This window comes from Artemia sp. Qi Xiang Cuo, chromosome 4 (assembly GCF_049724085.1).
Source record: "Artemia sp. Qi Xiang Cuo chromosome 4, ASM4972408v1, whole genome shotgun sequence".
Classification (NCBI taxonomy): domain Eukaryota; kingdom Metazoa; phylum Arthropoda; class Branchiopoda; order Anostraca; family Artemiidae; genus Artemia; species Artemia sp. Qi Xiang Cuo.
Window position 1 is genome coordinate 9,307,406 of NC_142797.1, and position 138,120 is coordinate 9,445,525.

The window sequence follows — 138,120 nt, forward strand, 5'->3', positions numbered from 1 at the left end:
TATTTTTAAACTTTGTATTTGCGTCTTAATATATTTTTACTAAATTCATAATTAACTAAATTAGAAAGCTTTACAACACATCTCAATGATATTTTGAAAGATGTTCTTGGCTTTAAATAGAATATGATCAGTGGTAAAAACGCTGTTACTGTTAGTAGGATGAATCATGTTATTTATGCAGATTATCCGCCTGGTTTCGCCTCGAACTTGTATATTTCTGTGTCGTTTGTGGAAAAATCGAGAGTTGGTAATTCAAATGTCCCTCTCCTACGTGTTCTTGAACGAAAAACAACCCCTGAATATGTTGATCACTATAATATAAAGCATCTTCAGTGTGTTCCTGTAAAACTTCATATTTGGAACTCTGTCAGTTAACACTAAGAAGTGAATTGAGTGTTCCTCTAGCAATAACACAAAATTTAGCTGTGATTACATGTTATTTTCGATCCATCGTTGCCCAAGATGAAAAATAGAAGAATTCCATTTGTCTGTCCTGATATTAACTGTTATGTTGGTGATAAATAAATATTTGATTTCTGAGTCCTTGTCAAATAGGTCATGGATCGGACTATTACAAGGGGCGTACTACAATGTATGGCTATGGTCTTGGTAGTAGGCTTGCTATGCTATTTTGTTCTGCGCAACCCCTTGCCAGAAAATATCTTATACATGCAGCATCAAATTTTACTGCCTCAACACTATAGGATTGGGGGTCGGGTAAAAATTTCAACGAGAGTGTTAAAGAAAATATTTGATTTTCAGCAATAGCCGTTGGCGAACAATTAAGATCTCAGCAAAATAGGAAGGGATTAAAAAGGGTGCCTGGTCATCATTCAGTCATCAGTGTCTACCCAGGTTGGACGCGAAAGACTTCAACGGCGATTTTTAGGAACAAAAAGGACAAGAGCGACAAGAAGAACAAGAAAAGGATTGTTAGATCAAATAAGGATTTCTTCTATTAGGATGACCTATCTCCCCCACAAATAATCGCATCCATCAATCAGCTCCTCATTGAATCTATTCAATGCTGAATATGTTGATGTCAGTGTCAAGTAAGGGTACTATGAACAGTTTCATCCTCAACAACCCCTGTCGGAAAATATACACTTTCAGATATTTTCCAATGAAGATTATTTCATTGATTTATCATCAACTTTTATTGATTTAAACGTTGTGGTGAAGAAAAAGTCAGACAATACAACTCCCACTGCTGGCGATGGCATATTCTATGAAAACTGTATCCTACTCAACTTATTCAAACAAATTAATGTATTCATTTACGGAACATTGGTGACTACTACCAATAATATATACAATTATAAGAGGAGCATGCAATTTATATTAACGTCACCAAAGGCGTATATCGAGTTGGGAGGAAAGACACTGGGCAATGAATGTATATCAAATATTAGTACTAACGGTGATTTAACTTCTGCACTGACCCCGGAATGTTACTTATTTGGGAAATTAAATCATGAGATATTTCGTATATCTCAATGGTTACCTCACAATGTTAAGGTTGACATTCAGTTACAATTACCTCCATTGAATTTCATTTTGAGAAAAACACTTGCTGCAGCATCTGTTGCAAGTGTCATTATCACTTCAGCAATTCTTCATGTTCGAAAACAACAGATTATGAGCTCTTTTGCATTGGTAGTAGAAAAATTGAGAGCCAATAGTGAAAATATCAAACTTCTTGTCCACCATACGGTCACCAACCAACGTCTCATTGCCACTGGCTTTCGCAGTTATACCGATTCATCATTTATCAATGGGTAAATACCACCGAAACTTGCCTTGCCCTTTATAAAGAATGTTAGTGCCGTTGGATCCTCGACTTCATCCCCTCACGATTTTAATTTTTGTGCCTTATCTAGCCTTGTTTGCAAGGTGGTTGGAGCTTCCCTGCATACTCAATTATTTGATAAAAAAAAATCCTACAGAACTCAAAAAAAATTTTTAACAAGAAAAACGGGTTTTAATTTTCTATAAAGCAGTGAAATACAAAACAATTAATTATGCACAAAAGCTCCGAATATTTCGGCCCCACATCTGGGAGCCTTTCTCAGCGGAAAAAAAAATATAAAATAAATAAATAAAATAAAAAAAAACTTAACTTACATCACAATAAAACATACTAAACACATAAAGAGAAAGAAAAAAAAACAAGAAAAAATATAAATAAATAAGAAACAAAACTCACATATTAAATATAATAATTTCTTAGACCACACTGCTTTTCCATTAAAAACAAAAAAAAATTTAAACAAGAAAAACGGGTTTTAATTTTCTATAAAGCAGTGAAATACAAAACAATTAATTATGCACAAAAGCTCCGAATATTTCGGCCCCACATCCGGGAGCCTTTCTCAACGGAAAAAAAAATTTACGCCTACAGAACTCTGTATGAATTGACTATACAATCTCTAGATCATGACTCACAACTATTTGAAAATGGAATAACCAATTCAATGTTATCAAAAAATCATGGTGTAACTGTTTTGGACTTGTCTGGCACTCAAGATTTGAGCTTAGTACGAACGGGGAACGTATGTTTAGAGTGCACATTTACCGATGCTTTTACAGAAAGTATCACATTAATATCACTGATTCAATTTGAAACCTATTGGGAAATCATACCCGACGGCAGTGTTCTACTAGACCTTGTACCATGAACACAAAACAAATAATCAGCGTATTTAGCATGGATTTATACATGTCCCAATATAAATCCTATTGTATACAATGGGACTTAATTGAAAACATTATAAGTGTTAACAATACCCTAATCATTGTTAATAGCAGTCCGTCGAGTTGGAAGACAGGTCATTGGCTATGCATCTTTCAAACAGCGAAAAAATTGAATTTTTTGATCCTCTTGGTCTATCCTATAAATTCTACACCCCACACATCAAAAACTTTATTGAAAGCAGTGGGAAAACTATTATTCAAAATCGGAACAGAGTGCAGGATTTAACGACTAAGACCTGTGGCTTTCATGCACTACTCTATTTCACGTTCAGATGTCTTGGCTATAGCTACAAGCAGTTTCTCAGCAGTTACGTTGACATTCCATGTCTCAACGACTTCCTAGTGGAAAATATACTTTCAAACGTGTTTAATATTGATTTTCGTATCCTACGAATAAAATGTTCTAAAAATGTACATAAAATTGTTTATTAATAAAAATAATTTATATACATAATAAAAATGACTTTTCTACTCTTTAGATTTCTTCTTCTACTACGTATAGGTATTTGTCGAGAACAACTATTGCGGGTAGATCATCTGAATTCACTGTATACTGATCCTGATGTGCTGCAATGTCAGGGTCACATTTCCTACAGTATAATATAACTTCACTCTTATCATATCTCTTTGTATAGCCAATGATACTAATTTCATTCATATTGTAAAATTCACGTGTTTCAATTTGCTTATTTGAAGCAATGTCACATACAGTGTTCTCAAATGGTCAATCACATTCTGTAACAGCCAAATAAAAATCAGTAGGCTTATAATCATAGTAGCCTTTGTCTTCACAACGATGACGTAGAAACTAAATTCTATTGTTACTCCAACAGTTGAATCGTAGACTTGGTTTCTCCCCCCCCCCCCTCAAAGCAATTTGAAGCCCGGAAGATACCAGTCTCTTAGTAATAAACTAAAATCACGTTTATGATTCTTTCCAATCATACCAGGATATGTATTCTCCCACGGATTACATTTATCAAAATGACAATTGGAGTATAGGGGACCTCAAGGGTGAGAGTCACACATCTCTTCAAGACAGGAATTAAAATCATTAATTTATACGGCATATCCTCTATGGATTTTACATGGGTTCTCTAGTCTGCACTTCTCGTCATACTCGTCAGTCATTGTACCATTCTCACATGATGACCAGCTGCCCAGTGTATACATGCGTGGTGGACATGTATAGAATATTTTTCATGTGTTCACACTCTCACCGCCAAAATGAAACTGAGCTACGATCAACAAATTGAGATGGAGAGAGACAGAGAGAGGAGTAAATCCCCTTTGAACAACATTTTTCTCGTGAAAAATCCTGGTCTCAAATTTTTAAGGTAATGTGTTCAAAAGCAAATCAACAATATCTTTCTGTCTTATCTCGATTAATATGTTAAAAAATTTTTCACATGCGTCTGGACCACGACGTAATGGTTTCATTAAATAGTCTAATGATGAAGAATCAGTTTTCATTATATCGACAAGTATTGCCTGAGAAAATATCTTCCTTTGAAGAGATGACTCCAGAAAATCATCATCTAGAATCAAACGTTTTTCCATAAACACAAGATTCCTTATAATTTTCTATTTCTCAAATCTATCCATTTTCACAGTCCTAACACTCTCACAACCAACTTTAGACTAACCAGGATTCTCTTTTTTCTATTGTAAGAATATACACTAACCTACTATGAAAAAATATGTTCGATCTAGAAACAATTTTATTAAATGTAATTACAATAACAATAATAATTACTTATAAAACTTATGTTCTTCGATAAATTTTACCGTTGTACCCTAAGAAGTTTCAAATTTATTTATATTTTCTATATTAAGTTTTGCGGAAAAGTATAGCTGCTCCTCCAATACAAGATTATTCAATGATATCCCACATTTTGCTTACATCTTATTATAATCAGCGCTTAGTTAGGATCCTCGTGAAACTTCCACTGCTACATTTGGTACTCTCGCTTTTGTATCGTTGCTGCTACCTGCTCCAGCATCAAGCTCCAATCGTGTAAACATAGCACTCATTTCTTATGCTAATACCTGGTCAAATAATAGAATATAAAAATCAACTTTTCTCTCTCTGAATTCAATTCTCTTACTAATATGAACTACAATGAAAATCACTCCTTATATTCGATTGGTTGCTTTGGTATCAAAGCTACGACATTCAAGTCACAATACGTGGAGTATCCCTCTGTATTCATTGGTCTCTGATTGGTCCAGAAATGGGTGTAGCTGCAGAAACCTGTCTGGTTGCTTTATAGGATCTCGTCCCTGAATATCTAGTTCCAAATATATTGTGTCTGGTCGCTTTATACGATTTAGTTCTGGACTGGTCTTGTATTCGTCGCGCTAATTAATACATTACTGCTGGCACCATTTGTCAACTACAGCTTATTGATAGTTTCATTATTGATCTCAACTTATTATTTAGTTCTTTTTTTATTATTATTAATTTCTTTGGTTCTTATGCATTATATATAACACAGTGCTATAGACTGTAGAAGGAAACCAGACATAGAAACCCGTCAAATGTATATTTGCTAGATAAATTGATTGCAAAGCGTGATTTTTCATTGCGTGCGCAATTTTTAAACTGTTGTTTTTTGGGTTTAGGGGGGAAGGTAATTAGGTTAGGTTACATATTTAATATATGCTATGCTTTACTCAACACCCCACACCCCCTAATGTGCTAATATATAGCCTATATTTGTTTTTAAACTATTAGATTTTCGTCCTGTTTTATTTTATTTCATTAGCAATAACCAAACTTGACTTCTTTCGTGTGTTATATGTAATGCATAAGTTACATTTATTTTATTACTAAAATTTATATTATTTTCAAATATTTATTTCATTAAAAAAATTAATTAAATTTTAAATTCTTTCAGTATTAATATTTAACTATTATTATTATTATTATTATTATTATTATTCAGATCTTTTGATTTTCATGCTGAAGAGAAGGAAACGATTGAGGATTACTTTTTGTATGATCATGACGAAACTTTGTGCTGTTTTTGTTAATCGGCACCAAAATCTTGACAATTTTTTAGCTCAAATCGGTACCGTTTTCTTTGCAAATAGATACCAATTTACCAAATTGGCGCTTAAAAATGTAACGTTTGTTCTAGCTTTTAGACTGGGTAACGTTGTTACAGACCCACAGGCAAAATAATATTACTTTCTGTAATTTTTTTTGGAAATATTACGTATACAGTTCATCAAAAGAGAGTAAACAAATATAAATAAGGTAATATACTAGTAGTATAGGCCTTTTGGATGCAAGCGTAGCCCTACCCCTACTCTTTTCTTCCTAATTGGCTTGAGATCAGGAAGAAGTTTTAACGGCGATTCCCCCAAAGCTGCCTTCTACATAACCAAAGTCGTAGATGGCGTTTCTGTGAACTGCAGTTATAGATGGTGACATGTTTTATTTCTAACGGCACATTTTTAGCTTTTAGGCAGTTTTCCATTGATCTTATGAAATTTATGTCTCATGTATGAATCGAACGTGAGACCCAATATTTCCTATGGTAAAAGAATTACACGTTACTCGACTGAGCTTACAAGTCAATGATGATATTATGTTCTTCGAAATACATTCTAGATAATCAATGCATTATTTCTAGGACGCTGGCCATACTGTTGTTAAGCGTCACAATATCTTAACAAGTTATTTGTACAATCGATTTCTCAATTGGATTTTCGGTAAGTGTTATCAGTGATCTGTTTTTGGGCACTTTTTTGGTATCATCTCGAGAATATGCATACCACGTTGATTTGAGATACTTTCTCTACAGAGATATTCTTTTGTTGGTCAATGAAAATTGTATCGATCTCCGAAAATTGTAATTACTACAACAGGGCAGGTATCATTTTTGTAATGTATTGGTCCTGAGCACAGTGGTTTTTCATTACCGTGCTTGCGCATAAGTATGGGTGACCTGATTCCCATCCAGGGCCCCATGTCCCCCTAAAGAGCCCCTATGCCCCCTTCCCACAAGTTGTTAACCCCCCTCCAATTTTTTAACTTAGATATTTTGCTCACTTTTTTCATGTCTTAAAATGACATGCAATCTTTGGTGAACATAGTTTTTGAATTTTTTCTTATACGACTGCCCCACTATTACTCTATGATTGCTCATTGACTAGGTCTATTGTATGTTTTTGATCAATATCAATTGTGCATTCAAAGGATAAACACATAAGTCTTATTTAAAAAAGTAAAGATGAAGTATTTCAAAAGTATATCTACATGATAGAGTTGTCGTAGCATTGAATGCTGACAAGGACAAATATTTGAATTGCGAAACAAGCACTAATGGTGACATCATTAGAAACGTATGTGAGCTTTGTTGTGGCAGTGAGAGATTGAATTTCTTTGAAGTGCTAAAAATTTTCAATAGTCATTGTGTTAGTTATACCAGAGTCAAATTTCCAGAGATGATAGTGCTTAAAGACAATGCAAGCCTAAAACTAATAGTTGATGACGAGAGCCAACTCTTTGCTTATGGCGTGGGTAACACGTTACCTGTAGATACATCATATCAACATCTTTTTGGTATTACCATTCAACGGAACGTAAAAGCAAGACGAGCGTACTCCAGCATCAATGTCATAAATCATATCTTGTCTGTGTGTCGGAACTATAAACTGTGTAAAAATAATGTGGTAATAGACAGTGAAATCGAGAGCAAAATTAAAAGGGCATGGGCAGATAACATCGCCAAGGAAATAAGACAATTTAATAAAAGCAAAGCATCGCTGAATGTGAATAGTATCATTGGTAGTTTACCATCAGATACTATCATTGAACATATTAATTGCAATGATGAAAAAGGGAAGATGAAATACTTCAAGACAGTATGTGCCTATAATAGAGTTATAGTAGCATTAGATGGTGACAAAGACAAATATTCGAACTATGAGACAAGCCCTAATGGTGACTCCATTGTAAACGCATGTGAGCATTGCCATGACAGTGAGTGATTAAATTTCTTTGGACTACCGAAAAAATTCATCATTTTTAAACATATTTTATACCTAAAAGTAATAGCTGACAACGAAGGTCAACTTCTTGCTCGTAGAGGGGGTAACACACTACCTCTTGATGAATCCTATTGTCATCTTTTGGGTATTAGCATTCAACGGAAGGTAAGAAAAAGACAGGTGTACTGCTGCACCAATGTCATAAAACATATCACAGGGTTCGGACTCGCCTATAAATTCCAATAAATTCCTATATTTTAATGCACTCCTATAAAATGCCTATATTTTGGCTAAAATCCTATTATTCCTATATTTTCGGCTGTAGAGCACCAAGAACGATGCTCATGATTTGCAAATTTCACTGCTCGTTAGGTAAGCCAAGATGTGCTTTTCTTTGCTTTTGACTCTGCTGGTAAACTGTGTTGTCTTTCGGTGTAGATCGATAATTAATTACTGTTGAGCTGTTTGAACTTAACTAATGCTTTGTTTTGGGATTAGTAAGCTGCTTCTGCCTGGGCTATGCTGTTGTGTTGACTTAGTAGTCTATGTTTTGTTTTTTGTCAACTCTTCAGACCATATTGTCGTAACCTTCCATGCGATTTTCCCCGGTAAGATATGTCCCTATGTGCGAAGAAACTCACGTATCTGATCACCGATGCGCTGCATCCTTACTGTAAGCAAATGCTTGTGAAGGACATTCAGTCATATTTTGTACTAGAATATGACGAGACAACCAACAACGCTGGTATACACATACATGTTTGATATTGGTCCTCATATGGAAACGAAATCCAGAGCAGATATGTATGCACAAGTTTTATGGGCCACGCGACAAGTGATGACATATATAGGAAGATTATGTCAGCCATTGAGCAGAATCAGCTGCCACTTGAAAAACTGATCACGCTTGGAAGTGACTGACCAAACGTCAGCAAAAGTGTTTGGAACAAGTTCAATGCCGAAAAAAAGAAAGTGACGGGAAAGGGAATGTTGAACATTGGTACTTGCAACATCCATGTAATTCATAACGCTTTCTTGAAAGGTCTTCAGGTGTTCGGAGAAGAAAGTTCCAACATCGTTATTCTTGTGCATTTATTTTTGGACGGCTGGCCTGCATGTTGCGAAGAATACTGAAAGTACCAAAAGAAAGTGGGAGTGCCAGAGGATGCTTTCTTGAAGCATGTCCCAAGCCGCTGGCTGACGATCGGACGTGCCCTCGCTAGAATCATGCAGCAGAGGCCGGCAATCTTAGAGTACTTCCTGAACTTTGTGCCGAGAGAGAAAAAACTGAAGAATTTTCTGTTCACTCCCAAATTTCTGAAGATTGTGGCTTATATCAAAAGTGCGACGATGAAGGCCCAACTCGAGTTTGTTCTAGCCTCAGCAGAACTGTTCATGAGTTTCACCCAACTGTTCCAGAAAGAAGAGCCTCTCAATCATGTTCTGCACTCAGAGATCAACAGACTACTTACGAAGCTTTGTAGACGGGTCTTTGCTTCAAATTTCGTGACCGAGACTGAAAATATCTCACCAGAAATGTTGGACTACGGTGAAAAATATGCAGAAAATCCCATAGTTTCACAAAATGTGGAACAAGCCTTTAATGAGAAAGCAACACTGAAAGACAAGTCCATTTTGTATGTCGATATGCGAAAACATTTTATTGCGGGTATTCGCCATATTTTGAACCAATGTACTCTGGAAAAGGATGGTTTTCTAGAGGCTTTACGCTGTTTGAGTCTGATCAACATGAAGGATTCAAGAAGCATTGCAGACATGGTGGTCGTGATACGCGAGATTACGATTGGAGTAAGCTCAGACGTCGCCCAGGCTGAGTGGCTGCTTTTGCGAACGGGAACTGGACCCCGTGAGGATATTACTCGGACTGATCATTTTTGGAGCCATTCTTTTTGACTGGTGAATGAGCGCGGAGACAGCAACAACCCGGAACTTACCAAGCCTATCAAAGCGGTACCGACGTTCTCGCAAGGCAGCGCAGATTTTGAGCGTGGGTTCTTGCCTTCTGGTAGGATTCTCGGTGAAGACCAGGCCTTGATGTCTGAACGCGTTCTGGATGGGAGATTCATGGTATATGCCACGTTGAGGCTTTATGGAGGAAAAACAGAACGGTTTGTTATTATAAAAGAGCGGTTGAATCTTGCACGTTCCGTACTATCTCGGTATCAACAATATCTGGATGAATAGAATAAAGAAAATCTATCCGAGAAGAAAAAATCAGCTTTCGAAGAGGACAGCAAGCGGAAGTTGCAGGAGGTCCACGAAAAAAAAGAAAGAAATAGAAGACCTGGAAAGCAAAAGGAAAATACTTAGAGCATCAGAGCAAGAAAAGAGGACAGTAGCACATACTTTACTTCAGGAAGCGACCAACAGAATGAAGAAGGCTGCTGAGTCCAAGAGTTCCATAGACTTTGCCCTAGCTGTTTCTTTGCTCGAATGAGCTGTGAAGTCCCGAACAAGGGAAAGAGAGCAGATGGTGGAATATGCGAGAATGGAGCAGTCTCTTGCAAAGAGAAAAACTGACTTCAAATCGAAATTGATGCCCAAGAAGCAGCAAGAGTGATTCCAAATATTTTACCTGTATCAGTCAATGGTAAACACAGCATGTGTATCTGATTTTTTACTGTTTTTTACTATTCGAACAGTTTTTATTTGAAATAAAAAACATAAAAAAAATAAATAAACGCAAAACTCGGGAAATGACGAATTTATGTGACCAGGCATCCTACGCCGTCTACCACAGATCTGATCCCGAAGACTTCTGAATCCTATATTTGGCCTATATTTGGGCCCGGGAAATCCTATAGAAATAGGACAGAGCCTATAATTTGAAACGAACCAACCTGTCCGAACCCTGATATCATTTATCAGTGTCAGAATTGTGACCTGTGTAAAAATAATGTGGTAATAGACAGTGAAATCACCGTCAAAATAAAAAGGGCATTGGCAGATAATATAACCAAGGAGATTAATGACAATTCAAAGAAAAGCAAAGCATCGTTGAATGTTGCTTGTACCTGAAACCTTGCTAAAACTTGTTTATGACCCCAAAATGGAATATTTGTCATGTCAAGAGAAAAACATAATGAAGTATTTTATGAAATACATTGAAAGCATTCATTTTTCTTATGATGATATTCGACATGCCAATTATCTCAATAGAAATATTTATAAATTACTTGGTTATGTTTCCATTATGTTTATGCATAGGTAATTGAAGTGATTTATGAACAAATAGATTTCTAAGTCGTATATCATTTGAAGGGGGTCAATCATTTTCGACTACAACAAACTCAACTAGTTGGTAAATTCAGAATGTTTTAGTTGGCGACTAAGTATCAATAATTTAGAATAATTCCAGGAAGCGCTTGCCAGCTATTATTTCTCGGTGAAAAGGGCCTTTGGATACAAGTGAATAGGCGCACGGTACCTATCTGGCAGGCATCACGTAAAAATGATGCATTATCTGGTATTATGTATTCTCTCGGTGAAAAAATACAACGAATACAAGCTGGCCCATATCCCGATTTCTGAGAATTTCGTGGTACTTTTCCGAGAATTTCAAGAATGATGTGTTATCTGGTATTGTGTAATCATTCGTGTTGTCGATGAAATAATACAATACATCCTGTGATCTGAATTTTCTCAAAGAAGAGAAAAAAGTTCAAGTTCTAATCTGAATTTTTTTGTAGAAGAGAAAAAAGTTACACTTCTATTTTTAATTTTTTCCAAAGAAGAAAAAGAAATTTACACATCATTTCTGAGTTTCCCCAAAGACGTGAAAAATTTCCACTTGAGTTCTGAATTATCTCAAAGAAGAGAAATAAAAAGTTACCTTTCGATTCTGACTTTTCAAAGAAGAAAAAAGTTCTACTTTTGTTCTGAATTTTTCCATAGAAGAGAAAACATAGGTTGGCGGGTCACCTTGAATGAACCTAAATTGAATGCAGCTATTCTTTGAGAAAATTCAGAACTGAAGTGGACCTTTTTCTCTTCTTTGGAAAAATTCAGAATTTAAGTGTAATTTTTTTTCCTCTTCTTTGAGAAAATTCAGAACTGAAGTGGAACTTTTTGTTTTCTGTGGAGAAACTCAGAACTGAAGTATAACTTTTTTCTCTTCGATGGAAAATTCAGAACGGATAACTTTTTTCTCTTCTATTCTCTTCTATTTTTTCTCTAAAAAATTCAGAATTGAAGTGTAACTGTTTTTCTTCTTTCGTAAAATTCAGAACTGAACTTGAACTTTTTTTTCTTCTTTGAGAAAATTCAGAACTTAAGTGGAAATTTTTCCTTTTTTGGAAAAATTCAGAATCGAAGAGTAACTTTTTTCTCTTCTTTGAAAAAATTTTAGAATCGATGTATAATTTTTTTCTCTTCTATTTAAAAATTCAAAACAGAATTTAAACTTTTTTCTCTTCTTTGAGAAAATTCAAAATTAAAGAGGAACTTTTTCTCTTATTTGGAAAAATTCAGATTCAAGGTAACTTTATTTTCTTCTTTCTGAAAACTCAGAACTAAACTTGAACTTTTTTCTCTCTTCTTTGTGAAAATTCAAAACTAAAGTAGAACCTTCATTCTCTTCTTCAGAAAAAATTAAGAATCGAAGTGTAGCGTTTTTCTTTTCTTTGGAAAAATTCAGAACAGAACTTGATTTTTTTTTTCTTTTCTTTAAAAACATTCGGATCTGAAGTAAAACTTTTTCTTTTCTTTTTGAAAATTCAGAATCAAAGTGCAATTTTTTTTGCACTCAGTAAATCTCAGCTGAGGGAGGGGAAGAACAGGAGGTTGCTTCCCTCGTATCTTATGGAAAATTACGGCTCTCTTTCTCTGTCTCAATAACTTTTATGTTTGGTGTTTTTTTTGTTCTGTAGAAAAAAGAAATGTTATTATTTTAGGTTTCTGTCTTTGTTTGGCAATTGTATAGGATATGATATTTAGTACCGAAAAAATTTGAAATACAACCTACGTGGTTGGACTGAACTTAGATTGAAAGCGACAGAGATTATAAATTTATGAGGTAAATAAAGCGTAGACTTACATGAGATCAACCCATATTCAGACGCCAGGCTAGATCTTTAAGGAACTTAATAATTTCTCAAGGGAATGAGGAAAAACAGCCTAGGTTATGAACAGAAAATAGCCTAGGGTAAGACCCCTAGTACTCAGCCAGTGAATAATTTTTGTCAAATATTTGGATTAAAAAGTATCTTTCCTATACATAGACAGCAGGCTCTGAGGTAAATTTTTGGCAGTTCATATTATTGACTTATAAATAAATTAAACATACTACTCAATGCCTTTTTTATGCTTTTCCCAATATAACAATCATTTTTGTCGGAAATGAATTTTATCCCCACCAATTCAGGTTATATATTTGCACATTAGGGGGGGGGGGGTAAAGTTTTTTTCTGATGCAAATGAATGATAAGTTTAAACTTTACCCCCCCCCCCCCCCCAATGTACAAATGTATACCCTGAATTGTTATATATAGGAATCGGGTTAAAATTTATTTCCAACAAAAATGATTATTATATTTGTAAAGAGCATAAAAAAGGCATTGAGTAGTATATTCACTTTATTTGTAAGTCAATAATATGAACTGCCAAAAATTTACCGGCTCCTAATCTTGGACATCATGTGTAAAGGGTTAGATAGTTGTGATTGACAGATCATTAGGACTAGAACCCAGCGTCGCACCGATGAGGGAAGACCGGCGGCGGCGGGGCCAAAAACAGCACGCCGTGCCACCGGTGAGATGTCGGAGGCGTGCCGCCGGCGCGATCAATGTTGACCGCAAAAATTTGTGTTTTCATCAGTCTTTCTCAAATCACAGCTCAAATTTACAACAGATTCGAGCCTATTGATGAGTTCAAAAATTCACAAGTCGCTGGCTGGAAGCTGGTCTTCTTCGTTATTCATCAAGAGAAGTAGAAATGTGGTAGAAACGAAATGGCTGTGGCGTTTCAGAACCCTTGCATAATAGTTGAAATATCTATTAGCTATGTATTCTTAACATAAATAATTATTAAAATTAGAAGGTTTTTTCATCGAGCATTACTGCATACAAAACTTCAAATACCGTATCACAAAATTCGTCAGTTATCTGGGTAAAAACTTTGAATATAAGTCGGAACTTAGAAGCTTAATTTTTCCATAATGCCCTTTGCCTATATCTGTTTTGTCACCTTTAAAATAGTTGAAATGGGCGACTTTGATATTGATTGTTTGTTTTGCTCTTTTGGATTCCTAAAAAACCTTCTTGTATTAAAAACTGGTTTTTAATAACAATTAAAAAATAAAATACATTTTAAAGTTTTTTTGCTTCTTTATAGAATATATGTCATACAGGCTAGGGTTGAACTGCTGCTTTTTTTTATTACTTTTGGCTGCTCTTTTGAATATTATTCATTTTTCTTTTGGGGATTCATTCCAAATTATAAACTCGTAAATACCTAATATCAGCCAAATTATAAACTGCATCTGAAAGGAGTAAATTTATCAAATTGAAAAATACATGATGAACACTTCACTGAGAACACTTAAATTACAATGAAACAATAAACACTTAATGGTCTATTCGCTTTGAAGAAAAATGAAGTGCCAGCTATTTTCTTTGGTAAAAAATGAAAAGCTCATCCGATTTAAACGTAATTAAATAAAACAATATACAGACTGAAGTAGCTCCAGGAATATGTTGAAATTTTATTCATAGTTTATCACTTTTAATCCAAGCAAAATTTTAGCAGACCTAGAATTAGTTAATGAGTTTAAGCTTTGATTTCCAAATGCTCACAAAAATTACCAAATTTAAGAAAGTTGCAACAATAAGTCACCTGTGGTCAAAATACTCAAAGACTCCTCTTTGATCCCCACCCAGGTTCAAAGCTTCTGCTATGGTCATATCCATGGAAATCTCCAAAGAGTTTCTTTTTAAATAGCTTCCAAGCGTAGTTAGGGGTATTTAGCCTTTTTTGCTGTTCTTCAAAGCTTTAAGAAAAAATGTTATAATATTCCAAATGTTACATTTGTTATATTTGTGCATACTTTTGGTCATCATTTGTGGGGTGATCAAATTTTTTAAACCACTCTAGATGCGTAAGAACGTTACAACATCTAGTACCCTGAGGTCATAAGACTGTCAAAGACTCCTCCTTGAACCTCCCAAATTCAAAGCTTTTATTATGACCTGGCATTTAAATGTAACTCGGGCACTGGATTAAGGGCGTCATTGTCACTCGAGTGCAATGTTAGGTGTGATATCGATATCGCTCTCGTCCCACCAATTCGTTTTAGTATGGATCTACCTGGTACTTGTGAATGAATGTTTTCAGAGCAAACTCGTTTCATCAATAAGAAAATAAACGGGTTGGACGCATGTGTCCCTTTCCCTTTGGACGATAAAACTATACAAGTGCTGTATCAAATATAACTCACGAAAATCTGGCTAATTTTTGTCAACTTTTTGGCATCCCTGCTTTAAATAAAAAAATAAATCAAGGTACTATCACTTAAATATAATAGCTCCCTATGACCCCCCCCCCTGGATACCACCTTGATAGGATACCGTCTCAGCTTTACATTAAAAAAATAATTTATTTAATAACAAACACGCAAAATAACGTTAAACAGCTTAGTGTTCTTTGAAAAAAAAAATTTAGGGTACGAGTAAAGTGGTACAAAGACAACAACAAAAATGTCGAAATTATTCAGATATACCTCAAATTATTGGAAAACTGAGTCATAGATTCGCCGTGGCATTCAATAAGATCCAAAGAATCTAATTAAAAGGGAGCACACACAAAAGCCAAATTATGCCAGTAGCCTATGAGAAATCGCAAAATACCCAAGACAATGAACAAACCCCAATGGGGGCCCTGGGTCTATCAAAATATTTCAATGGTTTCCCAGGGAATTTGACATCATTTTCTTCTGTGTCCACTTTAAATGCAAAAAATAAATATCTTTTTGGCATCCCTGCTTTCAATAAAAAAATGAGGCATTATCATTTGAAAATGATAGCCCCCTATCCCCCCCCTATAGGCAATAATTTACAATTTCTTTATGAATCATATTTTTGGGATAACTTCCGTTTCAATCTTTATTTCCCTAACCTTGTTTATAGCTTAGTCTATAGCTAAATTTTGTCTCAAAAGAATGTTGTTGTTTTTTGGGGGGGGGGTGTAAATTTTTTCAGAAAGAAGATTGTATTTTCTTTTATCTATCAGGCGTCCAACAATTGAGTATTAAACATTAAGAAAATCTTATCTAAAAAAAGCAAAAGAAAAAAAAATCAGCAAACTGACAATTCATCTGTAGAAACAATCTGTCGGCTGTCAATCTCAAAAATCAAAATCCAACTGAATGCTGAATCTATATAACAATGAATACATTCTAGAGTTCTATTCAACTTCAAAACAAAATTATTGATTATAAATGAAGTAGGAATTAGTAATTGGGAAACTGTATTTAAAATGACTTAAATTCATTTCATAAAGAGGATATTTTTTTTGTCAACATATGAAGAACTGTGTATATTGCAGTATTTGCAATTGTATATTGCATCTGTCATGGTCTAGACAAAAATTAACAAACAAGAGAGTAGTGAAGAATTATGGTATGCCAAGTAATATTTAGCAGGGAAAGTCACTGGTGATAAATCGCTAGGGATGGCACCGTGATTGCGTGATTTTCGGGGATTCGGGGAACCAAATTTTTTTCGGGTTGACGCGTAGATTTTGGGGAAATTCGGGGATAGTGCAAGCCCTACTTGACTCCTAATCAGGAAAATCGAACTACTTAACCACACGAAAAAAAAACTCAGATTTTGCGATTGACGCAATAAAGAATTGCCGCAAAATTAATTTAAAGTCAGCTAAACGCCGCCGCCTCTGTCGCCTGTGGTGTTGCGACACTTCGGCGGCGGTCAACCGGGCCTCCCGTCGACGGCGTTCGGTCGATCTGCCGGCGCGGTGCCGGGGTCTAATATTTGCTTCTGTTAAAGTGTGAGGATTCATCAATATTTAATTGTTTAGCTGTTTCAAGAATTAAAAAGGTTTTTTCCCTGGCCTTAACACGGTTAAGCAGAGGAAGCTACCAAGAAAATTGACTCAAGGCTCGTCTACAAAATAACGAACGATATTGTGGGGTGTGCAAAAACTGCCGAAGATCTTGTGAAAGACAGTGAAGGAAACCTCCTAACTTCTGAAGAGCATATTAAGGAACGTTGGGCAGAACATTTCGAGAACGTTCTTAATCAACCTAGACCTCCTCAGACACCCCATATCCCAGAAGTACCTTTATTCGATTTAGGCATTAACCTAGACCAGTCTCTACCACTGAGATCTTAAGTGCCACAAAGAGGTTAAAAAATGGCAAGTCACCTAGTGCTGATGGCATCGGTGCTGAAATGATAAAGTTTCATTGGGCATATGTACGACAGTTTGACTCACCCTTTTTAGAACCGTCTGGGAAACGGAAAGAATTCCCAAAGAATGGAGGAAAGGCATTATAGTAAAACTATTTAAGAAAAGAGATGCCAAGTCCTGTGGAAACTGGAGAGGGATCGCCCTTTCATCTGTAGCTGCGAAGCTGTTCAGTCTGATACTACTAAATAGAATCATCAATCAGATCGACCAAAACCTCCGCGAGGAACAAAATGGCTTTAGACCTAGGAGAAAGTGCGCTGACTTTATCTTCATTATGCGAATGCTGATTGAAGAGAGCAATGAACGGAGGAGGAAATTGCTAATCTTATTCTTAGACTTCGAAAAAGCATTCGATTCAATTAATTGAGAAATCCCGTGAAGATTTTATCCCACTAAGGATTGCCAGAGAAAATAGTTAATCTGATCGTGTCAGTACTGGTGATACAAAAGGGTTCAAAATCGCTTCAGGGGTTAAGCAGGGATGCATGTTGTCTCCCCTCCTGTTCATCACTGTCATGGACTTCATCCTCCGAAATGCTAACGGTAAAAGAGTAAGATTTAGCTACTCAAAACAACTATCAGATCTAGAATTTGCTGACAACCTAACCCTCCTAGATGAAGACAAGAATAACCTGCAAAAAATTCTTTAACCGTGTAAAAGACCAAACCGAAAGGGTGGGACTACACATTAACGTAAAGAAGACAAAATGTATGGCTGTATGCAGCGATCAACCTTTCGAGATCTTCCATGAGGGAGAAAGAGTCAAGCAAGCAACAACAGATTTAACAGATCCAGGATGGACCTTATTTTGCTCCGAAGTGTGAATTAAGGTAATTAAATTAATTAAGGTAAGTATCATGCTTTCAATACCTTGGCAGTATAGTTAAAGAGAGAGGCAACTACAGAGGTCCTGACCAGATTTGGAATGGCATTTATTCAATTTGAATAAATATCAGAAAACTCTAAGGACTATGTCTATGCACTGGGACAGGGGACACTGTTATTCAACTGTAATAGTAGCAATCACTATACTTGGGAAGAGGGTTGAATGGCATATTTTGCTATAAAGATATTTACATCTCAAATAGTTTACCCATTAGAGACTATAAGCTTAGTACTAAAGCATCAACTAAAGAGGTCCTGACCAGATTTGGAATGGCACAGACTGTCTTGAATTGGCTCTCATCAATATGTAAATCTCCAAAATTCTCATTAAGGCTCAAAATGAGACTCTTCAACAGCAACGTGATGAGCATACTGCTTTACTCATGTGAAACCTGGAAACTCGACCAAACTCTCAAGAAATGTCTGCTAGCCTTTGAGAATTACTGTCTCCGAAATTGTTGCAGGTCCGCTGGTACCACCGAGTTACCAACGAAAAAATACGAACCCGCACCATGATACCACCTGTCACAAAAGTAATCAAATATAGACGCTGGCACTTTCTTGGTCACGTATTACGCATACCGGACAGTAGACTGCCGAAGAAGACGTTCCAATGAAATCCAGGGGGATCAAGACGCAGAGGCAGGCCGTTGAAATAGAAACACAGGAGATATTTCCTTAAGCCCAATTTATAACAACTTAATATTAAAAGACTCAATCAATATTTTCCCCCAGTCTAATTTAAGACATAAAAAAGAGTATCTTTTCTCTTTTTGTCAAGTTCACTTCATTGGTGATTTTAATTTTAATCTTCTAAACTTAAGTAGTTCTAACCTTGATTTTTTTAATCTTGTGTTGTCCCACAAATTTTTCCCGGTAGCAAAAATACTGACACGGATTCCTAGTTAGTCGACTACCCTTATTGATAATATTTATTTATCGGCAAATCTTATACTGAAAAGTTATTGCGACGTGATCAAATGTCCAGGTTCTGACCATCTTCCTTTGGCGTGCATAATTCAGGACACTGGAAAAAAGGTTTTTAAAATGGAGAAAACGACAGTTACGGATCTTAAGCTGGAAAATCTTAAACAGTTTCAAGAAGAGATAAGTATAGTTTCTTGGGAGGAAGATATGAATGAAAAAGAAAACGCATCGGTGGCGTTTGACACTTTTTTAGAAATATTGTCACCTATTTATGATAAGTGTTGCCTTGGAAGAAAAATGTCCCAAGGAAACCGTGGGTGACGAATAAAATTTTGGAAAAAATTAATGAACGAAACAGACTTTATCGGTTGTACCTTGATTCTCCAACGTAACAAAACCTTGAAGAATTCAGGAACCTTCAGAACAATGTGACCTCCCTCAGAAAGCCATCTATGAAACATTATTACTCAAAGAAGTTTCGTGATAAAAACGGTTATGTTAAAGGAACTTGGCAAGTGATAAATGAGGCATTACGTGGTAATAACATTATAGACCCAGTGGATGAACTTGTAGTCGGTGAAAAACAAGTTAAAGGCAAAAAAGGTGTTAGTGATGAGTTTTGTAAATATTTTTCTAATGTGGGAATTGATGTTAAAATGATGTTGCTGACCATAGGTATAAAATTGAGCTGTTTATTGATGACCGTGGGGGAGGTCGTTCCATGAAATTCGTAAAGTGCACTCAGTCTTATCCCGAGGACGCACTGAAAACAATAAAGTCGAATTCAGCAGGAATTGACGGTCTTAGCCTTAAGGCATGTAAGGCTGTCGCCGCTTACCTTTTGCCTTCTCTTCTATACTTGGTGAACCTATCTAGGGAAAAGGTCAGTTCCCAGATGCTTTAAAACAAGCAAAAATTATACCTGTACATAAAGGTGGTGACAAAACAGAAATGTCAAACTGGAGACCTATATCGATTCTGCCACTGTTCTCAGAAATATTTGAAAAGGTTGTTCATAAGAAACTGTATTCCTACTTTAATTCTCTTGGGTGTTTATGTGACACGCAATTTGGATTCCGAAAATCTCATTCTGCTAGTCATGCAATGCACCATCTTCTTGATGTTTTAAACAAAGTATTCGAGAGCGGCTCTACTCCTTTAACTATTTTTATTGATTTTAAGAAAGCTTTTAATACTGTTGATTTTGAGCTGTTATTAGATAGGATGTCACATTTAGGGATAAAAAGAAATTGGATTGATTGGTTTCGCTCGTATTTGTATGGTAGATCAATGCGTGTAGTAGTGGGGGATATTGTCAGTTCACCTCGTCCTATGCTATGTGAATTACCGCAAGGTTCTGTGTTAAGCAAGGTTCAAGGTTCCGCTTTTATATTTAATCTACGTTGACACATTACGGTTCTACATTCCTGATGCCGCCATAACATCCTTTGCGGATGGCACAGCTATAATGATTGCTGGAAAGGCTTTGAGTGAGCTTGTTTCAAAAGCAAATGAAGTTCTTCTAGACCTGCATGTTTTTACTAGTCTTAGTTGCTTTGCAATAAATGTGAGAAAAACTAATTACATGATCTGTAGTCGTACTGGAGTTATTGATAATGTTTTCGGTTTGGTTAATTTTAATGGTACGGAGATTAAGCAGATATGGACTTGATGGAATATAATGGATTATAATTTTTCAGATTGATTGTAATTTAAATTGGAAAAAACATAGTGAAATTGTATCGGTGAAAGTTGCGCGGGGCTTAGGGCTTATTTTATATGATTGCATTTTTTTTAATATATATGTAGTAAGTGAGTAAAATATTGAGTCCTGCCACAAACAAATCTGTATAGATTTTCACGCAGTAGGTCTGTTCGATATGATTTTTTTGTGAATATTGGTCTTCAATTAAAATGAATTTCTCTCTCTAAAAAAGGTTAGAATTTGTTGGGGTTTTTTTGTTTTTTTTAGCACTGAAGATGACTTGGCGGAGGTCCTTGTCGAAATATTTGCTTGTTCTTCGTCTTCAGATTTTGCCACTGCCTGATAAATCCTCTTTTCATTACTTATTTGATTTATTTTTGTCATTTATTATATCCTTTCCTCTCTTGGTTTCATACGTCATCTATAGCCAGTGTGGTCTTAGAATATATTTATACATAATTGTAACATCAATCACATGATTTTTTTCTGGCAATTCCTATTTCCTGTTTATACTTCACAGACGCCAAAATAACTTCGTTCCATTTCAGGGTGGTTTAGAAATTCCGGGGCGAATTTATCTTCTCTTTCCTTCGCATCTTTGCAGACGCTAAAATAGCACTTCTGCACTCTAGGGTAAAAAATCAGCAATTTCAATTGAATTAAATAGTTCTGGTTTGAATTCAGTCCCTCCTTTTTGTTTATTCTTCGAAGACTCACGCACACTAAACTACTACGTTCTTTCATTCTATTGTAGTTTTTTTTTGTCTTCTGACCACAGGTTTTGTTATGCAACATTTTCCTTCGCAATTCAATGCTATTTTCGCTGTTTCTTGTTCCATGCATTTTTCTTTAGATGTTCAAAGTAATTTCTCATCTTGTGCAATTTTGCATGCGTCATAGATACTGAAAACGATACTACACGGGGGGGGGGGGGGGAATGATGTAATTTTGCTCTTGAAATAAATATGAATGTGACATATTTTTTTCCAAAACTAAAGCTCTAAACGAATTTTCTAATACTTGTGACCTATCTAGATCGTTTTTTCAGGCCAGAAGATCTTACGGTACTAATTTTCCACAAAAAAAAATATGGAGCTGTTTTTAAGAAAAAATACTTATAATTTTGCTCATTTAGAGAGTTGCTCACTACTTGATAAGGAAATTCATGTAAAGGAACTTACAGCGATTCTACATTGGAAACATATGCTGGCCAATGTGAAACTTGGGACCTAGTTTCACAGCTGAAACTAGCCTCTTGCCATTCCTTGGAGGGCTTAATCCTTATGCAAAAAAAAGGAAAGGGCTCTATACAACCCGTAAGTCTTTTTTTAAATTGAACATGATTTAGCGTCATCTACAAAAAAAGACCATGCCCATTTGCCCGTTCTTGGGACTATCCAGCAATTTACCAACACGTCTGCCATGATATAAACCATTTAGGCGAAAGATACCCTCGGTTAGTCGAGTAATTATATAATTATTAAAAATTTTGCATTGACATTAAAACCTTAATCGAACTGTGGTTGATTTTCTGGGATAAAAAAAATCGTAATTGTAAGTTTCTTGCAATTAGTTTGCCAAGTCTGCCAGACGAAAACAATTACCCCAAATGAATTGTTCATAAGTTAGGTCATGTGGATCAACAAAATGAGGCCAGGGTCACACAAAAATTAGTCATTCATTAGCAGGGTTGCCAACTGGACACATTTTATGTCAAAAGGGTCCATTTCCATGTGCTGGGATACAATGACATAAAAGGACAAAAAAGTGACACATTTTAGAAATTTGGGACATACAAGGACAAAAAGGGACATGTAAATTTATGACACAAAACGAAACATTTCCTTAAAATATATGTCCAGTTGGATGTCCCTTTTCACCTAATTAGTGCTCTTTCTCGGTATTTTTTTTTTTTTTTTTTTTTTTTTTTTTTTTTTTTTTTTTTTTAGCATCCAGGTTTTGCCAGAGAAGTAAAGGATTTATTCCAAAGTAAGTAAGAAATTTACATGTTTATATGATTTTCGTGGTTTCACACTAAATCATTTTGTATGATCGTTTTATATGGATTTTTTTTGTTTTCATTATTTTTGATTTTAACTGGCTGCTTTGAAAGAGGCTTACAAAGCGTATTTTGTCAATAGTACAAATAGTAACGAAAATTACCTCTAGTTTTTGAGGTTTCAAGATGGACACATTTTAGGTAAAAATGACACATTTTTGGACGCTTAGGGGACACATCCACGGAGCAAAAGTTGGCAACCCTGTTTAATGACCGTTGCCCGTTATACAGCAAAGGACAAAATGAGGCCTCAAACGTTTGCTCTTCCTGTCAATATTAACTAACCTATAAAATTGACGTAACATTTGTTTACATTCATTGCCTGTAGAGCGTGCGGGATGTACGGCGAACTTGCTACAGTATTTTCAAAGGTAAGTTAAAATTCAACTTTTATGGTATTAGAAAACCAAATGTTTTCAAAACAAAGCAGACAGCGACGTTAAAACTTGAGCGGATTTTTAACCTTAATAGGAGGAGCTGTAAAACACTGCAAAAGTTATATGTCCCATACTGAATTTGCTCTTAAATATCTTAAATAATCTGGGCTTGTTAAATTTGGAGTGAATATTCTCGAGAATAAACTAAGTAATACAGCATTTTTCTCGTCTTACCACTTTTGATTGCAGATTCGTTAATTCAATTGAAAATTGCTGCAATCAAATTGTAAATACTTGAGATAATTACGATAGTCAATAATTGAATTGTATTTGTAAGAAAACAAAATTTTAATCGTTAAATCGACCAATTTAAGTATCCACTCAATAACACGTCCTGGCTGGCTGAGACACTACTCGTTAAGTCCATATTGCCTTATTAGCCTTATAATGGTGATATCTTCAAATACAATTGGTTCAAGAAAATGTTAATGCTGATTTACTATCCTCTTACCAAAGTATTATATAAATACATATTATATGTGTTTGCGTAATTACTCATTACTAGTTCATTTTTGCATAAAAAATTCTTATTGATCTTTCTGTTATTTTTGATGCTTCATGCTTTGACGCCAATTTGACGTCCCAAAAACGACATGCTTTGATGTCCCAAAAACACCAATTGGACTTAATCCATCTGTAAATTGTCTATTACAGATTCCATTTTGCTTAAAATATGAGAGGCAACTAAACAATATTCATATTCAATTCCAGGAGCAGAGCTAAGGGGAGGACACACGCCCCCCCCCAAAAAAAATAATTCCAAGGTGTCGGCGCACACACTTCGGAATTTAGCTTATGTTTTTTGTTGAATTTAGCTTATGTGTCCGAATTTTTCGGCACACTGGACAATTTTGTCAGCAAATTCTGAATATCCCCTCCAAACTCAAAACCCAAGCTGCACCCCTTTTTCATTTCTAACGATATCCAAAAAATGCTTCAAAATCTATTCCATGAATTTTTCTGTTAATACAGCTTTTATATTGTTCTAAATATTCATTGTCGTCTTTTTAAGACACCTTTTAAAAATTCATGAGTGGAAATGTCAATATTTTTATTAAAATAATGAACATAAAAAATATACACTTTCGTAGCTTCATACTTAATTGACCAAAGTAATTTGTAAAGTCAATTGAAAAAAAACGAAAAAAAGAGGTCCTTATCCATTAATATTTATTCCTGATGAAAAACAATGCCCTTAAATGTTACAAATTTGTAATATTTTTACCTGTATATTTATCAAAATAATTTATACATTATTATAATGATATTATTATTATAATGGGGATATTATTATAATGGTTAACATCAACATATTGCAACTTCGTTTGCAAAAATAGAGCAATAGCAGACTGAGGAACAAAAAGTGATGCTAATATACATGAATACATTTCCGTGGGGCCACCTATGTGCAAATGGAATCGTATCCCATTGAAGCCCGGGCTCATGCGAGGGAGGTCAAATAAAGAAAAAAACATTAAATACGGATAAAATATTCTGACGAATCAAATTATGGGAAAAATTCTTAAAATTTTGAGGGAAATATTTTAATGGCAGACATTGATTTTTCTTGTTAATGTTGGTCAATTTATATTACGGCAGCAAAACGCGTTTGAGCCTCATCCATCATTTACTTTATTTAATTACACTTTATTTAATTAATTTAGTTTACTAATGCTGAGATTTAGCTATATGCAATAAAATTAAGGGAAACATTCTTAAATTCTGAGATCTTTTGGGTGAAGAGGGAGGAAGGAGCTAGGCCTAGATATAAACACCGTAGCAGAAGAATTTTTATTTTATATTTTGAAACATAAGATGTAAGTAAAATTTGAAGACTTGCCGCTTAAGGCCGACAAGCAAATACCAACCATAAAGAAATAATAGAAAATTATATGAAAGCGCTAATTCGGATTTTATTATGGCTACATAACAAATTTTCCAGTGAACCCCCCCTCCCCTCCCCTAGTAAAAAAGGTAAGTTGCTACACTAATGCTATTTGTTTATCGATTTTTCTTAATCTTTCATTCCTGGCAATTGGGAAAAATAAATAAAACAAAACATACTATATCAATTCGGGTAAGAGACCTTATTTGGGGTTGGGGTGGGGGAGGAGTACCACACGGCTATGCCACTGTCCTGTATTCAATGGATTAATTTTAACTTCTTTCCAAATAGGAAAGAGTGATAAAACTGGAAAAATATGTAATTATTTTGACTAAAACCTTAAAATATTTGGGCTTCCTACCAGGGCCGTATCCATAATTTTTTTTTTTGGGGGGGGGGAAGGGGATTACAAAAGATTTTTTTCGGTGGAGGTTAAATTAAAAAAAAACGCATCAAAAATATGTTTATATTCACTTTTGCTACGTTTTTTTGCGAGTTCGACAAACACTTCGGATGGGGGGGGGGTTTCAAAGCCCATACCCCCCCCCTGGATACGGCCGTGCTTCCTACATATAGCTTAACTGGCACTGAGACACAATTAAATTTAATACTGTTCGTCATTTTAAAAAAGAAACAAACTTAGAAAAGACTAATCTATTCTTGTGGCAATATTGGCATCGATTCGAACTTTCATCTTCGGTTTTTGAACATTTTCTTGACTCATTTCGTCTAAGTCGATTTGAAGTCGATCCTCTTCGGAGTCCGTTTCTTGACTTAAAGCTCGATTTTTGGTATTTAACATGTGCTGGTGTACCTAAAATAATAATTTATTAGCAGGTTTGTACACAGTAGAGAGATAAGTCCTCTCTATATAGAGAATAATTATATATAACAATAATATAACAAAAGATAACATTATATAACAATAGACAATTAGATGTTAAAAAAATCTAAAAATATATAAGAATTGGAATTAAATATATCATCTATTTCTTTTAGAGCTTGAATCCCTCCATCCCTGGAGAAAAACTGTACCTAAAATAATAATTTATTAGCAGGCTTGTACACAGTAGAGAGATAAGTCCTCTCTATATAGAGAATAATTATATATTATATAACAATAATATAACAGTAATATAACAATAAATAACATTATATAACAATAGACAATTAGATGTTAAAAAAATCTAAAAATATATAAGAATTGGAATTAAATATATTATCTATTTCTTTTAGAGCTTGAATCCCTCCATCCCTGGAGAAAAAATGTACCTAAAATAATAATTTATTAGCAGGCTTATACACAGTAGAGAGATAAGTCCTCTCTATATAGAGAATAATTATATATTATATAACAATAATATAACAATAGATAACATTATATAACAATAGACAATTAGATGTTAAAAAAATCTAAAAATATATAAGAATTGGAATTAAATATATTATCTATTTCTTTTAGAGCTTGAATCCCTCCATCCCTGGGGAAAAAATGTACCTAAAATAATAATTTATTACCAGGCTTGTACACAGTAGAGAGATAAGTCCTCTCTATATAGAGAATAATTATATATTATATAACAATAATATAACAATAATATAACAATATATAACATTATATAACAATAGACAATTAGATCTTTAAAAAACCTAAAAATATATAAAAATTGGAATTAAATATATTATCTATTTCTTTTAGAGCTTGAATCCCTCCATCCCTGGAGAAAAAATGTACCTAAAATAATAATTTATTAGCAGGCTTGTACACAGTAGAGAGATAAGTCCTCTCTATATAGAGAATAATTATATATTATATAAAAATAATATAACAATAGATAACATTATATAACAATAGACAACTAGATCTTAAAAAAATCTAAAAATATATAAGAATTGGAATTAAATATATTATCTATTTCTTTTAGAGCTTGAATCCCTCATCCCTGGAGAAAAATTGACGCAAGGCTTTTACATCTTTCCATAGATTTGTTTAACACAATAATTTTCACCGACTCAGAATTACAATTCAGCATTTCAGCAATTCAGTATTCAGCAATTCAGTATTAGAATAAGAGCAGATCCAAATAATCACTTTAATAAACATTCACACAAAGATACACATTAACACCTTGGTTTTAATTAAGAACAACAGCAAATAGGATTTATAAACAAATGAAGTGACAAAACCAGCTATGTCACTGGAATCCTTGCAAGCACGGTTAGTTTCTAGGGGGAAGGACAGCAAACGAGACAATTCAAGTTGCCAAACAAATGATTGACTGACAGGGTTTAGATGAGACCCATTTTCTATTTAGATAATGGATAATGACAAAGACAACACTGCGTTTCCATCATACAAAACAAGAAAAGATAACGGTGAAGTTTGTGAAGACTATGAATAACACGGTAGCACAATCTATGCGAATATTTCGGCTATATATTCAAAATTCAACAATCTATCTAACGTTAGGAAGCCAAGACTCTTTAAAAAAAAAAGAAAAAATATTCTGTGATTTTAGCTAAAAAATGTGTTTTACCAATATAATTTTTGATTAAGTTTGTTTTCTTTTTATTTGTTTTATATTGTATTTCACTGATGACGGCTGTTGGATATATAGCCGAAACATTAGCATATATTGTACTACCATGTTATTTAACGTCTTCACAGATTGTTTCATTATCTTCTCTTGTTTTGTACAATTTTCTATTTTGGTCGTTCGTTTGATGTTATCCCTACCATAGATCAACTAGAAACCGAGAAGATGTTTATTGAAGATTAAGAAAATGCTATTGCTAATTGGTTGCCCTCATATTGCGACCACCTCTAGATTTTTATGCTTAGAGACTTTGTTTGGAAAAAACCTTCTAATTAGAAATAATAATAAGCTAAAAATAAGCAGTTTACCGAACAGCGGGTATAACAGACTTACAGACTTAATTTGGAGGTTACAGATTTATGCTTATGTTTTTTTATAGGCTCATATTAAAGCTTAGTACTTTATACTGACGGTTACAGATTTGCGCTTAGAAAGCCTTTAATGGCCAATATTGGTATTTAAAGGCTTATATTGGCGTTTAAAGGCTTATACTGGTGGTTATAGAAGGTCCGAATCCAAACTCGTACATATTTTAACTTCAACGACAACATTTAGCTGAGAAAAAAAAACAATCTGTTTGTATATCAATTTTTAGCTTTTCTACTATAGCCAATGTACCACGAAAAGAAAATTATCACGATAGTACAAAAATATATAAATATACAAGGCTACAAATATATAAAATAGATAAAAAAAATACACAGAGAAGCTTCAATAGTCAAAATGTCAATAATCATCTCATGCTAAAAGAGAAGTTTTATATTGACATTGAAATATTTGCGTTTATCATCGTATATAAGAGGCCCACGTTAGAAGTATTGCATATGTTTCAATCCCAAGGACCACAACAGGTTATAACCGGTGATGTTGATCTCCACATGAACCTTTACTAAGCATTTCCTCAATGTAGTGACTGGGGTCCAATGGATCATGGGTCCAATATTTTTACAATGGATTGGCGTTTCATGGATTTGCCAAAATAATCAATAATGAAAATATTGGCTGGCTAACTGGCTAAATAACCACTATCAGATAATAGAATCTATTGCTACCACTTATACCATCGGGCATGACTAAAGTTTTGAAGGCCAGCCATCACGTACAAGGGATGCGAGTGTCGCTAGTTGGGCATCTTGGCGTGTCTCATGCCGGATTTCCTCAAGTTTAGAGTCGCTCACTGGTAAGGATTTCATCACTGCATGAACATAAACTTCAATGTCGTTCTGTAATTGAGTGTCCGTGTCAGGTATGTGAAGACGTGATAGTGCATCTGGTATTGATATTTCTGCTCCAGGGCTGTATCGTACTTCTAAGTCGTTTTAGTTTTAAGAATCAAGGATACATAAGGTCAACTTGGACCCGTTATCCTTAGCAATGTTAGAAGATTTTCAGGTAGGCCTACTTAGCTGGCCTCCCCCAGGCCACTTAGCGTGTCCCCAGGTGGCGATAGGGGAACACCCTACAAATATGTAGGGTACCTCCACAGGAGAACTGACCAAGGGGGGACCTTGTCCCTGGGGGTCCGCAATAGAAATTGGGGCACCCACACCTGGGGTCATAAGTGCAGGTGGAGGAGGAAGAAGGTCCCTCGAATGTACACTCAATAGGGCCCACTGGTGTGTCCACAAGTCCCATGAGTCACAAACTTCTCCTAGTTATGGGTTAAATTGCATGGTGATGCAGAACACCATCGCGGGAGGATCCTCTATAGGAGGAGAACTGCGGCAGGGTGTAAGATCCAGATATTTGGACAACAGCCTCTGTGAAGGGCTGCCTCGACCCTTTCGGCCTATCTGCAAGACTGGGGACCTTGCGGTCAATTCTAATCCCACTTGAGGAGTGGCGCCCCTTGAGGAAATTATAGCCTAGTAAACGACACAGCATTCGCACGGGATTCTGATTAATAGATAAATCTTCTGGGCTTCATCTGTTTTGAAGGGCGTCTTCAGGCTGAAAAACCTCTTCCTAGCAAATTTATCTACTATGGGCTGCCTCCCCGTAGTAGCATAATATTTGAAGGGACGAATCGGTAATAGGCTTGAGATTGTTTGTGCAGGATTTCAACTCTTGTTGATAGAAGAGCATCGCCAAGTGTTGAAAACCATGTTGTGACCAAGATGGGGCCAGGATTGCAAAAAGCATCCATTCAACTTGGAGGTGCCAGGAACTTATTGCTGTCCGGTTCTACACTTCGGTGTAGACTTGAGAGGATATGTGATCCCCGTCCTGCACCGGTATCCAGGATCATTGCTTTTCCTGAGGGTAAAATAATTTCAATGATTTAAAGAACATGAAAATTGGAACTTGGAATGTTGCGACGTTAAAAAATGACCATTGTATCAACATTTTGACTGAGGAATTCAGACGATTCGAACTGGACTTATTAGGAGTTTCAGAAACTCATATTCTAGGCGTAGGGAGCCTGAAATTAGGTGATATAGAATTTGTTTACTCAGGCAGGAAGGATGGGGTACATGGACAGGGAGTAGGGTTCATGACGAATAAGGAAGCTGCTAAGTCTTGTTTCGGATAGGAAGTTATTCCTAACAAAATACTCATAGCTGATTTTGTGACAAAAAAGTTCAGGAGATTAGTCATAGTAGCATACACCCCTGTTGTGCGGATTGATAGAGATACTAGTGACTCAGATGAATTTTACTTACAGTTACATAAGCAAATAAACAGGGTCGCAGGCAGAAATATGATATTTTTACTAGGAGATTTTAACGCCCAGGTCGGTAGAAATAGGAATAGATATTATCATAGCCTAGGTAAATTTGATGTAGGAAAAGAAAACAGAAATGGATATAGACTTTTGCAATTTTGTAGGTATAACAAACTAGTTATAACCAACACGGTGTTTGGTCATAAAATGGCTCATAAGTTAACATGGTATTCGCGTGATGGTAAGACAGCAAACCTTATTGAGTATGTTATAGTAAACCGAAGACTAGTAGGATCAATACAGGATACTAGGGTATACAGAAGTGCTTTTATTGATGTTAAAAGTAAAGATCACCATCTAGTAGTGTCAAGGGTTAATTTAAAGCTCAAATTTCAGAAGGGTAACTACCTCGCGGGAAGTTATGATGTTGGTTGACTCCAGGATGAGAATTTGAGAGAAAATTTCCAGGAACAATTGAATACTAAACTTGAGGGTTTAAAATTTGATAATTTGGAAGATGGTTGGAATAATTTTAGAAAAATAATTTGCGAAGTTGCTGAAGGTGTCGTAGGGAAGAAAGCTAGGACTGCAGCTAAGAATAGAAGTGAAAAAGCTTTATTTTTAATAGAAAGGAGAAAGGACTTGTACAAGAATTGAACAAGAGTGATGAGATCATATGATAACAAAAGGAATGTAAAGAAAGTGGAGAAAGCATTAAAATATGAACTAAGGAGGTGTGAAGTGGAGGCCAGGGATAAAATTACCGAGGATCTGGAAGATGCAGCTCGACAACATATTAGTAAAATATTGTACTAGTAAGTAAAAAAATTGACATGGAGTAGTCTCTTTGAACTTGGTTGGGCTAAAGATAGGAATTGAGCCACAGTTAGCGATGAGGAAAGATTTAAAGAGGATTGGGCAGAACGCTTTTATAATCTGTTAAACCGATATAGAGCTGTGGGTAAATATATGTAGTAAAATTAAAAACTTCGTGGTTCCATGGTTGCGTGGGAAGATTTGTTTTGCGAGTAAGAATTACCGACAGGAATATAAGTATTAAAAAATGTTAAGGCTCCGTGTGCTAATAGGGTAGAAAATCAGTTTCTTAAATACGATGGCTCTGAGGTTAGAAACAAGTTACTGAAGATTATGAATATGATTTTTGAAAAAGGGAAAGTACCAAATAATTTTACGAAAACCTTAATTAAGCCACTTTAAAAGAAAGGTGATAAAAGTGAGTGTGGTAATTATCGAGGCATTAGTCTGGTCTCTGTAGGTAGCAAATTACTTAGTAATGTGATACTTATTAGACTGAGAGATGTCACAGACAAAGTTTTAAGAGAAGAAAAGTGTGGTTTTAGAAAAGGTAGAGGATGCGTCGACCAAATTTTCACTTTTAGGTTAATAATTGAGAAGTGCCTTAGTTGTCAAACACCTTTGGTCCTTTGTTTTATAGATTATTAGCAAGCGTTCGAATATGATGATAGAAGAGCTATAGCAAAGGTTTTATCCTTGTATGGTATACCAGACAAATACATTAAAGTGATTAGTGCTATGTACGAGAATAACACGGCTGCAGTTAAGGTAGGAAATAAGGTTAGCAGCTTGTTTTGTATTAAATCAGGAGTTAAGCAGGGCTGTGTTCTATCTCCCTTTATGTGGATTATTTTGATGAAGGATGACAGATTGCCGAAGATTGTTCTTTTCGACCAACCGTCTAGGGGCTAAACGGAAAGCAGGTCGTCCTCGTCTGGGGTCGGAGGACGTCATAAAGAAAGATTTAAAGGAAATGGGAACTTCGTTGGAGGGTGTAAAAAGTGAGGCTTTGAATAGATTGGGATGGAGGAGAAGCGTGCGTAGCTGTGTTGGCCTCAGGCGGATTGGTGCTGCGGTGAGTTGTTAGCAGTAGTAGTAGTATACCGATTGGGTCCAATGGATCTTGGGTCCTATATTTTTACATGGATCTGGGTTTCTTGGATTTGCCAAAATAATCAATAATGAAAATATTGGCTGGCCAAATAGCTAAATAAACTCTATTGGATAATAGAATCTATTGTTACCACTTATAACGATTTGTCGGTAGAAATACCGAATTCCTAATTCATCTCGGGAAAAAATGATACGAAAACTACAAAAAATCTCCAAAAAACTCAGAATTCTAAGAAAAATTACTAGTTATCGTGTATAAAGCGTGTGCCTTAAAAAAATATTCTTCCTATATTTTATAGAATTCCTTCCTTTATTTTCCTATAGTTTCCTTCCTATATTTTATAGAATTCATTCCTATATTTTCCTATATTTTATAGAATTTGTTCCTATATTTTCCTTCTATATCTTTCTATATTTTATAGAATTCCTTCCTGTATTTTCTATATTTTCTTTCCTATATCTTCCTATATTTTATAGACTTCCTTCCTAGATTTTCCTTCCTATATTCTTTAGACTTAGACAAGATAGAACACTCCTGCGGTAAGAAAATTTGGTTTAAGGAAGAACAATGGTCCGAATAGTCTGGAGTCCGGACAACACACCTATAAGCCTATTACAATAACTAACCTGAGAAAATATGGCGTTCTCAGATGTGCCTAGCATGGCAGCCGCTTGACTAATTGTTAAATCATTTCTCAGAAGTGCACCCAGCACACGTTTGTCCAAATAATCTTGTCTTGACGATATCCTAAAGAAGAAAAGACATAGCTACAGAACAAACAGGATTAAAAGGACGCCTAGGGGCACATAGGTTCGACACCGAAGAGACCGAATCAAAATTGGAAAGACGCCAATTCTTTGGCTTCGTTTTTTCAGGTGGGGTGGGGGATTTTCGGACTGATTTTGGGGAAATAATGCCCCCATCCATGTATACAGGCATAGTTACGCATAATTTTTGTCCTGTGGCCAGTTTTACACGTGTAATTTTTACAGAATTCTGAACCTAGTCTAAATCTAGAAAAGTATCCAGTGCCGGATCCAGGGGAGGGGCGAAGGGGGCGTGCATCCCCCTTACATAGTCTAAAGTAGTGTAATTTACTTAATTAACGCAAGTTTGCGTTAATTAAACTTGCTCCTAACGCAAGTTTATCGGGTCAACCTATTTTGCACCTCCCCCCCCCCCCCTAAAAAATCCTGGATCCGCCACTGAAGGTATCAGGTAATTTTTTTTGACAAATCATAATTTAGTGAATAAAAAGGGATCAACGAATAAGACGGTAACACGTGGCCAAGTTCAGGCAATGTAATCTTCTTAACTATTTGCAAAAGCGAAAATATGGGTTTTTAACTATATTCAAGTAAGCCATAATAAAGCATTCCCTGAGTGGTATCTTATCCTTCTGAATTATTTTTTTTCTTAGATCTTGACGAGAGGTCAAAAATATAAAGGCTACAATTGAATATCCCCCAAGATTCCAGTGGTTCACCTCCAAGTCTCCAGAAGTGAAGAATCAGGATTTAAGGTCCTAGAAGTTAACCCCTAGAGTACCAAAGTACAAAACTGAAATCGTGAAGCCGCTAAACCCTCAATCAAAACTAAAAAATTCAGATTTCTAAATTCAGGGAATACAGTATCACAATAAAGGGGATACAATTCAGGGGATACCAGCACTATTTGATATCGATCATCAGGTAAGAAAATCCTCTTTTTTCGAAAAGTTTTTCCTTTTGAACATTCGGAGTTCTACAGCACATAGACGTGGGCACATATTTTCAAAAAGGTATGATCTTATTTCGAAAGTAAACTTAATTGAATGTATAAGGAGGAGCAGGTAATCTTGACCCTTTCCAAAGATAGAGCAAATTTAATATTTGTATCTGCCTCACTGTGAGAAAAATAGAGTCCTTGAAACCAGATTTGATAGCCTATGTCTTCGTCCCAGATTTGTCTTTAGGCCAAACAAAAAAACTTCAGTTGCCCACTTTTCAATGAGTTCTTACATATATTAAATTCAGTAGAAGTTAAGACTAAGTGACTGGACAGACGTAGCATTTTATTAGGCTAGTAACGGCCATAATTTTTCTGAATGGTGGCACTTACTGTTGAACTACGACTTCGTTATAGATTAACACTTGTTTGAAGCATTTTTAAGCTGAATTGATTAAAGTTGTGACTTTGACTCAACTCAAACTAAAACACAAAACTCAATTTAAAACTAACTTTAGCTCAAGCAAACTAAAACTCAAAACTCACTTTAACTCAAGCAAACTAAAATTAAAAATTCACTTTAACTCGAGCAAACTAAAACTCAAAACTCATTTTAAAACTCACTTTAACTCAAGCAAACTAAAACTCAAAACTCACTTTAACTCAAGCAAACTAAAATTAAAAATTCACTTTAACTCGAGCAAACTAAAACTCAAAACTCAATTTAAAACTCACTTTAACTCAAGCAAACTAAAACTCAAAACTCACTTTAAAACTCACTTTAACTCAACCAAACTAAAACTCAAAACTCACTTTAACTCAAGCAAACTAAAACTGAAAACTCACTTTAACTCAAGCAAATTAAAAATTTCTAATACTAATTTTCTTAACACTATCAAACGGTTCGTGGTAACGAACTGTAAGTAAGGAGCGACCTGCCTCAATAGTAACCAAAACTCTTAAAAGCGAGATTTTGACACTAATAGATGCATCGAAATAAATTATATTTTTATGCTGATCTCAAATATATAAGTTTCATCAAGTTTAGTCCTACCAATTAAAAGTCATACCCCTAACGAAATTTGGCTGATTTCCGAAAAAAGGGGGAAACACCCCCTAAAAGCTATAGAACCTTAATGAAAACCACGCCACCAGATTCAGCGAATCAGAGAACCCTACTATATAGGTTTCAAGCTCCTATCTGCAAAAATATGGAATTTTGTATTTTCAAGGAGGCACACTTGTGCCTCTATAAAGAGGCGACCCACCACAATGTTAAGCGATTTCAGGTCCTAGAGGTTGCAGAGAGACGGCGGTAATCGCATTTTGTAGCCCAAGCTCAAACTAAGAAACTTGCAAAATTTCATCCTCCTCCGACTTTATCTTCATGGGGTAAACTGGGCCGGAAGTTTGAACCCTACCACCACAGCTCCCCTTTAACGTTATCCGATTGGGCTGAAATTTAGAGGTTAAGCTTTCCTAGGGCCTGGGAGCTTATCCTCGAAATTTTAGCTCAATCCGATCACTCCTTCCCTGTTTTCAAAATACCAAATATAGCCACTTAAAATTCATCATCATCATTTCTTTTTTTTTCTTAGCCACGCCTACAGACCACAGTTGGCAACGAATCCGGTTGAATGAGGACTCATTCAAAGCAGAATTCGACCTGTTAGGGCCTTTTGATATTTTCAGACCGAAAAAATTATCCCCCGAATTTACATTTACGAAAAACCTCGTTTTCCTATATTAGCCCAAGTTAATTTTTCACACACCAAACCAACTTTAACGTTGTATGATCGGTCTGAAATTTATAGTATAAGATTTCCTGGTTCCTGGAAGATCATCCTCGAAATTTCATCTCAATCTGATCACACCTTTCCTGTTTTACAAAAACCAATTATCAAGTTTTTTGGGAATTTGCTTGCGTCGAAAATAGCTTCCATTTACTAAAAAACAATTACAATCGTGTCTGTTTAGTCTAGTGGTTGATACTTCAGACTGTCAGGCGGAAAATCCGGGTTCGATTCACTGTCAAAGCAAATTTTTTATATACTGAATTTAAACTTTAAAAAGAAACTCAGTTTCTTTTTTAAATTATTTGAAAAAAATTACGTTTTCTAAAGAGTTAAAAAGGCTGAGTTACAAGGTCGACCCTTGAGTAATAAACTGTACAAAGACGTGCAGAAATTATTTGAAAAAAACTACGTTTTCTAAAGAGTTAAAGAGGCTGAGTTACAAGGTCGAACCTTAAAACGTACAGGGATTAGGAGGCACAGTTGGGGGGCTGCCGCCCCCCAACCCCCGCTTTCGCACCCTTTAAATAAAAAAAAGTTCTTTAAACTGAAAGCAAGGAGCGACATTAAATCTTAAAACGAACAGAAATTATTCCGTATATGAAAGGGGCTGTGCCCTCCTCAACGCCTCGCTCTTTACGCTAAAGTTTGACTTTCTCACAACTCTTTTTTTTAAACAATAAAAACTTTAGCGTAAAGAGCGAGGCGTTGAGGAGGGCACAGCCCCTTTCATATACGGAATAATTTCTGTTCGTTTTAAGATTTAATGTCGCTCCTTGCTTTCAGTTGAAAGAACTTTTTTTTTTATTTAAAGGCTGCGAAAACGGGGGGTTTGGGGAGCGGCAGCCCCCAACTGTGCCTCCTAATCCCTGTACGTTTTAAGGTTCGACCTTGTAACTCAGCCTCTTTAACTCTTTAGAAAACGTAGTTTTTTTCAAATAATTTGCCAGAAGAAAGATCACGGGTGCGTGTTTTTTTTTTTTTTTTTTTTTTTCCAGGGTAATCGTATCGACCCAGTGGTCCTAGAATATCATGGGAGGGCTCATTCAAACGGAAATTAAAGGTTCTAGAGCCCTTTTTAAGTGACCAAAAAAAAATGGAGGGCAACTAGGCCCCCTCCCAAGCTAACTTTTTTCCCAAAGTCACCCGACCAAAATTTTGAGATAGCCATTTTGTTCAGCATGGTAAAAAATATAATAAATATGTCTTTTAGGATGACTTAATCCTCCAAAGTCTCCGGGGGAGGGCTGAAAGTTATGAACTTTACCCAATGTTTACACATAGTATTGGTTATTGAGAAGTATACAGACGTTTTCAAGGGGGATTTTTTTCTGGTAGGGGGGAGGGGGCGGGGGTTATGTGGGAGGATCTTTCCGTGGAGGAAGTTTTCATAGGGTACGGGAAAGTGCTATGAAGGGGGCGCCAGATTTCGTAGCATAATTTAAAAAAAAACAATCAGAAATTAAATAAAAAATAACAACTTTTTTCAATTAAAAATAAGGAGCAGGACCATTACTTAAGATGAGCGTCAATTATGGAATATGTGACTGGATTCGTTTCCAATTCAATAACTAGTTCTTTCATCCAAAGGTTTTTTAGTACTTTCAAAATAGCTATTAATTGTGATTGACGGCATTTGAGATTAAGAGGTAATTTTTAAAGAATTGGAACAAAATTCGAACTTTAGCTTAACGAGTGAGGTTTGACTAGGGGGCAAACCCCCTAATATGCCTATTAAAAATATATGGATATAGAAGATCGTTACGTACGTTAATTCGAATGTTACACATATTTATTACTAATAAAAACGTTCTTAAATAAAATTAAACAACTTTTGAGAAAGCCATTCAACCAAATAAAAGTAAAATTAATATGCAATTTTTTTTAATTATTCATGTACGGTGAGCCAAAGACAAAACCTCCATTAATTCAAAAACGTTCAAAAATTAAACAAAAGAAAAAAAGTTTTTTTAACTGAAAGTAAGGAGCAATATTAAAACTTAAAACGAACAGAAATTATTCCGTATATGAAAGGGGCTGTCCCCTCCTCAACGCCTCACTCTTTACGCTAAAGTTAGACTATTTCTTACAACTCTATTTTTTAAAACAATAAAAAACTTTAGCGTAATGAGCGAAGCGTTGAGGAGGGGACAGCCCCTTTAATATACGGAATAATTTCTGTTTGTTTTAAATTTTAATGTTGCTCCTTACTTTCAGTTAAAAAAAAACTTGTTTTTTTTTTATTTAATTACTACAGAGATTCATGTCTATCCAATTTCGCTTAATACATGATGGCTGTGCCGAATGGAAATACTTTTTTCTACGTATATACTTTATAAATTTAAAATTTTTGCCAAAAAACACTGAATTCCTTTCTAAAGTCAGGTTATCGCTTGCACTTTGTACCCTCATAGAACGAGGGAAGAAAACGTTACATGAGTCCTTATAAAGGCAAAATCTTTTTTTGTCTGAATCTATATGATCTTACTCCAGAGTATCCAAAGTATTTCTCGTAGGCCGGAACCAGTCAGCCAAATTTTTGAAAATTTTTATTTATTTTGAGCATCCAACTCATTTCTCGTTTGCCAGACCCTATCTACAGAAACCTTTTAAAGCCGTTAATTCGTTTTGAGGAGTCAAATAATGTCTTCTGAAGCATATCTAGTCCATACAAACTTTAAGACATTGATTTAAATTTACATTTTTTAAAATAAATTGCTTTCAAAGTAAACAGGAATAATTGACTCTTTTTTTCAAAGATGGGCTGATGCTTTCTTTTTCTGGATTTTTTTTACGGCCTACAGTTTAAACAATGGGAACCCCGTGTTTTGAACACAGAACATATATCGCACGGTATATATGTACCCGGTACATATATGTACCGCACGGTACATATATCGAAGAGCTGCTTTTAAAATAGAGCAAATGGTGGTCATTTAATTACACACACAAATTTTTATTTTTACAGATCCTTATCCATGGATGGATAGATGAACAAAATCATTACGCCTAGTGCTGGATATTCAAAAAAAAGAACCAAGTATTTTGAATTTAGTGTAACACTTACAAAGAACTATTTATTTTTATTTGTTTCTGAGAAGGAGAAAAAAAAACAAGAAAAAACCTATTTTACAAAGAATCTTAATTGAAATATTTTATAAAAAATAAAAACTGAAGTTACTTGTTTTTACACTAATCTGACATATAGTATGCTTCAATAATAATGGTTATTTATTTTGTTTAAAAAAAAGTAAATTAAAAGAAAGAAAGTGCAAACGAACAAAACAATTCAATCTACTTAGGACTTACAAATAGTGCTTACGCAATTTTCGAATGTCCGCTATCTCTTCTCCTACTTGCCCAAGGGTGTTTTAAATATCCAAAATTTTCTCTATATCTTCCATATAAGGTACCATATGAGACGCCAAGCAAATCTGCAGCTGAAATGGAAAAGCATAAATTACTTAAGCTTATATCATTCCCCCTCCCCTCAATATTTTTAAGACATTACAAATAATTCTCTGTATTGTTCATATAAATTGTCTACTTTCAAATTTATTTTTCGATCTTGTATACCTCCCGAAATAAATTCCTGTGCTAATGGCTGAGGTCGGGATAGTCAAGAAAAATTCATAGCAAAAAGAAATAGTTAAGATATAGTTAAGATAACTATCCAAAAAGGATAGTTAAGAAAAATTCTGCAAAAAGAGCATTGAATAAGAAATATATTCAATATGCAAAATTACACTTATTGACAAGATATGAAACGTAAGATCAGCAGTAAATAATTGCGTCAAGAGGTAGTAAGAGGTCATTAATATTTACGTCAGAGGTAAGGCTGCTTCTTTTCTAAGTGTGTTCACGCAAGTTAGTGAAGTTAATTTCCATGACACAAGGTCAATGAACAAAATTTATGTTAGTAATTTGGGTTCGTCTAGATTTGGGTTCGTCTAGACTAGATTAGGTTATGGAATTCGTTAAATGATAATATCAAAAATAATAATTTAAGAGAATTTAAAAGGCTGTTGAAGAATAAATTATTTTCTAAATATGATTTTAATGATTAATGTAATAGGATGGCATAGTTGATAGATTAAATTGGTATTAATTCATTAAATTCTGTGTTTCATTTTTACTGAGGTGTGTTAAGGAAGGAGTTGAGTGTTAAGTTAGTGGTAGCAGGGCATATGATGTTGTAGTTGTGTTTTGTTTTTAAGCCCCTTCTGTGGTTAATGTTAATTATTTATTTTGAATTAAATTGAATGAAAATCAAGTATTTTGCAGGCATCAAGATATGGCTCAATTGTAGAAAAAGCCAAGACAGATAGTCCGCGTGATTGAAAGGCAACTCTGGGATAAACCCTTTTTACGATTGTATAAAAATGATGACATTTCATTTGTTGATAGATAAGTCTATCATCCATCCATATCATTCCTAGGGCAGAACTAAGGTAGATGTTCATAGAATTAAGGGATGAAAGATTGGATTTATTTTGGGTTGACGCGTGACGGACAATGTTTACTGGACTTGTATGCAAAATCTGAAGACAAAGAACAAGCAAATATTTCGACAAGGACCTCCGCCAAGTGGTACTCAGTGCAAAAAAAAAAAAAAAAAAAAAAAAAAAAAAAAAAAAAAAAAAAAATCTGACCTTTCGAAGTGTGATTGTTTGTCAAGCACACTCTTTTTTTTTTTTTTTCACTGAAGAGGACTTGGCGAAGGTCCTTGTCGAAATATTTGCTTGTCCTTCGTCTTCATATTTTGCTACTGGCTGACAAAATCCTCGTTTTCTCACCTGTTTGATTTTATTTTACATTTATTATTTCCCTTCCTCTCTTAGTTTCATATATCATGTATAGCCAGTGTGGTCTTTGAATGTATTTATGCAAAATCTGGGACTGAATTTGTTTGGTTATCCCTCCTCCATATCATGCTGTGGCATTTGGAGGGGATGTGCTTATGTTAGTTTTTTTTTGGTAATTGATATTAAATATTAATCAAATATGATTAAACACACTTCTTTTTGAAGCATTAGACATCCTACTCCCTAGGAAAATTCTCACGTCTACCGGAGGCATTTGGCAAAGTGTCTGATGTAACTTGTTGGAAATCTATACATCTTGTGTAGTATATATATATACATATATATATATATATATATATATATATATATATATATATATATATATATATATATATATATATATACATCTTGTGTATAAGAGGTAGTTGCGTTTGCAGCATTAGATCTTTACCTAACTAGCCAAAGCTTGCCAAGAAAAATTCTACTTTTGGTAGACGGTCTATCTTACTGGTAAGGCATTAAATTATATAATAAATGAGGAGAAGTAAAAACAAGAACTCTAGACCGAACGACAGACGCACATCTCGCAAGCCAAAAATTGTCAACAAAAACTGAATTCAATATAATAATCTCAAAACTTATTTTAAATCTGTGTATGTACTGAATTTTATGGTATTTGTAATCAATCTGTGTACTGACCTAATATCTGTATTTAGCGTTTTCTTTTTCGTCAAGAAAATCGGTTGTACAAAAAAATTTAAAAAATATCTATAGTACATTCGAAGAAGAGAAAATATAATAAATGAAAAAGTGTAATAAATAGAAAATAAGCAAATATTTCAATAAGGACTTCCACAAAGTCGTCCTCAGTGCAAAAAAAAAAAAAAAAAAAAAAAATCTAACCTTTTGAAGTAGACTACACGAGAGACAAATAGACCCTCAAACACACACTAAATTTTCTCTAGACACTTGATTTGCTTATTTTGTTCTTCATGTTGTTCCACTGGCTGAAACTACTCTCGTACTTCTCTGCTTTTTTTTTTTTTTTTTATTTATTATATTTTCTCTTCTTTGTTACATAGGTCATGTATAGCAAGTGTGGCCTTGAATGTATATAATATATTCGAAAGCTGACAATATCGCAAAAAACAATTATTAGAGAGGAAAAGAGAGGGGGGCGAAGAGTACCTGACTTCATGTCCAATGCTTTGTTCTTGACTGAATCCATCATTTTCAGAAGAACAGGCTCCTCCCAGAAGTGAGCTCTAGAGCGAAACTGAATATAGTCATTAAACTTAATCACCTTCATTCCACAATAAAACACCTCGCCATCAACTAAAATTGAAAAAATAGTGCTATTATTGTCTTATTAAAATACTTACATCCAAATATACACTTTAAACAATCTTTACATAAATCCTTTTAAAATTAGCTGCTCAGGTGAAATCACAAATCAGCTCCAAATTCAAAATCCACGGGTAAAACTCCTAGCATCTTTAAGCTCTGATTCTAGTTAGTGATAGGAGTTACGAAAAGTCGAATAGAGTTCAATGGTATAAAGTTGAACAGTAGTTCAACTTAAGTCCGAGGTTCGAACACACTCTTAGTTGGTACTGTACGACGTGCAAACTGCGAATAGAGTATATCACAAATCGTAAATATTCTGCATGCATCAAAACAAGAAATCCTCAGTCCCACAAGTAATTGTATGCAAATGTAAATCTAGATGAATAGGAAAATCTTAAAACAAACAGAAGTTAACGTAAAAATTTACTTGCTGCCCCCTCACTCCCCTAGAAATAATGTCAAATTAATTAAAAGGATAAGAACCGCCCAGAACGAAACTCCCAAAAAAAAACAACCGAAAAGCAAAACTGAAGTAAAAATACAAAAACATGGTTCAGATGTTCAGTTACGAGTCACTTCTATCCAGCTCAAGGAATGTAGATATTTCGAGAACGTAAAACGATTAGAAAATCAGTAAATCATCTGATAAAGAAATTAATGTCACCCAGTTGTTCGAAGCTTTTCTTTTTATAAATGTCCCAGTCTATAAGTTGCCTGATAAAGTAATCAACGGGAAATTTCTCAATTTTCTTATACCATCAGCAAGTCAAGAGTTTGTAGTTGAGGAATAAACATCTCCTAATTATTCAAGTTTTACATTTTCTCTGAAATAGACGAAAAAATTTTACTAGAGGACGAGGTGGAATGAGCCAATGGTAGTCAAGGGTAGATTCAGTTTGAAACATCAGATTTTGTTTAGCTTTAACAATAGTAGTTTTTACGCATCATATAACCGACTAATTCTTAAAAACAGAAGAAACGTGTATGTGAGGAAATTAGTGGATGACTCTTAAGTCTTATCATTAAGAACTTATTATTATTAATATTACTTATAATTATTATTGTTACTTAAGAACTTATTATTACTTATTATTTACTCTTATTATTAATAACGGTGACCATGGGCATAGGCAGGATTAGGCAGCATATTGTCTAGGGGGGGGGAGCAGTCGAGAGTGTGATGGAGTTTTATCAACTGCTTTTTCCAAACCATCTACTTTTTCAGCCATATCTAATGTAAATTTGAAGGTCTCGGGGGGGGGCGGGGCAGATGCCCCCCCTGCCCCCCTCCCTACGCCCATGACGGTGGACAGAGTGAAGATGTAAAAAAATAGAATAGTCAAGACTCAGTGTTGTCTTTTTGCTGTTGAATGTAGTTATGAAGAATACGAAAATATGTCTTAGAATCAAGATTTGGATACATGAAACCATGATAAAGTTAATTATTTCTGCTCATTTGTCATAATAGTTGTCACAGCATCATGCTAATTACCATAGACATGATAATTTTGTACAATTGGGGGGCTATGTACCCCAATATAATAGGGGTGCTTCAATAGGTTATGGAAAACATACTAGGTGTTATTGAGCACACTTCCTGGCTGAAGGGTGTTTGAGCACAAGGGTGTAGGTGTTTGAGCACAATTCCTGGCTGAAGGGTGTTTGAGCACAAGGGTGTAGGTGTTTGAGCACACTTCCTGGCTGAAAGGTGTTTGAGCACAAGGGTGTAGGTGTTTGAGCACACTTCCTGGCTGAAGGGCCATGAAACGGAGATCAGCACCAACGGTAGGGATTGTACAATCCAATGCCGTATTCATTCCCTTCTAATCTAGCAACAATATTCTTTTAGCAATGTGATTCTTTTTTGAAAATTGTTGCTTTCACTTCATCGCCATCTGAATTTCAGGCTTACTTGAATACTAATTCTCTTCTTATTGCTAAAGTCCCGTTTTCACTTGCTATTTTCTGGAAAAATTTTAAAGCAAACCAAACAATAGAATAGAAAGAAGATTGGTTTTAACTGAAAACTGTTTTACATTAGTTGATTTGCTTTGTGCTTTGTCCGTGAAATTCCCAATGAAAACGGGGCTTAAGTATCTAGACAGTAACAACCGTTCGGAAAAAAGCCAAGATTTTCTATAAATGAGTTTTCTTTACTGAACTTAATGTCATAATCGTTTTAAAGAAGTTAAACATCGAAATGGAAATAACTCAGTTTGAAAAGCCTGTATCAACACTAATATCTTCTTAAGTATTGTTCGGTAATATCGTGCCATTGAATTTTTTGTAAGATTCATAAACAGCTTCTATCTTTTGTAATTTCAAAAAATTTTGCCATGAATCTGCATTCTGATTGGCCAATAATAAACGTTACGCAAGAAAGTTGAACAAAGCCAAATTCAACAAATTACACAAGGGATACATTACTGGCATTGCAGTTGGGGAGAATTTGGTTTTATCCATGCTTAATAATGTCTTCATGTATACTGAACTTTAAATTGCATTGACAGCTTGTATTTTCAAAATATTTTGTAATTAAAGCAAAATGGTGGAAAATTGAGGAACATTGAGTCAAGACTAAGAAAGACAGGGCGAGAAAAGGCTTTACGAAAGTAAGTTACTAAAAGGTAATTGTTAAAAAACAATATTGGCTTTTATTAGAATGTGCAAGAAACAGGAAAAAAAGTGGTTCAGCCCAACTGAATATGACTAAGATGTTTTATGTCAGAAAAACTTATGGATACACCCAAGTGTATCTATGGTCATAATTGCCATTCTTATCAATTCTCTCAAAGCATCAGGAGGCTTCTCTTGCTTTATCTAAACAAGGACCTTAGACTATATCGAACCATATTATTTTAACTTGAAATTACCCATTTCCTCCCCTTCCTCCAGCTCTCATTTAAAGGACAATAGGGCATATTTTGCCTCTATTCTCCTTCAAGGTTGATTTACCACAAAAACGTTATTTTGCCCAAACATTTTCAACATTCTTACCATGGTTTACATTTTGTAAATTCTAAAGAGTCACCAGAGTAAATTGCTATAGCGTCTCTCTTCCTACAAGAAGTTGAAAATAGCAATACATTTAACAAACCAAACACGTGTGTAATGTCAATGTCTCGAAATACTTACTCAACTAGCTGAGCATGTCGCTTGGGCATGCTTGAACACAAAGTAAAAAAAAAACTGGTATAGAAAATATGAAGCTTTTGAATTATTAATATTTCCTAAGTCTTAGTACCGTACATCAATTTTGAAAGAACATACAAACATGTCGAATGTTGAGCCAATTCGTGATAAATAAAGAAATATTTTTGTGTGAAACATTGGCAAAATAGACTTATAACTATCATTGGATCCATTATAATTCTCTCGCAAATTCTAATCCATTAGAATTCGCGTTTTTCTAAGGAGTTGGAATTTTTTGGCAACTGTTAGAAATTTATAAAGTATGGCAAGTTGTTCAAGAAAAATTTAAGAGGTCAAAATCTAGTCAGTATTGATGCATTCGTTTTAGGCTTCAAAATGTCTGTTAAGTTTTAACACTGTATTTTGCTTCCTTTAAAATAAGAGAAAAATAAACGAACCATAGCTGACATCTGGATTTGATTTGAGTTTACTAGATGGCTCTTTGGTAACTTCTTCTATATTTTCAATTGAGGGCTCATTTGGCATCTCTTCGTCGTTAGTCTCCTGTTTCTGAAAAAAGACAAATTTCAAATAAACAGAATTCATCTTATTTTTATCCTTTCTTTTACAGTAGACGATCGAGATAACTGTATTTTGATTTTTTGGATTTTTTCATTTGTCAAATCTAGAAAGATATAAAATGCAATTAAAATACATAACAATATCATACATACATATATATATATATATATATATATATATATATATATATATATATATATATATATATATATATATATATATATATATATATATATATATATATATATATATGCGCTATATTAATTTTTCCAAATCGTAGATAGCTGTCAATACTATTTTGTCGAATCTTTGGGGTCTGCAAACATAAAAATAGTTGATAAAGTAAAAATTTTTCAAAATTTTACACTAAACCTAAAACGGTACTGTGCTAAATCCAGGACACATGTGAGAAGTGACAATGCTAACATCAGATAAAAACCCGTTAGTCTGCAATGATAAGTAATTGAATGAACATGGATACTAAAATTAAAATTTGGGATTTGCCAAGGACAGAAAAAGAGGCAGTTAAATTGTCCAGGATAAGGGGTTGTTGTCCAAAACAAAAGAGTCCGTCAAGGGACAAACAGTGACTTTATACTTGTACGAGAAGGATCCTCTCGTAAAGATTTTTTTTTTTTGGGGGGGGGGTATTTTTTCAGGGGTTGTTTTACAAAAAAACTTAAAAACCGTATCAAAATTTGTTTATATGCATTTCTCTTACGTTTTTAAGAGTCGGACAAAATTTTTCTTTTTTTTTCGGGGGGGGGGGGGCGGTTAGTCAAACACAGTAAACAAATAAAAAAAAATTATCCAAAAGAAAGTAAAATTCTAGATGAGCTACTTTTTGCTATTTTGGAAAAGGGTTATGTTAAGAAAAATGAAACAGTACTTGTGTATTACACTGACTGCACTCAAGAAGTAAGGTTAGGTTAATCATATTGTAATATAATAAAATCTTAACAGGAAGTGTAACAGTGTGACACTAGGAAGTGTAACACTAGGCCATTTTACCGCGATTCTGAAGGATATTTCTACCTTCTGGGCGCAGTTTTTATAATTATTTTCTTAAATTATTATATTTTTCCTATTTTGTTTAATTTTATTAGAAACTTCACTTCTCGCGTTATTCAGCGTGTTCCGTGTTTAATATATGCTATGCTTTACCCCCCCCCCCCGTCCCCCTCCCTTATGTGCAAGTATATAACCCAAATTTGTTAATAAACTATTATATTTCCATCCTACTTTGTTTTATTTCATTAGCATTAACCAAATTTCACTTCTCACTTGTATCCTGGATTTTAGAACTAAACCTCTGCTACAATTATGAAAAGGACAAAATATTAAAATTAAGTATACAAGGTTAAAATAATTGTTCAAAAAAATTTCTTTCCGGTTTGGTCAATGAGATTTTAACTTGAAATTATCCATTTCTACCACTCGTCTTGTTCTCATATAAAGGATTTTGTCTTCATTCTCCTTCGAAGTTGATTTACCACAAAAATTTTATTTTGCCTATGTTATTGTTATTTTGCTTATAGTCGGATATTTTCCCTCTTATATGAAATTTCTTCTTTTTTTCTTGATAAATTAGAAAACATTAGACTTAGGGCGTCTCCATTTGGAAATTCCTGCAAATCCATACCAATCTGCGAATTTAATTTCAATGCAGCAATTTTGAAATGGAAAAAAAACTGTTGAAACTAAGTGTGAAAGTTTTAAATGTCTCACTAAAAAATCATTTTATTCAATTTTCTCAATATGAAATTTCTTACACCCGGCGATGGTAATGTTAATTATTATCTTATTTTGGAATTTTGTTATATTTCCGGTGTACGAAGTTCTTCTTTTCATCAAACGTTGGACTTAGCGTGTCTTCATTTGGTAGATCCTCCAAATCCTCAGCACCCGTCTTTAAATTTAAATTTCCATGCATCAACAATGAAATGATTTTTTTTTAATTCAGTGTGGAAGGTCAAAATATCCATTCAAAAGGCCATTTTATTCAATTTGGTCAATGAGATAGTTTTTATAGTTTGCAATGGCCATCCATCATTTTCTTGTTTTAGAATATTGAAATATCTCCGGTCTTTAAAGTATCCTCATTTCTTTCTTGATCAGTGGTAACAATCGAAGAAAATGTGGAGGAGCAATTTTTTTCAAAATATTAAGGGGAGGAGTAATTTTTTTTTAATCTTAAGGAGAGGAACAATTTTTTTTCGTTTGTTTTCAACAAAATAAAAAAAATATTTTTCAATGAAAATATCAAGAACAGGTATTTTTTTAAACCTAAGGAGGGGAGGCAAATGCCCCGCGCCTAATTGGCGCTACTGTTATTGATACATTCTGCGGACCTTAGGCTTTCATGTCTCTGTTTGTCGGACGCAAAAGGTCTGCAACCAGCGTTGCAAAATTGGTATACTGGAAGATTGGTAGAATCGGCCAAATGTGCTTTAACTAAGCATGTCTACCTTCCTTGTACAAATAATTGATCATAAACAATAGTCACAAAACCTTGAACGCAATCCGCTCACCTGGAACAATGTTGTCACATAACTTAACGTTTGGGCTACAACCTTACCATCGATTTAAGAGGATTTGTCTCAGAAATATAAAACATTAGATCTTGGTGAGAATCAGATAATCCGTCAGTAAGTTAATGTGCAATAGAAAAAAAAACGCCATTAAATAGTAGCTAAAAAGTGCCCAGCTAAAAAAAAGAATGTTCGAGAAATTAACAAGAAAACGGGCTTTAATAGGACAGATCGAAGATAAAGGAAGGAAAGAGGGTAAAACAGAAACAATTGTACAAATAAAAGAGATTGGCAGAAAAGAAGGAAATAGATACTCGAGAGCGCCTCTTGCTAGTCACTCAAAAAGTAAAAGAAAAACTGGAAAAACCCATTTAACTGCTCTCTTATGTTTTAATGCGTTAGCGAAAGACAACAATTTTGCTATCTTTCTATAGGTGGGATTCAAGTCACTCCATCTGCTAAATCACATTTTTGAAATTCTGTGTCCGCTTTCTGTTGAGAACGCAGAGCTCCCGCTTTAAATGGCAAAAATATTACGTGGCAGAAACGCCTTAACCTTTCAAAGATTTTAGTGTTCAAAGCAAAACACAATATCTCAACATAAGTCACTGCTCAACGAATAATTTTTCTCTTCAAATAGATGGTGTTCAAATATATGGTGATTCTTGGAAAAACACCATCTATTAAAGTCTTTGTCGGCTAGTTATTGGTTGAATAAACGGCCTATCTAATCAATCTAGGATAATATATGCTGGAACACTTATAAAATTCTACTAATGCAAATTTTCTGATTAAAATGACTTAAAAATTTATTTATTGTATTGTTCACTTAGAAAAAGAATCATGCCTGGAAATTACCAAAAGCAATAGCACTATTTTAGCACAGTGGCAGTTCTGGCCTCTCTTACGCCCGAGACAAAATCTTGATTAGGCCCCTCCCATCCAAAAAAATCAGGCCAAATTTTAACAAAATTTTCATTTATCAACAAAATTTGAACTCAAAATATCACAAAAAAACATTAAAATTATTTAAATTCGGTTTACTTATTTTTATTTTCAGGGAATGATGATGGAGATATGGAAATAGGAAAATTGAATAATTTGGATTCTGTTTGCTTATGCTTACTGCGCCAACTACGCCCTCAACTTTATTTTAATAAAAATACAGTTTCAAAAATTACAAAATGATCATAGATGTTGGAATATTTATTCGAAATTTGTGCCCCTAAAATTCCTGCGCCCGGGACAAGTGCCCCCCTCTGTCCCCCTGCCCTAAAACCACCTCATTTGTAGCAGCAATAATTGTAGCTTGTCTTGTAAAACTTGTAAAATCTTTATTTTCAGCAAACAAAAAGCAAAAGACAAAAATTAAAAACAAAAAGAAGGGAGGGGATTATAATCGTGCTCCCTCTCTACAAAAACTCAAAATTCTAACGATTTCTCGATAAATTTCTTTGTTTACCAAGCAATTTCTCTTTTTTGCCTGTTTTTCGAAGTCATGCACCCCTCCCAAAAAATAAATTCCAGCAAATGGGTTTTTGCCGACGTTATTTTAATTCCACTATTCCAAGGATCACATTATGAAAAAGAAAGGCAAGATGGAAAAACTATGCAAATGATTAAATATAAGAATCAGACAGTTAAGAATAAAACTGTTCAGAAAGTTTAAACATCCCTCGTTTTGCCGTAAGCAACCAGAGTTTTCAGTGAAGAAGGAAATATTGGCTCCTTTTACATATAAATCGCCTGAAATCCTCATAGTCCTCTACCCCACGTAATCACTAGGTTTAAAAATCCCTCGGACCTTCACTTGAAGGAATTAATAAATGTATTTGATGGCATAAAACTCTCAGGAAGTCGGTTCCAGATTGATGGAGATTTTAAGTAGCCTTTTTCTAGTACTCTTGCCTGTATTTCCCCCTTTGGGCAACCACAGAAAGCTGCACGTTTGTTTGTCTCGTTTCCTTGACAAACAGTGGCGTGTTGAGAAAAAATTTGACAGATTGAAGTAAACAGGTGCACCTTAGAAGACAGTCATTAACGCCACATCAAACCTTCAATTTGAAAGCAGCAGACTTACTTTTGTGCAAATCTGGTGATAGTCTTATCCGCCCTTCCGGAAATTCTCGATCCGCCACTGTTGAGCGGTGCTATATCCTACCACACTAGCCCTACTCTATCATTTTAAATAATACCAAACGAGTTTTACGAGCCTAAACTGAGAGTGGGCAGCCATGTTCGACAACGAGTCTTATAAAGGGCAAATGTTGAAGGGCTATAGAGGTGGATATGGATCAGGTCGGGTTGGGCTAATCATATGATGAATCAATAATAATTAATATAAGGTGCACACAGGACCGTATCCAGGATTTTTCTTCGGAGGGTGTTTTGCACAAGGATTTTTTTCAGGGGGGGGGGATAACAAAAAAAATTGTTTGTATCCATTGTTGTTACGTTTTTACGAGTCAGACGAACATTTCGGGGGAGGGGGTTCAAATCTCCTGCCCCCCCTTGTACGTCTTTGGGTGTACACGAGACTGAAATTTTGATAATGGGCTGTCTAAAGCTTGCAGATCTGGTTATAGTAAAAAAAAATATCCTACACATTTAAGTCATTTATTTCTCTTTTGAATGACTAAAAAAGGGGGTGACCAAGGTCCACTGAAGTTCTTTTAAATACAAAGTGAACATTTACTAATTTACAAACTTTTAGTCATAATTCCATGGGGAGGGAGAGAATTTTCAAACAAAGAGCCGTCCAATGAACTGTTTTAAAGGTTTTTTTTTTTTACGGAAACATAAACCTCTTGTCCTCCCTCCCCCAAGGAAAATCTGGCTCGGTGTACAATATCTTGCCATTCTTGTACAACCAACTAAAGCTAGTCCGCAATTTTTGTGATGACAAAAAGAAGGAGCACCCATGATTGGAAACAACAATTTTAATTTGGTAGAATTCCTTCTAAATTCCAAAAAATCAATACGGCTTGGGAAAACGTATTTAGCTAATAAGTACCAAATTTCCACAGTTCCCTTTTCACAGAATAAAATATAGGCAAAGAGCTCAAGAGAGCACAGAATTTCCCATAAGTATCAAATGCAGGTCGCCTCCCCTTCTTCTCCTAGGAATATTAACGAAAAAAAACACGTTTAGATCTGAGAATATATGCTTAGAAGCCCGCACATCACCTTTGGATCCAGAGCCGTTCAAAGGGGGAGAGAGGGGTAGCCGGGTCAGTTGACCCGGGGGCCATAGCTGGGGACAGCTGTGGGAGGGCAGCTTGGGGGTCGCCCACTTTGATCAAATTTCTCACTTTGATTCGGCTTTTTTGCTTACATTTAAGTCGGGAGGGGCGCTGTAATTAGTTTTATCCTAAGCACCACGAACCCTAGGAACGGTTCTGCTTGGAACAATTCGTTAACCACCTCCCCAAGCATAGCATATGAAAATATGGATAGTCACAGTATCGTAGTTTAAAAAACCTTAAGCGCTTGAACAAATTTGAGAAAATAAATCAATATTTCATTTACTATTTCCTGTTCAAACTATTTTTACAAATTCATTATGTTACCACACAAAAATTTCGAAAACATTTTGGTAACTATTCAAAACGAAATCTGCCTTGGCTTTAATTTTCTTTTTTTAGAGAAAAAAAATCTGGTTTTTGCGTCATTCGAAAAATTCAAGAATGTGTGTTACGTATCGCTCGGAGCAAAAGGATTTTTTTTTTATGACGAAAAAAGAATCAGGTTTTTGGCAATGGAACAACTGAGAGAATTTTTGAAGTCAATTTTTTATGCGTCTACTATCGACTTTTGATTATTCCGGCACCGGCTAGACCGTGAAAATTTTGTTTTTGAATTCTTGCTTTTCAACCTTTTTTTTGAAAAGAAACAAAAAAAAAAAACATGACAAGAGAGGGATAGGTTTTAAAAAAAGAAAAAACTGAACTAGACACAATGTGATTTTTCTTAATGAGATTTTATATTTTGCATAAAACACAGGAGGGGTCGAATGCAACGAAGAAAACAGCGAATTCGTAACGAAGAGTCACCGTCTCTCTGAAATCACGTACACCGAGTGATACGTGTCAAGCGTGGCGAAAGTGTGCCAAGCTCTGTGGGGACTATACAACGCGTGGCAGAATTGTACAGCACATGCGCTACTCCCAGGTGTAAACAAGTGGTAGAAAATGGGCGACTGCTCACGCTTAGTAAAAGACATAGGTTACAGTTACCGATGAGCTGTAATTCCGCGTCCATAAATACAGGCTTTAAAATAACCTAGGATCTGCTGGGTCGTTAAGGTTTTCTGTTTATTTTAGTTTTAATATGGCTCTTTACTTTTCTTGGAGAATTTTGTGAATAGCACTAGAATCCCGTGAGTATTACGCCGTCTGTGGCCAATCTACTCCCAAATTCTAATGACCCAATCCTTCCTATTTTGGGAAACAATGGAAAATCAACATAATTTACAAAACTTTCGAGGGTATTTACAGATATTGTCCCAAGCGTGGCGGAGGTTAAGAGATGTGATTTTTTGTCAGAAAATATGATAGCCTGATTCTGTAGAATAAACCAAGATTACAAGGTAGATTAATTTTTTCCCTTTCCCAAGACAAACACAAGGGTTGTACCCAGGAGGTAGGGCTATCTGGTTTGACACCCCCCCCCCCCCGCAGAATTTTTTTCCAACTCGTACAAAAGTAGAAAAATCACAGGTAATTATTTTTTTTTCGTTTTGTATAGTTTATACCCCCCCCCCTCACGAACAAAACTTTCCTGAAGAAGAATCCTGGATACTGCCCTGTCAAATGATCTTGGCTCTCCTCTCAGGATATCAATAAAATCTCTAAATATTTTCTTTTATTTAATTATTTAAGTTATTGAAATTCCCCATCCCCAAAAAAATAAATAAAAACACATAAACGGAGCATTCCTGAGCATAGAAGATCTTAATAAAGTCGGAATTGGAAAGAGGCCAAGTACCAATGCAACCTAAATGAAAATTATCGGAATTATAGGGTGCGTAAAGCCAAACTTTGAGGTGCTGAACAAGGAAAGAGCCATTATCAGGCATAGTGGAGGAGTTTGCGCGGGACGGGGAAGGGGTAGCCTATAGATAAAAAACAGCAAATTATATGAAAAATAAAACACACAATGGGAAAATCAGGAAAATCTCAATATAGGCAGGAGTATTTAGACCTATTCCTAGGTAAGCGTTTAGATCTGATTCTTCAAAGATGCAGTATTGAGCCTTCACTCCACTAGTCACACATTGAAGGAGGCTTTCGGCCCGCGTATCCCTAAACCAAATCTAGAGATTTTTACTGTTGTTTTTTAGTTTCTTCAAACTTCTGTATAATTTGCGTTATTTTTATCCGTGCATACCCCTCTTACCCGTCCAAAATTACATTTCTGCTTACGTCCACGTACCAGCAGGGGCGTCCCGAGGGGGGGGGATCCCCCCCCCCAATTTGTTTGGCATTCGGCAAAATGTTCACCAAAGGCGAAATTTCGGCAGATATTTTGCAAAATCACCCGAAATTTAGCAAAATTCATGATTTCTGCCGAAAATTCGGTGTAAATCAGGTAGAAAGTCGGTAAAACTAACGAAGATCGCCCCTCCCAAATAAAACAAGCCTCGGGACGCCCCTGCGTACCAGTACTCGCCTTTAGAATCGTACACACGCCTTCAATCAGGCATACATGCTGGATTTTTAAGGGGGAAAACAGTCATCAAACAGCAAAAAAAAAAGAACAGGTGGATAACGTCAAGCTTTTCAGAAATTCAAGACATTTTTAAAAACCCATATATTATTGAGAAACTACACACGCAACCACCCCCTCCAGCCAGCAAGCGCCTGGCTTCAATAAAAAGAAGTATGCTTTTTTAACAGCCATTTTTGTGTATGTTTTTACTTCTATCTGGTTAATTAAGCAGAATTGATGAAACTCTAAGTTAATTATCAAATTTCTTCCGCTTATAACTTTCTGCGGTCTCATATTGAAAAACAACGAATATAATGAATTCACCCGCTAATTTTCGTCTGAATTCTTTTTTGTAAAAGGATTTTTTCCTCGAACTACCAGTTTTGAAAAACCTGTCTGAAACATAATATATTCTAAGAGCTTTTAATGAGAATATTGCTTGAAGTCCCCTTATCAACCAGTCTAACTTTCATTTTTTTCTAAATTCTGTTTCCTCACATTGATTCAAGCAGATAAACTTTAGGAAGATAGAGAATGAAGGTTTATTTTGAGTATGAAATTCGTACAGCGAAAAAAGACACATTGAAGCTTATTCTGAACGAAGGCGAATATTGCTTCGCCTAGCAAAAATTACTTCACCGAGCCACCAAATTTCTTCCGAAACAAAATAAAATCGCTTCGCCACGCTTCAGCTTGAAGTTAATCGCGAAACAAATTGTGCAGCGAGGCGATATTTTAAGATAGAAAAAAAAATGGATGTTAAAAAAAAAGATTAATAACAAGCATTATATCATATCCTGTAGTATATGATATACGCTGCAAAGAATACAAGAACATGGGAATAATAGAAAATGCATAGAAGGAGGCGGCAAAAACACTTGATGAATCAGGTAAAAATGTGTTTGGTATTCATTCAATCTTTGAATGAGCAGACTTGCTCTTAATAAATAAAGGGAAAAATATCACACGCCATTTGCTGATAATCCCCGGTAGTTGGGCAATATATCGGCCTTTACAAGGAAACCATTCACGAAAAACCCGTTTCTGACGGGTTAACAGCTATTGAGTAATACAATGATAGCGTGGTTTTTATTGCGTATACGATATTTAAACTGGCGTCTTTTGGGGTTTAGAAGAGAGGAAGGTACCTATGTTAGATTTGGCTACTTTTTGAAAATTGGCATGGCCTTAACCCCCACCCACCCCCCTAATGTGAAAAAATATAGCCCAAGTTTTTTTCCTAATTGTTATACATTCATCCATTTTTATTATATTTCATTAGCATTAACCAAACTTGACTTTTTAGAAAGGCCCATATAATGCCCAAGTACCTAATCCCCTCTTTCCTCGGTTTATAGTAGTATATGTTGTAGGCTTACATCTGACCAATAGAATGTTCATAATAAAATACAGACCCCAAAAAAAGCAAGAAAATCGCCTTCAGTGCGAATTGCCAAGTGATTTTCGTTTCACCCCGCGAACTATTTTTTCACAAGCTATTTTTTGTCACATTCTGTCAGAGCTTAGCTTAAGTTATAATAGACTACAGAAATCATGCGTTTTGACGAAGTCTTTGCGTCCTTTCTCCATGCCTCCAGCAGATTTTATAATACACCCATCCCCTCGCATTTTATTGAATTGACGCCCCTGTCTGGAACGTACACAGGGAAAGACTTTTAGGTTAGTAGCCCGAGTTGCAGAACTGTTTCCACGACCATATTCCATATAATTTGCGTTTTGCATTTTTTTTTTTACGTCACTTACATAAACCAATGAAACAAAATTACGCTTATACCTAGGAAAGTTAGGAAAGTAATCTCTATTTTTCTCATTGGTTGAAATCAGCGGCAAAGTAGCCTAGTGTTATATAGACCTCGTCTTTCTGAAGTGTTAAGATCCAGCTTGGAGGCTTACCGTTTCGTAAAACAAAGTCTGGAATTTGACATCCAGAAAATTATGCAGAGCTTTGTGTGCTTATTTTTTTGTTTGTTTTCTATTTTTTTGCGATCATGTTCATTGCTATTAGTTGTATTTTGTTTCTTTAGTTGTTTTTGTTTAAACACCAACAATCTAGCCTTGCTGTTGCTGTTTAAAAAAAAACGTCAACCTGTTATTTACGAATAGCACTGTCAGGAAACAGGCAGAAATAACGTCGCATATAGTCATTCGTGAGGAATAGGGGGGGGGGGGGGGTAACATTCTCCCCTATTCCCTATACGTGAAATTTGAAGTCCACTTACTATCACCAGTCCTTTACTCCCGCACAATTCTTTACTTTTTAATATAACCTGCCGACTGTATGTTATCTCCATAATGAAGAGTGCTCGCTTGCCTTCGTGTATCAGGCATAATACAAAAAAAAAAAAAAAAAATCTTTATGAATATTGGAGACCTACTGAACCTCATTGTGTACATACTCCTAGAAATATAAACTTTACTACCCATCGTTTGACATAACAAAAACAAACAAACTTTCGCATGCGGATCAATGAGGCCTGCACAGCGCAGGTGTCGATCTATGGCACTCTGCCCTCAGGTGGTTGGGTGAAAATCGTCAGTTTTCTTTGGTACAAATTTAAAGCTGGATAGACTTTTTGGGTTGTCTTAAGGGGAAATGCCAATAATCCTCACCCCAAACCAAACAATAGCCCCAACCAAGACTCGAACCAGCGATCCTTCACTTGAGTCTGGCGTGCTAGCTATTCGGCCAGGACGGGACGAAGTACGTTGCTTTGGCCAATCCCGTCAGGGCGTTATTTGACATCACGTAATTATTTTCAGATTTGTAATTAGCAGGGAGCTATTGGCACTTACCAATAATGTGAAGTAAGATGTTCTTACCCAGGAATCCACAGACTTCCACTAAGTCTACAGAATCGTATCAGAGGGCTCATGAAGGTCAATGATTATTTTAACCATGTTTCTACGGTTTGTACGATTTAGTTATTAAATTTAAACACAAAATACCGGCTGGAAAGGGAGGGGATAAAAGGATATACATTCACATTCAACAATCTGTCTGTACGGAAGGTCCTTGGAACTAATCTCACAGGGGAAATTCCTTCCATACGCAGGTAGCCTGAGTTTAACTGAAATACGAGCTATTCATTTAGAAAATCATTTTGAGACGAGGCCAGTGGCACTGAATAAGCGATCAATCAAGCAATTAGGAAAAATGAGGAGTCTTTTAACATTTGTTTTGCATGTATACGACTCTGTGCCTTCAACCCTGGTCCATCAGTATTATCCCAGGATAGACACGGAGCAATTGCCCTCAAGCCTTAGCCAGTTCATAAATTACCCAAATAAATTTGATTAAAATACCAAGTTTGGGATGAGTTAATATATATTATGGTAGCTTTGTCGTGATTGGGCCTACTGGGGTTTTATTTGGCAAACTTATTTCATTTGCTGACAATAAACAAATTAAGACTAAACAGATTAATAATTCTTATTCAAGAAAGTTTTTAATGGCCGAATCACCGAGCCCTTCCTCTGCCACTAAGTCCAGAATACGTAGAATATCATTTCCTGCCATATTTCTAACCAGGTGCATATGTAGTCGAGGAAATGTCAATATTTTTAAAAATGTTCTCCAGAGCTCAATATATTTTCTCCGTGATTAGTCTGTTTCTACAGAAGCCCCCCCCCCCCACAGAACATTAAAATTGTATGCAAGTGCCACCGTTTAATTCTTAATGGGCTGGTTGACTCACCATCGATTCATCTGCATTTAACCACCAGCCAATATTTGCTGGTTTCTTGCAGTGTTTACTTTCTGCGTTAACCGCAGGGATTAAAACCCAGGGGCTTAGGCCCTACATTCAAAAATTGCTGCGTTCTCAGCAATTTTCCAAAAAAAAAACAAGTTCTTTCACTAATGTATCTACTGATACAGTACAGAGTTCATGTCAGGGTTCATCTGTCAGGGGGGAGGACAGGAGTCACAGGTTTTCTATGGGGAGGGGAATCCCGCCCCATATGGGAGGGGAAAATTTATTTGATAAAAATTGGGCCTTGTATGAAGGGGTCATGGCATCTCCGAATTACTCCCAACTGGCGTTCATGGGAAAGCATATACAAGAGACAATTGGTACTTGCTTTGTTTTCTAGGTGCCGTTTCTTATAGCCCCAACTTCTGGAAAAAAGATTAAAACCGTAAAAAAAAATCTTAGGGGATTCTTCCTGAAGTATGATATCATATATAAATTTCTAAACAAGGATGTCTGTCAGGCAGGGACCCAGTAAAAGGGTCCCTAAAAACCCATTAAAATAATAGAAATAAATTAAATTTACATTAAACAATATCGGTGACTGCTGTCATTTAATGGTACAGCTATAAATCAAAAATATAATGCACAACTATTGCACTGCAGATGTACTCTACATGCCAGCCATATTGCCATTTTTTGTTCATGTCTGGTGTTTCTGATAATATGTCCGCGTCCACAGTCCGCGTCCACAGTCCTTAAATACGAGGTTGACATAAGTAAGATGATGCTATGAATTGTCTTATTATTTTAGTTCCTTGTCCTAGGTAGGATATGAAAATTTATTTTATTTCGGCAAAAGATTTCAGAGTAGTGTAGAACAATATTTTTTTTTTCTCGACATATTTCTTATAATTTCTTTGATGGAACATTACTCCCAAAACCCAAAAGCACTATTTTTGGCCCACGATCATTTTAAAAAAAATAATAATAATAAATATGTTAACTGCCTAAATCTTGGCAGGTTAATAAATTTCTAAAACAAATTAGAATCACACTATTACATTCATAAAAAAATGGTAGGTTTTCAGTCAATCTATGTTCAAGTGAATTCCGAACTGTTTGATGGAATTTCCCCTAAAAACAATCGAAAATAATAAATTCGTAATATTTTTTTTTCTTTATTTATTTTTTCCCATTGCTCCACTTGTGATTTTGTATCTTTAAGGTGGGCAGTAAAACACCTTCATTCATTCATTAGGGAATGATCAATGGGTTAAAGAACTTTAAAATGGCAAGTAACCTTGGCCAATTCAACTTCAGAATGCAGCACAAACACCGCGTACTCGTAGTTACAATGCCGATCGATTTTCCAATACAAGGGGAACAAAAAGGAATCTAAATATTTTCATCTCATTGATCTAGGATGAACGGGGGGGGGGGCCAACTGAGAATATTAGCGATTTGCTGGGTCTTAAGGGTATTTGCCGATTATATATAATAAGTCATAACAATTTCGCTTATGCAGGCCGTTTTCAGGCATAGACGTTTGGAATTTAGCCCCCTATTAATGTTCCCCCAATGCAAGAATGCAATGAGCTACAAGTATCACAAAATCTGAAAATTGTTTAAGCCCGATTTAAGTGCTGTGTTCTTGGCTCAGCAAAAGGCTAAAAAAGTACACTAGACTAGCAATAGCTCAACAAGTTCAACCAAATTCTTTGAAGAAACGATACGATACAATTATTTGTATTAGAATAGTTTAAAAATAAATACCGAAAAACAATAGTTTGGCACTCCATAAACATCTGTTGACTGTGACTAAGTCTTTTTTTATTATTTGTTAGTGTTTATTCCCAACTAAGATTTTAATAAAAGGCAAGCTCTCTTTTATTATTAATTTTTTCTAAGCCCACGAGCTGTTCCATAATTAATGATGCACTTTGTAGGGGAAAAGTTTGAAATGTCTGTTTTAATGAGCAGTTTAGCTTTAGTTCTAAGCCAATGGCCTACCTTGATAACTAAAAACAGTTCCTCCTAGGCCATTTGTGGTAAATATGACATCTACATACGCTCCGTTTGTAGGATTTTATTTGACCGAGTCCCGCTCCCCGTCGTCACTTCAGCAGCTGGTATTAAACATCAGGTCCCTGTACGGCCAAGCGAAGATCAATCCGGTGTATTGCTATATGTCAATGGCCTCCTTGAGTTATGGGTAGGTTCAGCCATGAATATCCCCCTTTATACTTACTACGCCTGCAGGCACTTCTCATCTATTCACGATGACATTAGATCAACTTAATATGCTTACCTTTTCTTTTAGTAGTTATACGCCTTTAAAAACTATCTGCATTAAATATTGACGAGCAAGAGAAAGGAACCAAAAAGGGGGAAAAAATATTGAATTTCCTTTTTCTTCGAGGTTATATTGATTTTTGAATTTTCGGTTGCTTAGAAACGAACAAAAGGAGAACAACTTTTTTCCCAACTTTTTTATGGTTTTTCCTCGCTATGGGAGTTTCGAAGGTAAAATCTCGAAAATTCATTCGTAGAATCATTTATCTTTATCTTTACAGAAAATACATTTCACACAAGAGCGCACCAAGAATTTTGTTCGGGGAGGGGGTACAAAATATACTTCAAAATTCATCAGAAAATTGCTCATGTGAATTTTTGTTACGTATTTATGAGTCGGACAAAATGTAGGGGGGAAGGACCAGACTCGATACCCCCCTCCCCAGATATAGCCTTGCTTTTAGAGGTTTAATTCCATCTAATGTTGCCCTTTTTCCCTTAAAATCCTCAGGATTTATCTAGAGTTACTACAAATCATTGTAGACAAAACTGACCATGCATAGTAGAATGAAAGATATCATATCAAGACCCATTTGAGGGAAATGACCAGATGTGTACTAATTCGAGTTTTAGGTTCCCGATTTCAGAATTCGTGTGATACGTAGTCGCTTAGTCAATCACGGATTTTGAGTTACCTCGAAGTTGACGAAATGCGCTGAGTTTGTCACGTGCTTCCGTAATCATGAGGGGTGCCACTCTTTTAATGATCCGGATAATTGTGAGAGTTAGAAATAGGAAAACCGCACACTGGAAAAGTACACGGGCCCCGAAAAATTAAAACTAGGAGAAATCCACTCAGGGATAGAATCACCTAGTAAAAACTTAACTCAGGGAAAAATGTAACCAGTGATAATTACATCCATGGAAAATTGCATCCCCGGAATATAGTCTCCATTTTGTATTACTTCCGGATTAAGGGATGCACAGCTTTAACATCAGCTTTTACTTGACAAGCTTAAGCCCGACTAAGACTAAACAAAGAAAACTACGTGGAGGAAATAAAGATCAGGAAAGCTGCACCGGGACGTATACACGAGGGCCTCAGGGCCCGAGCCACCTGAAATCTTAACGTTTCTTAAATTAAGGGATACTTCCCATTTAAACTATCATATAAATATAGGTGGGCAAAAGTTCTTACTTTTGCCCCCCCCCCACCCCCCAGAAAAATTCATGCGTACGTGCCTGAAACGGCATACTTACTATAAACTTAAAACGATTTTTTGTTAGGACAAATTGACAATCCTTTTCTGTTTTTAGATGAAAGGCTGAAACTTCCCAATTCATAGATCTTGGTCATAACTATTTCAGTGATCCTTATTTCATTTTGGCTGAGTGCCGCTTTCACAGATTCTCAGGCTGTTGTTTGATAGACAAAATAAAGGTACTGTTCATTGGAATAAAGCCCATTTTTGTTCTTTTTGTAGTGACAATGGCTGTTCTTTTCCTGCAATAGCATATGAATGGAGAAACAAATCAAACCGGGCTCAAATTCTATTTTTATCTATAACCCATTTCCACATTAGAATTTCTAGCAGTTCTTTATCAAAGACCCCAAGGCCGTATCCAGGGGGGGGGAGGTTACCTGGTTTGAACCCCCTCCCCCCCCCCCCCGAAATTTTTGACCGAGTCGAAAATAAGTCTAAAATTATTAAAACCTAGGTAAAAATAAGTAAAATTAGTCGAAAACTGAGTCAAAAATTAGTGACCCCCCCCCCCCGAAAAAAAAATCCTGGATCCGCCCTTGAAAGACCCACTAAACAAAATTACATAAACTAGCGGGTGAAAATTCAGTGTTGGTAGCATGACTTACGCTGATTTTTACAAGGGCACGTTTTACGGATGAAGGATGACTGGTTCCCAAAGATTGTCCTTGTCGACCAACCGTCTAGGGCTAAACGAAAAGCGGTTCGTCCCTAAATGGCTAAATGGGGTAGGAGGATGTCATAAGGAAAGATTTAAGGGAAATGGGAACTTTTTGGTAGGGTGTTAAGACGGAAGGTTTGTATGGATTGGGAAGGAGGAGCGTGCGTAGCTGTGTTGGCCTCAGCCGCCTTAGTAGAGCAGTGAGTTGTTAGTAGCAGTAATAGTAATTATGGAACTTTCAGTGGTTGTGCATGCATCAATAAATTAAGAAAAAAACAGTGGGGGGGGGGGGGGGGTCTTTACACCAATGTCTGAGAGGAAGTCTTCCTCTTGTGAGCAGGTATGTATTTACATGTATATTATGAGTAAATATGGGGGGAGAGGGGGTCATTGAGGAGTTTTTGCCTAGAACCCACAGCACTGGATTCAGATTACTTTCCACATTCAAAAACTTCGTGATTGAGAGGTTGCAGCTTTCCTGAAACCAAAAGTCTTTTGATTCCAATATGGTCGTTAGTGGTCATTTTAATATGGTCGTTAGTGGTCGTTCTTTAGTGGACGCTCTTTGTTTGGTCGTTAGTTTATTGGAGAATCCACACAATCGGAAAAGCAGCGGGAGTGTTGGTAGTTGAGATGTTCAGATAGGAATTTATGAGCACCTGAAACTCCTAAAAACAACTTTTGTTTCTCCTGTGTAAATTATTTCCGTGATACTGCGCTACCAGGTGACACCAAAGGATGTAATATATTATTTTTAACCATTAAGAGGCTCGAAATACTTGGAATATTAAAAATAAGTTTATTCACAAATAATACAAAAATACTATAAAATTCAATAAATTATCTACCCAGAGAACTAAACCGATAAGCACGAACATCAATTTTTTTCAAGTATGCTTTCAAAAATTTAGTTAACCCTAGACTGCATAAAATTATTTTTTACCTTATATTTATATGAAATACTTATTTAATTCATTTTTATTATATATGCAAAGTGGTAAAAATAAATGCAAATCAGATTCATTTTTCTTCCCATCCCCCGCAGAATCCTCCCTGGAAAATTTTTCCTATATAATAAATTACAAAAATATGTTTAAATTTCAAAAGTATTAGATTGAATACCAAAATAACGAAATTGTTGAACACCAAATTCAGAGAATTTACTGAAAAAGAAATTTTATAATTTAGGAAGTGTGTTATATGACAGAATGGATAATTAAATAACCCGTAAATTGAATATCAAGAAAATGCGAATACTATGATCTCAAGGGACTGCAATTTATTTGTGTCAAGGGGTCTCTAATTTCAGTCAGAAAGGAAAAGCACTAAGAGGCCACTTTACCAATAAAATAAATAAATAAAGGGAAAAGGTATTAAAAAATCAACATCATTGATTCGACCCGAAGGATAAACAAAAAGAAATAGTACAATTCATAATCTAAACAAATGACAGCAATTGGTGAAAAACTGATAATAAACACCATACTTAGAAAAATAGGACATTGGGAGTAAAAGTCCGAGGGGCTGCCCACTTTCCACCACCTGGTGTACATCTCAGAACGTCACGTGTTCTGTACAGGTACGCCACATTTGTCACATTTCCATCACGCGTGGCACAGTTGTGATACGCTAGGCAAAGTTCACCACGCTTAGCATGCACCACCTGGTGTGCATCTCGGAGCGCCACGTGGTCTGTACAGTTCCGCCACATTTGGCGCATTTCCACCGCGCTTGGCACAGTTGTGATACGCTAGGCAAAGTTCACCATGCCTGGAATGCGGCACCTCGTGTGCATCTCAGAATGTCACGTGTTCTGTACAGGTCCACCACATTTGGCAAATTTCCATCACGCGTGGCACAGTTGTGATACGCTAGGCAAAGTTTGCCACGCTTAGCATGCACCACCTACTGTGCATCTTGGAGCACCACGTGGTCTGTACAGTTCCGCCACATTTGGCACATTTGCACCACGCGTTGCACAGTTGTGATATGCTAGGCAAAGTTCACCACGCTTGGCATGCGCCACCTGGTGTCATTCTCGGAGTACCATGTGTTCTGTACAGGTCCGCCACATTTGGCACATTTCCACAATCCGTGGCACAGCTGTAATACGCTAGGCAAAGTTCACCACGCTTGGTATGCGCCACCTGGTGTACATAATTTCTGGAAGTAGGCGACCGCTCGTAAAAGTCACAAAATGAATACACTACAATAACAAAATTGGGTAGTTGTGTAGAAAGCGGTAAGTGCGCGAGAAGTGAAGTTTCGTTAATGCCAATGAAATAAAAAAAAATAGAATAAAAATATAATAGTTCAGAAACAAATTTGGGCTATATATTTGCACATTAGAGGAGGGAAGGGGGTGGGGGTAAAGCAAAGCATATATTATATAGGTACCTAACCTAACCCAACCTAGGTACCTTTTGGTCCCCCTATACCCCAAAAAACTAAAGTTTAAATATAGTTCCTTGAGTGAGAAACCCTTCGTTTATGCCTCACTATTCAGCGGAATCCTGTTTATCAATAGCATGTTTGACATTTCGATGCTGTCTTTTATTGCCCACTTCCTGCTTTCTACACAAGTACCCAAAATTTTCTCAACTCTATTGCGTCCTTGAACCTTAATGCCGGTATACACAAATCAACATGAACTAAAGGTTGCTCCTTTTCTAAAAGTAACGGCTCGATATACTTCTTTTGGGTTGCCCTTTCTAAAAAAACCCAATATTTAAACTTTACTTACAAAGGGCAGTATACCGTCATCGCTGTTTGTTAGGTGGTCACTATAGTGACAAACAGGATCTCCTGGGTGGGAATGTTCAGACGATATGGATACAATTTGATCTCCATTTGTTAGCAAATTTGCATTGCAGCTAGACTTCTTATACTCGCGACACCTCCAAATTTTCTTGCCATCTCCCTGTATTCTATCTTTTCTTAGTAGATATTTATAGCCTTTGTGTATCAAAACATCGTTTCCACGCTCAGATTTGGACAGTGTAAACGCCATCACAGTTTGTGAACTTGTTCCGACGGCAATCTGCATTGTAAAAAACAGCTGTTAAGGTTTATATTCCCAGTGAAACCTACAGCTGTAACTTGCACCTAACCGGACAATTTAAATGTACCATGTTATTTACTTGATTAGATTCATTGAGATCTATCAATTCACCCAGCATCGTCTATGATATTGCATACAGTTTTTCTTAGAGAATCATCTAAACTGGTTGAAAAAAATAGGAAAAATGAGGAAAACAGGAAAATATTTTCGAACGTTGTTCATGTTTTTTAAACATGATTTTCAATCTAAAAAGAGTTAAAAGCAAATTCCAAAAATGTATACCGATGGAAACATAAAGCTACCAAAAGGTAGCAAAATTACCATCTTACTTTGACGTATTACAACTGTAGGATTGCAGAAAAAATTAACAAAAACTTGTACAGGGAACATAAACCTCAACAGTACATACAAGATGGTCTTTATTATCTACAAGGCAGACTTTTGGCAAGGCATAGGGCCCATGACCTTGGTTAAGTGTCGGGTTTGAGCACAAGAAGGCTCATTTTAGATTTCCCAGGAGCAGGCAGTTGTCGCTCAGAGATTTTCTTCTCAGCTTTTCACAAACATAAAATACTGCTAAACTACTAAAGAGGGAGGCTTTGAATAAATTCTGATGAAGGAGGAGCGTGCGTAGCTGTGTTGGCCCCAGATGGCTTGGTGTTACAATGGGTTGTTAGTGTACTGCTGAACACAATGTTATATTTGATGATAGTGTTGATGGGACTTTGTTCTTGTCGAGGATCACTCAGATCTGGCTTAAACACTGAAACATTTTACCTATTTATTCGTGTGGGTACAACTATCCATAGGTACGATTTTCCAGGGCGCAATACCTTATGCACCGTTTTGTTGTCCTTCTCGGGTGTTATGTTATCCTCTTATCCTGGATGCGATATTTTGTGAGTGCAGGGTTTCATGACTTTAGTTATTCAGGACGAAATTTTCTAGCCACCGTAAAATAAAAATTACACTAAATAGCCCGCAAGTTCAGCTAGAATGTCAAATACACAGGAGTCAATTCAGATATTTCACACATTGAATACAGCATTTGCACCAGTACCTTGCAGTCAAGCCAGGGATCCCTGAGCCAGGTTTTCTTCATTGTGTTTGGAAATAGGTTAGGAAGGCATAATTTATAGTCAGAGAGATATCGAGTCCAAACTGGCAACGGCTGGAAAAGTAGAGTCGGTTGCATAGAGGCAAATACAATAAAATTGAAGAATTTTTTTGTTATTATTTAGGATTGTATTTTAAAATATTATAAGCGTAATTTAACTTTGTTTTGCGCTCATATTCACATTTTGTGCTCCAACCATGGAAACAAAGGCGATTGGTGCAAAAAATAAACTGTAGGGGAAAATTTTTCTTTTTTTAAGAGGGAGAGTTGTGCCAGAAACTCTCTTGCCTTATCATTCTTGATGGAATTGCGTAGTCCGACGAAATGCTGACATCGGATTGTCAGCATTTTGACTACGTGTCTACTTTAGATCGCTATAACCTTGAAGTTGATCGTTTTACAGGCATATAGGCTACTCAAATAATACAATATATTACTGTGTAAGAATTATTCTTCAAGATCCCTAATTGCTTTGACATGTGCCAATTAAGATGGCAAAAGGAAAAAAGAAGCTTTTAACACAATGCATCTTTTGCCAACGGCCCTTAAATTGGCTATGAACTAGTGAGAGGGATCACACAAAGTGGGTGAGTTGACTAAAAAATTGTGATTACTTGCAGCCTGGCATTGAAATAGCTACGAGACATATCTCACCCCTCAGATGTCTATAAAATTTTGCGTATAAAAATGTTGCCAACTTTAATCTTCTACAATCCTATGAAGAAACACAATGGAGATTGATTGTTTTGCAGAAACATAATAATTTAGCCTATTAAAATATTTGCTATAATTATTCATCAAGACGCCTTGTGGCTATGTTGTGTGCCAAAACGAAAATAAAAAAGTGAACAAATCTCTTATGAAGAATGTTGAGAACCTAATATCTCAAAAGGTGTCATTTCTTTCGCTTGACATCACTGAAAATAGCATATTTTCTTCTGTCAGATAATTTGATAATTAAAATTGAATTTTTTTAATGCTTATGTTGTTGTGAGATCCCTTATAAATTAGATACACATTGCATACATGGGTATAAGGTCGTCTTGGATTGTACTATCCCATATAGATCAACCTTATCAATTTTCTACTCGTTTCAAGTCGACAAATTTTTATTTTTTGGGGGGGAGGAGGGGGCAAAATTTTGTTGAGATTCAAACAGTTCGTGGTAACGAACTGTAAATAAGGAGCGACCCGGCTCAATAGTAACCGAAACTCTAAAAAACGGAATTTTGATACCTATAAATCCATCAAAAGAATCAGATTTTTATGCCGATTTCAAATATATAATATTTATCAAGTTTAGTTTTACCCAAAAGCACCTGTAAAAATTTGCCTTATTTTCAAAATAAGGGGGAACACCCCTAAAAGTCATAGAAATTTAATGAACATCACACCATCAGATTCAGCGTATCAGAGAAAGAAAGAAGTTTCAAGCTCCTATCTGCAAAAATGTGGAATTTTGTATTTTTTGCCAGAAGAAAGATCACGGAAACGTGTTTATTAGTTTGTTTTTTCCCCAGGGGTGATCGTATCGACCCAGAGGTTCTAGTGAGCCCGCGGGAGAGCTCGTTCGAACGGAAATTAAAAGTTCTAGTGCCCTTTTTAAGTAACCAAAAAAATGTAGGACAACTAGGCCCCCTCCCACGCTCATTTTTTTCCCAAAGTCACCCGATCACAATTTTTGAGATAGCCATTTTGTTCAGCATGGTCGAAAAATACAATCACTTTGTCTTTGAGGATGATTCAATCCCCCACAGTCCCCGGGGGAAGGTCAGCGAGTTATTAACTTTGGCCAATGTTTACATATAGTATTGGCTATTGGGAAGCATACAGAAGTTTTCAGGGGGATTTTTGCTGGTAGTTGTGGGGGGGGGGGGAGCTACGTGGGAGGATCTTTCCATGGAGGAATATTTCGTGGAGGAAGGGACAATGCAATGAAGGGGGCGCCGGATTTCCCAGCATTATTTAAAAAAAAATGATTTGAAATTAAAAATAAAAAAAGCTTTTTTTCAACTGAAAGTAAGGAGCAACATCAAAACTTAAAACGAACAGTAACTATTCCGTATGGGAAAGGGCCTGTCCCCTCCTCAACGCCTCGCTCTTTACGCTAAAGTTTGACACTGTCTCACTTTTTATTTTTTAAATACATTCTGAGACCACACTGGCTATACATGACAAATGAAACTCAGAGAGGAGAAAAAATAACAAAAAGAAAAATAAAATAAAAAAAGGTGAAAAAACGAGGATTTTGTCAGCCAGTGGCGAACTATGAAGAAGAAGAAATAAGCAAATATTTCGACAAGGACCTCCGCCGAGTCGTCCTTAGTCGACGACTTTGGCAAGTAAACTTCGAAAGGTTCGATTTTCGTTGGTTTCTTTTTCTTTTCTTTCTTTTTTGTTTAGCACTGAGGACGACTCGGCGGAGGTCCTTGTCGAAATATTGGCTTATTTCTTCTTCTTTATGGTTCGCCAATACCTGACAAAATCCCCGTTTTTTCACCTTTTTTATTTTATTTTTCTTTTTGTTATTTTCTCTCCTCTCTGAGTTTCATTTGTTATTTTTTTTTAAAAATAAAAAACTTTAACGTAAAGAGCGAGGCGTTGAGGAGGGGACAGCCCCTTTCACATACGGAATAATTTCTGTTCGTTTTAAGTTTTAATGTCGCTCCTTACTTTCAGTTAAAAAACAACTTCTTTTTTTTATTTAATAATTATTAAGGTCTAACTTTTGCTAGTTTAATTGGCGTAAGCTAGCCCAAACTAACGGTATTGACTATACATACCCAAAACTACACTGTCTTTTTACTTATCATGTCCCAATTACTTATAAGTCAAATTGGTTTCTAATAAATATAATTCTAACTAATTTAAAACTGTTTTTTGAAGGTTGGCTTTTCCTGTCAAAAAGTAAGATTTTGGCTAAAATAGAAGCCGTCTTAATAGCAGCATAGTATCAAGGATGTTCTACACCATTGTGATCCCTCCTCCCACAGGGAAATTCTTGCCTCTATCAAGGATTCTGCAACGATTTTCAGCGTATGAAGCAAGTCATTTTTTAATTTTACCTACAGTAAGTTACCTTATAGAAGTTTGATTTCTTTTTATCCGCCCTATACTAACTGCTCCCATTTTAGGGTTATTTCCCCCAGAATAAAAGTTTTTCAAAGTTCTTGTGGAAAATTTGGGTATAGTGATTTGGCGATTTAAAGATATTCTTAAAAGTCCCTATGAAAGAATTTTTTTAAGGATTTACACATTTCTCGAAATTTTATAAGAAATACCCGAGTGATCTAATTGGTAAAAAATAATAATAATAATAGACGCAGAGCTTTTACTCACAATTTCCGGAGTCTACTCAGATCTTTCTTCAAGGGTACTTTCTTTTTTCATCCAAAGAAGATAATTTTTTTTTGGATGTTATGCATGTAGGTTGTTTTTCTAACAGTTCGTGGTAACGAACTGTAAGCAAGGACCGACTAGGGCTAAAAGTGACCAAAACTCTAAAGCAAAGAATTTTGACAACAATAAAAACAATTAGATTTTATACTGATTCCAAATATAAAAAAAAACCATTAAGTTCAAAGTACGCGTCAAAAGCTACAAGCCTGAGAAAATTCACCTTATTTTCAAAGAGGGGGGAAATACCCATAAGAAGGCAACCAATCTTGATGAAAGTCACACCATTAAATTCAGCATATGAGAAAACCCTGTTGTAGAGGTGTCAAGCTTCTATCTCAAAATTGTGGAAATTTGCATTTCTCCCGGAAGAAAAATCAGGGATGCGTATTCATATATTTTTTTGTTGCTTTGTTTTTGTAGGTTTTTTTTTTCAGGAGTGACCGTATCAAATCAATGGACACCCAGCCACCGCCTTGAGATAACCCGTGACTAAAGCACGTAGGACAATAGAATTTGTACTTTACGGCACAAATGTGGACCAATTTTTTTTTTAATTGAATAAGGATCCTTTTAATTTAGATTTGTATTCCTAAAATTTGATCGTCCGAATTTAAAGCATAATCCAATCCATAGTTTTTAATGGTTTAAGATTAGGATAAAGTTAAAGGGGGTAAAGGGGAGGTTAGGATAAAGGAGATAATCGGAATTAATCCACACTGTAATACTAAACTGTAATTTAGTTAATGAATGGCATTGCAAAGATTAGAGCCAAAAAACTAAATTATCCAGCCTTTTTGGAAACAACAATTTCAGTTTTATGTAAGTGTTGATATAGGCCTACTTCATCTGAAACTGAACTGTTATCTCTTTTGTTTGTTATTTGTTTCGTTGAAAATTAGAGAAAATTGTGGAGATTTTAGGATTGAAAATAGAATTTTTTATGGATGATTACAGGATCTTTTTTTTTTAATTGGAAAGTAGAAACGCTGACTGATAACATTGTCGGTGACGTAAGCTTGAATTTTAGGCCATATCCTGCGTAGTGTTTTGCAACGAATTGTTTAAGGCTTTATGTTGACGATCTTTGATTTTTAGAAAAAATCTCAAATAATTATTAGTATAGCCTCTTTCGTGGGAATATTTTCTACTAATTTTGATTATCATTCTTGTCACACTAGGAATGCCGATAAGCTTGTAAATGAGAAGAGGAATAAAGTAAAGAGTGAATGAACCACAACCAGGAAATCCCCTTATTTCCCCTCTATAAATTTTTCATGGATAAGGCCCCTCGAAACTTTGCTACACGCAGAAAATCTCTCCGTGGAAGATCCTACCAAAGGTAATCCCCCCCCCAAAAAAAAATATCCGTATATTTACCAATAACGAATACAATAAGTGAACAATGGGCGAATTCCGTAACTTACAGCCATTTCTCCAGGACCTATGTGGGGCTTTGTCATCCCCAGAGGGAAAGCTATTGGATCTTTCAACTATGCTGAATCAATTGGCTATATAAAAATTTTGATCAAATGTCATTAGGGGGTAAAGGGGCGAGAGATGGGACTAGTTACCCTCCAATCTTTTAGGTCACTTAAAATTAGCACTAAAACATTTCATTTCCGTTCGAATGAGCCCTATCCCAATCTTCTAGGACCATTGGTTTGATATGATCATCCCTGAAAAAAAAATTACCACGCATTCGAGATTCTTCTTCTGGCAAAAAATACAAAATTCCATATTTTTGTAAATAGGAGCTTGAAACGTCTATCATAGGGTTTTCTGATACGCTGAATATGATCGTGTGAAAATTAGCCCTTTCTAGAAAATTAGGCAAATTTTCTTAGGCTCGTAGCTTTTGATGGGTAACATTAAACTTAACAAATTTAATATAATTAGAATCAGCACAAAAAGCTAATTCTTTTGATGTATCTTTTGTTATCCAAGTTCTGTTTTTGAGAGTTTTGGTTATTATTGTGCCGAGTCACATCTTACTTACAGTTGATTACCACGAGAACTTTTTGTTTTGTGCTTTGATTTTGTTGGTTAGCGGCGTAGTATAAACAAGCGCTTGCCTCGCCGTTAACCTGAATGAATCTGCCTTGCTTAGACCTGATTACTCCCAGTGTTAAATTTAATTTCAATAAAAGACCCAAAGTTAAATTCTACCTGACTGGTCTTCCTGAGTGATATTTTAAGCTAGTAAAAAGGACGGAAAGTTTTGAGTCAGAAGATTTCTACACGCATCCCTCTGTTTCTCTGTAATCAAACGTTGTTGAAATATAAAACTTGCATCATTGTTATACTTTTGCACACAGGAGCTAGTGAGATAAGTAGGAGACCCATTGTCTAGTCAACTGACAAATAATTTAGCATTTTTTAGACCTATTATCTTTTAATGTAAAATAGATCGAAATATATTTTCATCTTCTTCTTGTTTGGGTTAGTAGCCAATGGTGACGCTTCCGCATCGTCACCGGAATTGAATACCGAGACATGCAGTGTGATGCTGCAGCTGAGTTCGAGCTCTGGGTCCTACATTACCAAGCTGAGATCTATCCCACTGCGCCACTACAGAAAAAAATATGTTCAATTTGCAACATTACATATTAATATATGGATAAAAAAGTCTATATGTATCTCCAGGGTCCCCAGGGACCCCGGACATTTTCTTGGAAGTATCAAACACCTTACTTCCAGCGAAAATTCGAAACCCTAGTTGATATTCCTAGCGTCAGAAGTTAGACGTCCTAGCGTTAGAACAAAACCCTAAAAAATTAATTATAACAGGGAGTAGTCACTAAAAAGCTGAAAAAAGTACTTGGTACCGTTTACTGGCACCAGAAATATGGGTGTACATATATAAATAAGAGTATACAGGGTACAGGGGTATATACAAGGATATACAGAAATAAGGGTATAAAACGAAGGGAAAAAAATAAGACTTGGCGATGGGCTAGAGAATTTTTAAAATTGAATTTTAACAGGATAGATCTGAATTATAAACAATTTATAACAGGATACAAGATATAACAAGGCACAAGACTTATTATTTGAATTACTGTAAGCAGATTAAAAGGGAATATTTAAATATTTAAAAAAAGTGACTGTAACATGAATCTAAAAAAAAAGCCAAAAAGAAGACTTACTACTTGGTTTGAATTACTGGCATCTGAAAGATGTGAAAATTGAGTGCTGGCTTGTTCGCTGAAGGAGGCTGGCGGCGGTGTATTTTGTGGTGTAGTTTCTGAAGGTCCTTCATCCTTAATATCCGATGGATCTTGAGTTTGACCTTCATGCTTTATAGCTGAAAAATCGTCGTCTTGGGAGTCAAATAGCCTCGGCCTCCCTCTCTTCTTTTTAAGAGGAGGGGTTCCATGAGACATGGTGGGATACTGGCCAAAAAGTCCACCTAAAATGATTAAAAGCTTAGAATTAGCGAAAACCAACCTATCTTACAGGCTTAATCTATCTTACAAGCAAGGTTGCCATATGTAGCACGAAAGCGCTATTTTACCACATTTTTATTATTTGTAGTACTGTAGCACGTGCTCAGGGTTGCCACCTGTAGCACTATTGCAGTCAATTTTTTAACTGTAGCACCGAAAATCGCTATGTAGCACGCAAATTTGGGCAATTGTAGCACTTTAGGAGCTGACCGTGGTGGCAACCCTGCTTACAAGCTGACACATCTTGCTAAAATTATATAGTCTTTTCACTTGAGCAACGACTCATTACCTCCTTTTTTCTCTCAGTGCTTGTTATCGTTTCTACTATTTTCACTTTTTAAAGATTGTAAATCCCTCTAAAATGACAGAAAAGGGAGCTTCACCTTCATCATCACTAGCAGAACCATGACAAAGTATACGCGCAATACACAGGAATGCACTTAGGGTAAGACTTAGGTACGGTGTGAATTTCCCTTTAACTGTGTCTTAACCGATTTTATGCATAATATAAAAAATCAATCCTTCACTGTATATTGCAGATTTGCACCGTAGAACTGCAATTAACTATGCTTTTTTCACTGTTATATTTATGGAAAGAAAATATTTTTTGTCTCAGATTTGGACTTAAAAGTTGGAATTTTATTATTTTTAAATCTTTGCCAAGAAATTACATTCTAAGAGAGCAAGTCTTTTCAGTGGTTTTCATTCTAGTAGATAAGAGCTTTTGACAAAGGTTTTTTTTAGAATTCCTGAGGAAAATGTCTTAGGTTTTATGTGCTTTGAAACGTCTTTCGAAAAATTATTCTGTGGTCGGGGGTAGGAAATCACCTTATCATCCTTCAAATTAAATGATCCAATATGCAGTATCTTTCAGAGACAAGTAATCAAAACATATATCCAGTATAGTCAAATTAATGAGTTATCTTGAGTGACATAATTAGAAAAAGATTATGGTTGCAAACTGCTTGGTTCGACATCATGTCCACCGAATATCAAACAGTTCATGGGAAAGAACTGTAAGTAATGAGCGGTTAGGCTAGTAGTAACCGAAACTCTAAAATTTTTGATAATAATTAATGTATGAAAAGCATTGGCTTTTTATGTTGGTTCTAAATATATAAAATTATATAAAAATAAATGTATAAAAATATATAATATAATTCTAAATATATAAATTCGAATTATATATATTCAAATAAATTCAAATTATATATATTCTAAATATATAAAAATATATAATATAAGTTTAAAGTTACCCATTAAAAGCCACGAGCCTGTGAAAATATACTGATTTTCGAAAAGGGAGGAAACACCCCCAGAAAGGCAATTGTTCTAGATGAAAATCCCATCGTTAGATTCAGTTTATCAGAGAACCCTATTGTAGAGCTTTCAAGCTCCTGTCTACAATGGAATTTCGCATTTTTCCCAGAAGAAAGATCACGGATGCGTGTTTATTTAATTTTTTTCTTATTATCCCCATAGGTCATCATACCGAACCAACGATCCTGAAAGGCTTGGGGAGGGCTCATTCGAAGGAAATTAAAAATTCTAGTGCCATTTTCAAGTAACAAAAAATATTGTGCTACGGGACAGTGGCGTTTTCTGTCATTTTCAGGCATAAACTATTGTTTTGCTACAAAAAGGACCAATTTGCAATCATTTGAAATTCTGATAAAGAGAAAAAAAATTATTTAAAGAGCTTCCCGGTCAGGGTTGCCGTCAGTAGCACGAAAGTACTATTCTAGCACTATTTCATTATGTGCAGCACTGTATCAAGTGCTCAGGTTTTCTACCTGTAGCACGAAAGGGCTATTTTAGCAGTATTTCATGATGTGCAGCGCTGTATCCAGTGCTCAGGTTTTCTACCTGTAGCATGAAAGTACTATTCTAGCACTATTTCATTATGTGCAGCACTGTATCAAGTGCTCAGGTTTTCTACCTGTAGCACGAAAGGGCTATTTTAGCACTATTTCATTATGTGCAGCACTGTATCAAGTGCTCAGGTTTTCTACCTGTAGCACGAAAGTACTATTCTAGCACTATTTCATTATGTGCAGCACTGTATCAAGTGCTCAGGTTTTCCACCTGTAGCACTAAAGTACTATTCTAGCACTATTTCATTATGTGCAGCACTGTATCAAGTGCTCAGGTTTTCTACCTGTAGCACGAAAGTACTATTCTAGCACTATTTCATTGTGTGCAGCAGTGTATCAAGTGCTCAGGTTTTCTACCTTTAGCACGAAAGTACTATTATAGCACTATTTCATTATGTGCAGCACTGTATCAAGTGCTCAGGTTTTCCAACTGTAGCACAAAAGTACTATTCTAGCACTATTTCATTATGTGCAGCACTGTATCAAGTGCTCAGGTTTTCTACCTGTAGCACGAAAGGGCTATTTTAGCACTATTTCATTATGTGCAGCACTGTATCAAGTGCTCAGGTTTTCTACTTGTAGCACGAAAGTACTATTCTAGCACTATTTCATTATGTGCAGCACTGTATCAAGTGCTCAGGTTTTCTACCTGTAGCACGAAAGGGCTATTTTAGCACTATTTCAAAAAGTGCAGCACTGTATCAAGTGCTCAGGTTTTCTACCTTTAGCCCGAAAGTACTATTCTAGCACTATTTCATTATGTGCAGCACTGTATCAAGTGCTCAGGTTTTCTACCTGTAGCACGAAAGTACTATTCTAGCACTATGTCATTATGTGCAGCACTGTATCTAGTGCTCAGGTTTTCTACCTGTAGCACGAAAGTACTATTCTAGCACTATTTCATTGTGTGCAGCACTGTATCAAGAGCTCAGGTTTTCTACCTGTAGCACGAAAGGGCTATTTTAGCACTATTTCATTATGTGCAGCTCTGTATCCAGTGCTCAGGTTTTTTACCTGTATCATGAAAGTACTATTCTAGCACTATTTCATTATGTGCAGCACTGTATCAAGTGCTCAGGTTTTCCAACTGTAGCACAAAAGTACTATTCTAGCACTATTTCATTATGTGCATTACTGTATCAAGTGCTCAGGTTTTCTACCTGTAGCACGAAAGGGCTATTTTAGCACTATTTCATTATGTGCAGCACTGTCTCAAGTGCTCAGGTTTTCTACCTGTAGCACGAAAGTACTATTCTAGTACTATTTCATTATGTGCAGCACTGTATCAAGTGCTCAGGTTTTCTACCTGTAGCACGAAAGGGCTATTTTAGCACTATTTCATTATGTGCAGCACTGTATCAAGTGCTCAGGTTTTCTACCTTTAGCCCGAAAGTACTATTCTAGCACTATTTCATTATGTGCAGCACTGTATCAAGTGCTCAGGTTTTCTACCTGTAGCACTAAAGTACTATTCTAGCACTATTTCTTTATGTGCAGCACTGTATCAAGTGCTCAGGTTTTCTACCTGTAGCACGAAAGGTCTATTCTAGCACTATTTCATTATGTGCAGCACTGTATCAAGTGCTCAGGTTTTCTACCTTTAGCACGAAAGTACTATTCTAGCACTATTTCATTATGTGCAGCACTGTATCAAGTGCTCAGGTTTTCTACCTGTAGCACGAAAGTACTATTCTAGCACTATTTCATTATGTGCAGCACTGTATCAAGTGCTCAGGTTTTCTACCTGTAGCACGAAAGTACTATTCTAGCACTATTTCATTGTGTGCAGCATTGTATCAAGTGCTCAGGTTTTCTACCTGTAGCACGAAAGTACTATTCTAGCACTATTTCATTATGTGCAGCACTGTATCAAGTGCTCAGGTTTCCTACCTGTAGCACGAAAGGGCTATTTTAGCACCATTTCATTATGTGCAGCACTGTATCAAGTTCTCAGGTTTTCTACCTGTAGCACGAAAGTACTATTCTAGCACAATTTCATTAGGTGCAGCACTGTATCAAGTGCTCAGGTTTTCTACCTGTAGCACGAAAGGGCTATTTTAACGCTATTTCGTTATGTGCAGCACTGTATCAAGTGCTCAGATTTTCTACATGTAGCACAAAGGGGCTATTTTAGCCCTATTACAGTCAATTTTTTTACTGTAGTACCGAAAATCGCTGTGTAGCACGCAAATTCGGACAATTGTGGCACTTTAGGAAATAACCGTTGTGGCAACCCTGTTCATGGTTACAGCGGAAAAAATGCCGAACGGAGGCACATTTGCTCTCAAAAAGCCACGTAGTCTATACAAGATGTTGGTTCCCTTAAATAATCTTTTCATAAAATCATGTATTTCAATATTTGAAATACTGACATACAACAGACCCTCAACGACCTGCATTTTCAACATAATTTGGAAAAGATGTGAAGTTTAAATTTGATTGAACATAACTATCCCTGTTTTGAAAAATCAGTATCATAGTTCCTTTCTAAAGCTTTGCTCACGCACACTGGTCCGAAGCCCCCCCCCCTCCCCACCCCTTCTCTGCTGATATACCTTAACACATTGAACAACCTTGCTGCGCATGAAGCGCAGTTTTTCTCTCCTTGGTCAGAATAATGATATGTTTCACTCCTTAATAATTAGAAAAATTATATTGATAAAAAAGACTAAAATTTCAACCAAGTTCAAGACAATTTTTGCTATACACATTGTCAAGTGTATTTAAAAGATCAGTCTGTTCAAAAAAGTTCTTCGGATAAAACCTCCTTAACGGGTGTAGCCATCGTAAGAGGTAAATAGTTTGGAGCTTTAAATTAGAATCTAAAAAACTAGTTTGACCAGTTCGACGTCTAAGATGTTCCGAAGTTTTAGCGTCACTTGATTGACTCAATTTCAAACATTCACAAAAAACTCTCTATAAACAAGCATTACTGTTGAGAAATTACAAAAAGAAATGTTTTCCATCAACCACTACACAATTTCATTCGTAGCAGATTTCACTAATTTCGTTCTTTAATGCACTGAAGATTTTTCAGGCTCAAACATGTAAGAAACACCAAAAAAAATCTATAAATTATTTGAGGCAAATCATTTGAGCACGAAAATCACAATCACCAATGAATCTTCTCTTTGAATCTGCTCTGTTAGTTTCCATGACCGGGTTGAACTAGCACTTGAACAGTCTAAATATTTTAACTGCTATTTTCCAGTACAACAGATTATCGAGCTTATGTTTTAAAATTATAAAAAGCCTTTGATTAAGTCACAAAAAGACTTACCCATTGAAGAAGGGAATTGCATTTGTGATATAGGCAAAGCTTGTACAGACTTAGCATCTGTTGACGGCATGGAACTGAAATTTTGGGCTGAAGCAGTGTCATCTTCACAAACCTCTGCTAATCCTTTGACCTTAAAGAAAGCATAATGTTACCTTTTTTCAAAAGCTGTTAAAAATAAGACATACATATTTCATGAGACAGGATATTTCCCCCAACCACGTAAACTGACCAGTAATTCGACATTGCTCATTTCGAACTATCGATTTTCTACACCTGGTGAAACAGAGCTTTTATTTTTTATTGTGTAGACGTAGATTGGACGTAGATACAAGGTTTTATAATTCTAGTAGGTTCGTCTCAGTGGCGTCAATTCATGAAAATCTAGAGGGAGAAAAAAGTATTTTTCTATATCTACAGGGATGGGCGTTAATTTTTCGTTTTTTTTTTCAATTTTCTCAATGAAAATACCAAAAACAGACATTTTTAAATGAAAATACGGTACTTATGTATTATACCGCCAACACTCGAAAAAGTGAAGTTGGGTTAATCCTAATGCAAAATACCAAAACATGATGAAAATACAATACTTTAGAAACAAATTTGGTCTATGTATTTGCACATTAGGCGGGAGGCGGGAGTGAGGGTAACCTAACTTAACTTAACCCCCATCCTGTACAAATACATACAGTGTGCAAATATATAGCCTAAGTTATGCAATTCCAATGTATTCTGTCACCCGCCACTTGTTTTTCACTGAGCGTAAGCTAATTGTTTCTTAATACAGAAAGATAAAAACCGGTTTGTTCTCAAGTTTTACATAGCGTAAACTTGAGTGTTGGCGGTATAATACATAAATACTGAAAATACTCCCAAAAAAGTATTTTTCAAAATCTAAGATAGCGCAAAAAATCTCTGGGGGAACGGGATATAAAAAACATAGGGGGGGGGGACAAAATCTAAAAGGGAACAATAACAAACAACTACCACCATTTACACAGCAGGGTCTCTTGACTTCATTAAAATGTCGAAAATTTTAAAAGGAATTAAATATTTGGATATAAATATCTTAGGATAGGACCCTGCAATAAGCTGGGCCACATCATCAAGGCCTAAATTACATCTAGGGCAAGAATAATCCGCATTCGAGGCAGGCCATTTTGTTTCATAAAATTTTTAATATTTCTCATTGACAACCATATATATAAGATGAACAATATGGCTGGCTGGTAAATGATAAAATGTGATAGGTAAATTTCGTCAGTCACCAAAGGTCAAAAGAAAAAAAAGATTCTCCACAGCTATTGCTGGCACATAGGATGTCGAGCAGACGTGCTGGACAAACTAATCGTTTCAAAAAAAAAAAAAAAAAAAAAAAAAAAAAAAAAAAAAACAGATAACTGATCGCTTTACAATATGGCAAGTAAAAATATTTTTTATTTAATCAAGATAATAGGGCCTATAAAGATCCTCAGAATCCCTTGCCGTCTCTTTTAAAGCGAAAAGTAGCAAGCATGTCTGCGGCAGCTGGGATCGAACCTCGGGCCCCGTAATGCTAAGCAGAGATCAATCCACTATGCTAACACAGTATTTTTTTTTAATAAGATGCGTTAAAAATCGATGTCTTTTATATTAGCTTCACCATGATTACTCAATCCATCGGAATTTGGGGAGACGCACAAAATGTCTAGTTCAATTTGCAACATTTTTATTTCTTTTTCCAATTTTTGCGTGATAACAGCATTTATAAAATAAACCAATAAGGTAACTCGGATTGGTACTTCCATTTTTAAACCTTTCCTTTTGAAACCGATTTCTAATCAACTAATATGCAAGTATTCAAGCGTGTGGTTATCAACATACTATTGTATAGAACTCAGTTTGTTACCTGAAAGGCTGTCCAAATACGCTTATTTATTTATTTTATTTTGTTCTGCCACCTTATTTTTTCTTTTTTGTCTCATTTAGTTAGAATTTGTGATTTCGATTTAGGTAGTTTTGCGATGTCAACACACCATTCTCTAAAAATTATTTTGTTTCCTAATAGGCCGTCCAAATATGTTTATATATTTACATTCTTTCAATTCTTTAATATTTTTTCTGTTCTTTATGTTTGGTGATTGTTGCCTTAAGTATTTTTATTTTATAAGCAATGGGCATTGTGCTTAACATTATTTGTATTAATGAACAAATAAATACAACTTATAAATAAAACTTTACCTTTTAAAAAGCTTATAATTAAACCTACAAATAAAATGTTACACCTTCCAAAGAAAAGAAAAAAACGGACCGGTGGATGAGCACCGCTGAGCCTACATAAGCATGGTATGTAGCATTAATCAATTGCTGGGCGTAAGGAGCATTTCTAGAGCGTAAACGTAGCTCTTATCTTTTGACGCTAAGATCAACTTGGTTGATTTTGCGACTCTTCGTGTTTTCAACTTCAATATGCTCAAGTGATGGCCATGGTCAGCAATCGAGGGGGAGATAATCACCCCTTCTACATTCAAAAATATCTATTTTTGAATTCTCAACATCCACTAGCAGCACAGGACAGCCATCCAATCTATCCACGACAAGACGGGTCGGCCTCTTCTGTCAGGTGTCATAAGAGTTCGCGGACGGAAATACCTTGGCTACGTACTACATATGAACAATCCCCGGCTACCAAATGCGGCGCTCCACTGGCAACTATCGGGGGTTGACGCCAGAGAGGCAGACCAAGAGACACCATGTGCCGAACACAACAGGCAGATCTGCAAAACCTCAACACCTCAATCCAGCCTCAGTGAGAGGATATACTGGCAGTAGTAAACCTGCGAGAAGATTGGCGGCTTCTTCTTGATGCCCTGGGTGCCTCTGGAGGCTCAGGATCTAAGGTCTTAAGTCAATTTTTCTATCTTCATTTTAAAAAATTAAAGACAATTCCTTACCAGTTTACCACCCCCCGAACAATTTCATGAATTAGTGCCACTGGTGATGCTAGAGTGACCGCGTCAATGATGTTTTTAATTTATTTACAATTAACGCTCATTTCAATTAACTTCATGAGATTCTTCATTTCAAGCTGGAAACGAGTCTTACACAAAATTTTAGGGTATCAAAATTTAAACTAGGATGATTAAGGCTTTGTTCCCTCGAAAACATTCAATTTTGCGACCAAGCCTACAGCGTTGTTTCCCATCGAAAGAACAAAATTCATAGCTCATTAGAATTATTAGTTTCATATCCATTCTTTCACCCATTCAAAATTGTAAAATATTAGCCTTTTTCTAAGAGAATGATCAGAACTTGCTTAAATATGAGTAAATTGTCGTTTTTCTTACATTTTAATGAGGTTGTATATTATTTACTACTTAATAAGGACGCTAGAATTAGAAAATTTCACGTTAATAAGCCGCCTTTCTACTTCCAATAAACATTGGTTCAGAACCATGTCACGAGTAAAAAGTTAACCAAAAAAAAAATTACATAACTGAAAAAGACAATTTTTCTGAATTAATTCCAGTTTTAAGGAGGAGGAAGGTTCGTCAAGAGACTCTCCCTTAATCGTATGCCTACTACACTCTCCCCTTTTGTGGTAATGTGATTTTGAACTCATGGCCGTACGAGTATTTGTTGCACATGTTCCTGGGGCCTCCACCAAGAAATTTCCATGTTCTAAAACCATTTGTCTGTTTCGTCTACACAGAGTATCAGGAATAAAAGAAAAGGGATAACAGAAAAGATGGAAGCCCAAGCTAGACTAGCATGGGGTTAGAAAAAATTACATAAAATTTCAGCAGAACCTTCAATCAGGGCAAAAAAGAGGAACAGTTTCCACCAAGGCCTTAAGCCACAGAAGACTAAATGCTGCAATAGAATTGAAATTGTAGCTGTATATTATAAACTTGAAGCTTTGAGTTAAGAAGACTGGTTCATCAATATCAAAGTTTTACCATTCCGCAGCAAGCATCTAAAATAATCATCCTATAGGTTCCCTCTGAAACTAGCAATTTTGAGATAAGCCTGCAGCTGTAAATTACACCAAAATAACAAAGTACTCATATCATCAGATTCATTAGTCTGAATTATGATGTTACTTAGAATTTCTCCCAGAGAAGGATTTAAACTTGCTTAAAAAATAAGGAAATTGTCTCTTTTTTTGACAATTTTTAACAAACTTTCAACTTATTCATGTCCTAAAAAGGATGTACACCAAAGTTTCAAACAGTTCGTGGTAACGAACTGTAAGTAAGGAGCGACCCGGTTCAATGGTAACCGAAACTCTAAAAAACGGGATTTTGATACCAGTAGATACATCAAAAGAATTAAATTTTAATTCTGATTTCAAAAATATAAATTTCATCAAGTCTAGTCCTACCCATCAAAAGTTAGGCGTCTGAGAAAATTTGGCTTATTTTCGGAAAAAGGGGGGAAGACTTTCTAAAAACTATGAAAACTTAATGAAATTCATAACATCATATTCAGCGTCTCAGAGAACCCTACTGTAGAGGTTTCAAGCTCCTATCTACAAAAATGTGGAATTTTCCATTTTTGCCAGAAGAAAGATCACGGTTGCGTGTTTATTTGTTTGTTTGTTTTTTTTTTTCCCAGGGGTGATCGTATCGACCCAGTGGTCCTAGAATATCGTGGGAGGGCTCATTGGAACGAAAAATTTAAATTTCTAGAGCTCTTTTTAAGTAACCAAAAAAATGGAGGGCAACTAGGCCCCTTCCCACGCTCATTTTTTTCCCAAAGTCAACTGATAAAAATTTCGAGATAGCCATTTTGTTCAGCATGTTCGAAAATATTATAAGTATGTCTTTTAGGATGACTTAATCCCCCGACATTCCCGGGGGGAGGGCTGAAAGTTATGAATTTTACCCAATGTTAACATATAGCATTGGTTATTTGGAAGTATACAGACGTTTTCCGGGGAGATTTTTCCGGGTAGTGGGGGAAGGGGGTGGCACGGGGGTTATGTGGGAGGATCTTTCCATTAAGGAAGTTTTCATGGGGGAAGGGACATTGCTATGAAGGGGACGCCGGGCTTTCCAGCATTATTTAAAAAAGGATCAGAAATTTAATATAAAAAAACAAGTATTTCAACTGCAATAGCAGCAACATCGAAACTTTAAACGAACAGAAAATATTACATATATGATTGGGTTCACCCCGTAGTCAATACCTCGCTCTTTAAGCCAAAGATTTTTTAGTACTTTCATAAGAGCTATTTATTCTAATTAACGGCCTTTGTGATTAAGCGGTCATTTTGAAAGAATTGGAACAAAATTCAAACTTTCGCTTAAAGAGCAAGGTATTGACTAGAGGGCGAACCCCCTAATAAACAAATTAAAAATATATGAATATAGAAGTTTGTTACGTAAATTAATTCGTAAGTTACGTATATTTATTACTAATAAAAACTTTCGTAAATAAAATTACACAAGTTTCGAGAAAGCCATTTAACTAAATAAAAGTAAATTAATATGAAAATTTTGTTTTAATTATTCATTTACGGTTAGCCAATATCAAAACCTTTATTTATTTATAAACGTTCAAAAATTAATAAAAAAAAACAAGTTTTTTAAACTGAAAGTAAGGACCAACATTAAAACTTAAAACGAACAGAAATTATTCTGTATATAAAAGGGACTGTTCCAACCATGCCGCATCACAATTTCCAATAAAGTTTTTTATCTTATATGTATATGGTTCTGGGATTAAGATTCAAAATTTATAGGAAATTTCAAGGCGGTTAGGAGTGCATAGCCCATGTCCAACAAGGAAACATTGATTGGCGGGTTTTTTTAGTATGTAACTACTTACTGTCAGTTAAAAAAACTTGTTTTTTTTATTTAATAAGAATAAGATTCGGTATATGTATAGAGCTGAATCTCAGGTATGGTGTAATAGCAGAATTTTCATCTTTAAGACAGGAAAACGGATCGAGAGCAGAAAAAAAAAATATACCAAAAATTTCAAAGGGAACATAAACCTTAAATAAACAAAAAAGAATTATGTCAACATAACAATCAACATTATTTTTGTTTATTGATATAATAATATTTACATATAACACATAACAACCATACAAGATCATAACAACATTTATATATCAACATAAAAGTTTTACCATTCCACAGCAAACATATAAAATAATCGTTCTTGAAAAATTAAATTTGAATTTTATTATATAGAATAAAATTCACTTATTTAACAAAACACAATTTTGTCTAGGTGGCAACCCTAATCCTGGATACTTACTGTCCAGACCACTAGCAGAACGATTCAACTATTAAAACATGCAGAAAAAAAAAACACTGGCTTACCTTTAAACTTTCTGCTGTCTTCAGGAGACTTCCTAAATTCTCCTGTGTTACATGGATTTCACCTTTATACATAAACTCAACAATAGCGGACAAATCCATATATGTTATATCTCTGAGGAGGATAATTGGATAATTTTTGTCACCAGATTCTGAAAGTAGCTTTTCAAAGTATGCACTACAAGCCGATAAAATAACCTAAAATAAAAAAAAATTACATTAAGAACGCATATATCGATCGAACGCATATACCCCCCACCTTATAGAAATCTTATGATTCTTGAAATTTTCTCATTTTTCTGTCGTTTTGACAAACTTGCCCTCTCCAAAAATACAGATCCCTGAAAATGTGTAACTCCGACAGTCCTGCTTATAAGTTGACCCTTTCTTGAAATATTCAAGGGAATCAGGAGCCTTTCTCTCTCCAGAATTTCCCTCTGTGTTATTTTATTGGGTAGGATCGTGCGTTTTTCGATCGCTGCCCTTGTTGAGCTTTGCCCGGTTGGGTTCTGCTTAAAGGACCATTCAAAATAAATTTTACTGATACCGAAATTTAGGGTGTCCCGCAACAAGGTATTAGCTGATGCTAGTGATAACATTTTACCATTCGCAAAGGAGAATTTAAACACGGAAATCAACTAATACCATATTAATTCCAGAACTAATACTAATACCAACTAATAGCATGTATTTGTCTGTCTCAGACCTCATTTGGTCCTACTCTCTTGTCGTACAAATGCTTTGAGCTCCAGTAGCTCCTTCCAATAATTCCTTTAAATTTGAAACATATTATTTTTTTTTTGTATTGACGAAATCGAATTCCCCAAGAACTCCACTCCTGGAAAATACTATGTATATGCCAGAGCAAACTCACACAGTTACATATTCCATAAGCTGCGGAAGACAAAGGCGTAAACTGGAAATAGAGAACTGAAATGCTTTTTAAAATAAGTGAGACGTTTAAACGACACATAATCTTGGATACGTAGACGCAACTACTACCTTTCCATTAATAGCTGCATAATTGGGGGGGACACGGGGTTTCCTCTAAAAACAAGCCAAAGGACTCCCCCTCCAGAAAAAAAAACCTTGGCTTATAAATATCCTTTAGAAACTTCATGGCCATTCCCCTTGTCTAAAAAATGCTTCTCTAGCATCCTCCTAGAACATTTTCTATATTCTTGATCTGTAAACAGTCTTTTGGCTATTTACAGATCAAGTGGAATGTCTTTTTTCCAACTGCTTCAGATCAAAATTTTGATACAGCCATTTTGTTCAAAATATTCCAAATGTTAAATAACTATGGTTTCGGGTTTGATAACCCCTACAGTCTAGAAACAAGGGCTATAAGTTATGCTAGTTGCCACTGGTAACATTAAAGATTTTATGGAAGGGGTGGTCGAATAAACTTTAGAGGGGGCTTATTCAATTGAAAATCGAAAGTTCTAGTGGCCTTTTTAAAGTCGAAAGTGATCGAAGGTTGACCCCCCCCCCCCCCGCCCCTCCTTTCCCCCAAATGCATCCGATCAAAATTTTGAGATAGCAATGTTGTTCAAAATAGTCCAAAGGCCAAATGATTATGCTTCCGGTGTTGAACCTTCCCCCCCAGCCCCTGGGACAAGGGCTGAAGTTATGCCCGTTGCTTATTGTTACTTTGATACTTGTTTACTTTAATACTTTGATGCTTCGTTACTTATATATTGTTACTTTGATACTAGTTATGATACTTTGATGAAGCTTTGATGTTGAAGAAAACATTCCTTTTGAAATGGGGAATGTTAAAAACTTGAAACTTTGGCAATCAAAAACGAACAAAAGTTAAATAAAAGAAAAAAACTTTCCGAAATGAGAAGTTTTTCAAAGAAAAGTAAAGGCTAGACTCGTCTTACCCGGTTTGACCCCCCCCCTAAAAAAAAAAAAAATTTGACCAAGTCGAAAATTAGTCTAAAAAATACCTGTAAAGACAAAACCTTACCATAAAAAAATATGCTCCCCCACAAATCGGGTAAACCCCCCACCCGAACAAAAACCCTGGATATGGCCCTGTCCCCCTTATATACAGAGCAATTCATATTTGTTTTAAGTTTTAAGCTTGCTCCTTACTTTAGTTGAAAAACCTTTTGTATTTGTTTTTAATTAAATTTCACGAAACTGTAAAGGTTTACGAATAAAATACTTTTAGTAACACAGAAAAAACGATCAATATTTCAATGATCTCTGTTTGGATTTTGAGTGGTAATTAAATATAAAAAAACAAGTTTTTTTAACTGAAAGTAAGGAACGACGTTAAAACTTAAAACGAACAGAAATTATTCCGTGCATGAAAGGGGCTGTCCCCTCCTCAACGCCTAGCTCTTTACGCTAAAGTTTTTCATTGTTTTAAAAAAATAGAGTTGTGAGAAAGTCCCTTAATCACAAATGCCGTTAATTAGAATAAATAGCTCTTACGAAAGTACTAAATAATCTTTGGCTTAAAGAGCGAGGTATTGACTAGGGGGTGAACCCAATCATACACGTAATGTTTTCTGTCGTTTTAAGTTTTGATGTTGCTCCTTACTTTGAGTTAAAAAACTTGTTTTTTTTTATATAATTTCTGATCTTTTTCTAAATAATGCTGGGACATCCGGCGCCCCCTTCATAGGAATGTCCCTTACCCCATGAAAACTTCCTTCATGGAAAGATCTTCCCACATAACCCCTGACCCACTCCCCAGCACCCCCCCCCCACTACCAGAAAAAAATCCCCCCCCCCTGAAAACGTCTGTATACTTCCCAATAACCAATACTATATGTTAACGTTTGGTAAAGTTCATAACTTTCAGTCCTCCCCCCGGGGACTTCGGGGATTAAGTCATCCTAAAAGACATAGTTATAATGTTTTCGACCATGTTGAACAAAATGGCTATCTCCAGATTTTGATCGGGTGACTTTGGGAAAAAAATGAGCGTGGGAGGGGGCCTAGTTGCCCTCCATTTTTTTGGTCACTTAAAAAGGGCACTAGAACTTTCAATTTCCGTTTGAATGAGCCCTCCCATTCTAGGGCCACTGGGTCGATACAATCACCCCTGGGAAAAATAAACAAACAAACTAATAAACACGCATCGGTGATCTTTCATCTGGAAAAAAGTACATCATTCCATATTTTTGTAGATAGGACCTTGAAACCTCTGCAGCAGGGTTCTCTGATACGCTGAATATGATGGTGTGATTTCCATTAAGGTTCTATAGCTTTTAGGGGGTCTTTCCGCCTTTTTTCGACAATTAGCAAAATTTTCTCAGGCGCGTAACTTTTAATAGGTAGGACTAAACTTAAACTTGATGAAACTTATATATTTGAAATCAGCATTAAAATCTGATTATTTTGATGTATCTATTGGTATCAAAATTCCTTTTTCTACAGTTTCGGTTACCATTAAGCCGTGTCGCTCCTTACTTACAGTTCGTTACCACGAACTGTTTGATCAAAAAGTTCGTGGTAACGAACTGTAGGTAAGGGGCGACCCAGCTCAATAGTAACCGAAACTCTAAAAAACGGATTTCGATACCAATAGATGTACCAAAAGTATTGGCTTATTATGCTGATTCCAAATATATAAGTTCCATTAAGTTTAGTTTTACCCATCAAAAGCTACGAACCTGCGAAAATTTGTCTGATTTTCGAAAAAAGTGAGAAAGGCCCCCTCGAAGTCATAGAATGAAAATCACACCATCAGATTCGGCGTATGAAAGAACCCTACTGTAGAGGTTTCAAGCTCATATCAGCAAAAATGTGGAATTTTGCAATTTTTGCCAGAAAAAAGATCACGGATGCGTGTTTATTTGTTTCTTTGTTTGTTTTTTTTTGTTTTTTTTTTCGATAGGTAATCGTATTGATCCAGTGGAACTAAAATGTCTAGAGAGGGCTGATTCTAATGATATGAAAAGTTCTAGAACCCTTTTTAAGCGATTAATTAAAAAAACTTTTTACACAAAATAAGTTTTCAAAGAAAAGTAAAGAACTCCATTAAACCAAAAATGAGCAAAAATAAAATCAAATAATCTACCAGGCGTCAACCAATCGCATATCAGCATTAATAAATAAATAAAACCAAAAACGAACAGAAATTACAATAAATAATCGAATCAAACTCAAAATGAGCAGATATTAACGTGACTAGGGCTCAAAACCCCTATGCCTTCCCAAGGCCAGAACATAATTTGCACTTTACTGAAAAAAATATAAATGTTTTTACTTATATAACTTTAATAAATCAAATAATATTAACATTTTTATTAACAAATATCAGTATAAGTATATTAAACTGACAATGCTCATTCCATTTGTATTTTTTTTTCAGTAAAGTGCAAATTATGTTCTGGCCTTGGGAAGGCATAGGAGTTTTATAACTTATAACCGTTGGCATAACTTATAACCGTTGCCCTGAAAACTGTGGGGGGAGTTTCCTGCCCGAATGTATAATTTCCTGAGCTTTAAACTGCGTGGAACAAATTGGCTATCTCAAAATTTTGATGGGATGTGTTTGGGCAAATGGTGGGCGTGGAAAGGGTGTTAGTTACCTTCCAATCACTTTCGACTATTAAAAAGGGCACTAGCCATTTCAATTTCCAATCGATTGAGCTCTTTTTGAAGTTTCTACGACAACGCGTTCTATAAAAACCTTATATGCCCTCAGGTCATAACTCACAACCCTTGCCCTGAGGGCTTTGGGGGAGTACCCTCCTCAAAAACACAATTTCTATCTGGAAATCAACAACGCTGAACAAAATGGCTATCTAAAACTTATGATTGGATCTGTTTGGAGAAAAGGTGGGCGAGAGAGGGGGGTTAGTTGCCCTCAAATCACTTTCGACTATTAGAAAGGGCACTAAACCTTTGAATTTCCAATCGAATGCGCCCTTTTTCAAGTTTCTACGACAAATATTTCAATAAAATCTTATATGCCCCCAGAGCATAATTTATAACCCTTGCCCTGAAGACTGTGAGGGGAGTGTCTTGCTCAAAGGTATAACTTTCAGGATATTAAACGGCGTAGAGCATATTTTCTGTCTCAAAATTCTGATCAAATGTTTTATGGGGAATAGTGGATGTCGAAGGTAATTTCGTTGCCTTCCAATTACTTTTAACTATAAAAAAGGGCACTAATCATTTTATTCTCTAATCGAATGAGCCCTTTTTGAAGTTTCTACGATAACGTTTTCGATAAAAACCTTATATGCTCCCAGGGCACAACTTACAACCCTTGCCCTGAGGGCTGTGATGGGGTTGTCATCCTCAAAAATCTAATTTACAGAACTTAAAACTACGTTGAATAAAATGGCTATCTCAAAATCTGGATTGGATGTGTTTTGGGAAAAGGTGGGCGAGAGAGGAGTGTTATTTTCCCTTCAGTCACTTTCGACTATTAAAAAGGGCACTGGCCCTTTAAATTTCCAATCGAATCAGTCTTTCTGGAAGTTTTTGCGACAACGCTTTCTACAAAAACCTTATTTGCCCCCAGGGCATAACTTACAACCCTTGCCCTGAGGGTTGTGGGGGAGTGTCCTCCTCAAAAACATATTTTCTATATGGAAATCAACTACGCTGAACAAAATGGCTATCTCAAAATTTTGTTTGGTTGTGTTTGTGGGATTGTTGGGCGTGTGGGGGGGAGGGGGGCTAGTTGCCCTCCAATCACTTTCGACTATTCAAAAGGGCACTAGCCCTTTGAATTTCCAATCGAATGAGCCTTTTTTGAAGTTTCTACGACAACGCGTTCTATAAAAACCTTAAAAACCCAGGGCACAACTTAAAACCCTTGCCCTGAGGGTAGTGGGGGAATGTCCTTCTCAAAAACGTATTTTCTGTGTGGAAATCAACTACGCTGAACAAAATGGCTATATCAAAATTTTGATTGGAAGTGTTTGGGGGAATATTGGGCGTGGGGGGGGGGGGGGCTAGTTGCCCTTCAATCACTTTCGACTATTCAAAAGAGCACTAGCCCTTTGAATTTCCAATCGAATGAGCCTTTTTGAAGTTTCTACGACAACGCCTTACAAAAAAACCTTATATGCCCCCAGGGCATAACTTGAAACCCGTGCCCTGAGGGTTGTGGGGGAGTGTCCTCCTCAAAAACAAAATTTCGATGTGGAAATCAACTACGCTGAACATAATGGCTATCTCAAAATTTTGATTGGATGTGTTTGGGGGAATGATGGGCGTGGGGGGGGGCTAGTTGCCCTCAAATCACTTTCGACTATCAAAAAGGGTACTATCCCTTCGAATTTCCACTCGAATGAGCCTGTTTTGAAGTTTCTACGACAACTCCTTCTTTAAAAACCTTATATGCCCCAGGGAATAGCTTAAAACCCTTGCCCTGAGGGTTGTGGGGGAGTGTCCTCCTCAAAACACATTTTTTATCTGGAAATCAACTACGCTGAACAAAATGGCTATCTCGAAATTTTGATCGGATGTGTTTGGAGGAATGATGGGTGTGGGGGGGGGGATAGCTGCCCACCAGTCACTTTCGACTATTAAAAAGGGCCCTAGAACTGTTGATTTCCAATTGAATGAGCCCCTTTTTAAGCCTCTACGATGACCCCTTCCATATGAAGTGCCCTGCTCTAAAATAAAAAAATAACATAGGGTACATTGTGTCAACATTGTTCTTATATGCCCTCAGGGCATAACTTAAAACCCTTGCCCCGAGGGTTGTTGGGGAGTGTCCTCCTCAAAAAGATATTTTCTATCTGGAAATCAACTACGCTGAACAAAATGGCTATCTCTAAATTTTGATTGGATGTGTTTGGGGGAATGAGGGGCGTGAGGGGAGGCTATTTCCCCTCTAAGTAATTTCTACTATTAAAAAGGGTACGAGCTACTCCAGTTTCCAACCAAATGTGCCCCTTTCGAAATTTCTACGACAAATTCTTCGATACGTAGTGCATGTCGAAGAAAGAAGAAAAAAAAAACACATTTTAGCCACATCGTTCTTTACTTAGGCAGCGCTAGCGCGCTGCCTATGACCAAAAAAATTGGAGGGCAACCAGGTCCCCTTCCATGCCACTATTTTCCCATAGTCATCCGATCAAAACTTTGAGATAGTTCTTTTCTTCAGCATAGTTTGAAGGCCCGATAACTATGTCTTTAGAGATAAAATGACCCCCTACAGCCCCTGGGGAAAGGTTTTTAGTTATAAAACTTACCTACTGTTTTATTTGTCATCGGGAAGTATGTATACATTTTGCAAGTGGGGAGGGGAGGACAAATTTTCTGCTGGAAGTATTTTGCACGGGGAGAATTTCCCATGGAGGGAAGTTTCCAGGGGGTGAATTTTCAGGGTAAATTTTACACTGGGTGAATTTGCCAGAATTCCTATACGAAATTTCTTTTATGTCTTGCTTTTTCTTTACCGATTCAATTTTAACCGTGCAGATGTTAAGTGTAATTGTCCGGGGTAAATTTTTGCCAGGATTGAATTGCCCAGATGATATTTATGTGGGGAGGGGGATTTTTCCGTGGAGTAGGAGCCAAGTATCCTGGCGTTATTTAAAAAACAATAAGAAATTAAATAAAAAAAAGTTCTTTCTTCTGAAAGTAAGAAGCAATATTAAAACTTAAAAAGAACAGAAATTATTACGCATATGAGTAGAGTTGCCTCCTCATGAGTACATTGCTCTTTACGACAAAGTTTAAATTTTGTCCCAATTCTTTAAAAACAACTCCTGAAACACAAAGGTTGATTGATCAGAACAATAAGTAACTTTTTTTAAATTGCCGAAAAACTATACCGTGAAAAGCGAGCTGTTGAGAAGGGGGGCAGCCCCCCTAATAAACGTAATAATTTCTGTTCAGTTTTAAGTTTCAATGTTGCTCCTTACTTTCAGCTGAAAAAACTTGTTTTTTATATTTAATGAAGCTTAGAGATAAGCATTTTTCTAACGGCAATGGAAAAAAGATGTCAATTAAAGTAAAAGTATATACAAATGAAAAAAAGTAATTAATTAAAAAAATGCGCAAAATAATAGCCAACTTACAAAACTAAGACATGAACTCCCAGCAATCAGTTCTGCTGAGTAATGCCGAAGCGTTGGACGGATATTTTTTAACAATACCGACAGTTTGAACTTGGTTATCAAACACCAAAATATTTTATGCCTTTTGACTCAGTTGTTTATAAAAAGTAATGCATTATCAATAGTAGTTTGTTCCAAGTAAAACATTAAAACTAAAATTAAGAAAATCAAATAAAAATTTTTAATTCAATATTTTTACAATACCAAAAACCTATATATTTGACACCTTTATGCTTCAGAAGTGTAAAAAATTAAATCTTTTTCAAAGTGACAACTAGATAAATACAATCACTCCTGGAAAAAAATTAAATGATAATAAAACACGAAAAAAGTATCCGGTTAGGGGGAAAAAATTCCCAGCATTCCGTTCGGGGGAAACATTTCTGATTATAGTGGCTTCATATATCAGCTCGTGGGTACTCTTGCAATGCAAGCAAACGTGGACAGCAGATTTTTACCGAAATTGCCCCTATTAAGTTGTTTTCCTTGTTTTTTCTATAATTAAATGAACTTCCTTGTGTACAAATAGCTGCACTAATTACTACTAAACAAATACATATTCAGGACCATCATAAAAGCAAAATCTTTAAATGACTATTATCAATGATTAGGCTCTTACACTCTCGTTATTGACAAGAATAGTTATCTACTTAACATTAATTACTATGAAGAATTTGATTTTTTTTTTTTTTTTTGTTACTCCAACCAAATCATAGTGAAAAATGTTTGTTGAAAAATGAAAACGGGTCACTCAGTCACAAATTAGAGCTTATATTTTCCTTATTAAGGATCAAAATCTATTGGGAAGCAGCCGAAAATGGGGCAACACACATTTTCCCCATGTTTTTCCCCCTATTCTGCTCTTTTTCTTTTGGTTTCCTTATACTTACTTTATAGTCCCAAATTTCCAGGGGGGGGGGCATGGTCCCCCTGTCCCCCTTGCCGGCGCCCATGCTTGCCAAATTAACAGAGAAATGACTTACACCACGCATGATTAGATGGTCGTACGAATGTTTTATCGCTGCTCGTGTGCGAAAGTGTTATTCATATTTGCCCTTCCTCTTTCGGATGCATAACTAATTCAACCGGAAGATATGGAAGAGCGGAAATATACATAGTTTTTTAGTGCCAGATGTTGTTAATTATACAAAAAAAAATGTCTAGATTCTATGTGGCTTCTTTCAAAATTCCTCTAATAAAAAAATACAAGTCAACACGGTAAATATCACTTCAGGAAACGGTTATTTAAAATTTGAGCCGAAAAGGACTAAATCCAAAAAATTAAAGGCGTTGCTAGAACTACAATTCCAGCTGTGACCCACCATTACCCCTTAAAAACTTGCACATAAGATATTGCCACTGGCTATACATGTCTCCAATTAGGGACAAATACGAGGACCTTTTTTGCTTTGCAATAGAAAATTGTAGACTAAATTTCGAGCCTTCATGTCGAATTGGAAAGGGAATATTGATTTTCAATAACTGAGGAATTTTGAAATTTCCTGCTTTTAAGAGAGCATCAAACCGAATTATAACCGGTTTCATGAACTAAAACTTTGCAGGATAGAAAAATCCGCAGCTGGTTTAATTTTTTTTTTTCTAGAAAGAAATGTAACAGTCCTTAAGTGAGACATACCCTACAGGTTATTGGGGAGATGTAACGGGTTTGTGTGCTAGAGGATTGTCCCTCGATTGGTCACCCAAGTTGTTTTTCATTTCAGTGTCTGGCATGAGTTGCAATAAAGACAGAACATGAAAAAACTATATTTTATGCTACGAATTTCAAATCCTTATGCTCATCCGAAGGAGGTTTCCCATCGAACACTTTTTTTTCTAAATTTGTTTTATAAAATAAAGAAAAACTCTCCCAGAAGAGGGAAATTAAAAACAAACTCTGAATCCGAGATCTGTCACGAGAAACAATGGAACACGTGTTCTGTCCCTTCTTGAACACTCTCAGAAAAATCGTAAACACTGCATTAGATGAGGTCACGGTTGTTTCGAGGATTTTTCGGGAGGGGGAGAAGGATTTTTTCGGGGGGGGGGGGGGGTGTACAAAAAACGGTACTGGTTAAGAAAGCGGTAAGTGCGCGATAACTGAAGTTTCGTTAATACTAATGAAATAAAACAAAATAGGATGAAAATATAATAGTTGGTACTTGCGTATTAAACGTAGGCCTACTCTTTTATATACTGCTAAAGAAGTCAAGTTTGGTTAATGCTAACCAAATAAAATAAAGTAGGATGAATATATAATAGTTTAGAAACAAATTTGGGCTATATATTTGCACATTAGGGCTTACGATATTATTTAAATATCTTAAACGCAATGAAAACCACTCTGTGCAGTCCAATTCTTAATAGTGGTCTATTGAAATAACCAGTCTGGCGGGTATCTGTCCCGGTGTCTGTAGCATCTCCAGTTTGACATTCCATATCACAGTTTATAGAATTATCCAGTAAGTTTATCACAGATCATTTCTGGTCTTCATTCTCGGTACGAACAATAAGCTCCTCCCACTTCTTTCTGCATTAGCGGGTTAGTCTGTTTTCGTCAATCAATGAAAAATGGTTACAAAGTGCATTATTCGTAATAGCGGGTTTCCACTTGTTTCGTGTCCAAGAGAAATCTGACTTGTCTACCCGTGAAAAAATCTAATACCGCTTATGTTTCTATCTGCAAAAACGTTCTCTGGAGCACTCGCACCTTGGTCCGGGTTTTTATAATGGGTGAGATAGGGTATGATCATACTGCTAATTCTATAAACTGTTTTCCATATACAGTATATAAAAGAGTACATTTAATACGCAAGTACCTAATAGTTTATGAACAAAATTGGGCTATATATTTGCACATTAGGGGGGGGGGGGATAAAGCATATTATATATTAAATATGTAACCTAACCGAACATAAACCAAACTAACCCAACCTAGGTACCTTTTATTCTCCCTAAACCCCAAAAACTAAAGTTTAAATATACTACAGACACCTTTGTTCAATCACTATACATTGGAGTTTCCCATTTGATCTTCAATACAATTGTCGCCGCTTACCGCTTTCTTAACCAATACCAAAAACACTTTAAAAACCTATCAAAAATTTGTGTATATTGATTTTTGTTACGCTTTTACGACTCGGACAAACATTTGGCGGGGGGGGGGGGGGTAGGGCAGTTCAAACCTTCTAACCCATCTCTGGACACGGACTTGGATAAGGTTAAATTTTAAACGGACTTTAACGAAAATTAATAGCTGTATATATAATAAATTTGCACGTTGCTGTACAAATTAGGTAAAAAGAAAATTGAAGTCAATCAGCAAAATGTGACTATTGAATAAAATCAAGCAACGAACAACACGAGCACAAAACTACGCATTAGTCCAATAAGAAAGAAAGAAAGAACAAAAAAAACCTTAACTTAATCAAAAAAAGTTTTAACAAAACCAAAACCGGTAAACCTAGGATGTTACTCCCGGATGAACTCATAGCGTAGTAAAAAACGTAACTAGAAAATCATAAAACTTAAATTACTATTTAGTGTAATCCTTTTCTAAAAGCATATACGATAAACTACAGACAAGCAATAAACCATTGCAGTTTTTATTTGGGACAAGGGTGGGGGTGATAGCCTAAAGAGAAATGGTAAGGATTTCAAAAGCGGGTAAAACTGCTAGCACCCTTCTTTTAAAACTACTCTCAATAAAAAAATTTATTTACAGTCATATATAAAAAATATAGAGCATTGGGAGTGAGTGGGGGGGGGGGGGTACAACGTTAGTTATCCCTGTGCCTCAGCACTAAATACGGATTGTAACTTACCCTGTGAGCTTTTAAAGTTTTTCCTTCTGCTGCAAGGGTGACATCAGTGAACTGTTCTGACTGCATGAGTTTCGTGAACACTTTTAGCATGTTTCCTTGATGACTGTTCCATTTTAATGAAAACTGTTGCTGTGCTTGTGGGTGCTGCATGATAAACAAACCTACAATAAAGACGTTAATCCATAAAATAGTGAAATACTTGATATCCAAATTCAGGAATGGAATACTAAAATCTTTTTTTTCTTTTTGCAAGGTTACAGAAAAAAATTATTCTAGAACAAACACAATTGGAAAGCTTACCATTGGAAAGCACGTACACTGAGGGGGGGGGCCTTATGCACACCCTCTCCCCGACAAAAATTCACGATTTTTTCTATTATTTCCACAATTTTCTGCTTTATGCAATTACCTTACGTCTTAGTTCACCCCATCCCACACAAAAAAAAATGGCTATGTACGTGCCTGATTTGAAACCCTCTTATGATCATGGCATAAAACTAACCAGTGTCGTTGGATATCCAACGACAACGACGTTGGATAACGAAATCACCTTCTTTAACGAAACCACCAGGTTTCTTGATGGAAAGTTGATGGCCTTCCAGCCCTCTATTGAAAATAACAGCGCCATCGATAATATACTATCAATTAATTGCTATCTTTGAGTTTATTAAATAAAAAAACAAGTTTTTTAAACTGAAAGTAAGGAGCGACATTAAAACTTAAAACGAACAGAAATTATTCCGTATATGAAAGGGGCTGTCCCCTCCTCAACGCCTAGCTCTTTATGCTAAAGTTTTTTATTGTTTTAAAAAATAAAATTTTGAGACAGAGTCAAACTTTAGCGTAAAGAGCGAGGCGTTGAGGAGGGGACAGCCCCTTCCATATACGGAATAATTTCTGTTCGTTTTAAGTTTTAATGTCGGTCCTTACTTTCAGTTAAAAAAACTAGTTTTTTTTATTTAATTTCTGATCGTTTTTTAGTTAATGCAGCTTTTATTTTGGCTCACCGTCATTGAATAAGTAAACAAAATTTGCATAAAAATATTACTTTTCTTTTGCTAAATGGCTGTCTCTAAATTTGGTTCTGACGTAATTTACAAATTAACTTACGTAACGAACTTCTATATTCGTATATTTTTCTTCTGGCAAAAAATACAAAGTTGCAGATTTTTGCAGATATGAGCTTGAAACCTATGTAATAGGGTTTTTTGATACGCTGAATCTGATGGTGTTATTTTCATTAAATTCTTTCACTTGTAGGGGATGGTTCTTCCCTCTTTAAAAAATCAGGTAAATTTTCTCAGGCTCGTAGCCTTTGATGAGTAAAACTAAACTTAATGAAGTCGATATATTTAGAATCAGCAGTATAAACCCACTCTTTTGATACATTTATTGACATCAAAATTCCGTTTTTAAAAGTTTCGATTACTATTGAGCCGTATCGCTTGTTTTTTTTATTACGTATATGTTATTACGTATATGAGGGGGTTCTCCCCTTTGTCAATACCACGCTCTTTACGTTAAAAGTAAAAACAAAATTTAATTCACAAACCCCTGAATCACAAAGGCCGTTTAATTAGAATAGATAGCTCTTTTGAAAGCACTAAACAAAACTGTAGCGTAAAGAGCGAGGTATTGACTTGGGGGAGAACCCACTGTTTGATAATCGAATCGGCAAGCACCAAGAAACCCTCCTACGATCATCTGATACAGAGACGTATTTAGGTATTTATTTCGGAAAAGGGAAAATTGATCAAAAACCGTTCTCGAATTTTACACAGCGTAAACTTGAGTGGCGCATAATACACAAGTACCAAAATTCCTTCCCCTACGGAAATTAAAAAAATAAAACTCAAATAAAATTCTCAAATTTGGAAAGCCTTATTTTCTAAGGGAGGATATTATCCGGGGAGGGGGATTTTCCGAGGGGTATATTTCAGAGGGGTATTTTCCAGGGGGGGGGGGTATTTTCCACGAGGGATTATTTTCCGCAGGGGTATTTCCGGGGTGTAATCGTCTAGGGGGGGGGGGGTAAACGCCTTCCACCAAGCCTTTGTGCTAGGGGGTATGAATGAAGTTAATTAAGGTCCTTTCATCATTTACCTTTTCCGGTGAAATCAGCTTAGTAACGTCAAAATGGAACCCATTGAGGATGCAACTAACTAGCGCGGTGTTGCAACAAAAAAAAAATAAGCTGAACAATTCAAATAGCTTTATGAGACAATTTTGGGAACATATAATAAACATCATATTTGCAACCCTCCTCCTCTCCCATGCTGAGTCAAAATTAAGTAAAATTTAGATCAAAATATTTAGACTAGTAGTCTGGACCTTTATTTATAGAGATTAAGTTCTAATCACAATTTCTTTTTTAAGTGAAAGTAAACAACGACATAAAAACCAAAAACGAACATAAGTCATCCTATATGCAAAAAAACACAGCCATTTGGTGAATGCAGGAGTTTTTATTTACCAATCACAGTTCAAAACCGTTCGAACTGCCGTTCAAAATAAAAATTATGTTTTATTTAAAGCAAGTGTAGATAAAAAAAATTATAATCTTGAAACATAGCGGGAAACAAATTTTTTATCACGTTAGTCTTGTGTTGGAGCCGTGGTAGAGCATTCATTCTTGAAGCATTCGTGGGAAAAAAGTAGAATTTTACCCTTAGCCCCGCTCATATACAGGGCATTTTTTTTTTATTTTATCCCTGCTCATTTTTTATACCATATTCGAGGATACTTGGCGGAGTTTCCCGCAAGAAGCATCTTCTGTAATTTTAATCTTTTTTACAAGAATAACCACTTGGAATTTCAATTTCACATCATTTTTGTGATAATCAGACAATGGAACAAATAGAAAAAAGGGTACGTGTGGTGCCCCAATTACTGCCAACACATTAGAAGCACACTATGACTCGTAGTTTTTCGAAAGAACCCTCTTCTGACACTGTCCAAAAATGTTGGCAACTGGACATTTTTATGTCAAAAGAACACATTCCCATGTGCCAAGACACAATGACATTAAAGGACAAAAAGTGACACATTTCGTAAATCAATGACATGGAACGTAATTTTCCAACTTAATATATATTTTGGTAAGAAAATGTCACTTTTCACCAAAATAGTGCTTTTTAACTGTATATTTTTTTAGCATCCAGGTTTTGACAGAGATGTCATAGGTGAATGGTTTTCTAGAAAGTAAGGGGTTTTCATTTATATTTGAATTTCGTGCTTTCATACTAAGTCATTTTGTATGAATGTTTTATTTACTTTTTTTCCTTTCCATTATATTTGATGTTAACTGGTCGCTTTGAAAGAGGCCTATAAAACGTGTTTTGGTCAATAATGCAACTGGTAAAAAAATAGCCTCTTGTTTTTGAGATTTCAAAGATAGAAACATTTTGGCTAAAATTGAAATGGATGATCAGGGGACACATTCATGGACGAAAAAGTTGCAACCCTGCTGTCCAGCCATCAGTTTGATTAGAGAGTATCCATAGCGATCATACTTTTAGGGAGATACGGCACAGTGAAGAGGATGGCGTAAAGTCCTTCAATTATTCAAGACTGCTTCTGCTCTCCAGTGTACAACTCAATTTGTTAAGAGTATTATCATCTTTCTCCTAGTTTATATAAATAGCCCCTGGATGTAGAATATGGCATTTGTGTAAAAGAAAGAATGTGTTTGAGATTCTAATATCGTTTCTGATAAATTTTGTGCGCAATTTTTATTATGCTATCATTTATTTGCATAAGCTGGCTTCGTTATTTGAAACCCTAAAATACTTTTGACCGAAATATTCATAAGATCCCAGCTTTAACAATGTGCAGCACAACTGCCATTCATTGAAGACGTATTTATGAATCTTATATAAACTGAGCATTTCTTGATCACTTTGAGCCCTCGCCCTTTGGTCGAACGGACAAGCGACTATATGAGACTCTTTTTTTAATCTTTATGATTAACATAGATACCTTAGAAGTAACGCAAGAAGCCCAGGGGGGGGAGAACGATTTGATTTTGGAGGAGAATTTTGTATTTTTATCTGAGATCATGCAAATTTCTCTACGTAAATAGCTTGTAAAGGGTAAACTGAATAAAGTCTACATGTCAAAAGTGAGGTAAAAAAGAAATGGTTTTGATTTATAGGTATAGGTTCATTACTACTTTTTTTTTAAGTTATGGCTATTGGTAGAGGTCACTCTCCACTTCCGGTTCGTTACTATGAATTGGTTGATGTCACACCCCTATTAGCCCCCCTTCCCTAGGGCCCAAAATTTTTTTGAAAAATGAATTTGAAAGTTATTTTGGTAATTTCTTAATATAAACAACACCAGAATAATTAATTTTGATTTCTCCTTTTTTTTTACCTACGCTAACCTGTGCTCATGGGTATTGGCATGGGGTTTTTCAAGAGTAGCCTTCAGGAGCGCCAATGCACGAAAATGTAGGGGGGCAAGGATTTCTTTTTCAAATTTCTTATATTGAAAATACAAAAGGATATTTGTCAAAATCTATGAGTACGATACCCCATGCCCCCCCCCAATTGGCAAACCCGGTAGCCTTACTGAAGTGCGACCACTACAATGGTGATTGTTAATTTCTGACCTGGAGAAATCTGGGGAAGGTAAAACAGGAAGGGTTTGCGAAAGCATAGGTTGGCTGGCCCCCAGCCCCCCATCGCACTTCCTGGCTGAAGGGCCACGAAACGGAGATCAGCACCGCCGGTTTGGACCTTAAGGGTCTAGTGCCGCATCCTTTACCTTTTTTTCCTTTACTCCCCGGCTAGAAACGTGCATATGTGCCCTGGGTTAACAAATAGCTGCCTAAAGCCACTTAAAATGTTAAAATATTTGCATGAAGTTTGAAAGAAAAAACTATTGAATTCTTGTAGTATCCCCCCCCCCCGCGGATAAAACTAAAATACATACACATTTAAAAAAGTATAGGCTATCATGTTAGTGGAGAGGCCAACAGTTACTGACTGCTCAGTTTACCTTATTCAGTGGCGGATCCAGGGGGCGCCCCCCCCCTAGAGTAGTCTAAAGTAGTGTAATTTACTTAATTAACGCAAGTTTGTGTTAATTAATCTAAATTAGAATTTTACCAATTAAACTTGCTCCTAACGCAAGTTTATCGGATCAACCTATTTTGCGCCCCCCCCCCTAAAATACTGGATCCTGCCCCTCACCTTATTTTTCCCATCCCTGTCCCAACTATCCCTACCTGCCCCATTGAATTCTGGTGGTATCTCAACCCTTCCCCCCCCCCAAACAGCATTAAAACACACACGTTTGACAAAGTAGGCCATAGCATTTGAGCAAATAGGTCTACAGTTACGGTTTAACCTACCTTATCACAGTAGGGCCTGAGCCCTAGAAATCAAGGAAATGCATCATTTGTATATTCTGAGATAAAAAAAAATGCTTTAGGCTGAGGATCAGCCCCAAGACTATCCTTACTTGCCCCAATAATCCTTAATATGATAAGTAACCTATGCTCTCACATAAAAATGCTAAAAATAAATCTTTACCGGGCCAGCTTAAAATAACGTATCTAGTCATCGAAAAATGCAAAAAATTTATATAAAACTTCAAAACTAATTAGTTTTACAGCTATTCCCCTTCTTCTTTGTCCTTCCCTCCACAGAAAATGTGGTATTTAAATGTAGCCTATTTCTTTATAGGCCGAAAAACAACAAAAAACGATTAAAAGATGCGAGGACTATCAAAAGCCCATAAGGATAAAGAATGCCTCTTACCCGTCCCCCTTCCGATAAATCATCCCATTTTAAAGGTCTATATTAAAAAAAAATGTCCAAAAAAGTACACCCTATCCAAAGGAATTGTCATCACTTACCAAAACGAAATCGAAAATAAGGAAATATGCTCTCTCTCTCTTCAAAGATCCAAAACTAAATAATCACTGAATTCTCGAAAACAAAAATTTTGAGCTCTAGGGGAGAAACAGAAAACGGGCTGTCTCTGTCTCTCATACGTATAGTATAATGGAAATTTTTTTCGTTTTTGCCAAACTAGACGGGGGTGAATTTTTCGGATGCTAAATTTAGAAGTCTGAAGGGTTTTGAGTTGATGCATTATGTATTTTGCAATACTATTTGACTTCAGATAAGCATTAGCGGGTGGACAAAAATGTGCGAAGTTTTAACTAAGGGAAATCAATATCGTATGTGATGATTGTGATGTTTCACGAGGGTTGAAATAAAGGGGGAATAGGGGTTGATATTAAAGAATATTGACTGGTAATTCCATGCTTATTATTAATTGCATATATTCATATGTTTGTTCTAGGTGCATTTGCAATAATTAGCTGTTTTTGCGGGTGGAAGATTGATCTCCCCCAAGACAAACAGGCAAAGCTAATAATAGTTAAATTCGAGATTAAGGCTTTTGTTGATCATTGGAAGTAGTTGATTTAGGGAATAAAACTCCAGTGAACAGATCCAAAGCCTTAATGATTCCCCGCGAAGGTATTTTGAAGTATCTTCCTCCACTCCTCCCCCTTCAAAGGGGATTGGCTTTTAGCAACCTTTGTATTTTAAACGTGAGACCCTGAGAAATAAATCCTGTGGTCATATGAGGCATAATGAAAGCGTTTTGAGCCTCATACCTTTGCTCAACAGTGGCGGATCCAAGAAGCCGGAGGACCCTGAGCAACCCTCAAGCTTTTTTTTGGTGCCCTTATACCTTGTTTTTTTTTCTGGTCTTCACTCTTTTTTTTAAAATAAATTTGTCGATTTGGTCAATTATTGGCGCCATGGCAGTGGCGGATCCAGGGGGAGGGTGTGCCCCCCCCGAAGGCAGTCTAAAGTAGTATAATTTACTTAATTATCGCAAGTTCGCGTTAACTAAACTTGCTCCTAACGCAAGTTTATAGAAACAACCTATTTTGCCCCCCCCCCCCCCAAAAAAATCCTGGATCCGCCCCGGCGCCCTTGTCACATTGGGTCATCACAAGATTTTGCTCTAGATCCGCCCCTGTTGCCCAACCCTGATTTATAAGGTTTTAAAGACTCAAAATACTATTTCTTAAATTCAGGAATAAAGACCTTAATCCTGGGGATTGCATTTTCAAGACTAGAGCGAGAATGAAAAGAGAATGAAAACTAAAAACTAAGGTAAAATGTTTTTTGACAAAATTTGGACCTGTCATGTATGCAGTCTTCTAAGCCCTAGAAAACAGAAAAGGGTAGAAACAGTAGCTTGATAGTATATTCTCAGAATATATTTTAGGCCTGGATTCATTTCTGAAAGTTTATTAATTCATCCAATCAGCTACTTTCCATGATAGCCAGAAGACCCTAACCTAGAAATTAACTTGAATTATATGAAAATCCTGAAAAATAAGAGAAAATCTTGACACTTGGGGGCCAAAGTCAAAACCCCCTCCTCCATCACGCGTTCCTGACTAGAGCTAATAAATACTGTTAGTGGGTCAGTTATGTTTCTCTGACCTGTGGGAGGTGACATGCGAAGGAGTTCATCTTTAAAAACAGGGGCGTACTTGCTATGGGACAGGGGGGAGGGGGGACCCTCCCAGACTTTTCTTTACCCCCCCCCGAGTTGAAATTTAGTTTCTTCAAAAATCTCGTCAAAACTAAGATAAGCCTGCATAATTCAAGCATCCACAGAAACGGGTCAGTTTTCTTTAGTATACCTTTATGGTACTATATGGCTCATTTTTCAGTTTTCACATTTTTCAGTTTTCGTCATTTTCACATGATTTGGGAAAATTAGCGTTTAAAAAGCTTCAAAAAGTTTAAGGCCCGCCTCCAAGGAGTGTTTCATGAACATCTCTTAAATATAAAATTAAAATATATATGTTTTAACCATAAATGAAGGACGCTTTTCAAACCTTCAATACAGTCTGTGAAAGCTTTTTGGCTGCTAAAATAAAATCACAATAACTAGGATTGAAAATTATGTTTTGCGAAAACTCTTCCTCTTAAATGTACGGTGTTCACTGTTCAAAGGAGTGTCGTTGAGAGCCAGCCGAGAGCCGTTAAAAGCTAGAACTGGTAAGAGGCTTTTGCGTTTCGTTGCGTTTTGTCATTGGCACTTTACTGAAAACCAATTTTATTACAAATATTTTCTTTTGTACTTAATATTGAAAATAAACATTAAAATTATAGCAGAATTTTGAACTGTTGAGCTTACAGCAATTAATTTCATTATACATCAAATATTCAGTTTAATTTATTAGTTCTTTTTAAAGTTCAAGACGAATATAGTTTCACTACAAACAAGAGTTTGAATACTGCCCCCTTCTTTAACTGTAAAAACCTAAAGCCTGCTGCGTCATTTGCGCTTGACTGAGATTAAATAAAAAAACAAGTTTTTTAAACTAAAAGTAAGGAGCGACATTAAAACTTAAAACGAACAGAAATTATTCCGTATATGGAAGGGACTTTCCCCTCCTCAACGCCTCGCTCTTTACGCTAAAGTTTTTTATTGTTTTAAAAAATAAAGTTGTGAGACAGAGTCAAACTTTAGCATAAAGAGCGAGGCGTTGAGGAGGGGAAAGCCCCTTCCATATACGGAATAATTTCTATTCGTTTTAAGTTTTAATGTCGCTCCTTACTTTCAGTTTAAAAAACTTGTTTTTTTATTTAATTTGTGAACGTTTTTTAATTAATGCAGGTTTTGATTTTGGCTCACCGTGCATGAATAATTAAAACAGAACATGTATATTAATATTACATTTATTTGGTTAAATGACGTTTTCGAAAGTTGTGTAACTTTATTTACGAACGTTTTTATTAGTAACAAATATACGTATAGTACGAATTAACTTACGTAACGAACTTCTATATTCATAGATTTTTAATACGTATATTAGGGGGTTTTTCCCCGAGTCAATACCTTACTCTTTAAGCTAAAGTTCAAATTTTGTTCCAATTCTTAAAAATGACCGCTTAATCACAACGGCCGTTAATGAGAATAGATAGCTCTTTTGAAAGCACTAAAAAAAACTATAGCGTAAAGAGCGAGGTATTGACTTGGGGGAGAACCCCCTCATATACGTAATAATTTCTGTTCGTTTTAAGTTTTAATGTTGCTCCTTACTTTCAATTGGAAAAACTTGTTTGTTTTTTTATATTTAATTTCTGATCGTTTTTTAAATAATGCTTGGAAATCCGGCGCCCCCTTCATAGAAATGTCCCTTTCCCCAAAGAAACATCCTCCACGGAAAGATTCTCTCGAGTAACCCCCTCTTTCAGCCCCCCCTACCAGAAAAAAATTCTTCCTGAAAATGTCTGTATACTTCCCAATAACCAATACAATATGTAAGCAATGGGCAAAGTTCATAACTTTCACCCCTTCCCCTGGGAACTGTGGGGGATTAAGTCATCGTAAAAGACATAGTTATTAGATTTTTCGACTATGCTAAATAAAATGGCTATCTCAAAATTTCGATCGGGTGACTTTGGGAACAAAATGAGCGTGAAAGGGGGCCTAGTTGCCCTCCATTTTTTGGTCACTTAAAAAAGGGCGCTAAAACTTTTACTTTCTGTTCGATAAGCCCTCCTATGAAATTCTAGGACTACGGGTTCAATACAATCACCCCTGGGAAAAAGAAAAAAAACGAACAAATAAACACGCACCCGTGATCTTTCTTCAGGCAAAAAATGCAAAAGTCCACATTTTTGTAGATAGGAGCTTGAAACCTCGACAGTAGGGTTCTCTGACACACTGAATTTACTGGTGTGATTTTCATTATGCTTCTATAGCTTTTAGGGGGTCTATCTCCCTTTTTTCAAAAATCAGCAAAATTTTCTCAGAAGCGTAACTTTCGAAGAGTATAATTAAACTTTATGAAACATATATTTCAAATCATAATTAAAATCTGATTCTTTTGATGTACCTATTGGTACCAAAATTTCGTTCTTTAGAGTTTCGGTTACGATTGCGCCGGGTCGCTCCTTACTTACAGTTCGTTACCACGAACTATTTGAAACGAATTATATTACAAATTTATTCTTTTCCAGTTCTTACAGCATTGAAAATAAAAATAAAATTAAAGTGAAATAAATTCTTGAACTGATGGATCTTTCAACAATTAATGCATTATACATCAAATATCCAATTTAATGTTTTTTATACTTTCCAAGACTGTTCAAGACGCATGTAGTTTTCAGTAAAGTGCCAATGACACAGTAGGCTTTAGACTTTTACAGGGAGAGAAGGGGGCGATACCCAAACTCTTGTTTGTAGTGCTTTTGGTCGTTTCAAGCTTGTTTCGGATATTCAATCTAAGTATCACTCCTTTTAAGATTTATTTATTCATTTACATTAATATCTATTTTATGTTTGTTTGCACTGATTGTTTATTTAATTTCTGTTCGTTTTAAGTTTTATTTATACTTCAATACCAAAATATTTTTTTGTTTCGTTTTAAGCTTGATTTTCATATTCAATCTAAACATTGCTCGCTTTAAGATCTATTTGTTCATTTATATTATTACTTGTTGTATGTTTTTTGCTATGATTGTCTATTTAATTTCTGTTCGTTTTGGGTTTCATTTATTCTTTAATAGTAATTTCTGGTCGTTTTGAGTTTGAATCTTAAAAGGTATTTGTATCCAGTGCTTCCACTGTGTCGGATTTTTCCAACATTGTCGGATTTCCGGCCCTCTTGTCGGTCAAAAAAATATCGTGTCGGACTTCGGGAATTTTGTCGGATTTTCAGTAAAAAACAGATATTTTTCAGATTTGTGTATTTTTCTAGATTAATGGAGTCTCCAACTCCAATAAAAAAGGATTTTCAAACTAATAAAATTAGAAGGCCAATTCTGTTAGGGATTTTCAGAAAGTCATTAGCTTTAGCGGCGAAAGTTTGACAAGGCACAATTTTTGAAAATTTGTTCATGCTGTGCTTCAATCTGCTCTGATATTTCAGTTAATTTCAAGATCTGAGGAAAGTTAAGGTGAGACTTTTTTCCAATGCCAGTATAAGATTAGAAAGTCTATTGCCAACATAGTAGCCTACAGGAGAGCTAGGCCACCATGGTTTAGTGACACCATGTGCTTCACAGGTTCAGAATGTTTTAAAATCTCAAAATAGCCTACTCAAAAGAAGAATGCAAGTTGAGTCTGGGTCTTGGTATTTAGATCAGTACACGACTGGTAAATCTGGCACTCTTCTTGAAGTCAAGTTTAATTCTAACAGAGAAATTACCCAGAATTTGTCCAGAACTGATCTGCAAAGCACACTTGAACCATCGTAGCTATCCTGAGCAGCACTATGGCCACTCAGAACAGAATAAATGGATTCCGCACCAAGCAGGATAGCCTAAATGTAGCCTACATCTACCCTGCATGGGCTGCATGTGTCTGGAACCGGGGTTTGGAAGGAGAAAAAAAGTTTCTCTGGGCAGTAGGCTATAGCTAACCAGTCAGGAATTCTACTATTTTGCGATCATCACCCAGCCCAGGCAACTTTCTCTAATGAGAGAATCTGTCTCTTGTCAGTAATGCCCAAAGTGAAATTATTCCCAAGCACAGCTAACTTCCACGTAGGAGAAAAATCGGTAGATCTTCTCCTGAGTTGAAATTAGCTCTCTCGGGACTGTATCTCGTTTTGGGCATTCACTAAGTAGTAGCATATCCACTTATCAGGCAAAGTTGACTCTCTTGCGCAATAGTCTCAAAAGAGTAGAGTTCCTGACTGGCTATAACTAGGGTATCCTACAAGGAAGGTTTAAAAGGTCAAGAGGGTTTCAATTTCCTTTAAAGCTACTCTGACTATCGTACAGTAGATTTGCACAGGCTTTTTCAGGTTGGTGTAGCCAGTGTCATAGATTAATTTTGTTTTAATATATCAAAAAGTGTCATAGGCTATATAATTCACATTCGTTTTTTTTTATTTTTTTATTAATATTGAGATCAAGAAATCTACAATTATTTAGTCAAAATGTATTGAAAACAGCAAAATTATAATCTACGAGATTAATTAAATATAATCTACACAAATATTCAATGTGCTTCACATGTTCATCTTTTGCTATTATCTCTGTTAAAATGAAATTCCGATTTAAGAAGACCAGCTTTCAACAGTGAACAGACAGTGAATTTCTTTCTTTTTGAAGTAAAGCATACTTTATAGATCCTTTGCTGTAATACACTTATTACATTTTACTTATCAAGTCTCGTTGCAGGAAGTACCATCATGTCAGACAGCTTGTCATCTTCTGAAACTGACATTGAATATCTTAGTGGGGAAGAAAGGCGGAATAGAAAGGGAGAAGAAAAAAGATCCTTCAAAAGAAAGAGGGCTCAGAAGAAAAAAGCCAAATTCGGACACAGCTGGCTGAACGTCCCTGAATTTAAAGGGTGGCTTGCAAAGGACAAGTCTTCTGAGGAAAAGACTTTCTGTTCGTACTTCAGTCAGTCCTTGTGCTGTGGTAAATCTGAACTCCAAAAACATGCAAAGAGTGCAAAGCACAGTGAAAGTGTAAGGAAATTAGAGGCTTCAAGAAAGCTCACTACAAGGATTGATCATATCCTTACCACAGACAAAAACGAAGAAGAAAGCCTAAAGGCCAAGTTGGCTGCTTTCATTGTCGAAAACAATCTGTCTTTATCATGTATAGAAACTCTTGTACTTTTTCTGAAAAGTTTGACACACAAGGCTGTTGTTGAAAAAAATAGGCTTGGCAAGCAAAATGTGACAAATGTGATCAGACAGGCATTAGGACCGCACTACAATGAAGTTCTATGTGATCAGTTGAGATTGACGCCTTTTTCTATCATTATTGATGAAACAACTGATGTGGCAGTAAAAAAACAACTTGCAATTGCAGTTTTGTTCTGCAATAAGGATTTTGAAGTAGAAGTCGACCTTCTAGATATGGTTGAGTGTCCTGAAGGGAAGGTGGAAACTATTTTCAATCTGCTATGCAAAGTTCTTGAAGATAAAAAGATACCTACGGAGAACTGGATTGGGTTCTGTGCAGACACTTGCAATACTATGTTTGGGTGTGGGAACTCTGTTGTCAGCAGAATCAAAGAAAAATTCCCATCTGTGATGTGTGTCAAGTGCAGCAGCCATTCCATTCATTTGGTGGCTTCTTATGCTTGCAAACAATTGCCAAAGCAACTGGAAGATCTATGTTGGACTGTATACAATCACTTCAACATGAGTGCCAAAAGGCGCTCTGATTTTGAACTACATCAGCTATTTACTGACATCCCAGTCCTGAATGTGCTTGCCCCAGGTCAGACACGTTGGCTATCACTTTGGATGTGTGTTCAGCGACTATTGCAGAATTGGGATGCACTTTGTAGCTACTTTCAGTTAGTAGTAGCTGAAGATCCTACTCACGCAAACGACAGGGCATGGCAAGCCCTAAAGAATCCACTGCTTCGGATTCAGCTTGAGTTCCAGCTCTATGTACTGGAGCTGTTTACAGATTTCAATCTTCTTTTCCAAAGTGAAAAACCGTTGTTCCACAAAATAAAATTAGAGGTGGAGATACTCTTGAGAAAACTGGCCATGAATTTCATGAATACCAGCTACGTCAGATCAACCTTGCCTTGGAATCTTGACCCCAACAACACAAGTGAATACCTTGCAGTGGAAGATGTGTACTTGGGAGTTGCAGCTCACGAGTCTCTTCAGACCTTGCAATCAGACCCGAGTACAAAAGCAGATGAACGTGAAGTGAAAGTCATCTATGAATGTGCTTGGAAGTTGTATGTAGAGGTGGTGAAGCAAATCAAGCAGCAATTTCCATTGAAGATGAACTGTTTACATTGTGCAAAACACTTGACCCTGTGACAGCTTTCGATATTGGTGCTGTCACTCTTCTCCAAAATATCCTTCAGCAGTATAAGGTACCATCATGGGATGCACAAAAAATTATAGAAGAATGGCGGAGTCTACTGATCTTTGATCTTCCAGATGTGACAGACGTCTGTGATTTCTGGCTCCATGTGGCTTCTTTGAAAACGCCAAATGGTACACAGAGATTCCCCAACATGGTTGAGGTTGTGCAGTATCGTTTTCGAACGCAGTTGTCGAGCAGTTCTTTTCTACGTTGAAAGACGTAAAAACAGACCATGGGAATTCGCTCAAAAGTGTGACCCTTACCTCTATCATGCAGGCCAAGTCTGGCATGAAAAGAAAGAAACATGTAGCCCGAAACTTCGTTGTCGATACTCCCCTCTTAACACGACTCAAGTGTGTTAGAGCAAACACGACGGCAGACGAGTGCATTCAGTCTAGTGGAACTGCAGCTTTAGTTTAAGTTAGGTGCAGAGGAACGACGTAAGAGGGTAAGAAGCATAAGTGAATGTTTAAGCTGCAAGTATCTCTCCTAAAAGAAAACAAAAATCGAAAACCCTGTTTTTCATTACTTTACCACTGTTTCGGATGTCTCGTACACGGCGAAAATCGCGGGCTTATCTTGAGAGCGGAAAAGAGATACATTTTCTTATGCTTCTACAATCAGGCTTACATCAGTCGTTTGAGCATAGTCCTATGGACTTGTATTGATTATGGACTAGTCCATATTCCTATGGAATCTACAAGGCAGCAGCTACAGCGTTTGTTTTTGTCTTTTTTTTTCTTTTGAATATGCAAAACTATTGCCAAAGACTGCCATACTTTTTTTACATTAATAGTCTGATTTTTTATACCAGTTTTCCAATAAATGAATACTCATGAGTAGCTAAGCATTCTTGAAATCGTCACTGCGTTCGTCCCCTCCGTAGAGAGCCTGTACTGGACTGGGCCATTAGGCCCATAAGGTATAACACTGTCTAAAACGTGGTCAAGATCACCACACAGCAGCCAAAGAAGAAGTAGAAGATGCTCTCGGCCATTTGATCCGATGGAAAAAAAAGGCATAGCAGAAGGTAAAATAGTATGGAAAACAAAATAAACAGGCTTTTTTACGCCCAGAAGAGGGATTTTGGTTCACAATTTCGGTTTTTCGTCGAAATTCCGAGTTCGGTGCAACTTCTTTTTCTTCTTGAAGCGGTTGACGGCGTTTTGAAAACATAGTGTCTTGGCTAATGGTCCATGGTGTCTGAACTGCAAATAGCTGCGTCGTCAGCGCAAGGAATTTCTAGCGCGGCTGCGTGCTAAAAGAAGGGCCAAAAGGATGAAAGCGGGAGTAGCAGGATCGGATTGGGGAACTGAATGGCGACTCGCTGCATCTTTTTCAGCCTTTTGTCAAAATCGGACTTTTGTCAGATTTTTCAGTTCGATTCGGACATTTGTCGGATTTTGGACCACCACGGTGTCGGAAAAATAGTCAGATTTTCTGTGGTCGGGTGTCGGAATTTTCAGGATTTTCAAAAAGACGGAACAGAAATCTAATAGGAACAAAGTGGAAGCACTGTTTGTATCTGCTGACCTAAAGTTTAAAATGTCCTTTACTTTTCTTTGAAAAAGTTATTTTTCGGAAAGTTTTTTTTTAAGTGATTTAGATAGCAATTACCCGCTTACTGGTCTCCATCACGGCATTCATTCGACTGTCTTTGGCCTTTACTTTTCTTTGAAAAACTTATTTCTCGGAAAGTTTTTTTTTAATTAAGTTTTGTTCGTTTTTGATTGCAAAAAATTTCAAGTTTTTAAAAATTCCTTATTTCAATATCAAACTTAAAAAAATCAAATGTTCATCAAAGTATACAAACTGGTATCAAAGTAACAATATCAAAGTGAAAAAATGGGTGTGTGTGAAACTCTGATTTTTTATTATTTGATGTTTGAGCTATTTTTAGCAAAATGGCTATCTCAAAATTTTTATCCGATGGGTTTGGGGAAAAAAGGTGTGGGGGGGGAGCTAATTGCCCTTCGATATCTTCTGACTCCTTAAAAGTGAACTAGAACTTTCTATTTTCAATCAAATGAGCCCTCTCTGAAGTTTATATGCGAATCCCTTCTATGAGAACCATATATACCCTCAGACTATAACTTAAAACGCCTGTCTCTGGGGGGTTGTGTCGACCCCGGTTTTAATATCTGATGTTTGAAATATTTTTAACAAAATTGTCACCTAAAATTTTTATCGGATGGGCTTATCCATCCTATATACCTACAGGCGTGGACGGGGGGGGGATAGTTGCCCTCCGATATTTTTTACTCTGAGAAAATGAACTAGAACTTTTAATTTCCATTCAAATGATCCCTCTCTGAAGTTTATACGAGCATGCCTTTCATAAGAACCATATACGGCCCCAAGACCTAGCTTACAATGCCTGTCCCACGGGCCCTGGCGGGTTGTGTCGACACCGGAGTTTTTGTTATCTGACCTTCAAACTATTTTAAAAAATGGCTATCTCAAAATTTGTATCGGATAGATTTGGGAGAAAAAGGGCGTGGGGGGGGCCTAGGAGCCCTCCGATCTCTTTTGTCTCTTAAAAATTGAACTAGAAATTTCAATTTCCGATCAAATGAGCTCTCTATGTAGTTTATAAGAGTATCACTTCCGTAAGAGCCATATATGCTCCCTGGGCATAACGTGCAACGCCTGCCCCCAGGTCCTGGGTGGTTGTGTCGACACCGGAGTTTTTTTTTTTTACCTGACCCTTGAACTGTTTTTAACAAAATGGCTATCTCAAATGGCTATCTATCACCGGATGCATTTGGTGGAAAAGGGGCGTGGGAAGATAGTTTCCGTATGATCTATTTTGACTCTTAAAAACTGAACTAGAACTTTCAATTTCCGACCAGATGAGTCCTTTCTGAAGTTTATACGAGCGTCCTTTCCACAACAGCTATATATGCCCCCCAAGCATAATTTACAACGCCTACCCGGGCCCTGAAGGATTGTGTAGACCCTGGAGTTTTCGTTATATTATATTTGAACCATTTTGAAAAAATAGCTCTCTCAAAGTTCTTATCGGATGTGGTTGAGAAAAATAGGGGGTTGAGAGGGGGGGGGGCTAGTTGCCCTCCGATTTCTTTTGACTCTTATAAATTGAACGAGAGCTTTCAATTTCCAATTACATGAGCCCTCTCCGAAGTTTATACGAGTATCCCTTCCATAAGAACTATATATGCCCCCAGAGCATTACTTACAACGCCTGCCTCGGGGACCCGGGGGGGGGGGTTGTCGATCCCGAAGTTTTCATTATATGATCTTTGAACTATTTTTAAAAAAATGGCTATCTCAAATTTCTTATCGGATGGGTTTGAGGAAAAAAGGGCATGGAGGGGGAGCGGGACTAGTTGCCCTCAATATGTTTTAACTCTTTAAAAATGAACTAGAACTATCAATTTCCAATCAAATGAGCCCTCTCCGAAGTTTTTACGAGCATACCTTCCATAAGAGCCATATATGCCCCCAGAGCAATACTTACAACGCATACCTGAGCCCTGGGGGGTTGTGTCGACACAGGAGTTTTTTTTTATCTGACCTTTGAAGTCTTTTTAACAAAATGGCTACCTCAAATCTTTTATCAGATGTATTTGGCAAAAAAGAGCTTGGGGGGGGGGGGGGCTAGTTGCCCTCCGATCACTTTTAAATCTTAAAAAGGGAATTAGAACTCTCGATTTCCAATCGAATGAACCCTCTTTGAAGTTTATGTGGCGACACCTTGTATAGGAAGTGCCTCTGGGAAAAAATAAATGGAGTGTGGGGGGAGGCTAGCTGCCCTACGATCACTTTTGACTCTTAAAATGTGATTTACAAATTTCAATTTCCAATCAAATGAGCTCTCTATAGTTTTATACGAGCATCACTTCCATAATAACCATATATGCCCCCGGGGCATAACTTACAACGCCTACCCCCGGGTTGTGGGGGGCTGTGTCGACACCGAAGTTTTTAATATCTGAAATTTGAACTATTTTTAACAAAATTTCTATCTCAAAATTTTTATCTTATGCATTTAGGGCGTGGAGGGGAGGGAGCTAGTTGCCCACCGATCTCTTTTGACTCTTAAAAAGTGAACAAGAACTTTCAATTTCCAATCAAATAAACCATCTCCGAAGTTCATTCGAGCATCCCTTCCATAAGAACTATATATGGCCCCAGAGCATTACTAACATCTGCCTCCGGGCCCTGGGGGGTTGCGTCGACATAGCATTTTGTCTTATATGACGATTGAACTATTTTTAACGAAATGGCTATTTTAGAAATTTTATCAGATGGGCTTGGGGAAAAAAGGATGTGTGGGAGGAGGCTAGTAGCTCTCGGATATCTTTTGACTCTTAAAAAGTGAACTAAAACTTTCAATTTCCAATCAAATGAGCCCTCTCTGAAGTTTATACGAGCATCCCTTTCATAAGAACCATATACGCCCGCAGGACAACACTTACAACACCGACCCCCTCGACCCTGGGGGGTTGTGTTGACAGCAGAATTTTTGTCATCTAATTTTTGAGCAATTTTTAAATAACTGGCTATCTCAAAATTTGTAGCGGATTGGTTTGGGGGGAAAAGGCCTAGGGGGGAGGCTTGAATCTTAAAAAGTGAACTAGAACTTTCAGTTTCCAATCAAATGAGTCATCTATGAAGTTTATACGAGCATCCTTTTCATAAGAACCATACATGTCTTTAGGGCATAACTTAGAACGCCTTTTCCCGGGCCCTGGGGGGGGGGTTGTTTTGAAACCGGAGTTTTTCTTATCTGACCTTTGAACTATTTAAAAAAAAAATTATGTCTCAAAATTTTCATCAGATGGGTTTGGAAAAAGAAGGCGTGGGGAGGGGGGGGGGCTAGTCGCCCTCGTGTCTCTTTTGACTATCAAAAAGCGAACTCGATCTTTCAATTTCCAATCAAATGAGCCCTCTCTGAAGTTAATACGAGCATCCTTTTCATAATGAACCATAATAACCCAGGACATAACTTACAACGCCTGCCCCGGGGTCCTGGAGGGCTGTGTCGACACCGGGGTTTTTGTTATCTGAACTTTGAACTATTTTTAACAAAATATCTATCTCAAAATTTGTATCTGATGCATTTAGGGCGTGGAGGGGAGGGGGAGCTAGTTGCCCTACCATCTCTTTTGATTCTCAAGTAGCGAACAAGAACTTTCAATTTTTTATCTGACCTTTGAACTATTAATAACAAAATGGCTATCTCAAAATTTTTATTGGATGCATTTGGGGGAAAAGGGGCGTGGTGGGGATAGTTGCCCTATGATCTCTTTTGACTCTTAAAAACTGAACTAGAACTTTCAGTTTCTAATCAAATGAGCCATCTCTGAAGTTTATTCGAGCATCCCTTCCACAACAGCTATATATGCCCCCAAGCATAACTTACAACGCCTACCCCCCGGCCCTGAAGGATTGCGTCGACCCGGACTTTTCGTTATGTGATGTTTGAACAAAATCTCAAAATTTTTCTCTGATGCATTTAGGGCGTGGGGGGAGCTAGTTGTCCTCCGATCTCTTTTGACTCTTAAAAAGTGAACAACTTCTTGGAAATTGTTTTGTTTCTATCAAAGTTGTTATCTGAAATATTTAGGAGTCATTAGTCATAGCGTACTTTCTAGCCAAGTCTTGGTAAATAGTGGCTTGTCTTCTCTGCAGCACTCATTCTTCCCCTGGTCTTATTGCATAGGATTTAGGATTGCAGAAACTTCGGAGAGGGTTAATTTGATCGCAAGTTCTGGGATATAGCATTCGCTTGAATTTGATGCACCATTTGTGCTCCAAGGGCCCCAAATGGCTCTACATGGCTGCATAATGCTTGCAATTCTTATCATGCACTAAATTATGCAATTTTTAATGGTCGAAAGTGATTGAAGGACAACTAACCCCCCTCTCACGCCATTGGCTTACATTAAAACAGAGACTTCATAGGTACATTTTCTTACGGAAGACGTCATCATACACCTTATTGGAATCAAAATCATGCATGGAAGTAGTAATACCTCAATCTATTCCACGAGACCCATAGCAGATTGCCATAGGATTTCCACGATGCCCATACAAGATTCCTATAGGATTTCAACGACACCCATACAAGATTCCAATATGATTCCCACAACATGCCCTGTTTCCACGACAACCTGTTCTTAAAATGACTTAGTGTAATATGGATGACTCAATCTTGCTTCAGTATTAGAAAAGAGTTCAGTGTGTTAACATCAAGGATATTGTAATGGATTCCTTTACACTATTAGATATTGAAAGCTATAGCAATGTCAAAATGGAGCCTAGAGTGCCTAAAGTAACAGTAAAAATTACAAGGGGTTGTCAACTAACCCTAGAATTGGACAAGATTTATTCAGGATATGTTATATTATTATGGAAATTCAATTCGGAAGAACAATTATGCTTTGTGGCTAAAGTGAATATAATGCATATACAGAGATTACAAGACGGATTAAACCCATTAGTAAAATACATGGAAGAGAACAATCTGAATCAATCTATAAAAAAGGTGTAAGTTTTTTACTAGCGGAGTTCTTAGTCTATAATTGGTAGTGAGTGTCAGGATTAAAAATAGCTGGATTTGAGAACCAAAAAATCTTACAGAATCTAGTAAAATTGGAAAAGTGGTTAATTTTAGATGATGATTTTCTAGAGTTATGTGTTCAAAGAAAGCTTCTCAAGGCTTTTACTTTTACGTCGTGGTCCAAATGCTTTTACTCAATATATAGATCTATTAGTTGAGGCAAAACAAATGATATTGTGATTTTCTCTTAACCACTACTTGGACGGCAAATTTGTAAGTCAACAGGAAATCGTGTCTAAAAAACGTTTGTGACGTCACTCCTCCTAGAAGACATTCATTTTATTGATCTTGAGTCGGTTTCTTTTTTAGGGTGAGAGAGTCAAAATCAGAAAATTTCCATTATGCTTGTATACAATGGGTAGCTAGATATCCTTTGAGAATTGTACCTTTGCTGATGACTATAATGAAAAAGTGGACTATGCAATCCATGTAAATTGTATAGAGGGTGTTCTCTGCAAATTAAAGATTGTGATTCCTTTCTTGAAGAGATTTGTGAATCTCATACTAGAGGCTTCCTAAGCTTTAATTTTCACTATGATAAGTGTGATCAATGGGAAAATACTTACCCTGGCATGATTGCAAATAAATTCTTAACGCGATTTCAGTTTAATTTTAAGAGACAGGTATCGTCGTGGTTTTAAATTGCTTTGGGAAGAAGAACATGCTCTACACCTCAATTGCTGGAATAATAAAAGAGTCTGGTTTTTACAGAAAGGGATTCTTCATATGTGAATTTTTTGTGTTACATTGCTTCAAATAAGAAAAATATAATAATTAATAAGCAAAATAACACGTGAATTTTATAATATGGATAAGAATAGTACTATTAACTTTACCAAGATATTTAACAAACTTCAAGTTACATATTGAAGAAAATGTGACCCCGACTTGGTATGTCAAGATGAATACAAGTTGAATCCCGACGATCTGCTACTACTTATCGTTTCTGATGATTAAATTTACGTAGAAGAAGATATCTAAAAGGACACAGTATTTTTTGTACTTACAGATTTTATTAGTAAACAAATTTACATACATTTTTAAAATTATTTCACTCTTAGGGCACCGAAATTTATGATATAGAGATAGGAAAGAGTATTGCCAACTATAAAGTCGTTCAATCTCGGATTGTCACCATAAATGTTGACGAACTCGCTGTAAGAATGTCCGCGACATCAAAAAACAAAATATAATAGTGCATAAAAACCACAGCACTACCACAGCACACCACAGCATAAAAACCACAAATCTTGTACCCGCTTCCGATTTTGAATAATAGATTTTCCACTTTGCTCAAGATAGTTTTTAATGTGAGGCACGTAGAACGTATATGGTACACCAAGAGTTTCAAAAAATGCAATATTATTTCTTTTTTGAGAGATGCGTAGCCAATTCCCCGTCTTTACAGTTGATGGGCCACTGTTAACAATGATAATGGTGTTATTAACACTTTGAATAGGCTCGAGGAAATCCAAAGGTATACAATAGGATTTTTTTGACATGTAAGGATCCAAATTGAATATAATGATTATTTCATTCGTGTTCATGGTGCCAAGTCTTATAGAACACTGCCATCAGGAGTAATTTTCCAATAAGTTTCAAATTGATTTAACAAGATTAATGCAATACTCTCTTCCAATGGCTCGACAAAGGTGCACTCTAAAGGTACAGTACCCTTTCGAACAATATTCATAGCTTGAGTACCGAACACTTACATTACAACGATACCATTAGTTTTTACAAACATTTCTTTGGTTCTACCATTTTCAGATAATTGCGAATCTTGATCTAGGGATTGCATTGTCAATTCATATAAGGTCCTGTAGGATTTATCAAAGGAAAAAGTGTAGGGCAGAATTCCATTTACTTTTGCATACAAGAGATGAGAGTCCAAACAATTCAAATTTATGTGGAGAATCTATCCATGATCTTACGGCACTAGCATTTTTTAAAAAAGCCAAAGCAAGTTTTGAAGAAATTTCAACATGGATAAATGATGATTCAGTGTAGGTACGTGAACCCAAAGAAATATGTCGTTGATGAAGAGCAGTTGATATTATTTCTAGGGGCTCTTGATTTTTCAATTGCCAAGGGAACATAAGTCATAACTTGTCATTTTCATACATGAAGTATTGCCAAGGTGAGAGTGTCTGCTATATCGGGTGCAGTGCCAAGTACTTTTCGCAAAATAAAATTGGACGGCGCGAGTTGTAACTTTATATCAATCTTAGCATTGGGAGGCAACCAGTGAGGTATATTAAATATCTCATGATTTGGTTTACCAGCCAAGTTTAAATCTTTAGTTTTCGCATCTCTATGTATATTGCCAGTGTCAGTGTCCGTTTTATATTCATATATAATAGCCATACCTCTCAAGTTCTTATAAGACGTTGGATTCATAAACATGAATTATGTATAACTTGTATGTTTTCAAAGATTGTTGCTCGTGCTCACCAATGTACGATTTAAGTAGACACTGATTTTCTAAATAAACTGTATAGTACACAATTCTCATAGGATTATACCTTGACTGCACTTGGTTTTTCATGGTTAGATTTTTTAACAATGAAACGCTAATCTATAAATTTTGAAGTCACATCTATGAAATAATCTTTACTGAAATAAATTTGAAAATGGACGTTTTCAGAGAGTGGTTGTTGCAGGTAGAATTGTTTATGGTAACCATGTTTTACACTCACACCAACAATTTCTTCGTTGAAAAGATTTAGAGATGAGTTGAATGAAAGATTAGATTCTTTATGTGGTAGATATACCATTCCTAGGAAAAGAGAATCTTTTTTTGATCTAACAATTTTTACTTTCCTTTTCTTGTTTGATGTTTTACGTTTCCGAGCTGAATTGAGACTGATGAGTGATGAGGTCTTTCTTATCCTGTTTAATCCTTTTCCGCATTGTTTTGATATCAATCCCTCGACGATTGATCGCGCGCTGGACCTGAGATTTTGTGAAACACTTTCTTGAAAGTCCTTCCCAGAGCCCCAATCATGTAGTGTAGAGGATGCAAAACCCATGGCAACCGGTGCAATATATTTTTTTAGCCAGGGTAGTGCAGAGCGAAATAACTTAGCGAACCAATTGCCAAGACAATAAATGGACATTGACGAATGACCACTGTAATATTCCATTCCATGAATCAGTTGTTGTGGTTCAAGAGTAGCAACATAACAATCAACATCTGGACAAACAAAATGACTTATATTAACCACCTCACTGAATGGGTCGAAAATAACATGTAATCACCGCCAAGGCTTTTGTCATTGCTAGAGGATCTCTGAATTCACTTGTTAATGTTAAAAGACAGAGCTCCAGATGCGAAGTATTGACTTCAATGTATTGAAGGTGCTTTATATTGTAGTGGTGAATGTGTTCACTAGAGTTTTTGCGTTCAAAAATACTTAGAAGGAGGACATTCCTATTACCGACTCTCGATCTCTCGACAAATGATGAATACTCCATCTCTGACTATCTCTAACATCTAAAAGAAAATTTTTTTTTAGATGTTTTCAATTTTATAAATTTAAGAAATCAAAAATTAATTAAGATTTTCAGCAATAAATATCAGCATCTGCATATTAAACTGACAATGCAAATTTTTTTCAGTAAATTCATTTGAATTCCTTCAGTAAAGTACAAATTATATTCTGGCTTTTAGAAAGCATGGGGTTTAGAACTCTACTCATATTAATTTGTGCTCGTTTTGAGTTAGACTCTGTGATTTATTTTAGTTTCTGTTTGTTTTGGGTTTCATTTATTTATTGATAGTGACTTGTGGTAGTTGTATGCTTGGTAGATAATTCTATTTTTGTTCATTTTTGGTTTAATGGAGTTCTTTACTTTTTTTAAAAACTTATTTTGTGGAAATTTTTTTTTATTAATAATTGATAAAATCAAGGAGAGGATTAGTGGCTACAGTTGACAACTGGTAAGTTGGCTATAGTAGACAACTGGTAAGTTGGCTGCTAGTTTCTGACTTGCTTGTACAATTTACAAGTAATATTTGACTAACCTTAACCAGAAAAAGAAACTGCCAAAGCCTCTAAAAAAGTACCAAGATCTTTACCTCTTGGATGGTATGGAGAAGAATTTTTTAAACCTTTTGAGATAGCCATAAATATATGGCTATCTCAAAATTTTGATTGGATGTGTTTGGGGAAATGGTGGGCGTGAGAGAGGGGTTAGTTTCCCTCCAATCTTTTTCGACTATTAAAAAGGGCACTAGCCCTTTCAATTTCCAATCTAATGAGCCCTTTTTGAACTTTCTACGACAACCCTATCTATAAAAACCTTATATGCCCCCAGGGCATAAATTACATTTCTTGTGCTGAGAGCTCTGGGGGGATTGTCATCCTCAAAAACATAATTTCTGGACTTTTCAGCTGCGTTGAACAAAATGGCTGTCTCAAAGTTTTTATTTGATGTGTTTGGGGAAATGGTGTGCGCGGGAGGGGTGTTAGCATTCCTCCAATATCTTTTGATTATTAAAAGGTGCACTAGCCCTTTAAATTTCACAGTTGAATGAGCCCCTGTTGAATTTTCAATGACAACGCTCTCCATAAAAACCTTATATGCCCCAGGGAAAACCTTACAACTCTTGCCTTGAAGGGCGTGGGGGGTTTATCATCCTTAAAGACATAATATTCAGAACTTTTAATTACGTTGAAAAAATGGCTTTCTCAAAACTTTGATTGGATGTGTTTGGGGAAATGGTGGGCGTGTGAAAGAGTTTAGTGTCTTTCCAATCAGTTTCGACCAGCCTATTAATGAGGGCACTAGCCCTCTCTACTTCCAACTAAATGAGCTCTTTTCGAAGTTTCTATGAAAACATTTTTTACAAAAATCCTTATATGCCCCCAGGGCATAACTTACAACCATTGCCTTGAAGGCTGTGGGGAGGGGAGACTTGTCATCCTCAATGACCTAATCTCCACAACCTTCAACTCCGATGAAAAAAATGACTATCTCAAAATTTTGATTGGGTGTGTTTGGGGAAACAGTGGATGCCGGAGGGGGGTTGGTTGGCCTCAAAACACTTTCGACTATTACAAAGGGCACTAGCCTTTTTAATTTCCAATAGAATAAGCCCTCTTTGAAATTTCTACGGAAACGCTTTCTATAAGAACCTTATATGCTCCCAGGGCATAACTTGCAACCCTTGTCCTGAGGGGTTTGGGGGTATTGTTATCCTCAAAGATATAATTTTCAGAACTTTCAACTACGTTGAAGAAAATGCCTATCTGAAAATTGTACTTGGATATGTTTGGGGAAATGGGGGGCGTGAAAGGGGGGCTATTTGTTCTCCTATCACTTACGACTATTAAAATGGGGCACTAGCCCTTTAGATTTCCAATCAAATGAGCTTTTTTTAAAGTTTCTACGACAATACTTTCTATAAAAACCTTATATGTCCCAGGGCATAACTTACAACACTTGCCCTGATGGCTTTGAGAGGGTATCATCCTCAGGGACCTATTTTTTCTAGAACTTTTAACTGCGTTGAACAAAATGGGTATCTCAAAATTTCGATTACATGTGTTTTGGGAAATGGTGGGCGTGAGAGAGGAGTTAGTTGCCCTCCAATTACTCTCACTTATTAATAAGTGCACTAGCCCTTTCAATTTCCAGTTGAGTTTTGAAGTTTTTCAACCTTTTTGAAGTTTTTACGACAACACTTTCTATAAAAACCTTATATACCCCCGGGGCATAAGTTACAACACTTGCCCTAAGGGCTGTAGGGGGAATGTCATCCTCAAAGACATTATTTTCGGATCGTTCAACTACGCTGAACAAAATATCTATCTCAAAATTTTGATTGGATGTGTTTGAGGAAATGGTGGGCGTGTGAGGTGGTTAGTCGCCTTCCAATCACTCTCGACTATTAAAAAGGCCTTTAATCCTTTGAATTTCCAATCGAATGAGCTCTTTTTGAAGTTCATACGAAAACAATTCCTATAAAACCTTACATGCCCCCAGGCATAACTCACAACCCTCGCCATGAGGTCTGTGGAGGGAGTCTCCTCATCAAAGACATAATTGCTCTATCTTTCAACTACGTTGAACAAAATGTGTATCTCAAAATTTTAATTGGATATGTTTGGGGAGAGTTACACGGACAGTTACTACGCTTAAGTCTTCGGGCATGTTGTGATTAAGATCCAATAGAATATACCCATAAGGTTTATTAGTAGCTTGATTGTACTCGGAAAGTAAAAATTATGGTTCACCAGTGTATATTTGGTTTTTTAGAGTTATAGGAGAACTTAACTCACGAGCAACCCTATAGATAACATAGTAGGTACAATTCAAAGCCAGTGTTCTTGTACATTTACTCTGATGAAAAAGATTATGGAGAACAACAGTTATGGAAATTTTTCCATGATTCGATCGGACAGTGAATAATTGTAGTATTTTCTGAAACTATTCTTCAATATATTCGTCTAAATCCTCAACAATCAACCACGACTTTGGCGCAATACTATTAAAAACGCCAATTCTCCTATGAATTTTATGCTTGGTGTAATACTCTTCATTTCGTCATAGGACTCTTGCCATACAATATAGCAATAATAGATATTTTTTGGATTCTCTAAGAACATTTTCTCAAGTTTTGAATTATTTTTATTAATAGTGTTGTTTTGCCGGATATTGATGGTCCACAAAGAAATGATCTGAATGGTGTTTTAAATTGATACATACTCCTCCAATGTCAGAATATAACTAAACAAACCTAACCTCAATCTATTGAATAAATACTCAAAAAAAGAATGTACATGGTTTCTTTAATGTAAATAAATAAACAACAATTTTTTTGAAAACAAATTTACAAAATCAATTGAACATATTTACAATGGCAGCTGAATATTTTAAAAGGCACTTAAAAAAATGGGTTCCCGCTAGGAGGGCCAGACGTGACCAGAATCCTCCAGAGGACGTGGTGGCCAGAATGGTGGCTGAAAAGTGCCATGGCCGGGCGGTAACAAGAAAAACATAAAACACTTTAAAATACCACTTTTCGCAAAAAATGAATTAATTAAAATATGTAAATTTAAACATGTAAAAATGACTAGAAAAAACACACTGTTGATCTGGAGAATGATCGGCCCTCCTCCCCCTCGTGACGGGAAAAACGTCCCCTCCCCCCTCCCACTAACTATAGGGCTTTCTCCAGACCGAATTGTTTTCGATAGTCTATACAATCAACTCGATCTGAAATAAGATAGTGACCTAACGGTAGTACCCTCACACCGTCCACGCGTAAATAGACTTTTTCCGATATGGTGGACATGGGATTTTTTTCGACTCGAACTGTATAGTCTCTTTATTTTAAAGAGGGAATGGTCATGACTTTTTCTCTTAAAACTAAATTATTTTCTACACAGTTCCTATAAACACTCATGTTGAAGTGTTCTTTTACATAGTGCGAAGGCACCCCCCTGCAGACTTGCTTGGTAGCCTCATTGTGCGTTTCGACACAGTATACCTTCGGACCAGGAAACGTACCTTTGAATACCAAGTTGCTTTCCATCTCGGATTTTAACTTTAGTAACTGATTTACTTACCCTTTTCCAAATCGTGCAATAGATTATCAATTTTAACTTTCAACAATAGTGAGTCTGTATCCCCATAATACACTGGAACTTGTCCCTCCTCCGGTTATTGGAGCTTACACACATTTTAATAAGACTCCAACATGAGTTTTTTTCAAATTTCTAATATGGCACTGCTCTATTAGCAATCTTTTTATTTAATTTTACGTTATTTTATTTTCTATGTCAAAGGACCATATTGGAGTCCATGATCGTGAACGATGTGAAGTTCAGATCTGTAACGATTCGGGCACATTCTTTTCGGTCGATCACAACGTTACAACGACCCCTATTGCGCACACCATTGCACACCTTACCAAAGGCCGTATTCAAGATGTTTATGATCAACCTGGAGTGCTCAATGAATCTTTGTGACATTGAAACCGTTGGCCAGCATCCACCGCAAAAGAACGTGATGGTAAACAATATTCTGTTTTGGATGAAAGTCTGCAATAAGCTTTAGTTTCGAAGGTGTCCAGTTCATACCCCCATCCTCTACCAGAGATAAATTATAGGGAATCAAAGAGTTCATAGGCACCAGTCTATTTATGCACGGGAAAACAAAATCCTTCACCGAGTCATGAAGTTCCAAAGGTATTTCACAATCAATTTCGAAAAACTATCCTTGTGGTCTGTTCTCCTCAACAATTTAAATGTTGGGAATATTTGGAGGAGAAAAATTGTCAAGCCATTGGTAATTCCCACACGGCAAACAAAAGAAAGAAATTACTGACAGATAAAGGGAATTCATATCCAAGAAAACCACATTCGACTTTTCACCGGCGCGTTGTCCAGTCGGATTGGTGTCAAGGATACGATCCCCGTGGAAAACATACCCTCCCGGCATGGATCTCTCTACAAATAAGTGCTGATCCACGTCGGTTTTCAGACCTGTTTTTGAACCACTAATTTTTAGAATTAAATCCATCACCAGATTAGGAGTTGAAAAATAATACCCTAAATCAAACAAAAATTCCTCATAAATTTTGTCCCAGTTTTTAAAGACAATGTCCAACAACGTCAAAACATCACTTGCCAAGTACATTTTACAATAATCCCATCTATTTTTACAGCCTCCCTTAGCCCACACCCTCTTAGCAAATTTATAATGGGCAGTGATGCATTGACGATCCTGAGGTAATACATAAAATTCTTTGATGGGCGGTAATTTTTCCTCACATAGCCTCGAGGTGAATTTTCAGTGCTCGTATGGGTATATACCCTTACACGCTAATAAATAATACTTTTCTTCATCTGGAAAGTGCTCTTGGAGGAGGGGAAAACTATTAAAATCATTGCATTTTTGTACTTGAATGGGTTGACTCAAAGATTTGGGGAAAACAGATAGGAGTCTAAAAAGCGGATCTTATTCAAGCACATATTATTATCTTCTATAGTTTTCCATTTAAATGCTAAGACTAGCAACTTCTCAGATTATTGGGGTTTGATGTTATAAGAAAAAGAACCATCTACCCATGCGCCATCTACAACTCCACCTTTCTGCAAACGTGCCAGCGCTGGTGATACGAATTTCAATTAATAGTTGGAATTGTGCTTGTAAACCAGTAGAAAGTATTGCTGCTTAACATCTAGGTATTAGAGACGAATCCTATACAAAAAATCTTAAAATCACAGGCTTTGTAAATAAAAACAAATTTACAACAATACTAAAACTAAGAAAAAGCAGTTAAAAAAGGAGAAACAAAAAATAAAACGTGAAAAAAGCTTATAAAGAATGGAGTATAAGGAAAAAAAGAACCGTGTATTACAGAAAGGGGGGTCCTAGCATGCATTTCCAGAGGTATTGATATTAGAGACAAATTTAAGCCATATTAAGAGCTTTTAATGAAAACACCTCGTTTCTTTGAGCCAAGACTATGAATTTTTCTTGCTATCATGACAATACGCCCCACCCTGCCCCTAGCATTAATTTCAAGAGGACGGACTGATATTTAGGGCTAAATTTAAGCCATATTAAGAACTTTTAAAGAAAATGCTCCGTTTCTTTGAGCCAAGACTATGAATATTTCCCACCATCTCGAACAAAAGCCCCCTCACCTAACAATCATTTCCAGAGTGCGGAGTAGATATTAGAATTAAATTTAAGCCATATTAAGAGCCTTTTAACAAAAATGTATCGTTTCTTTGACTGAGATGTTAGATTTCAGTCCCCTCTGCCAAAAAATGCTTTTAACACCTCCACCTGAACTTTTAAGGTGTAAAAACATTTTACTCCAAGGCAATACACGGCACCCAGGCAAACTATGGATCTCTCATTATTCCAAAGGCATTTAAAGATATTTTCATAATAAAAATATACTTTTAAATCTATTCATTTATGTTTTAGCAATCCACCCTAAACATGATGCCCCCATGGCAATTCACATGACTGTAGCAATTTATGGATGGCTTACGGCACCCTCTGGCACTCTCATTATTCCAAAAGTATTTATAGATATTTTCATAATAAAAAATATGCTTTTAAATCCATTGAGTAATGTTTTAGCAATCCACCCTGAACATGATGCCCAATGGCAATTCACGCCACCACGGCAAAATATGGATGACACGCGATACCCTCTGCCTCCCCTCAGCATTCCTAAAGCCATTTTCAAGTTTATTTTTGTTAAAAATATGCATTCCATCCGTTGATTTGAGTTTTTCGTGAGCCTGGACTTTCTTAATAACCTAAAAAAGACACCCCATCACCACAACATTACACGAATAACCCTCCACCCCCCTTTACATCCACGTGGCATTCAACTACGGAAATTGGAATATTATTAACAGAACTGGATACTCCAATCAATTCACGCCATAGCACCACACTCTCACTGCTCTGCTGCACCTTGCGACAATCGTCATCATCATTTTTAGCGCCTTCTAGCTGTTAAGCGCCTTCAATTGATATATTTTCTATTGCTATTATTTTCAAATGATTCCCAGACCTGTGGCACACTTTTACTGCTCTGCGGCACCCTCTGACAGCTCATTGTTATTCCTAAGACATTTTTAGACATTTCTTGTTAAAAACTATGCTTTCAATCCTATGATTCAAGTTTTTTGCCAACCAAACCTATAACAATAACCTCCAAAACACTCAAAACTACCGCGACATTACACGCCTACCCGCTACAATCCATGTTGTATTGAACAGCGGAAAATGAAATTTTATTACCAGAACATGATACTCCATGCAATTCACGCCACAGTACCACACTCTTACTGCTCTGCGGCACGTCGCTTCAACCTCATCATTTTTATCATCATTTTAAGCGTCTTCTAGCGCTGCGATAACCTCATTCATCATGATTTTAAGCGTCTTCTAGCGTTTGAAAACCCTCAATGGATATATTTTCTATTGCTATCATTTTCCAACGATTCTAAGCCCTGTGCCACACTATTACTGCTCTGTGACACTTCTGACATCTCATTATTGTTTCTAAAACATTTTTCAGACATTCTTGTTAAAAATTATGTTTCAGTTCATTTATTTGTTTTTTTGCGAACCAAAACTATCGTACTAACCTCCAAAATACTCCACACCACGGCAACATTACATGCCTGTCCCATACTATACACTTGGGACTGAACAGCGGAACTCGGTATTTCACTACCAGAACGTGATTGTCCATGCAATTCACGCCACCGGGATCCGAGCTTCCAATTCAATCGGGGTCCCTAGCCAGCCATTCCAACAGACATCCCCCCTAACTTAACCAGCGGAAGAACCTAGCAAGTAATTCAACCAGAGGACCTCCAGCCTCCAATTCAGCTGGAGCCTAGCGAGCAATTCCAATGGAGGCGGCCTAAACTAACCACCGGTGGACCTATGTTGTGATTTATCTTGTTTGCGCTACCTCGGTTGATGCTTCAAAGCGCATCTTGGAAGTTTTTCGATTGAAACGTTTTACAGGATATTTTCGAAGTGTACTTTCATGGTTTATCTTGTCAGTGTTATCTCTGCTGAGGATTCAAAGTTTATTTTGGAATTTTCTTCGTTTGAAACGTATGTCTTAGGATATTCTTGAAGTCCTGTGTCTCAGTTTATCATGTCAGTGTTACCTCTGTTGATGTTTCAAAGTGCATTTTTTTCTTTGAAACGTATGACTTAGGATATTTTTTATAGTGTTGTCTCGTGGTTAATATTGTCATTGTTTCCTCTCTTAATGTTTCAAAGTGTATTTTGGAAGTTTTCCATTTGAAACGTATGACTTCAGATATTTTTTAGTGTTGTGTTGGGATTTATATTATCAGTGTTACCTATGTTGATGTTTCAATGTGTATCTTGGAATTTTTTCGTTCGAAACGTGTGACCTAGGATATTTTTCAAAGTGTTGTGTCGTGCTTTATCTTGTAAGTGTCGATAGATACCTCTATCGGTCTTTCAAAGTGTAATTTTTTGTTTGAAATGTATGACTTAGGATATTTTTGTAGTGTGGCTTATCCTGTCATTTTTTTCTATTGATGTTTCGAAATTCATTTTGGAATTTTTTCGTTTGAAACGCATGACTTAGGATATTTTTGTAGTGTTGTGTCATGGTTGATCTTGTCAGTTTTACATTCTTTTGATGTTTTAAAGTGCATTTTGGAATATGGAACGTTTGACTTCAGATATTTTTTAGTGTTGTGTCGTGATTTATCTTGTCAGTGTTATCTCTGTTGATGTTTCAAAACGCATTTTGGGATATTTTCATTTGGAACTTGAATTGATATATATTTTTATAGTATTGTGTCGTGATTTATCTTGTCAGTGTTACCTCTATTAATGTTTCAAAGTGTATTTTTTTCTTTTGAAACGTATGATTTAGGATATTTTTGTAGTGTGGTTTGTCTTGTCAGTGTTACCTCTATTAATACTTCAAAGTGTATTTTTTCGTTTGAAACGTGTGACTTGGTATATTTCTGTAGTGTTGTGTCGTGGTTTATCTTTTCAGTGTTACCTCTGTTGATGTTTCAAAGTGCATTTTGGAATTTGAAACGTATGACCTAGGATATTTTTGTGATTTTGTGTCATGGTTTATCTTGTCAATGTTACCTCCGTTGCTCTTTCAAAGTGCATTTTGGAATTTTTCGTTTGAAACGTATGACAGAATACATTTTTGTAGTGTTGTTGCATGATTTATCTTTTAGTGTTACCTCTATTGATGCTTGAAAGTGCGTTTTTTGGTTTTTTTTTAATTTGAAACGTGTGACTTAGGATATATTTTTATAGTGTTGTATCGTTATTGATCTTGTCAATGTTACCTCTGTTGATGTTTCAAGGTGCATTTTGGAATTTTTCTAGTTTGAAACGTATGACTAAGGATATTTTCGTAGGGTTGGCTCGTGGTTTATCTTGTCAGTGTTACCTCTGTTGAATTTTCAAAGTGTATTTTGGGATTTTTGTCGTTTGAAACGTATGACTTGGGATATTTCTTATAGTGTTGTCCCGTGGTTTATCTTGTCAGTGTTACCTCTGTTGATGCTGCAAAGTGCACTTTGGAATTTTTCTTGTTTGAAATGTGTGACTTGGGTATTTTTATAGTGTTGTCCCGTTGTTTATGCTGTCAGTGTTACCTCCGTTGATTTTTCCAAGTGAATTTTGGAATTTTTCGTTTGAAACTTATGATAGTTTTTTTTTGTGGTGTGGTATCGTTGTTTATCTGGTCAGGGTTACCTCTTTTGATGTTTCAATGTGTATTTTGGACTTTTTTGTTTGAAACGTATGACTTTGAATATTTCTTTTTTACTGTTGTGCTATGGTTTATCTTGTCAGTGTTACCTCTGTTGATGTTTCAAAGTGCAGCATATCTGAATAGGTTAGGTTACCTTAAGTTAACTACTTTTAAGTTAGGTCCCTTCAGGTTACGTTAGCATGGCTGACCACACCAACCTAGCCCTAAGAAACCTAACCTAAACAAAAACCATGACACAACACTACAATAAGCCAGGAACAAACCATGACACAACTCTACAAAAATATCCTAAGGCATACGTTTCAAAGGAAAAAATTATAAAATGTACTTTGAAAAATAAACAGAGACAAGATAAACATTGACAAGATAAATCACGACACAACACTAAAAAATATCTGAAGTCAAACGTTCCATATTCCAAAATGCACTTTAAAACATCAAAAGAGGTAATACTGACAAGATCAACCATGACACAACACTACAAAAATATTCCAAGTCATATGTTTCAAACGAAAAAATTCCAAAATATATTTTGAAACATCAATAGAGGTAACACTGACAAGATAAGCAACGCTACAAAAATATCCTTAGTCATACGTTTCAAACGAAAAAAAAGCACTTTGAATATTTAATAGAGGTAACACTGACAAGATAAAGCACGACACAACAATTCAAAACATATCCTAGGTCAGATGTTTCAAACGAAAAAATTCAAAGATGCACTTTGAAACATCAACAGAGGTAACACTGAAAAGATAAAGGACGAAACAACCCTACAAAATATCCTACGTCATACGTTTCGAATGAAAAAAATCAAAAAATGACCTTGTAACATTAGTAGAGGTAACACTGACGCTACCAAAATATCCTAAGTCATACGTTTCAATTGAAAAAATTCCAAAATGTACTTTGAAACATCAACAGAGGTAACACTGACAAGATAAACCATGGCGCATCGCTACAAAAAATATCCTAAGTCATAGGTTTCCTATGAAAAAATTCCAAATGCACTTTGAAACATCAACAGAGGTAACAATGACAAGATAAATCACGACATAGCACTACAAAAATACCCTAAGTCAAACGTTTCAAACGAAAAACTTCCAAGATGTGCTTTTAAACATCAACAGAGGTAACACTGACACGATAAACCACGAAACAACACTTCTAAAATATCCTGCGTCATACGTTTCAAACGAAAAAACAAACAGAAAAATTCCAAATGCACTTTAGACCTTAACAGAGGTAACACTGACAAGATAAACCATAAAAGTACACTTGCGAAATATCCTGTCAAACGTTTCAATCGAAAAACTTCCAAGATGCACTTTGAAGTACAAAATCGAGGTAGTGCAGGCAAGGTAAATCATAAAATAGGTCCACCGGTGGTTAGTTTAGGCCCCCCATCGGAATTGCTCGATAGGCCCCGGTTGAATAGGAGGCTTGAGGTCCTCTGGTTGAATTATTTGCTAGGGTCTTCCGCTGGTTAGGTTAGGGGGGTCCGTTGGAAAGGCTGGCTAGGGGCCCCGATTGAATTGGAAGCTCGGATCTCGGTGGCGTGAATTGCATCGAATATCACGTTCTGGTAGTGAAATGCCGAGTTCCGCTGTTTAATGCCACATGGATGTTAGGGTGTAGGCGAGTAATGTCGTGGTGGTGGGGTGGCTTTTGTTGGTTCTTATGAAAGTAGAAACTCGCAAAAAACTCGAATCAATGGATTGAAAGCATAATTTTTAACAAGAAATGTCATAAAAATGTCTTAGGAATAATAATGAGATGTCAGAGGGTGCCGCAGATCCTTAATAGTGTGGCACACGGCCTGAAAATCCTTGAAAAATAATAGCGATGGAAAATTTATCTATTGAGGGTGTTCAAAACACTAGAAGACGCTTAAAATGTGTCGTAAGGTGCCGCAGAGCAGTAAGAGTTTGGTACTTTGGCGTTAATTACTTGGAGTATCATGCTGGTAGTAAAATACCGAGTTCCGCTATTCAATGCAACGTCCATGGTAGGGGGCAGGCGTGTAATGTCGCGGTGGTGTGGAATGTTTTGGAGGTTATTGTGATAGGTTTGGTTCGCAAAAAACTCGAATAAATGGATTGAAAGCATAATTTTTAATAAGAAATGCCTCAATAATGTCTTAGGAATAATAATGAGATGTCAGAGGCTGCCGCAGAATAGTAATAGGGTGGCACAGAGCCGGGGATTGTTGGAAAATAATAATAATAGAAAATATATCCACTGAAGGTGTTCAAACGCTAGAAGGCACTTAAAATTATGATGACGAGTGTCGTAAGGTGCCGCAGAGCAGTAAGATGGTGGTTCTGTGGCGTGCATTGCTTGGAGTGTCACGTTCTGGTAATGAAATTCCAAGTTCCGTTGTTTAATGCCACGCGGTTGGTAGGGGGGATAGGCATGTGATGTCGCGGTTTTGGGGTGTCCTTTGTAGGTTGTTATGAAAGTCCAGGGTCACGAAAAACTCGAATCAATGGATGTAAAGCATATTTTTTACAGAAAAAAAAACTTGAAAATGTCTTAAGAATGCTGAGGGGAGCCAGAAGGTATCATGTGTCATCGACAGTTTGCCACGGTAGCGTGAATTGGCATAGGGGCATCATGCTGAAGGTGGATTGCTAAAACATTAATTAATGGATTTAAAAGCCTAGTTTCATTATGAAAACATCCGTAAGTGCCTTTGGAATAGTAAGAATGACAGAGGGTGTTGTATTCCATCCAGAACTTGCCACGGTGACTTGAATTGCCATGGGGGCATCATGTTGAGGTCGGATTACTAAAACATAAATCAATGGATTTAAAGGAATAATTTTTATTATGAAATTATCTGTAAATGCCTATGGAATAATGAAAGTACTAAAGGGTGCCGTACGCCATCCATAGTTTGCCACGGTGGTGTGAATGCCCATGGGGGAATCATGTTGAGAGTGGATTTCTAAAACATAAATCAATGGATTTATAAGTGTATTTTTATTATGAAAATATCTGTAAATGCCTTTGGAATAATGAGAGTGCTAGAGGGTGCCGTATACCATCCATAGTTTGCCACGGTGGCTTGATTTGGCAGGGGGGCATCATTTGGAGGATGCATTTCTAAAACATGAATTAATGGATTTAAAAGAATATTTGTATTATGGAAATATCTGTAAATGCCTTTGGAATAATGAGAGTGTCAGAGGGTGCCATAAGCCATTCATAGTTTGCCAGGGTGGCGTGTATTGCCTTGGAGTAATATGTTTTTGCACCTTAAACGCAAAGGTAGAGGTGTTTAAAGAATTTTTTGGCAGAGGGGGGACTGAAATCTAACATCCCAGTCAAAGAAATGATGCATTTTCTTTAAAAAGCTCTGAATATGGATTACATTTATCTCTGATATCAACCTCTCTTTCTTGAAATGATTGCTAGGGGAGGGGCATTTTGTCACGATGGCGTGAAATATTCATAGTCTTGGCTCAAAGAAACGGGCCATTTTCGGTAGAAGGTCTTAATATGGCTTAAACTTAGTGTAATATCAGTCCGTCCTCTGGAAATCAATGCTAGGGGAAGGGTGGGGCACGATTGCGTGAAATATTCATAGTCTTGGCTCAAAGAAACCAGGCATTTTTATTAAAAGTTCTTAATATGACTTAAATTTATCACTAATATACATCCCCCCTCTGGAAATGCATGCTAGGACCCCGCCTTTCTTTATTGTACGGTTCTTTTTTTGGCTTATATTTAATTCTTATAAGCTTTTCCCCACGTTTATTTTTTTTGTCGTGTTTTTTAGCTGATTTTTCTTAGTTTTAATATTGTTGTAAATTTGTTTTTATTTACAAAGTCTGTGTTTTAAGATTTATTGTTTACGACGCGTCTCTAATACCTAGGTGTTTACATAATTTAAGCATCCCTTTCCCCTTTACTGCTAAAAATACATTGAGAGCAATTGTCTCTGGTAATATATATTCTCCGTCTTCATGCGAAATTTTGGCAGTAAAAACGCCGTTCTAGCATGCTTGAAAAATGGGGAGATCTTAGGTGTCGCGCAATAGATTATTTTTAAAATGTAGTTCTCGATACAGAATACTGGGAATAGCAGTAAAGTCCTGATGCTTGGGGCACTAATCCATTGGAAGGAAATTGACCTTTCGAGTCCCAGCGAGGGCAAAGAACGAAACAAAAAAAAGGAAAAAACGCGTTTTACGTTTCGGCGAAAAATAAAATGTCAAAGAAGTATCATGTGACAGTGATGAGTGCACTACCGTTACTTAACATGTGCGTCGTCATTACGCAACGTGTGCTGACATTACATAGAGTGTGCGCCGACATTAAGTTAACAAAAAGAATAAATGCTTTGAACGTTTCGGCGAAAAATAAAATCCCAAAACAGTATTATGTGACAGGGATGTGTGCACTGTCATTACGTAAGATATGCTTCGTCCTTACATAAGATATGTTAACCGTCATTACGTAATGTGTGTGCTGTCGTTAAGTTACAAGCGGGGTTCCCCCATGGGTCCTGACGCAAGGTTGAATAAAATTGCGTCATCCATATTACACTTGACAGTTTAAGACGGTGCATGTCATGTGACGTCATGGTAATCCAGGATGCAGTGTCGTGGAGAGTTTACAAGTTGAAATAAGATTGCGTCAAGCATATTACACCTGGGAACAGGAGCCACATTGCACAGGTTCAAAGGATTGAGGGGCTAGTAGCTCCACTTATAGACTACCTATCTAACCCCTTAAAATCCCATGCTAATATCCCTTTCTGACCGTTATAAAGGCGAGGGTGTGTAGTGGAAATCTTGCCATCCATCCGGTGGAAACAGGAACCGTATTCCTCAGTTGCGAAAGACTATTAGCTCCACTTAGTGTTCCCCTTTATTGCTACTTTGTATTATAACGACCACACTCCGATTAATCATATAAAAAATACTGAAACAACTGGAGTCCCGGGAAATTTGCCAGGGTATGTCGTCGGAATCTTGCTAGGGCATGTTGTCGGAATCCAGGGTGTCATAGAAATCCAATGTTAATTTGCTATGGGCCTTCTGGAAAGCAGTATGGGGATACTACTTGCGTTTAATATGGTCTTTTCTTTTCTTAAAAAAACTATTTTTCTATTTTTTTTATAATTTATTTAAGATACATCGATTTTAATTTCAGGAGAAGCTTCAGTTATTTCAGTTTTTTAATGTCATAATGATAAAAGAGAAAATGCTTAAAATATATTTCATTTTCACTATAGTGCAAATGACGTTCGAGTCTTTGTAGGGTTAAGAAAGGGGAGTAATCCTACTCTTGTTTTTGGTAATTTCTGTTCGTTTTAAGTTTGTCTTGATTATTCACTTTAATTTCCATTCGTTTTAGTTTCATCTATTCATCCATTGTAGAACCTGCTATTGTTATGTTTGATACGATTATTCATTTTAATTTCTGTTCATTTTAAGTTTGGATTTTTGTATTACTCTGTCTTCTCCTCTTGGATTTTTTATCAAGCTTTTTACTTTTCTTTGATTTTTCTTTTTGGAAAACGATTTTCACATTGATTTCCTTTCTTATTTTTTGAATTGAAGAAGTTTTATTATGTGTTAATTGTTGGGATATCTGTAAAAATCTGGGTTTTCTGCCAAAATTTGGGTTTTCTGCTAAAATGTTTGACTTTAATTTGAAGTTCAGGCAAAATTTGAACATGAGTCAAAATGTTTGATCAGCCTAGTTTTCAGCCGCAGTTTTGCACCTTGATTTTGTCAAACCCCATTTCTACTATAAAATTCGGGGCGGATAGGAAAGAGAATTTCGAACGACATGGTTGAAAATCACAAAAATTTCTTTATCTTCTATAGAAATGAATCAGTTGCGGCCTCCATCCTGTACACGCCCCTGAATACACGCATACGTATGTTTGCTCATCATTTGCTCAACGGAAAAAAATACAAATGAATGTGCATTGCCAGTTTAATATACATATACTGATATTTAGTAATTTAAATGTTAATATTGTTTCATTTATAAAAGTTATAACAGTAAAAACATTTATATTTTTTCAGTAAAGTGCAAATTATGTTCTGGCCTTTGGAAGGGATGGGGGTTTTGAGCCCTAATCATTTTAATTTCTGTTCGCTTTGAGTTTGACTATTTATTGTAATTTCTTTTCGTTTTGGGTTTCATTTATTTATCGATGTTGATTTGTGGTAGTTTCACGCTTGGTAGATTATTTTATTTTTGCTCATTCTTGGTTTAATTGGGTTATTTACTTTTCTTTGAAAACATATTTTGTGGAATTTTTTTTTTTTAATTAATCGTAGATAATCCGTTTGATAGCCATAACACATTTAGTGTTTCGATTCATCTCCACCCATCCCTCAGCTAAGAATAAAAGTTCACTTGGCCCCTCCATGACCCCCTAAAAGTTTCAACTTGATCCCCCAAGATGCTTTCGGCTTTCCTGCATTCAATGTCTCGAGGATTAAATAAAACAATAAAAGCGTGTTCATCTAAATGGTTCCCCAGCAGATGCTGCGCCCGGGGATCAGTATACCCCTTGTTCCCCCTCCAGGTATACCACTACCTAAAACTTTTCTTGGGGGCTTTAGAACGCCAAAAGCGAATTCTCGGTCCTTTTTTTACTTACAGTGCGTTTGAGAAGGGGAATGGGGGGGGGGGGACTTCAGATGAATCTAGTTCCTGCAGGATACCATCTATGCCTCCCAGATTTGTGCCAGTAAATACATAAATCATTATTTTCACATAAAAAAATTTCCGGAATAAAAGGGGAGCTGTCACCGTCCCATCATCCAAAATGCATGCTCTTCTCGGAAGTACTCCAACAATTGAAAGGAGGATAAAGTGTGAATTCCCTTTTTGCACTGACGCTATCATCCATTTTAGGCTCCACCTGGGTGCCCAGGAGCTAGGAAGTATACGCAATCCTTTGACGTTTGCAAAGAATGCAAAAACTTTCGATTTCTGATTGAATGACAAGTCTGCCAGGTTTCTGTACCCACCTTTTCAATTTGAAGTAGCTAGAGAAAATTATAGATGGGTCATACATCACTGTTTCCGAAAGTAACGCCTCTGCTTTGACTCTGATTCAGAGCTAGCCCAGATATGAGGGGGGCTGCTAACCTCTCCCTGTAGATCCAATCTTCCTGGGTGCAGTTATCCTAGTGCCACCAGCCGTTCGCAATTACCCTGGGATAAATTATTATGGCTGCTTCCGTTCATGGATACGATGAAAAAAAACTTTTTTCGTGAAAACTAAAAAGTAAATTGAAAACTTTGAATGAGTATCATCAAGTCCGTATCTTTGGGGGGGGGGGGGGTGGTAGGAAGAGGTACCGGGTTTTAACCCCCCCCCCCCCCCAAACAAATAACTTGTTTTAATGTATCGAGAAAAAGTTTTCATAATACAGAAAATTGAAAATATTTAGTAAACAGAAAGCTCTGTTGAGCAGATTTTTTACCTATCAAAGAGTTCGTGGTAAAAAACTGTAAGTAAAGAGCGACTTGGCCCAGTAGTGACCGAAACTCTGAAAAACTGAATTTTTTATAACAATAGATACATCAAAAGAATCGGTTTTTATTTTGATTGCAAATATATAAAGTTCATTAAGTTTAATGTTACGCATCAAAAACTACGAGCCTGAGAAAATTATTTTCATTGTTTTCCCCTTATTTTCAAAAAGGGGGAAACACCACCAGAAAATCCAAGAATCCTAATTAAAATCGCACCATCATATTCAGTGTATCAGAGAACCGTACTGTCGAGGTTTCAAGCTCCCTTTTACAAAACTGTGGAATTTTGTAGTTTTTGCTAGTAGAAAGATCACGGATGCATATTAATTTGTTTGTTTTGTGCTTGTCTTTTTTTAGGGTGGTGTCTTCCCAAGGGTAATTTTATCAAACAAATGGTCCTAGATGATCGGAAGAGGGCTCAACCGAATAGAAATCTAAAGTTCTAGTGTCCTTTTTAAGCAACCAAAAAGTGGAGGGCAACTCGCCAGCCTCCCATGCACCTCCCCTCCCCCCCCCCCGATGCGATTTGATGAAAATTTTTAGATAGCCATTTTTTCCAGCATAGTTGAAAGGTCCAGTAACTATGCCTTTGGGAATGAAATGATCCCCGCCCCGCCTCTGGGGAATGGGCTGTAAGTTATAAAATTTACCCATTATTTACACATAGTGTTTGTTATTGGGATGAATACAGACATTTGCC

The 138,120-nt window shown here is 36.2% G+C and overlaps 1 protein-coding gene across 4 annotated transcripts; it reads right to left on the reverse strand.

The window, feature by feature from the left end:
- Positions 1-25,686: 25,686 nt before the first annotated feature.
- Positions 25,687-102,168, reverse strand: LOC148952762 (uncharacterized). 4 transcript variants are annotated; one of them, XM_089087408.1, is made up of 11 exons: positions 102,045-102,168; positions 96,182-96,342; positions 84,313-84,507; positions 78,002-78,131; positions 72,548-72,810; positions 64,568-64,864; positions 45,533-45,644; positions 41,784-41,930; positions 39,113-39,230; positions 32,917-33,037; positions 25,687-25,912 (listed from the first exon to the last, which is right to left on the reverse strand). In XM_089087408.1, exons 2-11 carry the CDS (start codon positions 96,329-96,331, stop codon positions 25,748-25,750), a joined length of 1,698 nt encoding a protein of 565 aa, XP_088943534.1. In that variant the 5' UTR covers positions 96,332-96,342; positions 102,045-102,168; the 3' UTR covers positions 25,687-25,747. The 4 variants fall into 4 exon arrangements, with proteins under 4 accessions (XP_088943534.1, XP_088943537.1, XP_088943535.1 ...); XM_089087411.1 differs by lacking the exon at positions 64,568-64,864; XM_089087409.1 differs by lacking the exon at positions 32,917-33,037.
- Between the last annotated feature and the right edge of the window lie 35,952 nt (positions 102,169-138,120).

Bases quoted from the DNA above. Each gene is read 5' to 3' on its own strand.
- LOC148952762 (XM_089087408.1), bottom strand. From the start codon at position 96,331: ATGCAGCACCCACAAGCACAGCAACAGTTTTCATTAAAATGGAACAGT. The intron at 78,132-84,312 runs GTAAGCCAGTGT...GCTTTCTTTAAG, and splicing joins AGACAGCAGAAAGTTTAAAG to GTCAAAGGATTAGCAGAGGT. The intron at 25,913-32,916 runs GTTAGTTATTGT...TTATTATTTTAG, and splicing joins AGAACGCCATATTTTCTCAG to GTACACCAGCACATGTTAAA.